Source organism: Ahaetulla prasina, chromosome 5, assembly GCF_028640845.1.
Source record: "Ahaetulla prasina isolate Xishuangbanna chromosome 5, ASM2864084v1, whole genome shotgun sequence".
NCBI classification, from domain to species: Eukaryota; Metazoa; Chordata; class Lepidosauria; order Squamata; family Colubridae; genus Ahaetulla; species Ahaetulla prasina.
Window position 1 is genome coordinate 8,870,165 of NC_080543.1, and position 143,076 is coordinate 9,013,240.

Here is a 143,076-nt window from a genome sequence, read left to right on the forward strand (position 1 = left end):
TTGTACAGTAGCTCAATTTGACCTGCAACCAAAATTGAGCCCCAGATTTCTTTGGTCAAGTGAGATGGTTGTGATTCAGAAGTGGGTTCCAGCAGGTTCTGATCAGTTCTGGCGAACCGGTAGCGGAAATTTTGAGTAGTTCGGAGAACCGGTAGTAAAAATTCTGACTGGCCCCGTCCCCATCCATTCTCTGCCTCCCGGGTACCAGCTGATCGGGAGGGAATGGAGATTTTACAGTATCCTTCTCCTGCCACGCCCACCAAGCCACGCCCACCAAGCCATGCCATGCCACGCCCACCAAGCCACGCCCACAGAACCGGTAGTAAAAAAAATTTGAAACCCACCACTGTGGTGAATGGGTGAATTTTGCCCCCTTTTACGATCTGCTTTGCCACGGTTTTTAAGCGCAACACTGCAGTTCTTAACGTTAGTAACAAGGTTGTTAAATGAAACTGGTGTCCCCGCTGACTTGGCTTGTCGCAAAAAAAGTGATCCTGGGACCCCGGTAACACAGTAAACATCACAAATAACAACATGGAAGCTGCCAAGTGTCTGAATTTTGATCACGTGACCATGGGGGAATCCTGCAACGGTTGGTTAGTGTGAGAAAAAGTTGCTTTTTTCAGTGCCGTGTAACTTCGGACGGTCACTGAATGAACTGTTGTAAGTTGAGGACTATCTGGAAACTCGGTAAATAGAATATATAAGGTTTTTTTGTGTACACAACACATTGAATTGTGTTCAGCGGGCAACCTCCAACCAGTAAAGTTTTATTATAATGGAGATTAAGGGGCCCTCTACACACTAATCCTGTGGGACCAGATCTTCAACAACGGCTGCCCCATGAACAATACGTTGCTATAATCCAATTTTGAGATTGCAAACCTGTGAGTAAACATCTGTAGAGATTCTCCGTCATCCAGGTCATGGTTGTCCCAAAGGTGCTTTTTTCAGGAGGCAACTGGACTTTCTTGTTTTTTCTTTGAAGACGTTTCCCTTCTCCTCCAAGAAGCTTCTTCAGTTCTGAGTGGATGATGGGGAATGGAAAGATTTATACTCCTTGCAGACGGCTGGTCATTTGCATCCTTTTTAGAGAGTCGTTGAGGCCACTTGGAGGTTTATCTGTGTCCTCAGGGTCACCTGAGTGGCGCAAATGGTTCCTGTAGTCTGCAATTTTTTTCCTCTGGAAATCCATTCCTACTCCCACACCATTCCAAGAGTCTTTATCCCAAATTGCATAGCTAAAAGTCTGTAGTGATTCTGGTTGTCTGAAAGGTGCATTTTTTTCAGGAGGCAACTGGACTTTCTTGGTTTTTTTCTTTTTTCTTTTTTCTTTTTATTTTTTTATTACTTTTTTATAACGTTACACACACACACACACAAAAATACATTTATTCCACCTTTATGCTTATACATAAAAAAAAAAAAAAGAGGAAGATTTGGGTCTTCGGATATGTCCTCATAATTGTCAAAATCCACGTTTTCAAGGTACAGGTACCGAGGCGTCCAATTTTCCAAGCGCATAGTCCACAAATGGTTTCCAAATTTTCCAGAAGATATCTTCTTTATACACACTGCTTCTAATTAATACCACATATCATTTTATCATTTAAAGCTAATTTCCACATTTCAGAATTCCACTCTTCTATTCTAAAAATCACATCTAATTTCCAATATCTATCTATTATAATTCTAATCAATTCTTTTTCATATTTTGTTCAATATTATTACTTTCCCCATCATTTCAAATATCATTTTCTTCATATCTCCAATAATTTCTTTTTTTCTCAAAATTAAAATCTAAATCCACCATAACTTCTACATAATCAGAATCTTTAAAAAATTCCACATCTACCTTATCCACATTATTCAGCAACATCCACTACACCATTTCGAAGCATCCACTTATTTAAAATCCCCATTTTATTTGCTCCTCCACAGCGAGTGGGGTTAATACTATCTATTTTATCTCTGATTGTTAAAATCCCCAGACAATTACTTTCCTTTTATTTTTTCAAAAAATTCTCTTTGTTTCTCATTCAATAAATATAAATTAACAAGTGTCACTTTTTCCTCATTAAAATTTCCCACAATTATTACATATCTTCCATCCTCATCCAAAATTACCTAATGTTTTTCGAAATACACCCTATCAATACACCCTATCAATGTTACAACTCCTCTGGTTTTTAAAGTTCCAAATGCTTTCATATATTTGCATACCTTTTATATACATTATGTTTGAATCTTCAGATTTCTGATGGATTCCCTGTACCCTTCAAATTCCATAACATTATTTTTATGACTTTAAACTGTAAATTTTTCAATCCTATTCCCGCCTCTTCCTTTCTATACCCAAGTCCCAAAATTGAACTCCTAACAGACATTTAACATAAAAAAACCCAATAAGATAAAGAAATAAAAAAAAGACAAAACGAACAATAAAAAACAATCAATCTTCTTCCCCCACATCCTCATCGGATCCGCCTCTATAAAGAGAATGGGGGAGAGGGGACGTGCCAATGCCCGGGTCACTTCTTTCGGGCTATCTATTTAAATTCGTCACTCAAATAAAAAGAAAGTGGTAACTCTCTCCCGCATTCAGCTTCGTTTCCAAGACTGTTATCTGCTTCTTCTCCTGCTGTATCCTCACGACTTTTCTTCTGTTCGACCAACACAGGTGAGATTTCTTTCCTCTTTAACCCTTTAGAGTCTTGCCCAATAGCCCCTTTTTCTTCTTCTGGAGTTGATATTTCCACATGTGTTCCACCCATCTTAAGCATTTGATCTTTTATCTCCATTAAATCCTCCTCCTCGATCAATCCAAGTTTCTGTAAATATAATATTGCATCTATGTCTGGGGTAATTGTGTGCATCCTTCCTTTATAAAAAAATTTCAATTGTTGTGGTGGCCTCCAATTATATTTAATTCCATTATTTCTCAAAACCTTTGTAATTGGTTTTAAAAAAAATCTCCATGCCCTTTCTTCTCTTGATATATCCGGGAAGACTTGAATAGTCAAACTTCAAAGCATCTCCCATCTCTCTCACCTTGACCATAACTTTCAGCTTATCACTAAGATTTGCAAACCTGACAAGCACATTCCTGTTAGAACCATTTTGCGTTCTATATCCAATTCTAAAAACACTTGCCAGATCTGCTATTGTAAACGTAATTTGCATGTCGAGATCATTAATCCATTTTAAAACCCGCTGTTTCAAATTATCTACCTTTTCTTCTGGAATCCATCGAATAACCAAATTATATTTCCTCATCTCTTCTTCCAGGAGACGAATTCTCTTGTCTTGCTGCTCGTTTTTGTAAAATATTTCACCAATTTGCCGATCCACTTTTGCCTCATGTACATGAATCTGCTCAAGTTCATCTTTAATAAATCGTGAAGTGAAAGTGTTAACAGCCCAGCAGACTGAATTTAAAACCGGTAGGTCATCTGAAACTGCTTGAATTATGGAGTTTTTACAGCTACAGCGTGGGGGTGACCAGCCGGCCGGCAAACACGATTAAGTCTGGAATAAAGTGCTGTCTTTCGCTTTGTTATTATAAATATCGTGTTTTGTGCTTTACTGCTGAATTTGTCAAGGAGAAGGATTTTTCTCTGAAGTTTAAGTTGGAATGAAGCAGTAATTCTTTTTCTTTTTCCTTTGCTGACGTGGAGAAAAAATGGCGCTGATTATTGTTTAAAAGCTGTGAAGTTATCTGTGCTTTTTGTGGAGTGACTATGAGTCACAAGCTGTTAAGAGATAAACTTTCAAGTGCAAAATAAGCCGCTTCGGCTTCAATTAAAAAATTGCTATCCCTTGATCTTCATTAAGACCCTCTGCAAAAGTGGTTTGAAACACTAGTTTGAAAACTTTTTAAAATGACTCAACAACTTTCAGAAATGCAGCAAGTTGCTGCAGCTTTAAACAAAATTGGGGAAAAAATATCAGGATTATCGGAGCGTATGGATAAAATGACATTGGAAATGACATTGGAAATGAAAAAAATGAAACAAGAAATGAATGAAAATTTTCTTGTTTTTTTTCTTTGAAGACGTTTCGCTTCTCATCCAAGAAGCTTCTTCAGCTCTGAGTGGATGGTGGGGAATGGAAGGATTTATACTTCTCACTACATCCTCAAAGAAAATACACAAAAGTCCAGTTGCCTTCTAAAAAAGCGCCTTTGGGAAACCTTTGGGTACTTTCAGAATTGGACGTTTTAACAAAAGCTTGTCGGAAGAAATTTCCTTCTGGGTTCAGTTCCAATTGGGGAGAAAGACACTGGAAACATGGTGGCTGATCGGAAAGATGGTTTTTAATGGTGGACAAAACTACATGGTTTGAGAGTCCTCGGCAAAAAAAGCACATGGTTGAGAGAGAGAGAAAGGGAGAGATTTATACCCTCTGTTCAGCTTTGAATTTGAGCTTTTTATTCTGACTGGTTGTCAGACTCCCATGGGGCCATGCAGGTGTAACTTTGTAGGTTGCCTGTGTCCCAGGCTTGGTTGACTCTTGCTGGGTGATGATGTAATGAAAGCAGCTTTGGGCAATTCCTACTATGGCTCTGCTTGAAGGAGGTAGAACTTCATTATGTTGAATGGACTGTCCCAGGCCTTAATGGCCCATTGTCAAAGGTGGAGGAGGTTTGAGTTTCTGCCTCTCTTTTAGGGAAAATATTCTGCCCTTTTAATATTTCCTAAAATATCTCATTTTCCTAGGATCTCGTGCTCTAAAGAACAGCCTGAATAAATCTTCAGTTTATTCTTTTTGGAGCATAAATCAAGTTCACATTACAGGGCAGTCCTCAACCTACCGCCGCAAATGGAGCCCAACAATTTACGTTGCTCAGCGAGAAATTTGTGAAGCGAGCTTTGCCCCGTTTTACGACTATTCTTGCCAACATCCATTAAGCGAATCGCTGCAGTTCCTTAAACTAGTCACACGGTGGTTTAAGCCAGGGGTCTCCAACCTTGGCAACTTGAAGACTTGTGGACTTCAACTCCCAGAATCCCTCAGCCAGCTTTGCTGGCTGAGGAATTCTGGGAGTTGAAGTCCACAAGTCTTCAAGTTGCCAAGGTTGGAGACCCCTGGTTTAAATGAATCTGGCTTCCTCATTGACTTTGCCGGTCACAAAGAGGGGAGGGGGTGTCACGTGACTCTGGGGACATTGCAACCGTCATAAACATGAATCAATTGCCGAGGGTCTGAATTTTGATCACATGACCATGGGGGAATGCTGCAATGATCATAAGTGTGAGAAATGGTTGTAAGTTGTGCGTGCATAAGAGTACAAACGTGCCTACCGTTCCTGTCCTATTGTTTCTTCCCCTATATATATATATATATATATCCTTATACTACCTTGTTTCTCCTCATATATATGTTTATATATTATATAATCTTTTGTGTTATGCTTGTGTATATTGTTATGACAAAATAAAATAAATAAAATAAAATAAATAAATAAAGTCATTTTTCCCCTCAGTGCCATTGTAACTTCGAATGGTCACTAAATGAGGACTGGTTGAATGGTCGAGGACTACCTGTATGGTTATCCCCTTCTCACACTAAGCTTAATCCCTGTTGCCTGGATTTGTGTTGTGCAAATTTAGCTGCAGCGACTCACACGGAAATCATCATTATTACGATTTAAATCGAGTTTCCCTGAATGCAGGGGATAATTGTTTTGAAGGAAAAGAAGGGGAAAAAAAGAAGGAAAAAAAAAATAGCTTGACTTCAAGACTGAGGTCCAGATTGTTTTATTCAAGATTAAACTCTTGCGTTGCCTGGAGGCTTCCAGTCCACCTGCCAGGAGAGAACATGGCCGACAGAGCATCGCAGGAAGTGTACAGGGTTTCCATAGCAACCTCCCAGCAGCCAAAGAAGCACTAAGAAGAAAGGAACGGAGAAGGAAAGAGAAGAGCTGTGAGATTTTGGGGAAACCCTGGACCATGCCTGCTGCTGTCACCTCCCAGAAGGGTGAGATTTGCGTTGCCTCCTCTTTTTCCCTACTCTCTACCAGTTCCTTCCTTCCTTCCTTCCTTCCCTCCCTCCCTCTCCCCTCTTCCTTCCTTCCTTCCTTCCTTCCTTCCTTTTCTTCCTTTCTTTCTTTTCCTTCCTTCCTTCCCTTTCTCCTTCTTTCCTCCCTTCCTTCCTTCCTCCCTTCCTTCCCTACTTCCTTCCTTCCCTCCCTCCCTCCCTCCTTTCTTTTCTCCTTTCCTTTCCTTTCCTTTCCTTTCCTTTCCTTTCTTTTCTTTTCCTTTCCTTTCCTTCCTTTTCTTTCTTTCTTTCTTTCTTTCTTTCTTTCTTTCTTTCTTTCTTTCTTTCTTTCTTTCTTTCTTTCTTTCTTTCTTTCTTTCCTGCCTTCAGGTGCATTCAATTTTTTTTCCTGGCCTAATTTGAGTTAAAACATTTTTAGAGGAAGCTCAGAACTGTCCCCACCTGTGTGGATCTGCAGGAACTAGACAGCGGTAGTCCTCGACCACAATTGAGCCCCAAAAAGGGTGGGCATCAGAATTCTGAATGTGTGCCAGTGTGTACAAAGAAAAAGTGGCAATAAAAGTTTATTCTCTTTCTCTTCTCTTCCCTCCTCTCCCTTCTTCTTCCCTCCTCTCCCCATCCCATCCCATCCCATCCCATCCCATCTCATAGTCGTCTCTTCTCTTGTCTTCTCTTCTTCCCTTCCCTTCCCTTCCCTTCCCTTCCCTTCCCTTCCCTTCCTTCCCTTCCCTTCCTTCCTTCCTCTCCTCCTCTCCTCTCCTCCTCTCCTTCTTCTCCCTCCTCTCTCCATCCCATCCCATCCCATTCCATCTCGTCTCTTCTCTTGTCTTCTTCTTCCCTTCCCTTCCCTTCCCTTCCCTTCCTTCCCTCCTCTCCTCCTCCTCTCCTTCTTCTCCCTCCTCTCCCCATCCCATCCCATCCCATCTCATAGTCTTGTCTCCTCTCCTCTCCTCCTCTCCCCTCCTCTCCCTTCTTCTCCCCTCCTCTCTCCATCCCATCCCATTCCATCCCATTTCAGTCTTCTCTTCTCTTCTCTTTTCTTCTCTTCTCTTCTTCTCTTCTCTTCTCTTCTCTTCTCTTCTCTTCTCTTCTCTTCTCTTCTCTTCTCTTCTCTTCTCTCTCTTCTTCTCCTCCTCTCCCCATCCCATCCCATCTCATAGTCGTCTCTTCTCTTGTCTTCTCTTCTTCTCTTCCCTTGCCTTCCCTCCTCTCCTCTCCTCCTCTCCCTTCTTCTCTCCTCCTCTCCCCATCCCATCCCATCCCATCTCATAGTCTTGTCTCCTCTCCTCTCCTCCTCTCCCCTCCTCTCCCTTCTTCTCCCCTCCTCTCTCCATCCCATCCCATTCCATCCCATCTCATAGTCTTCTCTTCTCTTTTCTTTTCTTCTCTTCTCTTTTCTTCTCTTCTCTTCTCTTCCCGCCTCTCCCTTCTTCTCCCCTCCTCTCCCCATCCCATCCCATCCCATCTCATAGTCGTCTCTTCTCTTCCCTTGTCTTCCTCTCTTCTTTTCCCTTCCCTTCCTTCCTTCCTTCCTTCCTCCTCCTCCTCTCTCTCCTCCTCTCCTCTCCTTCTTCTCCACTCCTCTCCCCATCCCATCCCATCCCATCCCATCTCATAGTCTTGTCTTCTCTCCTCTCCTCTCCTCTCCTCCTCTCCCCTCCTTTCCCTTCTTCTCCCCTCCTCTCTCCATCCCATCCCATAGTCTTCTCTTTTCTTTTCTTCTCTTCTCTTCTCTTCTCTTCTCTTCCCTTCCCTTCCCTTCCCTTCCCTCCTCTCTTCCTCTCCCCTCTCTCTTCTTCTCCCCTCTCCTCCCCTCCCATCCCATTTTATACTCCTCTCCTCTCCTCTCGCCTCCCCTTCCCTTCCCTTCTCAGCCCATCCCACTCTATCCTACCTTATAATTTCTATTGCTAAGTGAGACATTTGCTAAGTGAATTTCACCCCCATTTTACAACCTTTCTTGACAGGGTTGTTAAGTGAATCACTACAGTTGGGATGTTAGAAACCCAATCGCTTAGGGAACCTGGCTTCCCCATCAACTTTGCTTGTCGGAAGGTCCCAAAAGGGGATCACATGAGCCCAAGACACTGCAAGACATGAGCCCAAGACACTGTCCCGGTGTCTGGAAGCTGTACGGGTCTGGATGGGGAGAAACAGACTCAAGCTCAATCCCTCCAAGACGGAGTGGCTGTGGATGCCGGCACCCCGGCACAGTCAGCTGCAGCCGCAGCTGGCTGTGGGGGGCGAGTTATTGGCCCCAACGGAGAGGGTGCGCAACTTGGGTGTCCTCTTGGATGGGCGATTGTCGTTTGACGATCATTTGGCGGCCGTCTCCAAGAGGGCCTTCCACCAAGTACGCTTGGTGCGCCAGTTGCGCCCCTTTCTTGACCGGGATGCCTTATGCACGGTCACTCATGCCCTTGTCACTTCCCGCTTGGACTATTGCAATGCTCTCTACATGGGGCTGCCCTTGAAGTGCACCCGGAGGCTGCAGTTAGTCCAGAATGCAGCTGCACGGGTAATAGTGGGAGCAACTCGTTGCTCCCATGTAACACCAATCCTGCGTAGTTTGCACTGGCTTCCTGTGGTCTTTCGGGTGCGCTTCAAGATTCTGGTTACCACCTTTAAAGGGCTCCATGGCTTAGGACCCGGGTACTTACGGGACCGCCTGCTGTTACCTTTTGCCTCCCACCGACCCGTAAGCTCTCACAGAGAGCGCCTTCTCAGGGTGCCGTCCGCCAAACAATGTCGGCTGGCGGCCCTCAGGGGTAGGGCCTTCTCTGTGGGAGCTCCTACGCTTTGGAACGAACTTCCCCCTGGCTTACGCCAAGTGCCTGATCTTCGGACTTTTCGCCGTGAGCTGAAAACGCACTTATTTATTCAAGCGGGACTGGATTGAAATTTTATTGGGGTTATTTATATTTTAAGATTTTTAAATTGTTTTAATTACTTCGGCCACATTATAATATGTTTTTTTAATTTCTTTTAATGTTTATATAGTATTTTTACTTGGCTGTACACCGCCCTGAGTCCTTCGGGAGAAGGGCGGTAAAAAAATCGAAATAAATAAATAAATAAATAAATAAATAAATAAATAAACTGTCATAAATATGGTTGCCAAGTGTCTGAATTTTGATCACATGACCCCGGGGGATGTTGCAATGGTCGTAAATGTGAAAAACTGTCACAAGTCACTTTCTTCAAGGCCACTGTAACTTCGAACGGTCACTAAATGAACTGTTGTAAGCCAAGGACTACCTGCAATAAAAAGGGAAAACGAAGGCAAAAAAGTGAAGTTCGGCAGCCAAGTCTCCTTTATTTTTATTTCTGAATGCTACCTTATTCTCAACTTCAAAACGTCATTCTAGCAGTTAATCCTGCCGGATCTAACCGGCTTGCACAATCCGGTAGGGTTGGCAGCGGGAGGCTCCACCCACCCGCCCGGACATCATCAGGTCCCATTTTTGACCCTCTGCACATGCACAGAAGACTCTGTGCATGTGCAGAAGAGGCACGCATGCCCACATTTGCGATCCGGTAGTGAAGTAAGTGCATTTTACCCAGTGGCAGGTTTCAATTTTTTTTTACTACCGGTTCTGTGGGTGGGGCTTGGTGAGCGTGGCATGGCTTAGTGGGCATGGCAGGGGAAAGATACTGTAAAATCTCCATTCCCACCCCACTCCAGGGGAAGGTTACTGTAAAATCCCCATTCCCTCCCCACTCCAGGGGAAGGTTACTGTAAAATCCCCATTCCCTCCCCACTCCAGGGGAAGGTTACTGTAAAATCCCCATTCCCTCCCCACTCCAGGGGAAGGTTACTGCAAAATCCCCAAGGTCCCTTCCGGCTCTTTTATTCTGTTTTTCTCAGTTGGTGTCCCTTTCCTTTTCTGCAGAACGGCCCAAAAAACCGAAGTGCAAAACCATTCACGAGGCCGTCAAAACTGGGAACGTCAAACAACTGGATGAAATGGTGACCTTCGGCGTCAGCATCAATGAGGTGGATCCAGTCTATAAGTTCACCCCTCTGCACTGGGCAGCCCATTCTGGAAGTCTGGAGGTAAGACACGATCCGAGATGGCGCTGTATTCTTTCAAATTGCAAAGAAGGGATGGATGAGTGGAATGAGTTGACATCTGCGCGCCAGCCCGATGCTCACGTGGCTCGGTTGAGAATAGGCCAGGGCCCCGTAGGGTTGGGGACCCCAATGTAGCAGTGGTGGGTTTCAATTTTTTTTACTACTGGTTCTCTGAGTGTGGCTTGGTGGGCGTGGCATGGCTTGGTGGTTGTGGCTTGGTGGGCATGGCAGGGGAAGGATACTGTAAAATCTCCATTCTCACCCCACTCCAGAGGAAGGATACTGTAAATCCCCATTTCCTCCTGGTCAGCTGGGACTTGGGAGGCAGAGAATAGATGGGGGCGGGGCCAGTAGAGAATTTTTACTACAGGTTCTCCAAACTATTCAAAATTTCCGCTACCGGTTCTCCAGACCTGCTGAAACCCACCTCTGCAGTGTGGTGTAAAAACAATGGATGTTGCCAAGCAATGAAATGGCAAATAGTGATTGTAATAGTGTAGAACAGGGGTGTCAAACTCGATTTCATTGAGAGCCGCATCAGGATTGTGTTTGACTTCAGGGGCAGGGGTGGGCAGTGGTGAAATGTAAAATTTGTTACTACCAGTTCTGTGGGCGTGGCTTGGTGGGTGGGGGGTACTGTGACTGGGTGGGGGTGTGTCCAACTTTTTTTTTTTAACTTTTAAAAGCATTTTTTCTACAACCTCTTTAGCTGAAGAGGTTGTAGAAAAAATGCTTTTAAAAGCCCCTGACGATCCCAGCTGAGCCGCGCAATCATCGGACTCAGTCTTTCTTTCTTAAGATATTTCGCACCCATTAAGAAAGATTGGGCCTGCCTCTTCAGAGACAGCCCCAGCCTCCCTGCCCCAAGCAGAAACCAAGGAGGCCAGCTTTTAGAAATGCAGATTCGGTAACCCATTTAGAAAGACTGGGCCAGACAGGAGACTTCAGATAAGCAGCAAGCCAAAGGTTGACATGATTAGCTCAGACAAACACCTAGGATTTGCATTTCCCCTTTTGCCTATAGAGCCAGCTATGACCCACTACATAACCCCTACACGATCCCCCACAGGAATCTGACAACAGCAAATAGAATAACTAAAGGACATGTTCTTGCATAGGAACAGGAAGCTCAAGTTCAAAGCCCGAAGAAGGAATAAAACCACCCCCCACTCTCAACTCCATTTTGTCAGCTGCCGAGAACCACAAACCCATGTGGTTCTGCTTCATCAATAAACCATCATTCCAATCAGCCTCCGTGTTTCCAGTGTCTTCCTCCCGGCTTGGAACTGAACCAAATGGATTTTCCTTCCCACTGTCAGTTTTGGAAGCCATATTAGGCCGGGAGCTTCCGTGCTGCCACTTTCTCACATGTGGGAAAGTAGGAGTGGGGGGAAATAGACCCACAATAGAAACCTAAAGCATGTCTTCTTATTTGCTAGTGTCTTCACTGGCTTCTCTGGCATGGAGCTGATCAAACTGCGGTGACTATCAGGGGCTGGACCGCAGCTCATTTGGCCGCAATTCGAGGCCAGGATGCCTGTATGCAGGTGAGTGTCTCCGTTTAATACAATTTAAGGATTCAACTGATTTAATTAAAAACCAGGATTCATTCAGAAAGGACATATTTGTTCCAAGTCGATTTCTAGGACAGGTATTGTACATTTCCCAGCGGTCTGCTAGCAATTTTTTTCATGGCAAGACCAGTGTTTCTCCATCTTCGTACAGCTTTCACATACGTGAACTTCAACTCCCAGAATGCCCCAGCCAGCATCCCGTCTAAGGAATTCTGGGAGTTGAAGTCCACTCCTCTTAAAGCTGTCAAAGTTAAGAAACATTGGATTTGAAAGCCATACTGTAATAAACCAGGTTCTGGGGAAGAAGTTAATGGTCAAAGATTTGAAGATGATGTTAAGTTAAAGCTCTAAATTTTCGGATTGTCTGTATATGAAGAATATATCTTGCCTGGTGATATTGAAGCTTCAGAAGGATGATGTTGTGTCTGCGCCCCCCGAGCCAGGCCCCCTGCCAGAAAGTGCCTTGGAAAGTGAGGGGGAAGGGCCATCAGGACTTACCTCGGAAGCACCAGCTTCCCTGGCTCAGCTCCAGGAGCCAGAGGCAGGCCAAGTGGAGGAGATAACGAGGCCTCCGTCCCCTTTCCCCCTCCAGGCCACGCCTCCAGACCCAGCTGATGGCAATCAGGCCTGGCTGGACCCTAGGTTTCCTAGGCAGGAGAGGCGGGAACAACAGAAACAAGGGTGGGGCAGACCTAGGAAGTGCTGAGTCATGGAGCCACACCCCACAGGATATAAAAGCAGCAAGGGCTGCTATACCTCTTCGTAGCAGGCAAATTAACTGCTTAACTAGAGCTGAAGTACTGGTTTGTTCCTGGTTGACTCATCAAGAGAGATAACAAAGACACTTGGCAGACGCTCGCTAGTTTGCTGCCAGAGCTGATAGTGCCAGCTAATTAAGTCATCGCTCGGACTGAGGCGAGGGGGACAGAACAGATGATCTGTACCAGATTTTAAACTTTGCTTCAGTGAAATTTATCAGTTATTTACTTTTGGTTCTACTTACTTTTACTACCGGTTCGCAGTGGGATCACATGCGCAGAAGCTCCCTGATGACATTGGTGTTGATGGGCAGAGCCTCCCCTCGGTTTTACTACCGGTTCGCAGGAACCGATCCAAACCGGGGGCAACTCAACACTGCTTTACACTGATGGAGAGTGAAGTTTCAATAATTTTTTAATTGTTAGGATTTGGGCGTTCCCCCCTCATATAGTTCTCTTGTTTTTATGATAATAGCTTAAATGAAATTCAGTAGTCTTGTGCGCAGATCTGTGCAAGCTTTAACGCCATTAAAAATAGAACAAAAAACGTATTCTCATTATTCCCAGAATGAATTCATTTATTTATTTGGCAAGATGACCTCAATTATAAGACGGGGGCTACTAATCAATTGAAAATAGATAAAGGATGGAAAGCTCACAGCCGGAGTTCAAGACCCAGACTAGAAAATGAAAAAATAGATACAATAATACATTATAAAATAGTTCCATAAAAGAAAAAACTGATATGATATGATCTCTAAGCTAGGGAATTTAAAATCCTTGTTAACAGCTGTTTGCATAGCAGTGGAACCAACTATAAATGTTGTAACAGTGGCAATATAAATATCCAAGAATCCGCTGATGATGTGCAATTTCATTGTTGCTGTTGTTGGTTGTGAAGTCGTGTCCAACCCATCGCGACCCCATGGACAACGTTCCTCCCGGCCTTCCTGTCTTCTACCATCCTCTGGAGTCCATTTAAGCTCATGCCGACTGCTTCGGTGACTCCATCCAGCCACCTCATTCTCTGCCGTCCCCTTCTTCTTTTGCCCTCCATCTTTCCCAGCATTAGGCTCTTCTCCAGTGAGTCCTTCTTTTTCATTAGGTCACCAAAGTATTTGAGTTTCCTCTTCAGGATCTGGCCTTCTAAAGAGCAGTCAGGATTGATCTCCTCTAGGACTGACCGATTGGATCGGCTTGCAGTCCAAGGGAGTCGCAGGAGTTTTCTCCAGCACCAGAGTTCAAAGGCCTCCATTCTTTGGCGCTCAGCCTTCCTTATTTTCCAACTTTCACAGCCATTTCATTTACAATGAATTTAAACTGATTTAAACACACATGTCGGGGCTATCGTGCGACAGGGTGAGCTCCTGTTCCTTGCTCCAGCTCCTGCCCATCTAGCACTTCGAAAGCAAGCAAATGCAAGTAGATAAATAGGTACCACTTCGGTGGGAAGGTAGCAGCATTCCGTGCACCTCAGTGAATAATCATGCTGGCCACATGACCACAGAAAATGTCTTCAGACAATCCTGGCTCCCTCAGATAGAAATAGTTGAGCATTATTCCCAAGAGTCGGATATGATTGGATGGGGAAACCTTTGCCTTTACCTTTAGCCTGTCTAGCTTTCTGAGGTTAACCAAGGACTGCTAGATGTTCCCACCAGCTCATATATTTAAGAGATATATTTATGTATTTTCCAGGCCCTTCATCTCAACGCTGTGAATCTAGGAGTCCCAGACGACCTAGGGTGTACTCCAGCACATCTTGCAGCGACTCACGGACACTCATTCACCTTACAAACCATACTCCGGAGTGGAGTGGTAAGAAATGTAACTTTTTTAGTGTTATTCCAGGGGTGAAATGCTCCCGGTTCAGACCGGATTGGTAGATCCGGTAGCGATAGTGGCAGGTGGTTTGGAGAACCGGTAGAAAAAAAATCCCTGCCTCCCCCCACCCCCCCATCCATGCCCAGCTGAGCTACGTGATCATCAGAGCCTTTTTTTTTTTAACTTTTAAAAGCATTTTTTCTACAAGCTCTTCGGCCAAAGAGGTTGTAGAAAAAATGCTTTTAAAAGGCTCTGACGATCCCAGCTGAGTTGCCTGATCGTCAGAGGCTTTTTTTTTTTTTTACTTTTAAAAGCACTTTTTTACAACCTCTTCGGCTGAATAGGTTGTTAAAAATAATGCTTTTAAAAGTCAAGTTAAAAAAAGATCACATGCCTCAGGTGATCACACACGCCCCGCGCGCTGGTCTACTTACCGCATGGCTCCTTTTGCTGTGCACTGTGCACACGCACCTCGCATTTGGTGTGTGGTGCATACTGTGCATGAGACTCCTGGGAGGGGAGGGGTGGGAGGGGAGGGGCAGGGTGGGGTGGGTGTGGCCAGCCAGGGGTGGCATTTTGGGGTTCGCTGAATCCCGGTGATCCTTGGCTAGAGGATTGCCCGAACCCTGCCCAACCCCCAGGAGCCGACCCCTGATTATATTCATAAGAATAATTTGTGTTCTGTTGTCAGTCTCCAAATTACCAGGCAAGAAACATGGAAGATCCCAATTTTATTGTAAGGCTATTTTAACAATATCTGGAAAACTGGAAAGCAGAAATCTCCCACCGTCTCCTCTCCTTTCTGATAAGTTAGGGCGAATGGTTTCTATTTTTCTCTGCCCTTTATTCAGCTGTGGGTTTCCCTTCTGTTTATCTCATTTTTTCCCTAGGCAGTATTTCCTCCCCTCTTGCATCTATCAAGGTCATTCTCACACACCATTACCTGAGCTGTGAAGTCACTCGTTTGAGAGATAAATGGAATATATACTAAACATAAGAACAGACGCTTCATGATTAATAGTTTTACTGGCTAACAGCTCTCAAGGAAGAATGTAATTTTCATCATTGACGTTTTTCACTTGTGCTTTTTCCCGTGGTTACCGGATCCAGTATAGCCCCCGTTTTCTCTGAGTATGACAGACAGAATTTGAAGCCCTTACTTACTGTGGAATTCAAATTTGAATCGATGCTCATTTGAATCGATGCCCACAGAAAAACCACCAAGGGCCACCAAGAAGCTAGGCAAGAAAGGAGGAAGATAATATTGGTAGTGTCCGGGTTCTGACAGATGCCCTAATTAAATTATGAATCTTGAGGAACTTCCTGTCGGCACGTTCCCAAGTGAAGCCAGCTCTGACCCTACGGAATTTACGCTCCAATTATGACCCTGTTTCCTGCCTCCCCCAGGGTGTGTCAACAATCACATTTGCCAGTTCTCTCTTTTTAATTTTTTTAATCTTTATTTCTCATAAACATACATCTTGGAAATATATTGAATTGAAAATAGAAACAACAATGGAGTTGGAATGGAGAGAGGAATAGAGGGACGGAGAGGAGAGGAGAAGAGAGGAAAGGAGAGAGAGGGATAGAAGAGAGGGAAAAGGAGAGGAAGAAAGGGAGGGGGAATCAGAGTCGGAGAGAGGGTTAGAAAGGGAGGAAGAAGGGAGGAGTGGGGAAAGGGAAGGGGAAGGAGAGAAGGGGAAGGAGAGGAGGAAAGAAGAAAGTAGAAAGGGATAGAAGAAGGAACGGAAGGGAAGAAAGAGAGGAAAGTTTGTTGTAAAATAAAGAAGAGGAAATGGTATAAGAGCAGCCCTGAATATACCCTAATTTTTTAAGTTGAAGAATGAACTAATAGAAAAGTCAGAAGATAATATGTAGGATTAATAATGGATAAGAGACTGTATATTTAAGTATGTTTATGAGAAATAAAAATAAAAGCCAACGGAGCACTTTCGCGGGTTGTAAAGGTCACTCCCCTTGGCTGCCGTAGGTAACCCTGGGATACAGCCTTGAGAGAGATAAGCATGGAATGTGCATCTGTCTGTGGCTGCTATGTCATTTCGCCAGTTTCCCATCCCCCCTGGTTTATGGCAACTCGAGAGCAGGCCAAGAGTGCTTTGCAAGTTGACATCTGGATGTAGGAGAAGGGCAGGCAGAACTGAGGGTGGAGTTAAGCAAGTCATAAGCCTAGACCCATTACATTGTCACAAATGGTCTAAGTTCCACCCCTCTTGAATTTCTATGACCCTTATCTGGCATGAGTTAAACTGATAGTTGACAAAAGATTCTTGTATCTAGGCTTGAGCAATAAATCTTTTGAACCGCCGCTTTTCTTTGTGCCCCAAGCCAAGGAGGAAGAAACAGCTAAACCGTATAATCCAAGGAACACAAGTCTTTTAATGCTCTCGTGTTTACTCTTTTCAATGACCGCACACGACTTCCTCTGAAATGTTTGGCTTCCTTCCATTTTAACCACCAGGATGTCAACGCTTCGGATAAGAATGACTGGAAACCTATACACAATGCTGCATTCTACGGCCGGCTAGGTTGCCTCCAGCTTCTTGTCCGATGGGGAGCTACATTAGACGATGCGGATAAAGATGGGAACCTTCCAGGTATGGCAGCAGAAACATCTTAGTCATCCCGGTGAACCAGGGGAGGGAGGAAGCGCGTGAAGTTATTACGGTAGAGAGGAAAAGTGAGTTGGTGGCCTGTTCTAAGGTTGGATTCTTCTCCAAGTACAATTTCCTGTCTAGCATTTTTTTTAATGAGACCGCCCCTCCCCCCCGTGCATGCATCCCACCTTGCCTCCCCTCCCCCACATGCTCCATTTTGGGCCTGTAAAGTCTCCTCCACTAACCTGTAAGCCAAAAATTGGACACAGGGGGCACAGTGCGAGCCCCCCCCCCGCACCCCGTTTTGGGCTTGGAAAACCTTCTACATCAACCTGCCCCTCCCCTCAAGTGCACCATCCCCTGCGCATGCCTGGCAAAGACCCAAAGACCAGCTGGCCGACAGAGGCGCATGCACATGCGCGGTGAAGCTGGGCTGGGGTGATGGCTGGCGCGCCTGCAGAGAGGGCTCTGGGTGCCACCTGTGGCACACGTGCCTTAGGTTTGCCATCATGGGCAGGGGTGAAATGCTCCCGGTTTGGACTGGATCACCCGATCTGGTAGCAATGGCAGCAGGTGGTTCGGAGAACTGGTAGCAAAAATCCCTGCCCCCCTCCCATGCCCAGCTGAGCCACACAATCATCACAGTTTTTTTGTTTTTTTTTACTTTTAAAAGTAATTTTTTTTTCTTGGGATGAAAAAATGTTTTTAAAAGTAAAAAAAAAAAGCCTCTGATGATTGTGTGGCTCAGCTGGGATCGTCAGAATCTTTTAAAAGCATTTTTTCTACAACTTCTTCGGCGGAAAAGGCTGTTAAAAATGCTTTTAAAGGGTTCTGGCGATCAGGCAACTCTGCTGGGATCATCAGAACCTTTTAAAAGCATTTTTTCTACAATCCTTTCGGCCAAAGAGGTTGTAGAAAAAATGCTTTTAAAAGTAAAAAAAGAAAAAAATATGGCCACGCCCACCCAGTCACATTAGAATAGAATAGAATTTTTATTGGCCAAGTGTAATTGGACACACAAGGAATTTGTCTTGGTGCATATGCTCTCAGTGTACATAAAAGAAAAGATACGTTCATCAAGGTACAACATTTACAACACAATTGATGGTCAATATATCAATATAAATCATAAGGATTGCCAGCAACAAGTTATAGTCATACAGTCATAAATGGAAAGAGATTGGTGATGGGAACTATGAGAAGATTAATAGTAGTGCAGATTCAGTAAATAGTTGGACAGTGTTGATGGAATTATTTGTTTAGCAGAGTGATGGCCTTCGGGAAAAAACTGTTCTTGTGTCTAGTTGTTCTGGTGTGCAGTGCTCTATAGCGTCGTTTTGAGGGTAGGAGTTGAAACAGTTTATGTCCAGGATGCGAGGGATCTGCAAATATTTTCACGGCCCTCTTCTTGATTCGTGCAGTATACAGGTCCTCAATGGAAGGCAGGTTGGTAGCAATTATTTTTTCTGCAGTTCTAATTATCCTCTGAAGTCTGTGTTTTTCTTGTTGGGTTGCAGAACCGAACCAGACAGTTATAGAGGTGCAAATGACAGACTCAATAATTCCTCTGTAGAACTGGATCAGCAGCTCCTTGGGCAGTTTGAGCTTACTGAGTTGGCGCAGAAAGAACATTCTTTGTTGTCCTTTTTTGATGATGTTTTTGATGTTAGCTGTCCATTTGAGATCTTTAGACCCCTCACCAAGCCACGCCCACAGAACCAGTAGTAACGAATTTTACATTTCACCCCTGGGCAGGGGTGTCAAACTCGATTTCATTGAGGGCTGCATCAGGGTTGTGTTTGACCTCAGGGTGGGCGTGGCCTGGGTGGGCATGGCCAGCCTGAAGTCACTCATGTTGGGGGCGCCTGTGGTAGTTTGAGCACTCTGCCAGGGCTCTCGAGCTCTGTTTTTGGCTGCGATGGCCTCCTGCAGCCCTCTGCCAGCAAAAACGGAGCTTGGTGTTTGTCTGTGTATATGTGCACACGACCCTCATGAGCTCTGTTTACAGCCATGACGGCCTCTTGCAGTCCTCTGCTAGTGAAAACAGATCTTGGGGTGGGGGACGCTCGGTGGCAGAGACACTACAGGTCGGTCCTTCGCTGTTTCCAGGGTGGTCCCTCAGGCCAGCTTTAAGTACCCTGCGGTAAAATCTGGCCCGTGGGCCTTGAGTTTGAGGACCCCTGTTCTTTGGTTTTCCTTGAAGACATTTCAGTGCTTATCCAAGACGTTTCATCAGTTCTGTTTGACCCCACAACTCAAGCAAGTTGGTTTTTCTTCCTGTCTGGCTTTTTTAAGATCCAGTTTTCACCACCATAGGCAGCTATGGGGACCACAATAGAATGGACTATTTATTTATACTTCGTATTTCTTGCCCATCTCGTTTGGACACACAGTCACACAGACACATGAACAGAACACCTTCTGATACTCTGCAGGGATTTCTACAATGCGGTGTCTTGGGTTTACTCCTGGGAGGTTGTGTTGTTAACCCAATGTATCTAGAAGACGTCAGCTTGGGGAAAGCTCGGTCCAGTTTAGCTCAAAAGTTGGGACTCATCTTTCTTATTGTGTCGTAGTTCACTTGGCGGCCATGGAAGGCCACCTGCACTGCTTTAAATATTTGGTGAGCAAAATGCCCACGTTGGTCCACTCCTTGAAAGTCCGGAATGACCACGGTGAGACCCCACGGGATCTGGCCGAAAGGTTCTACAAGGAAAACATCCTGGTATACGTGGACAGTCTGGAGGAGGAGGAAGAGTCATTGGACGAGGAAGAAAGTAGGTGACGATGAGCAAAAATTTTGGAAGGGAAAGAAATTGCGAGGATAGTTTTTTGCTCTTCTCAAATGCAGTTCTCACTTTTACTGGAACCTGCTATACACAGGATGCAGATTTTGTTTACTGTACTTTTCGGAGTATAAGACGGATTCTCGCCCCCTCCACAAAAGTGGGTGGAAATATCTGTGCATCTTATACACCGAATGTTGGCAAAACCCTGCCCACCCACCATCCCCCTCTTCGGCCGTTTTCGGCCTCTGCACAATCCATTTTAGACCCCGTTCCAGGCTACAGAGATTACAATAGCACATCGCTGCTGATCGCATGCCTCCACGCGTCGCATTTTCAGCCTCCACATGTCACATTGTTGGCCTCTACACGCCCTGTTTTTGGCCTCCACGCATTATATTTTTGGCTGTTTCCAGGTGGTGGGGATTGGCAGCAGCGGTGGCAATCCCGCTGTCTGGAACCGGCCAAAAATGCAATGCACAGAGGCCAAAAATGGGGCATATGGAGGCTGAAAATGTGACATGTGAAATGCTCCCAGTTCGGACCGGATTGCCTGATCCGGGAGCCATGGTGGCAGGTGGTTCTGAGAACCGGTAGCAAAAATCCCTGCCCCCATCCCGCCCATGCTCCCCCAATGCCCAGTTGCCCACTTGCCTGCTTCCCGCTTCTGTTAAAAAATGCTTTTAAAAGGTAAAAAAAGGGGCTGTAACAATTACAGCTGGGCCGCGTGATCGTCAGAGCCTTTTTTTTACTTTTAAAAGCTTTTTTTTTTACAACCCATTCAGCCCATTGACAATCCCAGCTGAGCTGCCTGATCCTCAGAGCCTTTTTTTTTACTTTTAAAAGCATTTTTTTACAACCCATTTGGCCGAATAGGTTGTAAAAAAAATGCTTTTAAAAAGTAAAAAAAGGCTCTGACGATCACAGCTGAGCCATGCGATCATCAGAGCCTTTTTTTTTAACTTTTAAAAGCATTTTTTACAACCTATACTGCTGAATAGGTTGTAAAAATGCTTTTAAAAGGTAAAAAAAGGCTTGACGAACCCAGCTGAGCCATGCGATCATCAGAGCCTTTTTTTTAACTTTTAAAAGCATTTTTTTACAACCTATTCAGCTGAATAGCTTGTAAAAAAAATGCTTTGAAAAGTAAAAAAAAAAGATCGCGTGCCACAGCTAATCACCCCCCTGTGCTGTTCTACTTACTCCATGCCTCCTTTTGGCATGCACCTTGCATTTGCATGCGCAGCCAGCGAACCGGTAGTAAACCAGTTCAGATTTTACCACTGCTGAAAACGCAATGCACGGAGGGCAAAAATGCGACGTGCGGAGGTGGCGATGGGCTGCGGTGATCCCCGCAGCCTGGAAGAGCTGATTGGCAGTATTCTGGGAGACCGATCCAACTATTGGGTATCTCCCTAGCCCAGTGGTAGTCAACCTAGTCCCTACCGCCCACTATTGGCCGTTCCAGCTTCCATGGTGGGTGGTAGGGGTTTTGTCCGATACTGAAGCACTTTACTTTTTTTTTTATTTAATTGACTTTTTAAAAAAAATTTCATAGCATTATTTAAAAACATTTGCATTAGGTTTTCATAAAATTCCCCGTGACAATTTAAATTTCTGAAAATGTACTATTTGTATCGCCCGCGCATAAGTTTAGTTCACGTTACCTAAGTGAAATTAAATGGCGCTATAGTGTGACTGCAAACAAAAGAGCCTCGTCCTAGAGTAGCTCGCGCATCTCTCCCCACACCACCCAGCTGTAACAGACAAGCAGAGCTGGTAGCCGGCGTGTCCCCCCCCCAACCCAATCCACAATGCACGAGAGGCATGCGCAGATGACGATACACGGCGCATTACTGTGGAACCGGTGGGCGGTTAGAAAATGTTACTACTAATAGAGATACAAAAGTGGGTTGACTACCTCTGCCCTAGAGATTGATTCAAATTCATGGATTTCTTCTTTTTCTTTCTTTGCCCAGATTTAAGCTTTCCAGGGCATGATGCTGCCTTCAGAGGGGACCTGGACACCTTAAGAATGCTCCTAGAAAATAAAATCATCAGCATTAATGAACGAGATGATCGAGGATCCACCCTCCTGCACAAAGGTCAGGCAAGCATCCATTTTACGTAGAGCTACTTCGTTCCATTGCTTTTTAAATTCTGTTTTTGCAGCCAGCGAACCGGTAGTAAACCGGTTGATGTTTTTTTTTTTTTGCCTCTCGCCAGCGGCTGGACAAGGTCATTTGCACGTCTTAGAATGGCTGATTAACAGGGAAGCCGACTGCAATATTGCCAACGATGCTGGGGAAACGCCCAAGGATGTTGCAAAGAGGTGACCGTCGCTCTTCCATCCGCCAGAGATACGTGAAGGTGGACAGTTTTCCTGCATGTTCAGCTGACAAGACAGCACTTAAATGGGTTGTCAGGCTGAGGTGGGATTAGAACTCGCAGTCTCCTGGTGATTGGCCCAAAGTCACCCAGCCGGCTTTCATGGCTAAGGCAGGACTAGAACTCACAGTCTCCTGGTGATTGGCCCAAAGTCACCCAGCCAACTTTCATGCCTAAGGCAGGACTAGAACTCACCGTCTCCTGGTGATTGGCTCAGAGTCATCTGACCTCATTCATGCCTAAGGTAGACCTAGAACTCACCATCTCCTGGTGATTGGCCCAAAGTCACCCAGCCGGCTTTCATGGCTAAGGCAGGACTAGAACTCACCGTCTCCTGGTGATTGGCTCAGAGTCATCTGACCTCATTCATGCCTAAGGTAGACCTAGAACTCACCATCTCCTGGTGATTGGCCCAAAGTCACCCAGCTGGCTTTCATGGCTAAGGCAGGACTAGAACTCACCGTCTCCTGGTGATTGGCTCAGAGTCATCTGACCTCATTCATGCCTAAGGTAGACCTAGAACTCACCATCTCCTGGTGATTGGCTCAAAGTCACCCAGCCGGCTTTCTTGCCAACCGTGGGACTAAAATTCACAGTTTTCCTGGTAATTGACCCTAAGTCACCCTTCTATTATAATAATAATAATAATAATAATAATAATAATAATAATAATAATAATAATAATAATAATAATAATAATAATAATAATTTAATTTGTATACCGCCCTTCTCCCAAAGGACTCAGGGCAGTTTACAGCCAAGATAAAATACAATGGAAACACATACAATACTAAAAACAGACGTTAAAAAAACTTATTAAATTTGGCCCAATTTTAAAATACAATCAAACCCTATAAAATTAATAAAAATTAAAACCCATAAAATCAACTACAAAATTAAAATTCAAGCCAAATTCAATAGTCTGAGGACTATTCCCATCCCATATTTCTATGGTTCTACTGTAGATTGGTAGGCTAGCTGTGCTTCTAACTCTGCCCTAAATCATAACTATTATTTATCTTTGCTTGCTTGGTTCAGCCACAATTGTCTGTGTGAGATATAAAAAGCCCAATTGTATATCCACAGTTCAAAAACACGTATGGTTCACAAAATCAAAGGTTTATTGGAGATACCCTGAAGCAAAATAAAAAGCGGTTGCAAGCGCGGCCTCTTAGACCCTTCCCAATGGGATTGAGTTCAAAGGGCCTCTGGTGGCGCAACAAGCTAATGCAGCCTGTTATTAACATCAACTGCTTGCAATATTGCAGGTTCAAGTCCCACCAGGCCCAAGGTTGACTCAGCCTTCCATCCTTTATAAGGTAGGTAAAATGAGGACCCAGATTGTTGGGGGGCAATAAGTTGACTTTGTATATAGTATACAAACGGATGAAGACTATTGCTTGACATAGTGTAAGCCGCCCTGAGTCTTCGGAGAAGGGCGGGATATAAATAAATAAATAAATTAAAAAAAAGAGCGCAAAAATGCCGTTTTCAAGCGACACATTTTATACTCCTACACAATGCACGCCACGCCTAAGAAGCCCTCCCAACTTCCCTTTATTCTCCAAAGTCAAAGTTATTTTAGACTTTAAAAGGGTCATCTTGACATTTCCCTGTCTAACAACAATTATCACGTTTACTTTTGATTTTCACCTTGAGCGGATGTTCCTTTCTTACTGATAGTGGTCCTGCCCAAGGCTTAGGTTCCTGTCTCCATGGGAGCTTTTAGCAAATCATTACACACTGTCTCTACTGATTACAGTTTGTGGTCAGTTTGCAACAGTAAGAACATCATAGCTTTTTAATACATTTAATACAGGGGTGAAATGTTCCCAGTTCGGACCGGATCGCTCGATCCGATAGCGATGGCGGCGGGTGGTTCGGAGAACCGGTAGCAAAAATCCCTGCCCCCCCCCCCCATGCCCAGCTGAGCCACGTGATCATCAGAGGTTGTTGTTGTTTTTTACTTTTAAAAGCATTTTTTCTTTGGCTGAAAAAATGCTTTTAAAAGTTAAAAAAAAAGCCTCTGATGATCACGCGGCTCAGCTGGGATCGTCAGAACCCTTTAAAAGCATTTTTTCCAACAACCTCTTCAGCCAAAGAGGTTGTAAAAAATACTTTTAAAAGGTTCTGACGATCCCAGCTGAGCTTTTATTTATTTATTTATTTATTTTTTATTTGCATTTATATCCCGCCCTTCTCCGAAGACTCAGGGCGGCTTACACTATGTCAAGCAATAGTCTTCATCCTTTTGTATATTTATATACAAAGTCAACTTATTGCCCCCAACAATCTGGGTCCTCATTTTACCTACCTTATAAAGGATGGAAGGTTGAGTCAACCTTGGGCCTGGTGGGGCTTGAACCTGCAGTAATTGCAAGCAGCTGCTGTTAATAACGGACTGTCTTACCAGTCTGAGCCACAGAGGCCCTTTTTCAGGCAAAAAAATGCTTTTAAAAGAAAAGAAAAGCCTCTCACGATCAGGCAACTCAGCTGGGATTGTCAGAACCTTTTAAAAGTGTTTTTTTATAACCTCTTTGGCCAAAGGGGTTGTAGAAAAAATGCTTTTAAGAGTAAAAAAAAAAAGTTGGCCACACCCACCAGTCACGTTACCCCCACCCCCCACCAAGCCATGTCCACAGAACCAGTAACTTGGCCTTATTGCCATGCGCTCAAAAGCCCAATTGGGCTTATTATCAGGGGATGTCTTATTTTAGGGGAAACAAGGTACATGTTCCCCCGTCCAAATATTAGCCAACGTCTGATCCCGTTTACCTTCCAGACCAGATGAGGTTAGCCTGATGGTTCATAAAGTTTATCTAGCCAAATCTCATCCCAATTGCTATGTTTTTAGCATTTAAATAGACTAGTTTAACAGGAGGGCTTTTATCCGGTAAGCTACCTCTGAATTCAAAAGCAGAAATTAGAATCGGTATGCAGAGGTGGGTTTCATATATTTTTACCACTGGCTCGCCGCGCGTGCTCAAGCTCACTTCTGTTGTGATCCAAGCCCAAGTAGGTAGTAGGAAACGCAGTCCATTGAAGAAAAAAACTTTATCCGAACAGCTGAGAATTACTTCATTCCCAGCGTAGTTCAACTCAAATTAAAACAAATTCCTCCCAAATTCCTCAGTCCTATTGCAAACCTTGATCCAATTAGGCAAACCTTTCTTGGTAAATGTTCAGAAGTCACAAAAATAAATGCAAGACGTAGATGAAGCAGAAGATGCAGCTACCAAAGTTGTTTTCTGGCAAAGCTCAAACGCCGGTGCTGGTCTGTTTTAAGCCTTACGGGAGGGGCCAATCATCTCTTGGCCCTACTCCTGAGTTGTCCTCTCTGCTTCAGCTGCTCTTGTCTTCTGGCAGCTCTTCTCATGCGTGCATTAGGAACAGGCTCCTCCTGTTCCTCTGCCTCACTACTATCAGGCTCTGGAGGCTCTGGAGGCTCTGGAGTCCGCACCTCACTCCCCGATGGCCCTGGCCTCACCTCATCCTCATCGCTGTCCGACTCCATTGCCAGCTCCACAGGCTGCTGGCAGACCACAACAACTTCGCACATGTGCCCAGCCTTTTGTGCATGTGCTTTGCTTGCACGGGTGCCCGGCTTTCGAAAATGTGGCTAAATAGGAAAGCATAGCGCCGACACAGGTGGGCAGGTCACAGTCACTGCTACCAGTTCACTCGAACCGGTCTGAACCGGCTGAATACTATCACTTTTGGTACGGGAATTTGTTCTTCTTTCATTCTCCAGGTTTGCCCAGCTGGCTGTTGTGGCGTATCTGAAAAACAAGATGGGAAATGATTCAGATTTGGAAATCGACATAAAAGATCCAACGTATTTTGAATATCACGGTGTGGAAGGGAGCACAGACTGTAAAGGAGATCTGAAGGAAAAAAAGCAAGAGAAAATCGACGCTCGTGGTAAGTCCAGGACTTTCTTGGGAAAGGGTTTTGTTTTTTTTTGACATTTTTCACCTAAAAGTTGGGAAGTCACCTCTAGAGAATGTAACAAAATACCTGCCGTGGCTCCAGTCCCCGAACCTGGCCCCATGCCCGAAAGTGACTCTGGGAGTGAGGGGGAAGGGCCGGTAAGGCTTACCTCAGAAGCAATGATTCCTTTGGCCCACCTCCAGGAGCCAGAACCAGGCCAGTCGGAGGACGTAATGAGGCCGACATCCCCTGATTCCTCCCTTCCTCAGGCTACGCCTTCAGACGCAGCTGATAATCATACTAATCAAGCCTGGATCGACCCACGCTTCAGAAGATTAGAGAGGCGGCGTCATCAAAGGGAAGGGTGGGGCAGGAGCCCCACCCCACAGGATATATAAGGAGCTTTGGGACTGCTCTCAGTTCCACAGGAAGCAAATTAGCTGAACTGTGTCAAAGTGAGCTGAAGTCTTAATCTGTTTGAACTTTTTGGCAGGCAGCTGCGTTTTCTCGGCCAGGACTGATAGGAGCCATGAACCCACTGGCTGTAGGCCAGCTCGTTACTCCAAAGTGAGGACGGAGACAGAACAATACCAGCTTATGGGTAGTCCTTGACTTACGACCGCAACTGGGCCCAAAATTGTGACAATTGGAATTGAGGAGGCTTCTCGGATGAGAAGCAAAATGTCTTCCAAGAAAAGAAAAGAAATAATAAGAAAGCCCAGTTGCCTTTTGAAAAAGCACCTTTGGGACAACTATGACCTGGATAACTAAAAATCTCTGCAGATGCAGGGCTGAAATGTAAAACTTGTTACTACCGGTTCTGTGGGCGTGGCTTGTTGGTGGTGGGGGAGGGGTAATGTGACTGGGTGGGCGTGGCCAACTTTGTTTTCTTTACTTTTAAAAGCATTTTTTCTACAACCTCTTCAGCCAAAGAGGTTGTAAAAAATGCTTTTAAAAGCCTCTGATGATCCCAGCTGAAAACAACAAGAAGAAACCAACAAGAAAAACACAGACTTCAGAGGATAATTAGAACTGCAGAAAAAATAATTGCTACCAACTTGCCTTCCATTGAGGACCTGTATACTGCACGAATCAAGAAGAGGGCCGTGAAAATATTTGCAGATCCCTCTCATCCTGGACATAAACTGTTTCAACTCCTACCCTCAAAACAGCGCTATAGAGCACTGCACACCAGAACAACTAGACACAAGAACAGTTTTTTCCCAAAGGCCATCACTCTGCTAAACAAATAATTCCCTCAACACTGTCAGACCATTTACTGAATCTGCACTACTATTAACCGTTTCATAGTTCCCATCACCAATCTCTTTCCACTTATGACTGTATGACTATCACTTGTTGCTGGCAATCCTTATGATTTATATTGATATATTGATCATCAATTGTGTTGTAAATGTTGTACCTTGATGAACGTATCTTTTCTTTTATGTACACTGAGAGCTTATGCACCAAGACAAATTCCTTGTGTGTCCAATCACACTTGGCCAATAAAATTCTATTCTATTCTATTCTATTCTATTCTATTCTATTCTATTCTATTCTATTCTATTCTATTCTATTCTATTCTATTCAAAGAGGTTGTAAAAAATGCTTTTAAAAGCCTCTGATGATCCCAGCTGAGTTGCCTGATCATTAGAGGCTTTAAAAAAAAAAACTTTTAAAAGCATTTTTTCGGCCGAAGAAAAAATGCTTTTAAAAGTAAAAAAACAAAACAAAAACAACCTCTGATGATCGCATGGCTCAGCTCGACATGGCGGGGGGGCGGGATTTTTGCTACCGGTTCTCCGAACCACCCGCCACCATCGCTAACAGATTGGACGATCCGGTCCAAACTAGGAACATTTTACCCCTGTGTAGACAACTGTAAAATTGGGTAGGTAGGTTCCAGGGTGGCATGCTTTACGACTGTCATTATTTACAGCCGTAATGGGGAGGCTTTCTGTTGGTTGTAAGTCAAGGACTACTGTAGAAGGAAAGCAAGCAAAAGAAAAAGAATAAGAACAAATATAACTCTCTAAGATTTAAAAATTTTTTATTTTATTTTTTATTTTTATTTGCATTTATATCCCGCCCTTCTCCGAAGACTCAGGGCGGCTTACACTATGTCAGGCAATAGTCTTCATCCATTTGTATATTATATACAAAGTCAACTTATTGCCCCCCAACAATCTGGGTCCTCATTTTACCTACCTTATAAAGGATGGAAGGCTGAGTCAACCTTGGGCCTGGTGGGACTTGAACCTGCAATATTGCAGGCAGTTGCTGTTAATAACAGGCTGCATTAGCCTGTTGAGCCACCAGAGGCTCAATGTTAAATTGATGTTAAATTAAATGTTAAATTGATCCAACTCAACTTAAGTATTGGTAAAAAAATTACTTTGGGACAGGTGGTTTCACAACTTACAACAGTTTATTTAGTGACCGTTTGAAGTTATAACGGCATTGAAAAAAGTGACAGGACTCTTTCACACTTACGACCGTCGCAGCATCTCCGTGGTTATGGGATCAAAATTCAGATGCTTGGTAACTGACTCCTATTTATGACGGTTGCACTGTCCCGGGGACACGTGATCCCCTTTTGCGACCTTTTGACAAGCAAAGTCCATGGGGAAGCCGGATTCATTTAACGATCGTGTGACTCATTGAACAACCGCAGTGATTCCCTTAACAAACGTGGCAAGGAAAGTTGTAAAATGGGGGACAAAACTCACTGAACAACTGTCTCGCTTAGCAACATAAATTTTGGGCTCAAATGTGGTCGTAGGTTGAGGACTACCTATATACAATGTCCTAAAAGCATCCACAGTTCTGTTATGGCCCGTCAGCAGATCTGGCAGCAGATTCAGACAGTGAGGAGGTTGGGGAGGAACATGGGCCAGTCCTGGAGTCTGGGGAAGGCTCTGATGAGGGCTCTGCATCAGAGGCAGAGAGGAGGCCAAGGCCGTCTGACAATTGTCAGCTGCCTTCGGAGTCGGACATCAGTGGGGCAGAAGAACAGCTGGATCCTGTTCCCAGTATTCGCATGCACAGAGTTGCCAGGAGAAGGGAACAGCTAAGGAACAAGGGTCGACTCAGGAGTAAAGCCACAGGTGGATGGTGAATGGCTCCTCCCATAGGGAATAAAGAGGAGCGAAGGGGAGGGGAGTTTGCAGGAGACAATTAGTTGATTTGTGTGAAGATCTGTTCCTGCGTTCTTGTCAAGTATTGCCGGTTACAGTGTAGAATCTGAAAGATATCAGCCTGGCCACGCTCCAAGCCTGATAAAGGTCGGTAATTGTGAATTATTTTGAAAGACTTTGGGAGAGGAAAGACTTTGCTGGAGAGGAATTCGCTGTAAATTAAATAAAAGGGGTTTATGGGGGACGAGGACTTGGCTTCGTGCTGCTGGGGAATCCTAGGTCAGAACAGTTTCTGTCGTGTCCCACTCCCATTCCGACACATGAGTCAAGTAACAAATTTGGCAACGAAGCCTTTGCAGCTTGCCAAGTTCCTTCGAGGTTTATCAGGGCAGGCAGGAGTCCAAGTTGTGACTTCAGCAATAGAGTCCGGTATCAGCAAACTAGATAAGACTTTGCTTGACTCAAGGTTGGAATGCCAAAACCAGGTCCTTTATATAGGCTGTGGGGTGTGGCTCCATGACTCAGCATTTATCCAGGCCTGCCCCACTCCTCCTTCTGCTGGCATCGCCTCTCAGATCTCCGGAAGCAAGGGTCCTCCCACCCTGAATTGTCTTCAGCTGTATCTGCTGTCAGTAATTCCAGCACCTGGCTGGCTTCTTGTTCACACGCTGTATGAGTGAGGTTTATCGGGCTTGTCCTTTCACTCCTGGACTCCTCTCCGGGCATGGGGCCAGGGCCGGGGGCTGGAGGCATGACAGGCTGTTCATCTTCATTATCAGACTCGGAGTCTGATAAAAGGCCCAGTTGGAGATGGGAGGGGCCCGGCTGAGGAGAGGAAGGAGGACAAGTCACAACAGCTTCAGCCAAGTCAGCCCTTGCGAGGCTTCACAGAATGCCGCGATTCTTATTCGCTTTCTGAGCCTCGGTTGTGCTTCTCGCTTCTTTTCGGTTCTCTGGTTTGAAGCAGGTTTATAAAAATGCTCTGAGATGTATTTTACAAATAAATAAATAAATCAAACCTCTCTTGCAGAAAGAGCTTACCAGAAAGTGGAAGAGTTGCAAGGTCTCCTAGAAACGGCCCTCAGCAACTTCAAGCAGCTGGGCGGCATCGCTCCCCAGGAAAGGCAGGCCAAACTCGATGAGAAAAGGCTAGAAAGGTAAATAAAAATTTTGCAATTTGCTTGCATCCATGAGAGCCAATCTGGTATAGTGGTTAAGGTCAGAGGTGGTATTCAGCCGGTTCGGGCTGGTTCAGACTGGTTCGGCTGAACCGGTAGCGGAAATTCTAACCCTGCCCCAATTCTATGCCATCCTATTTAGTCACGTTTTTGAGGCCAGGCGCATGCGTAGAAGGCGTACGCGCCAGCAAAGCGCATGCGCGGAAGGCCAGGCCATGCGTGGACAGGCGCACGCTCACATTTATAAGTGTGGGAAAGTAAGTGAATACCACCCCTGGTATTCACTTACTGGGAACTGCCTAGGAACTGGTACATGATGAGTGAAAGCTGGTTGGGCGATTTTGAATTCCAGGAGATGGTGAGTTCTAGTCCTGCCCAAGGCATAAAAGCTGGTTGGGTTATTTTGAGCAAATCACCAGGAGACAGTGAGTTCTAGTCTTGCCCTAAGCATGAAAGCCAGCTGGATGACTTTGGGCCAAACACCAGAAGGTGGTGAGTTCTAGTTCCACCTTAGACATGAAAGCTGGCTGGCTGATTTGGGGCCAATCACCAGGAGACGGTGAGTTCTAGTTCCGCTTTAGGCATGAAAGCCAGCTGGGTGACTTTGGGCCAATCACCAGGAGACGGTGCGTTCTAGTCCCACCCGAAGCATGAAAGCCAGCTGGGTGACTTTGGGCCAATCACCAGGAGATGGTGAGTTCTAGTCCCACCCGAAGCATGAAAGCTGGCCGGATGACTTTGGGCCAATCACCGGAAGATGGTGAGTTCTAGTTCCATGTTAGACATGAAAGCCGGTTGGATGACTTTGGACCAGAAGATGGTGAGTTCTAGTCCCACCTTAGACATGAAAGCTGGCTGGCTGATTTGTGGCCAATCACCAGGAGACAGTGAGTTCTAGTCCCGCTTTAGGCATGAAAGCCAGCTGGGTGACTTTGGGCCAATCACTAGGAGACGGTGCGTTCTAGTCCCACCCGAAGCATGAAAGCCAGCTGGGTGACTTTGGGCCAATCACCAGGAGATGGTGAGTTCTAGTCCCACCCGAAGCATGAAAGCCAGCTGGGTGACTTTGGGCCAATCACCAGGAGACGGTGAGTTCTAGTCCCACCCGAAGCATGAAAGCCGGCTGGGTGACTTTGGGCCAATCACCAGGAGATGGTGAGCTCTAGACCCACCCGAAGCATGAAAGCCGGCTGGATGACTTTGGGCCAATCACCGGAAGATGGTGAGTTCTAGTTCCACGTTAGACATGAAAGCCGGTTGGATGACTTTGGACCAGAAGATGGTAAGTTCTAGTCCCACCTTAGACATGAAAGCTGGCTGGCTGATTTGTGGCCAATCACCAGGAGACGGTGAGTTCAAGTCCTGCCTTAGGCATGAAAGCCAGCTGGGTGACTTCGATCTAGTTGCTTTCTCGCAGTCCAACCCACCTCATAGGGCTGCTGTGAGGAAAACAGGAGGAAGAAAGAATATTATGTTTTGTTTTCTACCTTGAGTTAGTTGTAAAGCAATAAAAGCTGGATAAAAATCTAATACAGCCACAATTCCATCACCTCAACTCCCTTGAATTTCAAAATCCCCTTTATGGGTGAATTAGAGTTAGTAGTTGCAACTGCCCCCATGGCTGGAAGACTACAAAAACTTGGTGAGGTAAGAAATTCACTAGGCTTTAAAGTGAGGCAAGAGCTTTTTTGTGGTTATCAATATCAGAACGATTCTGATCATAACTGAAGCAATTCACTGCTTTAAGAATTACTGCTCCGCTGCCCTCTGCCTGTTGACTGCAACAGAGAGAAATCACACACCCCATTAAACTTAGTTAAACATGACGATATTACAATAGTCCTGATTGATAAAGTAGAGTTCCAAACAAATTTGCGAAGTCTGTGTTTTCATTTGGCCTACCTCAAGGGGCTAACATTGGTCTTGAAAGCCTGACTTTTGTTTTCCTTTCCATCCTTCTTCTTTCTCCGATTCCAGGTTTAAAGCATACTATTGCTTCTCTAACAAATAGTCTTTATGTAGTTTTTCCAACATCATATTTGAAGCTTTCATGCCTAAGGCAGGACTAGAACTCACAGTCACCTGGTGCTTGGCCCAGGGTCACCCGACTGGCTTTTCATGCCTAAGGCAGGACTAGAACTCACAGTCACCTGGTGCTTGGCCCAGGGTCACCCGACTGGCTTTTCATGCCTAAGGCAGGACTAGAACGCACAGTCACCCGGTGCTTGGCCCAGGGTCACCCAACTGGTTTTCATGCCTAAGGCAGGACTAGAACTCACAGTCACCCGGTGCTTCGCCCAGGGTCATCCAATTGCTTGTCATGCCTAAGGCAGGACTAGAACTCACAGTCACCTGGTGGTTGGCCCAGGGTCACCCAATTGCTTTTCATGCCTAAGGCAGGACTAGAACTCACAGTCACCTGGTGCTTGGTCCAGGGTCACCCGACTGGCTTTCATGCCTAAGGCAGGACTAGAACTCAATCACTGGTGCTTCGCCCAGGTTTACCCTACTGACTTTTCATGCCTAAGGCAGGACTAGAACTCACAGTCACCGGGTGCTTGGCCCAGATTCACCTGACTGACTTTCATGCCTAAGGCAGGACTAGAACTCACAGTCACCTGGTGCTTCGCCCAGGTTTACCCTACTGACTTTTCATGCCTAAGGCAGGACTAAAACTCACAGTCACCTGGTGGCCCAGGGTCACCCAATTGCTTTTCATGCCTAAGGCAGGACTAGAATTCACAGTCATCTGGTGCTTGGCCCAGGGTCACCCGACTGGCTTTTCATGCCTAAGGCAGGACTAGAACTCACAGTCACCCGGTGCTTCGCCCAGGGTCATCCAATTGCTTGTCATGCCTAAGGCAGGACTAAAACTCACAGTCACCTGGTACTTGGCCCAGGGTCACCCAACTGGCTTTTCATGCCTAAGGCAGGACTAGAACCCACAGTCACCCGGTGCTTGGTCCAGGGTCACCCGATTGGCTTTCATGCCCAAGGCAGGACTAGAACTCAGTCACTGGTGCTTCGCCCAGGTTTACCCTACTGACTTTTCATGCCTAAGGCAGGACTAGAACTCACAGTCACCGGGTGCTTGGCCCAGGTTCACCTGACTGACTTTCATGCCTAAGGCAGGACTAGAACTCCCAATCTTCTGGGTTTCCAAGACAGCATCTTAACCACTTCTCCAGACTTCTGTATTAGTGCCTAATCGGAGCACCCAGCTGGAAAGCCTTTTCTTCCATTTTCAAACGGTGATTGAAGACTATTGCAGTGTCTCAAGGATCAGGTAATCACCCTTTGAGATCTTCTGACAAGCAAAGTCAATAGGGAGGCCAGATTGGCTTTACAACCCTGTTACTAACCGCACGACGGCAGCGATTCGCTTAACGTCGGAGAAAGGTTGTAAAATGGCAAAAGTCACTTCACCACTGTCTCGGTAGAGCGACGGAAAGTTTGGTCTCCGTATAGCATCTTCTGAAGCTGGTTTTGGTCTGGCTTTGAAAAAGGGTGATCTCTGAGCTGAATGTGCAGCTGGAATATGAACAGATGCGACGGGAGAAGTTGGAAGCTCAACTGGACGAAGCCCGAGCAGAAATAGGAAAACTCAGAGAGCTACAAGAAAAAAACGAGATGTCTTCAACCCATAAGCTCTGTGTGGTGAGTACCATTTCTGTTTTAGATGAATTGTGATTCTTGGCATTGTTGCTGATCGGATATATGCAGAGGTGGTATTCAGCCGGTTCTGTCCGGATCGCCCGAACCGATAGCAGAAATTGCGGGTGGCTCCTCCCACCCACCACAGCTGTATGATGTGCTTTTCAGGCACGTTTTTGAGGCTGTGAGCCAGAAGTGGATTTCAGCAGGTTCTGACCAGTTCTGGAGAACTGGTAGCGGAAATGTTGAGTAGTTCAGAGAACCGGTAGTAAAAATTCTGACTGGCCCCGCCCACATCTATTCTCTGCCTCCCAATTCCCAGCTGATCGGGAGGAAATTTTTGCAGCAACCTTCCTCTGGAGCGAGTTGGGAATGGAGATTTTACAGTATCCTTCCCCTGGAGCGGGGTGGGAATGAAGATTTTACAGTATCCTTCCCCTGGAGCGGGGTGGGAATGGAGATTTTACAGTAACCTTACCTTGGAGTGAGGTGGGAATGGAGATTTTACAGTATCCTTCCCCTGCCACACCCACCAAGCCCCACCCATAGAACCGGTACTAATTTTTTTTGAAACCCACCACTGCTATGCGCATACGCTGAAGCGCACACTCACATTTGCAAACCGATAGGGATATGTGTCACTCCGCGCTTTTAAAAACAATCCTGTGATTCTGGGTTCACTACAGGAATGGTTGACATCTGAATTTCCCGAGATGACCCAAGAGATGAAAATCAGGAATGGTTTTAATTCAAGGGGCGTAATTTTGTCTTACGTCTATATGGAAGATTGAACAAAAAAGGTGTTAAAACATCACTGAGTTTTCACAAGGATGGAGTTCTTACTTTGAAATCCCCATTTACACCAATGTCCTCTTTCTTTGTGGTTGTTGTTTCCCCCTCCCACCACTCCCCACAAAAAGTCAGTCAAAGGCCTTTCCCCAATTTATTTACATTTGGCTGGATTCCTTCTGGCACAGAGATGTCTCCCCACACGCCTGCCAAAATCCCTGGAGATAACCAGAAAATTATAGATTCACTCACAAACAGATTCTTCTATCCATGACACAGTTTGCCCGCGCAAATTCATTGCTTTGTCCAAGACAAAAAGCCAGGAAGTTCCGCCTCCTGCTTTATAGCCCCTGTGGGTGTCACTCCGTGACTCATCATTCTTTGACTTTGTCCCAACGCCTCCTCTGCTGCGCATGCCGGTCACGTCTGCGCAGTCTTGCATCAAGCCAAGATTGTTCTTGGGGCTTTGCCAAATCAGAAGAAGGCCCGGGGGAATCAGGCCTTGCCGGCCCCTCCTCCTCCCCTTGGGTGGGTGCCAGGGAGGGAAAGGGCCCAGGAGAAGCAGGCCTTGCCTGTTCCTCCTCCTCACTCTCTGAATCATCCTCACTTCTGGTGGCAAGTTGTTCCACCGGTTAATTGTCCTCACTGTTAGGAAGTTTCTCCTTAATTTCAGGTTGCTTCTCTCCTTGAATAGCTTCCATCCATTGTTTCTTGTCCTGCCCTCTGGGACAGGGGTCTCCAACCTTGGTCGCTTTAAGACTCGTGGACTTCAACTCCCAGAGTCCCTCAGCCAACAAAGTTGGCTGAGGAACTCTGGGAGTTGAAGTCCACGAGTCTTAAAGGAACCAAAGTTGGAGACCCGTGCTCTGGGACAAGTTCCTTCCAAGTTCCTAACTGATGGAGAGTTTTGAATGCTTAAAACATCACCTGCTTTTTAACAAATCTATCCTAGAATCCCAGTCCAGGAAATTAATCTGGCAGCTGGGAATCATTGTATATGGTTGATGTTCCTCACCACTTTCCTTAGATATTGAGAAGGCAGCTCCTGAAATTCCCTCGCAATATTTGGGACCTGTAATCCCATTCCAACACACCTGGTATGGGATAACAGCCCTTAAGGGATTGTGGAATGGTCAGTTCCAGTGGAACTAACACACGCACACACTCTCTCTTTCTCTCTCAATATTAATCCTTTGTGCAAAAGGGATATTAAACCTGTTGGACATATTTTCTAGTTAGTAGCATTGAGCTGACCTTGGGAGATCTTGATCTGGACCTGGTTTGGTACTCATGACTGATTACAAGTCTTCAGGGAATTCCGGGATGTAGGAATTTAGCTTGGGAACGGGAGAAAATATTCTCGAATAAGGCAGTGGCCTACCGCTTCCGTGCTGTTGCCAGGAAAAAAACACGTGGAGGTGTCCGTAAGGTTGAGGAAATCTCGAGGTCATCTTTACTTTTAATGCTGAATATAGAGCCTTTGTTGTGGCCCGTCGGCTGCCAGCAGAGCTAGCAGCAGAGTCAGACGAGGAGGAGGAGTGGGAGGGAGAGCCCAGGCCAGCTTCGGAACCTTTGGCTTCCTCTGATAAGGAAACAGCATCAGAGGCAGAGGCAGGGCTGGGGCCTTCTATCACAGAGGTGGGTTTCAGCAGGTTCTGACCAGTTCTGGAGAACCGGTAGCGGAAATTTTGAGTAGTTCGGAGAATCAGTAGTGAACACTAGTACGGTCACATATTCAGGCCTATCTAGTGGCGATAGGGACAGCAAAGCAGGAATACTTTTCCGCTCTTATCGCATCGGCAGATAACCGCCCAGCCGGCTTGTTTAGGGTGACCCGCTCCCTTCTTTTTCAGGGAGCGCGGGAGGACCCCTTGCAGGGTTGTGCTGAGGAATTTGGAAGGTATCTGCACGATAAAATCGCTCAGATCCAAGACGGACTGGACACAGATTGGGTGAATTCAGGCGGGATGACGGAGGCAGGTCTTGAGAATATTATTTGGGCGGAGTTCGACTCTGTGACTCCCGAAGACATGGACAGGATACTGGGAAGGTTGAATGCCACCACGTTTATTGGACCTGTGCCCCTCCTGGCTGGTGCTGGCCACTCAGGAGTTGACACGAGGCTGGCTCCAGGGTATTATATAAGTGCTTCCTTGGTGGAGGGAGTCTTCCCAGCTGCCTTGAAAGAGGCAGTTGTGAGGCTCCTCCTTAAGAAGCCTTCCCTGGACCTGGCTGTTTTGGCTAACTACCGTCCGGTCTCCAATCTTCGCTTTGTGGCGAAGGTTGTGGAGAGTGTGGTGGCTTGTCAGCTTCCCCGGTACCTGGAGGAAACTGTCTATCTAGACCCGTGCCAGTCCGGCTTCAGGCCTGGGTACAGCACGGAGACGGCTTTGGTCACGTTGGTCGATGATCTCTGGAGGGCACGGGACAGGGGCTGTTCCTCTGATCTTGTCCTGTTAGATCTGTCAGCGGCTTTTGATACCATCGACCATGGTATCTTGCTGCGACGGTTGGAGGGTTTGGGAGTGGGGGGCACCGTTTTTCAGTGGTTCTCCTCCTACCTCTCCGACCGTTCGCAGACGGTGTTGACAGGGGGGCAGAGGTCGACCGCTAGGCAACTCACGTGTGGGGTGCCTCAGGGGTTGATTCTCTCGCCCCTCCTGTTTAACATCTACATGAAGCCGCTGGGGGAGATCATCCGTGGTTTCGGGGTGAGTTGTCAACTGTACGCTGATGACACTCAGCTGTACATTTCCACCCCGAACCACCCCAACGAAGCCGTTGATGTGATGACCCGGTGCCTTGAGGCCGTTCGGATCTGGATGGGGACGAACAGACTCCGACTCAACCCATCCAAGACGGAGTGGCTGTGGATACCTGCATCCCAACACAGTCAGCTGATTCCATCGGTGACTGTGGGGGGCGAATTGTTGGCCCCCAGGGAATCGGTGCACAACTTAGGCGTTCTCCTGGATGTACGGCTGTCCCTGGAAGATCATTTGACGGCCATCACCAGGGGAGCTTTTTATCAGGTTTGCCTGATTTGCCAGTTGCGCCCTTTCCTTGATCGGGACTCTTTGTGCACAGTCACTCATGCCCTCGTTACTTCCCGCCTGGATTACTGCAATGCTCTCTACATGGGCTCCCCTTGAAGAGCACCAGGAGGCTCCAGCTGGTGCAGAATGCGGCCGCACAGGGGATAGAGGGAGTGTCGCGTAGCTCCCATGTAACACCTCTCCTTCGCAGGCTGCATTGGCTACTGGTGGTCTTCCGGGTGCGATTCAAGGTCCTGGTTATCACCTTTAAAGCACTCCATGGCATGGGACCGGGATATTTACGGGACCGCCTGTTGCCGCCAACAGCCTCCCATCGTCCGGTGCGCTCTCATAGAGAGGGCCTCCTTGGGGTGCCATCGGCCAAACAGTGTCGGCTGGCGGCCCCCAGGGAAAGAGCGTTCTCTGTGGGGGCTCCAGCTCTCTGGAATACACTACCTGTGGGGCTACGTCTTCTCCCTGATCTTCGGACCTTTAAACGCAAGCTCAAAACTTTCTTGTTTCACCAAGCAAGGTTGGCCTAATGATTTTATTGAGGATTTTTAGTGGGGTTTTTAAAATTTTTAGAGTTTTATATTTTTATTTTAATTCGTTTAGCATATTTGAATCAGATTTTTAACTTATATTGTATTTTAACTTTTCTGATATTTATGTTTTATTTGTGCTGTACATCGCCCTCAGTCTTCGGAGAAGGGTAGTATAAAAATTTGAAAAATAAATAAAAATAAAATAAATAAATAAAAATTCTGACTAGCCCCACCGCTATCTATTCTCTGCCTCCTGAGTCCCAGCTGATCGGGAGGAAATGGGGATTTTGCAGTATCCTTCCCCTGAAGTGGGGAGGGAATGGAGATTTTACAGTATCCTTCCCCTGCCACGCCCACCAAGCCATGCCACACCCACCAAGCCACACCCACAGAACCAGTAGTAAAAAAATTTGAAACCAACCTTTGTTCCACCCGCCTTCCCCCCCCAGGTGGAGAGGCAGCTGTCTTTGGGGCCTGAGCAGAGTGAGGGGGAGGAATAGATGGGGCCCATCCCAGATGCACGTATGCATAGAGAGGAGAGAGCAAAGGAAAACAATAAGCGGCTCTCAGGGAAAAACAGACATAGTTGCTAGCCAGCCACTCCTTGGCTGGGAAATAAATAGTAAAGATTTGGGAGTGGCCGGTTGTCACAGACAACTTTCCAGTGTACTTCAATCAAGTCAGATTCCTTGGCCAGAACCAGGTTTGTTGGGATCAGTGGTGAAATTCAATTTTTTTTACTACCGGTTCTTTGGGCGTGTCTTGTGGGTGTGGCGGGGAAGGATACTGCAAAATCTCCATTCCTCCCCACTCCTGGGGAAGAATATTGCAAAATCTCCATTCCCACCCCACTCTGGGGCCAGCCAGAAGTGGTATTTGCCAGTTCTCCTAACTACTCAAAATTTCCGCCACCGATTCTCCAGAACCTGCTGGATTTCACCCTGCTAATTATGTGTGGGGTTTTTAAAATTTTTAGAGTTTTATATTTTTATTTTAATTCGTTTAGCATATTTGAATCAGATTTTTAACTTATATTGTATTTTAACTTTTCTGATATTTATGTTTTATTTGTGCTGTACATCGCCCTCAGTCTTCGGAGAAGGGTAGTATAAAAATTTGAAAAATAAATAAAAATAAAATAAATAAATAAAAATTCTGACTAGCCCCACCGCTATCTATTCTCTGCCTCCTGAGTCCCAGCTGATCGGGAGGAAATGGGGATTTTGCAGTATCCTTCCCCTGAAGTGGGGAGGGAATGGAGATTTTACAGTATCCTTCCCCTGCCACGCCCACCAAGCCATGCCACACCCACCAAGCCACACCCACAGAACCAGTAGTAAAAAAATTTGAAACCAACCTTTGTTCCACCCGCCTTCCCCCCCCAGGTGGAGAGGCAGCTGTCTTTGGGGCCTGAGCAGAGTGAGGGGGAGGAATAGATGGGGCCCATCCCAGATGCACGTATGCATAGAGAGGAGAGAGCAAAGGAAAACAATAAGCCGGCTCTCAGGGAAAAACAGACATAGCTGCTAGCCAGCCACTCCTTGGCTGGGAAATAAATAGTAAAGATTTGGGAGTGGCCGGTTGTCACAGACAACTTTCCAGTGTACTTCAATCAAGTCAGATTCCTTGGCCAGAACCAGGTTTGTTGGGATCAGTGGTGAAATTCAATTTTTTTTACTACCGGTTCTTTGGGCGTGTCTTGTGGGTGTGGCGGGGAAGGATACTGCAAAATCTCCATTCCCTCCCCACTCCTGGGGGGAAGAATATTGCAAAATCTCCATTCCCACCCCACTCTGGGGCCAGCCAGAAGTGGTATTTGCCAGTTCTCCGAACTACTCAAAATTTCCGCTACCGATTCTCCAGAACCTGCTGGATTTCACCCCTGCTAATTATGTGTGGGGTTTTTTTTAAATCCATGTGAATAAAAGTCTGTTACTGCCCTGTTATAAATGCATGTAAACAGCTTATCATTACTTGTCAAGTTATTCTTCATTCCGGTAGAATGCCTAGATTAGTCCCCACAGTTTTCCGGACAACATTTTCAGAAGCAGCCTTGCCATTGCCTCCTTCCTAGGGCGGAGAGTGAACGAGTGGCCCAAAGTTACCCAGCTGGCTTTCCTGCCTAAGGCAAAACTAGAACTCCCCTTCTCCCATTTCCTAGCCTGGTGCCTCCACCGCTACACCAAACCGGCTCTCTAACATTATACCCTAAAGAACCTAAACAGACAATCCATCGTCTGCCGCTTCCCTAGTTAGAAGACCAAATCGCTATCCCCGTTAACTCAGGGATGGGCTGCTGGGGGTTTGGAAGGGTACGGGAGAACCTCTAAGATTCTCTGCAGTTCGGAGAACCCACAAATCCCACAGCTGGCCCCGCCCACCCCACCCCTCCCCTCCCCGGAGTCCCCATGCGGCCGGTTTTGGATGCAGGTAAGTGCAGAGCACACTTGAAGGCTTAGGGAGGGTGAAAAATGGGCCTACCAGAAGTTCGGGCCCGTTTTTGGCCTCTGAAGTCTGGGGAAGCTATTTTTGCCCTCCCAGAGGCTCAAGAAAAGCCTCCAGAGCCCGGGGAGGGCAAAAATGCCCCCCCCTCGTGGCCTAGGTGGCCGACTAGGCCACACCCACCCAGCAACCAGGCAGAGAACCCCTTGCTAAAATGTTTGAAGCCCCACCCCTGCGTCAACTCCTTTTTAAAGCCTCCCTTTCAGTGTCATTTACCACCCGAAGCAGAGAGTGATGTTAATTTCTAACGTCCGCTTGCAGGAATCACTGGAGTTCCTGAAAGAAGAACCTGACTCGGACGCAGCCACCTCCGATTTGCCTAAAGTGAGTTTTGACACCAAGAAAGAGAAGAAAATGAAGAAAAGGCCTCACTTCGGCCCCGGGGGTGTGATTGTAAAAAGATTCTAAGAAAAAGCAAGTAGTAAACAAGTAGTAAACAAAAGCAAGCATTTTACTCCAAAGTAGAATTAAGTTCAGTCGCCTTCCCGTACAATCCTAAGCACGAAAGTAGGTTAACTAACAACGTCACCTCCTTAACTAGTCGAAGCACATCTGTTTGTGCCACCATAAATATATTGCTTGGACAGATGCCGAATTTGAAGGGAAAAGGGTAACGTGTAAGTTGTCAGTATGCATGGGTCCACCTGTTGGAACTTAAGCGACATCTAAATTTGCACGGCTTTTGATTTAAAGAGGCACTTGACGGGCCCCCGTAGCCTAAATCTCCTTCCTCCTTCAAATCCAGATTAACCCTGACTTGTCGATCGTCAGTTGTGTGCAACCTTTTTAAACGTGAAACAGCGCAGCCCTCAGAATGAAATTCTAGCAATTTTGGGGATCGTGGATTTAACCCCTTTTGGGGTTCCTGAAATTTGGAGAGGCCGCCTCCGAACCGGGTTGCCAGTATGGATCAGGGTTTTAAAATGCGCCACTAATTACGACACACCGGCTTGTTATTAAAGACTAATTTTTTTAAAAAAAGGAAATATATGATGTTTATGTTGCCCCCTTAGCCAAGGCTCAGTGAAATTTCTACTGTACGATGAAGATGCTAATAAACTGAACAGTTTAATATGAGTGATGCATCTGTTTTTTTTTTTACATCGGCAAGTCCAAGAGTTCCAGCCGAGATGGTCAAATTTTTCTTCTACATGGTGAAACTTCTTTAAAAAAAAAAAGGGGGGGGGGAGGAATGGCTCAGGCCATGGTGGCTCAGGCTGTAAGATAGCTGTTATTAAAACACAGCTGCCTGCAATTATTGCAGGTTCTAGTCCCACCAGGCCCAAGGTTGACTCAGCCTTCCATCCTTTATAAGGTAGGTAAAATGAGGACCCAGATTGTTGGGGGGGGGCAATAAGTTGACTTTGTAATTATACAAATAGAATGAGACTGTTGCCTTACACACTGTAAGCCACCCTGAGTCTTCGGAGAAGGGTGGGATATAAATGTAAATTAAAAAAAAAAAAGGGTTTACAAGAATTCAAAGAAATTGTTGAAGGCCATCTTGGTGACATTAGATCTGTTGGTTTACTGTTGTGGCCTGTCGGTTGCCAGCCCCTCCAGCAGCCAAATCAGATGAGGCGGCAGCAATTTAGGAGTCACGGTCAGCATCAAAGCAACCTGAGAGCTCCAAGGGGGAAGAGGGAATGGAGCTGGCAGAGAGAGAGAGAGAGAGAGACAGATGTGGAGCCTGGGCTGTCCGTCAGCCCTCAGATGGAGAGTCAACAGCCCCCAGATCTGGAGATGGCTGATGAGGAAGAGGAGGAACAGCTGGGTCCAGTGCCTGATGCGTGGATGAGCAGAAGGCAGAGGAGAGGAGAACAGTGGAAATCTATTGGCCGGTCCTTGGGATAGAAGAGCCACCGCTGCTAACGAAGCCACACCAGTGGTGGGATTCAACCAGTTTGCATCTATTCGGGAGAACCGGTTGTTGGAAGAAATCTTATTTTGTTTTTTTTTCCACTTTCCAGGGCTAATCCTGTAAGGAAGGCAGGAAGGAAACGTTCTGGTGTTGTTTCTAGCCTAATCTTTATTGCCATGCTTACAGAAACAGCCTCTCTTTAACCTTTATTACATTGTAACAGCTGAGGTGAAGCACCCATCGACGTGAATGACATTGAGTTGGCCACACCCACATGGTCACATGACCACCGAGCCAAGCCTACCCAGCTGGTCATTAGGGCAGAGAACCGGTTGTTAGATTATTTGGCGACCCCCAGGGGGAGGGCCTTCTCTGTGGGGGCTCCTGCCCTTTGGAAAGAGTTGCCTCCGGGGTTGCGCCAACTCCCCGACCTCCGGTCTTTTAAACGCGAGCTCAAGACCTTTCTATTCCACCGTGCGGGGCTAGCCTAAATGAAATTTTAAATGGGGGTTTTATGATGGTTTTATCTTAGTTTTAATCTTATTTGGCCAAATTTTAGAATCAGTTTTTTAATATGTTTTTAATTTTTGTTTATGTTTATGCTGTTTTACTTTGGCTGTAAACCGCCCTGAGTCCTTCGGGAGAAGGGCGGTATAAAAATTGAATAAATAAATAAATAAATAAATAAATAAATTTGAATCCCACCACTGAGCCACTCCCTAGTTCTGGGGATAAAAGGCAGTAGGTGGAGATGAATACGTGTGGCAGACTTCACTGCCAGACGGACTTGTTAGCCTGCAGTGAGAGAAACGTTTTTCCAGGGCTGCTAGCGCTCCTAATAAAGAGAATATTTATTTAACTACAAAGGGTTTGTCGTGTTTGGGAGCCGGGTCAGAACATTTACAAAGCGTAAAGAAGGGACTGAACAATTAAGCAACTCTGGAAATTTGCAGCCAAGTAGAAAATCCAGAGGTGAACTCCAGGAGGCAGCAGATACCTGATATTAAAAAAAGAGGCATTCCCTTCCAAGAATTTCAGTTTATAAAATTTAAAGCCACAAGAATTATTTCTGAATAAATACAGCTTCCTTGTGCTTTGGGGGCTTCTGTCCCAACCCACTTGCCTTCAACGTATCGAAGTAAAAAAAAAAATCAATTATTTCTCCAACATCTGGAAAGCAGAAGGTAAAGAAGACAAGACCGTTTGATAGAAGTACAAAACACAGCACGGCAATTTTTTAAAACAAGAGCGTTCTCTCTGATGCACGTATTTGAGAGAACTGGGGAATAAACCAGCTGGTGACGCGAACTTAAATCTTCCCTTCGCAAAGGAAAACATCTGGCAGCTTTAAGCACCCTGCGGTTTTTTTTTTTAAGACAACGCAAGATAAATTGCAGAAAATACAGCTCTCGAAAGGCAGGTTTATGTTTCCTGTGAATTAATGTGGCATTTCTATAATAATAATAATAATAATAATAATAATAATAATAATAATAATAATAATAATAATAATAATAATAATAATAATAATAATAATAATAATAATAATAATAATAAACAACTTGTGTCACAACTACCATCTGCCTGTAGCAAAGAACTGGTGGGATCGTAAACCTGAAAAAGTGATTGAAAATGAGCATGCAAAACTACTGTGGGATTTCCGAATAAAAACTGATAAAGTTTTGGAACATAATACCCCGGATATCACGATTGTGGAAAAGAAAAAAGTGTGGATAGTCGACATTGCTATACCTGGTGACAGCAGAATCGATGAGAAACAACTTGAAAAAGTCACCAGATATCAAGATTTGAGAATCGAATTGCAGAGACTCTGGCATAAACCAGTGCAGGTGGTTCCAGTGGTACTCGGCACACTGGGAGCGGTGCCTAAAGACCTAGGCAAGCACTTAAAAGCAATTGGCCCTGACAAGATCACCATTGGTCAGCTGCAGAAGGCCACCTTACTGGGATCTGCTCGCATAATTCACCGATACATCACGCAGTCCTAAATGCTTGGGAAGTGTTCGACTAGTGATCTGTGATACGAAATCCAGCATAGTTATCTCGTTTGCTGTGTATACTGTCATTTTGTGTAAATAATAATAATAATAACAACAACAACAACAACAACAACAACGATGATGATAAAAATCCTTCCTTCCTCTCAACTCACATCAGAGCTTCTAAAACTCCGTCTTTTCAATGTAGTATCTCAATATTCTGGATAAACAAATTGGGAAACGTCTCTACAATCTAGAGCAGATTAAATCGGAGACAAGGTGTATAAAACACAGTATCCCTAGTAAGGCTCCATACTGTCCAGATACCCACCAACCTCTTAACTAACTGGTGATGGGCATGTTGCCCTCCACATGATATTGAAAACCAGCCCTTGTCAATAGTTGTACGTCAGGGGCCCCCAACCCTCGGTCTGTGAACCAGCACTGGTCCGTGGCACCCCAGAAGCTGCCCATCTGTGCATGGACGGGATGCAGGCAGCACGTGAAACCACGCCCCCCCACTGGTCCACGGAAAAACCTCTCTCCACGGAACTGGTCCTTGGTGCCCCAAAGTTTGGGGGCCACTGTTGTACGTAATGTGGATGCACCATTTTATGTAAACCACCCATTGGTTTAACTCAGGGGTGTCAAACTCAAGGCCCGTGGCCCGCATCCAGACCACGATGTGGTCAAATCCGGCCCATCGAGCAATCCTGGAAAAATGTAAGGGGTGGCCCCATGTCTATCCGCATGGCTTTGGCCCAGTCTAGTCGTGTGGCTTCAGCCAGGTCTACCCAATGCAACAAGGAAACATGCCAGCAGTTTGAGGAGTGGTGTCAAGTTGGCCACGCCCACACAGTGGGCCACACCCAATGAGTGGCATCATGCTGGCCACACCTACCAAGCTGGCCATGCCTGCCCAGCGCCCCCAAGGTCAACCACAACCCTGATGCGGCCCTCAATGAAAGTTGAGTTTGATATCCCTGGTTTAACTAATCCAATTCTATCGTTCAAACCTAACCTCCCGTGTGGCTTATGTACCGTTGGGAGAAAGGTGTTTCAAAAATACAATCGATTTTCTTTTGACACACCCTTCCCGCTACGATGGAGCCATAACTTTGCAGCTTTTCTGCATGGGGGGCGGGGGGGGGGGGTTTAACCTCCTGCATGGTCAAGGCATCCATTTCAAGCCCAGCTCATTGTTTTTGGAATGTGTCAATGGCTACCTGGAAATTTAGCGCCGTCCTCGAGTTGGCAAAAAGTTCTGAAAAATCAGACTGCCAGCTGCTGTAGTCTATAAACCAGCGGTTCTCAACCTGTGGGTCGCGACCCCGTTGGGGGTCGAATGACGATTTGCCAGGGGTTGCCTAAGACCATCGGAAATATGGGAACTATACTTGCGAGTCGAAGAATCGCGCTCCAATGGTTGACTCCACGAGCCAGCTGCAGGCTCTTCAAATCGCTAGCCGAATTCGGCTTCAGGCGCGATGAATTAAAAAAGAGAGAAATCTTTGCTCTGATGTCTCCCTCTCAAGCCAGCTGCAATCACTCCCAATCGCTAGCCTAATCTGGCTTCAGGCGCGATAAACTTAATAGGGGAGGAGTCTCCACTTTAATGCCTCCGTCCTCAAGGCAATCGCAAGCAGTTCAGATCGCTAGCCAATACGCCTTCAGGCACGATAAATTCAAAATGAAAATAATTTTACGGTTGGGGTTGCCACATCGTGGGGAATTGTATTAAAGGGGTCGCAGCACTATAAATGTTGAGAACCACTGCTATAAACCATAGATTTATGGTTTCATGTATTGCGTACCCTTTTTCCCTGAAAATAAGACTCAACCGGAAAATAAGTCCTAGCGTGATTTTTCAGGATGCTTGTAAGCCCTACCCCCAAAATAAGCCCCCGTTAAAATTGTCAGCCAGATGGGTACATTTAGTACCGTATTTCCCCCAAAATAAGACTTAACCAGAAAATAAGCCTTAAATGCATCTTTTGGAGCAAAAATTGATATAAGGCCTGGTCTTATTTTCAGGGAAACATGGTAATAGCAATAGCACTGAGACTTGTATACTGCTTCACAGTGCTTTCCAGCCCTCTCCAAGCAGGTTTACAGAGTCAGCCTATTTCCCACCCCCCAAACAATCTGGCTCCTCATTTTACCGACCTCGGAAGGATGGAAGGCTGAGTCAACCGGTGAGAATTGAACTTGCAGTGGGCAGAATCAGCTTGCAATACCACATTCTAACCACTGTGCCACCACGGCTCAAGACTCATTTGATAAGATACGGCTAACAAGAGCCAGAGTAACCTGTTCAGTTTGTAAGCGAGTCATGTGGATTTACCGGCAGGTGTTTTGACTTCCCCGAACCAGCCAATTGGCTAAAGTGAATCCAATCCTTGATAAGAGAATAATAATCCAGTAAGAGATTCGCAGATTAACAAATGCACTCAGTAGCAACTTCTACCGGATGACCACAAAAGAAAATTCAAAGAAGTTGTCTCAAATCAGTCTGAAATCGTTCTGGCATTCCTTCTTCCATAATTACGAACAGCCCTAAGCTAAATTTTAAAAGGCACCTTGTTTTATTTTGTGCTTACCTGAAAAAGCCCAAAATTTAGTGATAAAGCACCCCAAAGACCCAAAAGGTCCCAGAGTTAGTTTCAGCCAACAACTGGTAGAGAACAGAACTAAAGGGTATCTTAGATTAGTGTTTCTCAGCCTTAGCAATTTTAAGATGAGCGAACTTCAACTCCCAGAATTCCCCATGGCTGGCTGGGGAATTCTGGGAGTTGAAGTCCGCTCATTTTAAAGTTGCTAAGGCTGAGAAACACTGCCCCAGTTCTCTCCGCCTTTTCTAAAACTATTTAATATTTAATTTTTCTGTCACATATCTCCTGTCAGCCTCCACTCCAAACTTCGTATCTCTTTGTACTCCTTATATTCAGTTGTTAGATAGTGTGGGATTGTATTTCTAATGCTATTGGATTCAAGTTAAGTAGAGAGGGGCCTTTAAGAGTGTCGGTCTGACATAATTAAGGTGGAAGGGGAGATTAATGTTTTGAATTCAACAGGAATGTTTGAGCGCGAACTCTAACGGACATTGCATTCCTGATATGATTGACAACCAGAGACCTGCGGAAGATTACCACGGGACCCCGGGAAGGAGCTGGCATTGGACCAGACCTGATGACCTTTTGGGAAAGAGGAGGGAGGAATAGGGTGATACGGATTGTTAGCCATATTTTGTCTCAGATCCAACTTAGCTCTGCTGCTATCCAGATGTAACTAGTAAAAGTACTTTTCTTTATTTGCAAATGAAGTCAAGGTGTATTCTTTCCTGGTTATAATCAGAGGCAGCCTGACATCTCCCCTATCACGGCTTATAGTCTCTTCAGATGCTTGTCTCTCACGTCCCAGAATTCCCAGCAAAAGTCAAGGTGGTTAAGAGAATTCTGGGAGTTGAAGTCCATGCATTTGGAAGCAGCCCAGGTTAAGGGAACGCCAGGTTAGAGCGGCTGCTTTGCAATCCTGAGAACAGCGACGTAGAAAGGGCCTAGATTTCCAATCTACAATGGAATATAAGTAGCGTTACTGAAAAAACAGCAACAACCCTGCAATACATTCAGTCACCTTAAACCAGGATAAAGCAGTTTTTGAGCATTCTCTGTTGGTTGGTTTTTGTCGTGCCAAGACACGATCTCTAGTGCCGTTATATACGAGACACAATCTCTAGTGCCGTTATATACGAGACACGATCTCTAGTGCCGTTATATATGAGGGCACGAGGACATCGGATGAAAAGAAATTTCTCCACCAGCAGCAGCTCTTAGCTTGGAAAGACGCTCGTGCACGAAAACCAGCGTTCTGTTGTTGTCACCTTCCAGATACATTAGGAGTGCAACTGAAAATTGGCAGCCAATCCGAATTCTCAAAGCTACGGTCCCAACTCTCCACTGCAGCGGAGAGAAAAGATTCAACCCAAAAAGATGACGGCCAAGAGGATCAGGCTGGAGAAGAGAAAACCAGCTGCAGGACATGACACGATTAGCTGGTTGCAGGTTTTGGATCAACCGGTATATTTTCAACTCCCTTTTCTAGGTTTTCAACCTCCAGAGATCTCTTGGGCTCCAGTAGATCACCCTCTACAACTCTTCAACCGGGCACAAATTGTTTGAGCTGTTTCTATCCAGAGTGACGGAGGATGAAAAACATCACTGGACGATGAAAAAAATGCGGAAAACATCAGCCCGAAGATGTTATCTCAGATATGTCGGAGGTGCCCAATGAGGAATGTTTTTGCTCTGCCCTCTTTCCCCCCCCCCCCCGCCTCCATCGGTGAGTTTCTTATTTCCAAAATCGATAAAATCCCAAAGCAATGGCAAGGCAAGTGAAAACAGAAGCTGAAATTTAAACAAGAAGAAAAAAAAATAGTGAACCGTTTTGGGTTAAAAAGTTTCATGCAATTTGTCTTCACCATTTAAACACAGTAACACAGAGTTGGAAGAGACCTGGTAGGTCATCTAGTCCAACCCTCTGCTCAAGCAGGAGGCCCTACACCCATGATGACAAACCTATGGCATGCGTGCCAGAGGTAGCATGCAGCGCTCTCTCTGATGGCACACGAACCATCGCCCCAGTTCAGTTCCTCTGCGTATGTGTGCGTGCCTCCTGCTGCCCAGCTGGTCTTTGGGTCTCTGCAACACATGTGTGGGGAGCAGGGTGTGTGCGGGGGATACTACTCCTCCCCCCTAAAAGCGGTGTTATTAGCTAGTTTTAGAAAATACACTTTCTCCAAAAGGGTTTCACAATTTTGGCCACTACCGTAAATGCCTACACAGAGCCTGTTAGCAGCACAGGAGCTCAGTCCAGGGAAAAATTTGTGAGAAGATCTCAAAGGTGTTTTTTCGAAAGGCAACCAGACTATTTTTGAGAAGAAGAAGAGGAAAAGGAGGAAGGAGGAGGAGGAGGAGGAGAAGAAGAAAAGGAAGAAGAGGAAAAGGAAGAAGAGGAGGAAAAGGAGGAGGAGGAGGAAGAAGAAGAAACGGAAGAAGAGAAAAAGGAAGAAGAAGAAGAAGAGAAAAAGGAAGAAGAGGAAAAGGAAAAGGAAGAAGTAGTTTTGCTTCTCATCCAAGAAGCTTCATCCATTCTGACAGCTCAGAACTAAATCCTTCCATCCTTCAGCCCTCCAGTCAGAACGGATGAAGCTTCTTGGATGAGAAGCGAAACGACTTCTTTTTCCTCAAGGAAAAAAACAGCCCAGTTGTGCCTTTTGAAAAAGCACCTTTGAGACAACAATGACCTGGATGTCTGAGAATCTCCTTAGATGTGTGTGAGAAGGAAAATTAACTCTATTTGACGTAACATGTCACCCTGAGTCCTTCACTCCACTAGACTAGAACATACCTAGTTCCCTCAATCGTTCATGATACGATTTAGCCTCCAGACCCTTTGCCATCTTTTATTAAATTATTAAAGCCAAAGAAAACAGAAAACAAGTGAGGAGTAGTATGAAATGAGAGTAAATAACCAAAAAAGCAATAGCAGTAGCACTTAAAAGGCTTATATACCGCTTCACAGTGCTTTACAGCCCTCTCTAAGTGGCTTACAGAGTCAGCCTCTCGCCCCCAACAATCTGGGTCCTCATTTTACCCACCTCGGAAGGCTGGAAGGCTGAGTCAACCTTGAGCCCCATCAGGATCGAACTGCTGGCAGTCAGCAGAATTAGCCTGCAATACTGCATCCTAACCGCTGCGCCATCACGGCTCTTATCATTCAGCAACTACAGAAAACGCTGTCCGTTTGGTTTCAATTGCTAAGCATTCCACTTTGGGAGGCTGGCTTTTGACGTGCCAGGCACATACCTGCTAAGTACCGGATGGTTTCCAGCTTATTCGACTCCATGAGTGTTTTGAGAGCTGCAATCTCAGCATCTATTTTATTGTTGACTTCCGTCAGGGAGCTGTTGGTGCTGGAATCCTAAAAGGACATGCAGAACATCAACTGGCACCCAAAATGAGCAGGGCAGTGTTGTGACTCGTCCTCCCTCCTCTCCTCAGCCAGGCCCCTCCCGTCTCCAACCGGGCCTGTTATCAGACTCTGAGTCTGATAATGAAGATGAACGGCCTGTCATGCCTCCAGCCCCCGGCCCTGGCCCCATGCCCAGAGAGGATGCCAGGAGTGAACGAACAAGCCCGATAAACCTCACTCATACGGCGTGTGTTCCTTTGGCTCAACCGTCAGAGGAAGCTAGCCAGGTGCTGGAATTAAGGACAGCAAATCCAGCTGAAGACAATTCAGAGTGGGAGGACCCTCGCTTCTGGAGATCTGAGAGGCGACGCCAGCAGGAGGGGTGGGGCAGGCCTGGATAAATGCTGAGTCATGGAGCCACACCCCACAGCCTATATAAAGGTCCTGCTTTTGGCATTCCAACCCTGAGTCAAGCAAAGTCTTATCGCTGAAGTCACAACTTGGACTCCTGCCTGCCCTGATAAACCTCGAAGGGACTTGGCAAGTTGCAGAGGCTTCGTTGCCAAGTCTGCCACGGACTTTCTTGACTCGTGCGTCGGAGTGGGAGTGGGACACGACAGGCAGTTTGCAGAAACAGGCCATTTTCCCCAGGGGTGAAATCTGGCATCATATGCATGCACTGATTCTCTGCGCATGCGCAAACCCTTCTGCACATGCACAGAGGGTTAAAAACAGGTTACTTCCTGGTTTTAATGACAACCGGGCAAGTAGAAAGAGCCTCGAGCCATCATTGCTACCGGCTCAGCCGAACCGGTCCGAACCAGGAGCATTTCACCCCTGACTTTCTCCCTCTGGCTTAGCGTGGTATCAACAAACTTTGTAACAGTAACAGAGTTGGAAGGGACCTTGGAGGTCTTCTAGTCCAACCCCCTGCTCAAGCAGGAAACCCTATACTATTCTGGACAAATGCTTGTCCAATCTCTTCTTAAAAACCTCCAGTGATGGAGGTAAGTTGTTCGAATGGTGCGGTGGCCTAGGGGTGGAGCTCTCGCCTCACAATCAGGAGGCTGTGAGTTCGATCCTAGGTAGAGGCACATATTTCTCTCTCTGGGCACAATGAGAATATATCTGCTGAACAAAACAGGAAGAGCATCCGGCCATTAAAACACTCTGCTAGCTCCATTTAGTGGGCGACTCAACCCTGCAAGGAATTATAGGGTCGTTAAATGATGATGATGGAGGTAAATTGTTTCACTGGTTAATTGTTCTGTCAGGAATTTTCTCCTTAGTTCCAGGTTGCTTCTCTCCTTGATTAGTTTCCACCCATTGCTTCTTGTCCTGCCCTCAGGTGCTTTGGAGAATAGCTTGATCTTCTCTTTTTTGTGGCAGCCCCTTATCAGGAATCAACTAATCAAGAATTAACTAACTTTGTAAACCCAGGAAAAGGTTAATTTCTGTTCTGTCGGGTTATTTAAAATTGATGCATTTCCTTCCGTCACGTTACTGCCGTACTTACAAATGTTCAAGTAGCCCTTGACTTACGACCAAAATGGGGAACAGAATTGCCATTGCTAAGCGAGGTGGTTAAATTAAGTGAGTCACGGCCAATTTTACAACCATTTTTTTGGCCATGGTTTTAACAACTACAGTTGTTAAGGGAATCATGAGGTTATTAAGCGAATCCGGCTTCTCCCATTGACTTTGCTTGTTGGAAGCCAGCTGGCAAAGATGCAAATGGCGATTATGTGACCTGCAACCCTTAGATGTCAGTTGCCAAGCATGGCTGACTGGGGAATTCTGGGAATCGAAGTCCACACATCTTCCAGTTGCCCAGGATGAGAAACACTGATCTAGAATCTAGAACAAAAGAGGTTCAAACGCTTACTTTTTTATGAAATTCCGTGGAGGCTTCCATCAGCTTTCTTTCTTGATCTGTAAACTGGAGAATTAGGAAAAAGAACAAAAATTAAAAACAACAACAGGAATACATAATGAAGCTCAAAAAATACAGGTTGTCCTTTGTTTGTTTGTTTGTTTGTTTGTTTACATTTATACCCCGCCCTTCTCCGAAGACTCAGGGCGGCTTACAGTGTATAAGGCAATAGTCTCATTCTATTTGTATATTTTTAACAAAGTCAACTTATTGCCCCCCCAACAATCTGGGTCCTTGACTTACATCTGTTCATTTAATGACTGTTTGAAGTTACAACGGCACTGGAAAACCTTCCCAGCTGGCTTCTGACAAGCAAAGCCCGTGGGGTGAGCCAGATTCACTTAATGACCATGCGATTCACTTAGCGACCAAATGATTTGCTTAACGACCGTGGCAAAAAAAAAAAAAGATAGCAAAATGGGGACAAAGCTCACTTAACAATTGCCTTGCTCAGCAACAGAAATTTGGGCTTCTATTGTGGTTGTAAGTCAAGCACTACTTTTAGGTAAGAAAAAAACACCACCACCACAGAACTACTTACCATATCGGTCACTCGGCTTCTCTCCAAGTTGATGTCCAGCTTGTTTTCAGCTCTGATCTGGTTAGTTTCATTCTTTAAAGAAAAACACACCTCTCTCAATTTTTTGTTGTTGTTGGTTTTTTTTTGTTTTTGTTTACATTTATATCCCGCCCTTCTCCGAAGACTCAGGGCGGCTTACAGTGTGTAAGGCAATAGTCTCATTCTATTTGTATATTTATAAAGTCAACTTATTGCCCCCCCAACAATCTGGGTCCTCATTTTACCTACCTTATAAAGGATGGAAGGCTGAGTCAACCTTGGACCTGGTGGGACTAGAACCTGCAGTAATTGGAGGCAGCTGTGTTTTAATAACAGGCTTCTTACAGCCTGAGGCACACCGCAGCCCTTTTGTTAGTTGCGAAGTCGTGTCCGACCCATCGCGACCCCATGGACAACATTCCTCCAGGCCTTCCTGCCCTCTACCATCCTCTGGAGTCCATTTAAACTCATGCCTACTGCTGAGAAAACAGAAATTTCTTTTTTCCCTGAATTTTCAAGCCTGCTTGCCAATTCGGTTTCTCTTTGGAGATCGTGCTATTCAAAACCCGATTTCAGCAGCTGGTGTGACATGCTCGTTTCCGCTTTCCTACCGCGGCATATTTCGGACTAGCATCTTTATTAAGGCATGGTTTACTCCGCACTGTTGCAGCACGTGGAAGAATGCGACAGGGCTGGGTGGGGGTCTTGCTCAAGGTTTTCCAAAGGCAAAGACAGTTTATGAAGTTGTGGGCAATTAATTTCCCAAATTATCCCAAAGGTGCTTTTTCAAGAGGCAACCGCACTTTCTTGTTTTTTTCTTTTGAAGAGGTTTCGCTTCTCGTCCAAGAAGCTTCTTCAGCTCTGACAGGATGGCAGGGAGTGGAAGGATTTATATTCCTTGCAGACAGCCGGTCATTTGCATCCTTTTAGAGGGTCCTTGAAGCACTTGGGGGTTTATCTGTGTCCTCGGGGTCACCTGAGTGGTGCAAATGGTTCCTGTAGTCTGCCATTTTGTTTTTCTTCTTCTCTGGAAATCCGTTGGTTCTCCCACACCATTCAAAGGGCGTTCATCCCAAATTGTATAGCTCAAAGTCTGCAGAGATTTTCAGTCTTAACTATGACCTGGAAGACTGAGAATCTCTACAGACTTTGAGATATACAATTTGGGATGAACGCCCTTTGAATGGTGTGGGAGTAAGAAGGGATTTCCAGAGGAAAAAGTCGAACCAAAATTACAGGAACCATTTGTGTTGTATTTGCAAAACAACAGCAAGAAGTGAGGCAACGCAGGAGAACCATTAACAGCTCTTTTATTAACAACAACAATTAACTGAGGTGAGCAAGCGAGCAAGCTCTAAACTGACAGCCCTTTTATATTGGAGCTGTCAACAGCTCAGCCAATAGCAGCTCCTTAATTCTCCCGCCGGCTATAGCATCGGCGGTTAACCAATCAACTGCTGGTTACTGGTCACGTGTTCTCCAGCCGAACACAACACACATGATGAAAACAAAAGTTACCAAGACTTTAATCAATAAAATAAAGGAGTCCCTCATCATTTTTTAATTTGTCTTTGTCCTCTGAAAACAAAAGAACTGGTAGTATTACATACAGTTAGGATATAAAGGAAAACATTCACTGCTTTTCTCCTTTGTATACAGGTATACACTGGTCCTGGAACAAAGAGAGAATTCAGCCAGTATCTTGCTTGGGTTGCTTGGGTTTATTAATGCTTTCCCAAGGGACTGCCTGCATCTAAATTACCCATCTTGGTCCTCAGCAACCTGTTACACTCATGTACAGAATAACAATCTTATCTCTTCCTCCTCCTCTGAGAACTGATCAGAAACCATCTCCTGCTGATGCACTGTGGCTGGTTTAGCAGCTGCAGCAGTGCTGAAAGGCTTCCTTATTTCAGAAGCCGAGTTAGCAGACAGTTCTGAGGCTTGAGCCTCATCTATTGCAGTTTGAAAAGTGATATCTGTTCTGGCCAGTAGGCGGCGCTGCAATTCGATATCCCTGATACCACAAATAAATTGATCCAGAAGGATATCCTCCAGGTCACTAAACTCACAATAAAGGGATAACAGATAAACCTCCAAGTGGCCTCAACGACTCTCTAAAAAGGATGCCAATGACCAGCTGCCTGCAAGGAGTATAAATCCTTCCATTCCCCACCATCCTGTCGGAGCTGAAGAAGCTTCTTGAATGAGAAGCGAAACGCCTTCAAAAGAAAAAACCAGAAAGTCCAGTTGCCTCCTGAAAAAAGCACCTTTGGGACAACCATGACCTGGATGATGGAGAATCTGTATAGAATTTCCCCAAAGAGTCAATATAAGACACTTCTGCAGCAAACCTAAGAGGACCAGGTTTTCTTGAATTGAAAAAGTTCTGATAAAAGAGAATATTTGTAGCTTGGGGTTGAAATGAGAGGTATCGTCTTTTTTGGATTATATGACGTACTTTTTTTGTCTCCCAAAAGGGGGCAAAAATGTCTGTGCATCTTATAGACCAAATATTGCCGAAGCCATGCCCACCCGCCATTTTTTGGGTTCCACACGCCCTGTTTTCGGGCCTTTTTTCAGCCTTTTTTGGCCATTTTCAAGGCTTTTTTTGGCCTGTTTTCAAGGCTTTTTCAGCCCGTTTTGGGGGCTTGTTTGACCTGTTTTGGGGGCTTTTGGGGGATCATTTTTGAAGCTTGTGGGGGGCTGTTTTTGAGGGTTTTTTGCGGTCACTTTTTGGGCTTTTTTTCTGACTGTTTTTGAGGCCCGCTTTTTCAAAAAAAATTGGACCAAAAAAGCCTCAAAAATGGGTCCCCAAAGCCTCGAAAACAGCCCCAAAAAACCCTCGAAAATGGGCCAAAAACGCCCCCAAAACAGGCTGAAAAAAGCCCCCAAAACAGGTTGAATAAAGCCTTGGAAATGGGCCAGAAAAAGACTGGGAAAGGCCCAAAAATAGGCCCCAAAAAAGCTAGGCCAAAAACTTTTTGTTGTTGTTTTCCTCTTCTAAATTTAGGTGCGTCTTATAGTCCGAAAGATACGGTACTTGTTACTCTCTGAGCTTGGTGTTTTTTCTTTCTTTCTTGCAGCTGTTTTATTAGCCATACTAGGTAACATCCTCAATGCTAGCGATGATGTTACCTAGAGTTTGGCTAATGAAACATCTGCAAGAAAGAAAGGAAAAAAAACCAAGCTCAGAGAGTACCAAAGACACCACATTGAAAAGATCGTCCGCAATTATTTTTAAAAGCAGGTTTAAGCTCCATCCTAAATGAACACTCCTTGGCGGTTCCTGGTCGACTTACCATTAGTTGCTGTTTAACTTGATCCAATTCAATTTTCATTTTCTAAGGAAGAGAGGAAGAAAGCAGAGAAACAGCGGATGGTATAAAAGGAGCCACAACAGCAAAATATGCATGTTAAACTTTCACAGCCATAACTTTCATTGACATATCTGAGCCCTGACGCAGTGGCTTTTTAAGGGCCACAACCAGCCATCCTATGCAGGCCCCCACGAGCTCCAGTTTGGGACTGAATTTGAAACACTGCACCTAACCTATAAAATCTGAAAAATGTCAAATTTGCAGAAAACCTTCACAAGCTAAACAAATATGGCTCAGGGCAGGTTTTTGGTTTTTTTTGGAAATAATACCTCGTTTTCTGCTCTCAAATTGGCAAATTCGCTCTTCTCAAGAATGACCATATCCTTGCGAATGGAATCCAGGTGAAACATGATCTGCTGCAAAGTTATTTCCTAAAACATAAAGCAAAAATACACACAATACACACACAAATGTTCAAGGCATCTTAAATATTCCTTGTTTTCCGACGGGACATTTAATTTATGAGATGGGAACATGTCGGAAGAATGTTCTGTGTAATGACACAACACATTGTATTGAACATTTTGGGGAAATAGTGGCAAATTTCATAACACTATCTGTACCTTATATATGCATATAGACAGGCATATACATGCACATTCTTTTTAAGGCACATATCTAGTCTAGTTAGATCTCAAAATGTTTTGCACAGGTCATCTCACTGCCAAAAGTGTAACAATTCAGATGTTCTGTTTGGAGTGGAAAGACCAAGGTTCAAGTCTGCCCTGAGCTAACCCACAGTATGATTTAGGATCAATCGCTTTCTCTTGGGGCCGATGATAGCTTGGGTCTCAAGATCCAAGAACCGCACGACGGGGTGAGCTCCTGCCTGCCTAGTAGTTTGGAAGCATGCAGATGCAAGTAGATAAATAGGTACCATTTCAGTGGGAGTCAAATGTAAGCAGATAAATAGGTACCATTTCAATGCGTTCTCTGTGCCTTGGCATATAATCATGCTGGCCACGTGATTCACTGAGCCATCTTGTTTAACAACAGAAGTTCTGGTTGCAATCGTGGTTGTAAATCGAGGATTGCTTATATGAATGGCCATAAAAAGTGATGCAACCGAGGAATAGCCATCGGTTGGGTTACCTGTTGGGCTTGCGTCACCATATCCTTGTAGACGGTATCCAGGCTGACCGCCGACAAACTCATTAATGCCGAGACAACCGTTTCAGCCTGTTCTTTTGCAAATCCTGTGGAGTATATAAAGTAGACCATAATCTAGCGCAGGGGTGGCAAAACTCAATTTCATTGAAGGCTGCATCAGGGCTGTGGCTGAGCTTGGGGGCCCGGTGGGTGTGGCCGACTGGGTGGGTGTGGCCAGCTTGACATTCACTGGGTGTGGCCAGCTGGGTGGGCGTGGCCAGCTTGACGCCACTCCCCAAATTGCTGGAATATTTCCTCTTCGCATTGGGTAGACCGGGCCGAAGTGACGCAGGTTGGCCACTTACATTTTTGAGGATGGTCTTGCAGGCCGGATCCCACCAAATCCTTGAGTTTGGGCCTCGCTGGCGAGATCCAACCGCATCCTTGAGTTTGGGCCTTGAGTTTGACACCCCTGGTCTAGTGAATTCAGAGCTCGTGTTAACCAGTTGAAAATCAGATCTCCATTTTTTCCCCCTTATCCTTCTAGTAATCCATAAGGTTTCATGCTGTTTGTTCTCAGAGCCATCTTCACGTTTGTAAGGGAGTGGGTGGCAATACCGCAGAGACCTCATTAAGGCTTGGAAGCTAAGCAGGGTCAGGACAGGTTTAGGATTTGGATGGGAAGCAACCAAGGAATCCCAGGATGAGTTAGACAAGAAAGTTAAAAACAAGAAAGCTGAGAAACATTCTAGAAGACAACGTTGGGAAACCAAGTCCATGATACTGACAAGAATGCTGCAGAGGTAGTCCTTGACTTACAACAGTTCGTTTAGTGACTGCTCGAATTTACAACAGCACTGAACAAGTGGCTTATGGTCGTTTTTCACACTTTTGATTGTTGTAGTAGCGTCCTCACAATCACTTGATGACAATTCAGACCTCTGCAGGATCCCCGCAATTACACCATCAAAATTTGGACGCTTGGCAAATGACTCCTATTTATGACCATCGCACTGTCCCGGAGTCATGTGATCCCCTTTTGCGACCTTCTGACATGCAAAGTCCATGGGGGGAAGCCAGATTCACTTAACGACGGGCTTACTAACGTCACAACTGTAGTGATTCACTTAACAGCAGTAGCAAGAAAGGTCGTAAAAGGGGGAGGGGAAATTCAACAAATGTCTCTGTTAACAATAGAAACTTGGGGCTCCATTGTGGTCGTAAGTCGAGGACTACCTGTATAAGTAAGAGCTATTGGAGGAAAGCTCTCTTAATTTAATTTAAATTAATTTTGTTTTACGAGGTGCAGAGACAATGAAGTAAAGTAAACTAAACTAAACTTAAGACACTTTTCGCTGGAGATGTTTGCTCACCGTGGGCTTCTAGATCTCGCACCAGACGATGGGTGTCGAAGGTGAGTTTCCGTTGTTCCAGCGGAGTAATTTCGACTCTTCTCATATCGTATGACTGCACTGAGGCCGAAGAAGCAAAACCTGAGAAGGGCGATACGGTTGAATTGTCTGCTTGTGTCAAATAAGATTCGGTCTCATCTTCTAAGGCCAGGTTTCCTAACGCCCTCGTGACGTCTCGCCTGGATTACTGCAACGCTCTCTACATGGGGCTCCCCTTGAAGGGCATCCGGAGACTGCAGTTAGTTCAGAATGCGGCTGCGCGGGTTATAGAGGGAGCCCCTCGTGGCTCCCGTATGACACCTATCCTGCGCAGGCTGCACTGGCTACCTGTGGCCTTCCGGGTGCGCTTCAAGGTTTTGGTAACCACCTTTAAAGCGCTCCATGGCATAGGGCCGGGCTACTTACGGGACCGCCTACTGCTACCGAATGCCTCTCACCGACCCGTGCGCTCTCACAGGGAGGGACTCCTCAGGGTGCCGTCAGCGAGACAGTGTCGTCTGGCGACGCCCAGGGGAAAGGCCTTCTCTGTGGGGGCTCCCACCCTCTGGAACGAACTCCCCCCAGGACTCCGTCAACTTCCGGACCTCTGAACCTTCCGTCGCAAGCTTAAAACACATCTTTTTATCTGTGCAGGACTGGACTAGATTTTAAACTTATAGGGGTTTTAAATTGGTTTTAATATTTATATTATTTTTTAAGAATTTGGCTTTTAGAATAAGTTTTTTAATGGTTATCTTAATTTGTACATAAATGTTTTTATCTGCCTGTGAACCGCCCTGAGTCCTTCGGGAGATAGGGCGGTATACAAATATGAATAAACTAAACTAAACTAAACTAAACTAAACTAAACTAAACTAAACTAAACTAAACTAAACTAAACTAAACTGAACTTTAAGGTGTGTGGACTTCAACTCCCAGAATTCCCCAGCCAGCGTCTCCACGGTGGAGTTTCCGTGACTCTTTGAGCCAAAATGAAAAAAGCCAATTGGGGTGATTACCCTGAGAGGTGAACTGCACCAACACACCTCTGTCTCTTCTTGCATTTATATACGCACATACATATAGTATTTCTATATATATTTGTTGCCTTTCAATATATACTGTAGATCGATCGATCGATCAGGATAATCAAAATCAAAATCGAGGTGGAAGGGACCTTGGAGGTCTTCTAGTCCAGCCCCCTGCTCAAGCAGGAGATCCTATATCATTTAGACAGACAGACAGACAGATCAGGATAGTATTATCTATCTATCTGTATGATAGATAGATGATAGCTAGATAGATAGATCAGGATAATCAGATTAGAGGGGGAAGGGACCTTGGAGATCTTCTAGTCCAGCTCCCTGCTCAAGCAGGAGGTCCTATATCATTTAGATAGATCGATAGATAGATCGATAGATAGATATGATCGATAGATAGATAGGTAGATAGGATAGATATACAATTAAAACAACATATTTAAAACATAGCAGATTAAAAAAGGCTGATAATTAAAAATTTAGATTTTAAAATTAAAATAACTAAAGACCTACATACAAACACCCGCGAAAACCTCAGAAAACATCTATATATCTGTATATACAGAGAGAGAGAGAGAGAGAGAGAGAGAGAGAGAAACAACGAAGCACGAACTCAGTGCAAACTAATATATATCTAAACTGAGTTTTTTTTTAAAAAAGTAGTTTTAACACAGGTCTGATTCTGTTTCAGTAGGTTGGGTTCATCTCAGGCGTCACATTTCAGACTATTTCTCGAGATATAATTCGGAGAAATTAGCAAGCCGAAGAGCCACCCAGTTTGAGGCTTATAAACCCAGGGGAAAACCCACAGCCTTTTTCTCGGTTTCCCATCAGATTGCAAGCGAAGCCTTTTTCCTGGTTTAAGAGACTTAAAAAAAAGTTGTCTCACCTCTGAACCGCCTAGAAAAGCGGTGGGTGTCCCGCAACAACAGACTCGCAACAACCCTCGAAGTTCTCATTTGCAACATCTTCCCACCGCCTTCTTGCTGGGAAAGCAGAATTTACACCCAAAGCAAGTTTTTTTTTTTTTAAAAAAAAGTGGCTTCCGGTCTGGAATCCCGTGGCTCTCTGGGAAATGTCGTTTTTATTGGACCGGCGTTCTTCTCAAGGCACGACGGGAAATGTATGCCGAGCGGAAACTGAGGCGTTAGCTTAAAAAGTCCCGACCGCTAGATGGCAGCCAAGAGCCAACGCGTTCTAATTTAATACTTCTCTAACTTATAGTGTGAAGTAATAGAATATATGGAGGTGTAAAGCATAATTTTGCATTTATTTATTTATTTATTTATTTATTTATTTATTTATTTATTTATTTATTTATTTGCTTACTTACTTACTTATTTACTATTTACTAAATACAAACTATTTACTAAATCTGCACTACTATTAATCTTCTCATCGTTCCCATCACCCATCTCTTTCCACTTATGACTGTATGACTGTAACTTTGTTGCTGGCAATCCTTATGATTTATATTGATATATTGACCATCATTTATGTTGTAAATGTTGTACCCTGATGAAGATATCTTTTCTTTTATGTACACTGAGAGAGTATGCACCAAGACAAATTCCTTGTGTGTCCAATCACACTTGGGCAATAAAAATTCTATTCTATTCTATTATTTATTTATTTAGTCATGGTTACCTAGTACAGGGGTCTGCAACCTTGGCCACTTTAAGAAGTGCACAAAAGTGCCTACCGTTCCTGTCCTATTGTTTTCTTTCATTACATGTGCTTGTATATAATGTTGTGACAAAAATAAATTAAAAAAAAGAATAGAATAGAATGATTCTATTAATTATTATTAATGATTCTGTAATGACTACTTCAGCTTCAATCGCAATATTACAAGAGCAAAAAATAGATTCAAGCTAAATGTCAACCGCTTCAAACTTGATTGCAGAAAATATGACTTCTGTAACAGAGTTGTTAATGCTTGGAACTCATTACCTGACTCCATAGTCTCTACTCAAAATCCCAAAATCTTCAACCAAAAACTGTCTACTATTGACCTCACCCCATTCCTAAAAGGACTATAAGGGGCGTGCATAAGAGCACAATAGTGCCTACCGTTCCTGTCCTATTGTTCTGTAGGAAGTTAGCAACCACCCCCCTCCTAGAAGAATGAAATATTTTAGAAAATATTTAAAAAGGCAAAATATATTTCCCTGGATGAGAAATGGAGAAACATGTTTTAAAGACAAAGCAGCTTCCTGACCCCCCCCCACCTGTGTCAATGGGCCATTAAAGCCTCAGCCAAGCTCACTCATTTCCCCCCCACCTTTGTCAATGGGTCAAAGGTAGAAACTCATTCTCCCCACCTTTGTGGGCAATTAAGGCTTCAGCCAAGCTCACTCAATCCCCCCACCTTTGTCAATGGACCATCATTTGCAACACAATAGGACTCATCTAGCAACAGAAACTCACCACATGGCAAGGCTCAAGCAAGCTTGAGAGACAACCTACAACGTTAGCTAAGACCCCTAGACCACCTGGGAGTTTGACAACCAAACAGGATACTCTTCCTGTGCCCCAGAAAGTTCAAAGCTCAGAAAAAGCATAAAGCCAGGGAGCACACAGGATCTCATCCCTTTTCTGTTCAGGAACTCAAGCCATGTGATCCTGACCACCATTAAACCATCTTTCCAAGCAGTCTCCATGATATATTTATTGGCTAGGTGTGGATTGGACACACAAGGAATTTGTCTTGGTGCATACACTCTCAGTGAACATAAAAGAAAAGATACGTTCATCAAGAATCATAAGGTACAACACAATGATAGTCATAGGGAACAAATAAGCAATCAGGAACCAATCAATATAAATATAAATCGTAAGGATATAAGCAACAAAGTTACAGTCATACAGTCATAAGTGGAAAGAGATTGGTGATGGGAACGATGAGAAGATTAATAGTAGTGCAGATTTAGTAAATAGTTTGACAGTGAACCTTTTGAATCCCTGGTTTCTGAAGGGCAGAACATCTATTCCGACTCTCTTTTACCCCAGGCCTGGAATTACTGACCCCATCATTCTGAGCCAAGACCGTTCAGGCAAATGGGAATTGAAATCCCAACGGAGTTAGGCAGCTCCAGTTTAGAGAACTCGGCACCACGAAAATTTGGAGAGGTGAATTTGCAACTTTGGAGAAAAGCTATGGCTTTAAATTGCACAGATGCGTAGTCCTTGACTTACGACAACTGAGCCCGAAATTTATGTTGCTAAGCGATACAGTAGTGAAGTGAATTTTGCCCAGTGGTGGGATTCAGCCAGTTTGCATCTATTCGGGAGAACCGGTTGTTAATTTTCTAAGCAGTTCGGAGAACCGGCTGTTGGAAGAAACCTTGTTTTGTTTTTTTCCCACTTTACAGGGCTAATCCTGTAAGGAAGGCAGGAAGGAAACATTCTGGTGTTTCTAGCCTCATCTTTATTGCCCTGCTTACAGAAACTGCCTCTTGGTTAACCCTTATCACATTGTACCAGCTAAGGCGAAGCACCCATTGACGTGAGTGATGTTGAGTTGGCCACGCCCACACGGTCACATGACCACTGAGCCACGCCTACCCAGCCGGTCATTAGGGCAGAGAACCGGTTGTTAAATTATTTGAATCCCACCACTGGTTTTTTCCCCCCCTATTTTATGACCTTTCTTGCCACAGTTGCTAAATGAATCCCTGCAATTGTTACATTAGTAACCTGGTTGTTAAGTGAATCCGGCTTCCCCGTTGACTTTGTCTGAAGGTCGCAAAAGGGGATCGCGTGACCCCGGGACGCTGCAACCGTCATAAATACGAGTCAGTTGCCAAGCATCCGAATTTTGATCACGTGACCCGGAGGACGCCATAACGGTCGTAAGTGTGAAAAAATGGCCCCAAGTCGCTTTTTTCAGTGCTGGTGTAACTTTGAATGGACACTAAATGAATGGTTGTAAGTCGAGGACTAGCTGTGGTAAATAAGCTTTACTTTAAAGCAGGGATCTCCAACCTTGGTCCCTTTAAGACTTGTGGACTTCAACTCCCAGAGTCCCTCAGCCAGCAAAGCTGGCTGAGGAACTCTGGGAGTTGAAGTCCACAAGTCTTAAAGGGACCAAGGTTGGAGACCCCTGCTTTAAATTGTTTTTGAAGGGGAAAAAAAATAGGTCATTTTACCATTAGAGGGCAGTGGTCTACAGCAGAACCACCTTGCTGTCATTGGAAAAGAACATGACAGTTTTTCTTCTCTGTTGTTCTGTTTCTTTAGGTGAGACTATGGGTGAAATGCTCCCGGTTCAGACCGGATCGCCCGAGCTGGTAGCGATGGCGGCTGGTGGTTCAGAGAACCGGTAGCAAAAATCCCTGCCCCCGCCCATGCCCAGCTGAGCCACGCGATTGTCAGAGGCTTTTTTTTAACTTTTAAAAGCAATTTTTGTACAACCTCTTCGGCCGAAGAGGTTGTAAAAAATGCTTTTAAAAGGTAAAAAAAAAAATGCTCTGATGAACACAGCTGAGCTACGCGATTATCAGAGGCTTTTTTAACCTTTTAAAAGCATTTTTTCTACAACCTATTCTATTCTATTCTATTCTATTCTATTCTATTCCTATTCCTATTCCTATTCCTATTCTATTCTATTGTTGCGTATAGTGTTGCGTACATTGTATATTGTTGCGTATATTGTTGCATGTATTTCTATTCTATTCTATTCTATTCTATTCTATTCTATTCTATTCTATTCTATTCTATTCCTATTCTATTCCTATTCCTATTCCTATTCCTATTCTATTCTATTCTATTCTATTCTATTCTTTTTATTTTTTTATTTTGTCACAACGGTATATATATTAATATATATAATATATTACTATTAATCGTCTCATAGTTCCCATCACCAATCTCTTTCCACTTATGACTGTATGACTATAACTTGTTGCTGGCAATCCTTATGATTTATATTGATATATTGACCATCAATTGTGTTGTAAATGTTGCACTTTGATGAACGTATCTTTTCTTTTATGTACACCGAGAGCATATTCACCAAGACAAATTCCTTGTGTGTCCAATCACACTTGGCCAATAAAATTCTATTCTATTCTATTCTATGAGCATAAGCATGAAATAACTATACGACATATAAGCATATATATAAGTATAAGCATGAAATAATTATACGAGTTGGATACAATCAAGGGGAACAATAGGACAGGAACGGTAGGCACGTTGGTGCTCTTATGCACGCCCCTTATAGACCTCTTAGGAATGGGGTGAGGTCAATAGTAGATAGTCTTTGGTTAAAGCTTTGGGGATTTTGGGAAGAGACCACAGAGTCAGGTAGTGCATTCCAGGCATTAACAACTCTGTTACTGAAGTCATATTTTCTGCAATCAAGATTGGAGCGGTTCACATTAAGCTTAAATCTATTGTGTGCTCGTGTATTGTTGCGTATAGTGTTGCGTACATTGTATATTGTTGCGTATATTGTTGCGTGTATTCCTATTCCTATTCTATTCTATTCTATTCTATTCTATTCCCACCCCATCCCATCCCATCCCATCCTATCCCATCCCATTCCATTCTATTCTATTCACATTTTTCTAGCTGTTCCCATTCCCTTTTCAGAGCTTTTGGGACCTCTGCAGTGCTGTAGGACTCTTAACTCCCTTTCATTTTAGAGATGCTTATCGTATAAGGTCAAGTGTTATCTCAGACCTTGAGAAGCAATTCCAACTTGACCTCTTTGTGCCGTTTTTTGAAAGGTGCACCTGTCCCCCCCCCCCCGGCTTACAGTTCGAAATACATATGGACTTGGTGAACCTCTTCTGATGAAATTGACCTTTTTCTATGGGTTTACTGGCTTTACTGGGTATTTTCTTCCTCCTGATTTTTACTATTCGGTCAAAAATCCCTCCGAGTGATGCAGAGAGGGTGCCCTTTTATCCTATCGCTAGTAAAACAAAAAAAAAACCTGGATGGCTGTCGTAGACCTGTAATGAGTGATTGAATTTCTGGTGATGTCATGGGATTTTTCAGGGGAAGCTGATAAGTTATAATAGAATAGCGATCAGCAGGTGGCATAAAACGTCTTGGGGAGATACATACATTTTGAGCCCAATCCTAACTTACGTACAAGGGGCTTATTTCAATGTCAATACAATTTCTTCTCTAATCTGGAACCACCAGAGAGATAGATGAATTGATGTTCCTCTGATGTCCTAGGATTGCTGGACAGACTATGTAGGAGTAGGTAATCCTTCCTTCCTTCCTTCCTTCCTTCCCAACTCTTCCTTCCTTCCTTCCTTCCTTCCTTCCTTCCTTCCTTCCTTCCTTCCTTCCTTCCTTCTTTCTTCCCTCCCTCCCTCCCTCCCTCCCTCCCTCCCTTTTCTTCCCTTCCTTCCACCTTTCCTCCCTCCCTTTTCCTTTCACCCTCCCTCCTTCTTCTTCCTTTTCCTCTCATCTTCCTCCTCCCTCCTTCCCTTACTCTTCCTTTCTTCCTTCCTCCCTCCCTCTCATCTTCCTCCCTCCCTCCTTCTCATCTTCCTCCCTCCCTTAGTAGTCTGACACTGATCATTTTTCTGATAAAATCCAATTCCCGAGGCTTGTAAACAGAGTTGTTGACTTGGCACTCAAATGTATCTCAGGGTAGAATTTGACTGGTGATTAAGACCTCTCATTATTTCTAGTGTGCCTGTGTTTGTAGGTGTGCTTGCTTGACCTCGTGTTTGATGGAATAGCCTGACTAGGTCCTTAAAAGCTTGCTTTGTGCTTGTCCTCGCTTGTAAAACCTTCAACCGTTATTCGAGTAAGCTGGCTTTGTGGGATGAAGGATGCAAAGAAAACATCCTCACATTCTCCATTCGGAGGACTCCTTGACTTACAGCCGTAATTAGCACCTTAATTCCAGAGGTGCTATTCAGCAGGTTCTGACCAGTTCTGGTGAACCGGTAGCGGAAATTTTGAGTCGTTCAGAAAACGGAGCTGGAAAGAAGGTTAGTGGGGAGGGGTGGAAATGGAGATTTTACAGTATCCTTTCCTTGGAGTGGGGTGGGAATGGTAATTTTACAGTATCTTTCCCCTGGAGTGGGGAGGGAATGGAGATTTTACAGTATCTTTCCCCTGGAGTGGGGAGGGAATGGTAATTTTATAGTATCCTTCCACTGGAATGGAGTGGGAATGGAGATTTTACAGTATCTTTCCCCTGGAGTGGGGTGGGAATGGAGATTTTACAGTATCTTTCCCCTGGAGTGGGGTGGGAATGGAGATTTTACAGTATCTTTCCCCTGGACTGGGGAGGGCATGGAGATTTTACAGTATCTTTCCCCTGGAGTGGGGACGGAATGAAGATTTTACAGTATCCTTCCCCTGGAGTGGGGTGGGAATGGAGATTTTACAGTATCTTTCCCCTGGAGTGGGAAGGGAATGGAGATTTTACAGTATCTTTCCCCTGGAGTGGGGAGGGAATGGTAATTTTATAGTATCCTTCCACTGGAATGGAGTGGGAATGGAGATTTTACAGTATCTTTCCCCTGGAGTGGGGTGGGAATGGAGATTTTACAGTATCTTTCCCCTGGAGTGGGGTGGGAATGGAGATTTTACAGTATCTTTCCCCTGGACTGGGGAGGGCATGGAGATTTTACAGTATCTTTCCCCTGGAGTGGGGACGGAATGAAGATTTTACAGTATCCTTCCCCTGGAGTGGGGTGGGAATGGAGATTTTACAGTATCTTTCCCCTGGAGTGGGAAGGGAATGGAGATTTTACAGTATCTTTCCCCTGGAGTGGGGAGGGAATGGAGATTTTACAGTATCCTTCCCCTGGAGTGGGGTGGGAATGGAGATTTTACAGTATCCTTCCCCTGGAGTGGGGTTAGAATGGAGATTTTACAGTATCCTTCCCCTGCAGTGGGGAGGGAATGGAGATTTTGCAGTATCCTTCCCCTGCCACGCCCACCAAGCCATGCCACGCCCACCAAGTCACACCCACCGAACCGGTAGTAAAAAAAATTGAATCCCACCGCTGCTTAATTTCCGTTGCTAAGCAAGTTAAATAAAGTAAAGCCTTATCTGGGGATGCACACAAAACCACGTCCCTTCCGGTCTGCAGAAAAACCATAGAACTTGTCCCCGATTATTTATCAAATATTTATAAAACGTTCCCAGGTCTCTAAACATTCAAGCAACAATTCACTCTGTGTTCGGTCAAACCGGATAAGAAAATAATTAAATAAAATAGATAAGTAAGCCCTGAAGCCTACAGAGATTGTCCATCATCCAGGCTGTGGTTGTCCGAAAGGTGATGGTGTTTTTCAAGAGGCAACTGGACTTTCTGGTTTTTTTCTTTTGAAGACGTTTCGCTTCTCATCCAAGAAGCTTCTTCAGCTCTGACAGGATGGTGGGGAATGGAAGGATTGATATTCCTTGCTGACGGCTGGTCATTTGCATCCTTTTTAGAGTGTCGTTGAGGCCACTTGGAGGTTTATCTGTGTCCTCAGGGTCACCTGAGTGGTGCAAATGGTTCCTGTAGTCTGCAATTTTTTCCCCTCTGGAAATCCATTCCTATTCCCATACCATTCCGAGGATGTTCATCCCAGATTGTATAGCTAAAGTCATCCAGGTCTTGATTGTCCCAGAGGTTTAACCGCTATCTAATTTTAAGGAGAAACTGACCCGTTGAGCAGATTTCTGTTCGTAGGCTGTTTAGCAATAAATCAGTTTAATTGGACTTTCATATCTGGACTTGGTCTTTCATGCCTGACATTAATCTTCTCCATTAAAAAAAAAAACACACACACAAAAAACCACAGGACCATAATGAGTCCTTTTCTGATTTACTGAGAAGAAGCTAATGCTTTGAAATCCACCGAGGGCCACAAACATTAATTTGCTAACCTAAATTGCAAAGACAGCTCTTGAATAATTGCATGCCGAAGACAAAAAAACACAACATCTAGTGACACTTATGTTCCTAAGCTCTTTTTTATCAGGTGAGACAGGAGTGTGCTAAATTCAACCCCGGTAGAAGAGGAGGGACCGCCAGTTATTTAAATACTTTGAAAAGTCCTTGTGAAACAGCAGTTTTTAAACTTCGGTCCTTCCGGAATGGAGCCAATTGCCGGAAGAACGACAGAAGAACAATACTTCCGGAGAAGCGGCGTACTCTAGGCCAGGGGTAACAGTAAACAGAGTTGGAAGGGACCTTGGAGGTCATCTAGTCCCACCCCTTGCTCACGCAGGAGACCTGTAGTAGGGATTCTATCCCTCTGTTTGTGCAGTCTAAAACTGTGTTGGCTTTTTTGGCAGCTGCTGCACACGGCTGGCTCATATTTAAATGGTTGTCCACTAGGACTCCAAGATCCCTCTCGCAGTTACTACTATTGAGTAGTATATACTCAATACCAATGATGGCTAATCTTTTAGCTGTCATATGCCCACACCCATAATTCAATGCACCCCGCCCCCCCCCCGGCGCTTCCTTCACTTTTGGCATGTAGGCCTGTTTTTCACCCTCCCCAGGTTCCAGAGGCTTTCTTGGAGCCTGGGAAAGGCGAAAATAGCCTCCCCCCCCCACCACAGAGGCCCTCCAGAGGCTGGACACGGCCCGTTTGCCGACTTCCGGTGGGCCCAGAAGGCCCAAAAATCAGCTCGCTGGCACGCGCATCCATGCTGCAGCTGAGCTAGGGCAATGCTTGTGTGCCCACTGATATGGTTCCACGTGCCAGCTGTGGCAAACGTGTCATAGGTTTGCCATCATGGACTGATACTGTACCTATATAATATAATATAATATAATAATAGAGTTGGGAGGGACCTTGGAGGTCTTCTAGTCCAATCCCCAGCCCAGGCAGGAAACCCTACACCATTTCAGACAAATGGGTATCCAACATTTTCTTAAAAATTTCCAGTGTTGGAGCATTCACAACTTCTGCAGGCAAGTTGTTCCACTAGTTAATTGTTCTCACTGTCAGGAAATTTCTCCTTAGTTCTAAGTTGCTTCTCTCCTTGATTAGTTTCCACCCATTGCTTCTTGTCCTGCCCTCAGGTGATTTGGAGAATAGCTTAACTCCCTCTTCTTTGTGGCAACCCCTGAGATATTGGAAGGCTGCTATCATGTCTCCCCTAGTCCTTCTTTTTATTAAACTAGACATACCCAGTTCCTGCAACCGTTCTTCATATGTTTTTGTTAAGTTCGGGTATTGACGAGGCAGGAGACCAGGTTAGTGACAACAGCTCTTTAATATAGTGTGACCCAGCAAAACTCTGGAGAAAAACCTCTCCTTATATACACTTCAGCCTGAGGCTGCAACCAATCAGGAACGAGATATTTCCCGCCTAAAACTCCCGCCAAAACTTACAGTAATACATTACACTCCTTCCCTCCCAGAAGGCACTTTGCCAATATTTGCATATTACTTCTCTACGTAGTCCTGCAGGTACGTGGGGCGTCTCCTGACTCTCCCGGACCTGCGCAGTTCACTTTCTGGAGTTGAGTCGAGCTTGCCGGAGGGACTTTTCGTTCCTCTGAGCTCCTCCTCCCGGCCATCCGGCCCTGGATTATTCGCCGGCTCGGACCTGCTGTCCTCTCGAGGGGCCTGAGGGTGTCGCTGGACCTCGCCTGGCTCAGATAAGTCTCTGTTTGGTTCTATGCTTTCTGTTTGTTCTCGGCTCCAGTCAGCTGTGGGGTTAATTAAATCATAGTCAGGGCTCGTCTCGCCTAATTCTGCCTTATCGCTCAATCTGTTTCTTAGCTGATCTATGTGGCGCCTCCAAACTCTGCCATCGTCTATTTCCACTAGATAAGATTTGGGTCCCGTTTTGTCTATGACTATCCCCCTCTTCCAGTTAGGGCCGTCGCTGTAATTATGTGCCCACACCGAGTCTCCTATGTTTAACTCTCGGATTCTATCTGGTTTTGTTTTGAACCCGTCCTGTACGTAGTTCGGGTGTAGCCGGTCTAGCGGGCACCGTAGCTTCCGCCCCATTAATAGCTCGGCTGGGCTGCGGCCGGTGGCCACACAGGGGGTCCTGTGTTGGACGGTTAGGAATGCGTCGATTTGTGCCTGCCAGTCTCCGGGCTGCTTCGTGATAGCGCTTCTTTGCACTCGAACAAAGCGTTCAGCAAGGCCGTTCGACGCAGGGTGGAACGGCGCTGAGAGGGCATGTCGGATGCCCTCTTCAGCCAGGTACCCTTCAAATAATGCTGCAGTGAACTGTGGGCCGTTATCGGACACGAGGGTGTCCGGTAGCCCGTGCGTGGCGAATAGGTGTTTTAGTGCTGAAATGACGGCTCCTGCGGTTGTGGATTTCATTAGGATGATCTCCAGCCATTTGGAGAATGCATCCACCACAATTAGAAATGTTTGGCCGTGGAAGGGCCGGCAAAATCAATGTGAATGCGGGACCAAGGGCCTTGGGGTTTCTCCCACTCCAACACTGGGGCCGTAGGTGGTAGTGGTCTGGATTCCTGACATACCTGGCATCGGCCAACCCTGTCACCGATTTCCTTGTCCATTAGGGGCCACCAGACATAGCTCCTGGCTAGCCCCTTCATCCTTACAATTCCTGGGTGACCCTCATGCAGTAGTTCCAGGACTTTTTTCCTCAGCTTCTCTGGAACTACCACCCTATCCCCCCAGAGCAGGCACCCCCCTTGCACAGACAATTCCCCTCTTTTCTTTACAAATTCTCTAAAACGGTCGCCCGGCGCAGCGGGCCATCCCCTTTGAACCCAACCGATTACAGTTCTTAAGACAACGTCCGGTAGGAGGCCCGAGCCACTTCCTGCGATGTGACTGGCCCAGAGTCCCAAGAGTCAATTAGTAGAACGGGGGTGCCCGGAGTAGGGTCCTCGATTTCCCCGGGTAATGGGCATCTGCTCAGTGCGTCCGCATGCCCCAGCTCTTTCCAGGTCGATGCTGTAGTTTGTAGAGTAGGCGGCCAAAAAGATAGTCCATCTGGTCAGCGGGTGATAGTGCCACTGGCGTTGGGCGGTCGCCAGCCAGTAAGCCCAATAGTGGTCTGTGGTCAGTGATAATTTCAAAGTCTCTCCCAAAACGTATTCGTGGAATTTTTCACCCCTGACACTATTGCGAGAGCCTCCCTATCTAGCTGGCTGTAATTCTCTCAGCCGGGACATCGCTCGTGAATAGAACGCTATAGGGGCTTCTGTGCCGTTTGGGAGTCTGTGGCTAAGTACAGCTCCTACTCCATAGGGGACGATCACAAACCAATACTAACGGCAGTCTGTTGTTGTATTGTATTAACAGGCTATCGCTTGATAGCAAACTTTTACTGCCTCAAATGCCCTATTCTCTGACTTCCCCACGACCAAACTGTGTTTTTCCAAGCAATTTATGCAGCGGTTCAGCAACGGTTGCCTTGTCTTTTAAAAACACGGCGTAAAGTTTACCAGACCCAGGAAAGCCTGGAGTTCTGTCTTGTTTTTGGGTGCTGGGGCTCTCTTTATCGCCTTGACTTTGCTCTCAGTGGGTGAATCCTTTTTGTCTATTCTATAACCCAGAAATTCAACAGATTCGACCCCTATCTGACACTTGCTTGCTTTAACTTTTAATCCTGCCGTCCTAAAAATGGCCAAAACTTTCCTTAATCGCTTCCCCAGTTCTCTTAAATCTTCCCCTGATACCAACACAACATCGGAATAGGGCACGACTCGGTAACCCTTGTAGGAGTCGCCCATCAAATTTTGAATAGCCGGGCCACACTCACCCCAAACTGTAACCGGTGCACTTAAAGGCACCCGTGCGTTACAATGGTCTGGGCTTCCGCTGTGCTAGCATCTACGGGTCGCTGTTGGTAAGCTTGTGCCAAGTCTAATTTGGCGAAAACTTGTCCGTGCCTTAGTGAGTGCAATAAGTGTTGCACTACTGGAACTGGGTAGGCGCTCTTTTGCAATGCTTTGTTCAAGGTAGCCTTGTAATCGGCACAAATTCTTATGGACCCGTCTGGTTTCATAGGGTGACGATTGGCGTCTCCCATTTGGCATGGTCAACTGGCACTAGTATCCCTGGCTGACTAATTTATCTAGCTCTTTGTCGATTTTAGGTTTGAGTGCAAAGGAACCCTCCTTGCCTTTAACCTAATGGGAGCTATTTGGGGTCTAAATTGAAGGAGATAGGGGTCCCCTTATACTTGCCTAAACGGTCCTCGAATCGTCTGCGAATTCCTCCATTAGGCGTTTTGCAGGTTGCATCCGCTCCGGTGGACGCCAGTCACCCCATTCCCAACGCCTGAACCAGTCTAGCCCCAGCAAACTTGGCAAGGTTCCTCGACTAACGTGATGGGCAGGGTCTTTTCGTATGTTCCGTACTTGACCTCGACGGTCGTTGTCCTCGAACAGGGATGCGGTTGCCCTGGTAATCCTGCACCCGGAGCCGTTGTTTCTGTAGCTTGCGCTTTGCGATGTGCGGCAAGGCTTTCACAAAAGTGTCCCAGGACATGATTGTGATAGCTGATCCTGTGTCTACTTCCAGCCGCACGTACGCCTTCAATTGTTGGGTTAGTGAAGATCTTTTCTTGATGCGGGTAGCTGCGTGGTCTATGGTAACAGTCATTCGGTTTGACTTCGCTCTTTCTTTCCTGGCCAATCGCGGTCGCCTTGCCGATTTCGCGCTCTGATTGGCTGGTTTGAAATTTCGGCGGAATGTGGGTTTGCATCTCTGACTCAGAGCCGCTCTGATTGGCCGATTTGAATTTTCGGAAGGTTGGGGTGCTCGGCAGACTTGGGCCAGGTGCCCTTTCTCTCACACCGCCGCAAATGGCGCCCTGAACTTACATCTTTGGCGCTGATGTCGCCCGCAGCTTCCGCATTCCTCCGGGTCTTCCTTGTCGATTTTCCGGTGTAGTGGACTTCTTCCTCCTCTTCGCTGGTTGACTCACGATAGGTTTCTTCGTGGTGGACTGTGCTCGGCTTTGCGCCCGCCATCGGCGTGAGTCGCTTTTGTAAGGTGTCTGCTGCATGGTTGGACATCTCATGGGCTCTGGCTTCGTCCAGAGCGTTTGCCAATGTCAGGTTGCTCTTGGCTAGCAACCGTCTCCTCAAACGGATGTCTCTGACCCCCCGTATAAGTTGTTCCAGCAGCTCTTCGTCCAGATCGCGGTACTCGCAATGCTTGGAGGCTTGTCTCAGGGCTGCCATGTAGTCGCTGATAGACTCGCCTTCTTGTTGCCTCGCTCCCCAAACTCGTACCGTCGAGCGTATTTGGACGGGGCGGTGCGTGATTCTTCAGGAGGGTCTGAAGGGTCTGCCACGACACGGAGTGTAGCGGTGTTGGCTCCGCCAGGGCTTCTGCGACGGCGATGACTGCGGACCCACAGTGGCTTATGAAGTAAGCCCGTTTGCGGTTGTCGGAGACTCCCTGTAACTCGTTTGCCTCCAGGAAACTTTCGAAACGGGTCATATATATTCCCCATGTTTCCTGGGCAGGGTCAAACGGAGTGGGTGGCGTGTAGCCGGTCATCGCTGCATTCGCTATCACCTTGCTGGGTTTCTCGTAGTGAGTTCAGCTCTGTTCTGGTGCTCTGCCTCAAGATCCCACCTTCGTCGCCAATGTTAAGTTCGGGTATTGACGAGGCAGGAGACCAGGTTAGTGACAACAGCTCTTTAATATAGTGTGACCCAGCAAAACTCTGGAGAAAAACCTCTCCTTATATACACTTCAGCCTGAGGCTGCAACCAATCAGGAACGAGATATTTCCCGCCTAAAACTCCCGCCAAAACTTACAGTAATACATTACAGTTTTAGCCTCCAGTCCCCTAATCATCTTTGTTGCTCTTCTCTGCACTCTTTCTAGAGTTTCAACATCCTTTTTACATCGTGGCGACCAAAACTGGATGCAGTATTCCAAGTGCGGCCTTACCAAGGCATTATAAAGTAGCATTAACACTTCACGTGATCTTGATTCTATCCCTCTGTTTATGCAGCCCAGAACTGTGTTGGCTTTTTTGGCAGCTGCTGCACACCTGTGCATTTGGTTTTTCCAGCCTAAATATGGAACCTTACTTTTTTCACCGTTGAATTTCATCTTGTTGGATTTCCTTAGATATCTGAGGCGTTGTTGGTCTTTGGGGCCTCCTTTTTGCAGATGTCAGTTACTTGCTGGGGGGACTACTGGGTGATTAGACACATCTTTCATTTCTTATGCAGGTTTCTTTTAATTCCTAGAAAATTCCTGTGCCTCCACTAGATAAGGATAGCTGGTGTTTCTGAGTGGCTCTCCGGCACATTTTCCTCAAAGGAACTTTTTAGAAGGAAGCTTCTGAAGATATTTTCACAAGGGCTTCGCCGCCTTCTAAACTAATTGCCTCTTTGAATTTGCAGTTGTGGGGATTGGTTCGCCAGGCAATCAGGGGGGAAAAGATCCCTTGTGGAGTAAAATTCTGCCGGAGATAAGATGGATTCCTTAATCTCCGATTCTTTCTGTTTTTAGAAATCGGGACTACATCCGATGTGGACTTTTTAAGATTATTTTGGCTTTCTATTGTGGATTTACATTTTCTGGTAAGGATGTTTTTATTGCCAGTTTTATGTCTGTCTGTCTCAGTCTCTGTGTCTCTCCATCTCTCTCTCGCTCCCTTCCTCTCCCCCTCTCCCTCACCCAATCTCTCTATCTCTCTCTCTCCCTCCCTCCCTCTCCCTCCCTCCCTCTCTCTCATATCTGATCTATCTGTCTCTGTCTATCTATATCTGTCTATCTCTATCTATCTATCTATCTATCTATCTATCTATCTATCTATCTATCTATCTATCTATATATCTATCTATCTATCTTCTATCTATCCATCCATCTATCCATCCATCTTCTTTCTATCTTTCTATCTATCTATCCAGTGGTGGGATTCAGCCAGTTCACACCATTTCGGGAGAACCGATTGTTAACTTTCTGAGCAGTTTGGTGAACTGCTTGTTGGAAGAAATCATTAGGGCAGAGAACCAGTTGTTAAATTATTTGAATCCCACCACTGTATCTATCTATCTATCTATCTATCTATCTATCTATCTATCTATCTATCTATCTATCTATCTATCTATCTATCTATCTATCTATCTATCTTTCTATCTATCTATCTTCTATCTATCCATCCATCATCCATCCATCCATCCATCTTCTATCTATCTATCTTCTATCTATCCATCCATCTAGCCATCTATCTTCTATCTATCTATCTATCTATCTATCTATCTATCTATCTATCTATCCATCCATCCATCTATCTATCATCTATCCATCCATCCATCCATCCATCTATCTTCTATCTATCTTTCTCTCTGTCTGTCTGTCCATCTCTCATCTAGCTATCTGTCTGATTTGTATGTTGCTTATATCATCTAGATCAGGGCTCTCCAACCTTGGCAACTTTAAGACTTGTGGACTTCAACTCCCAGAGCAAAGCTGGCTGAGGAACTCTGGGAGTTGAAGTCCACAAGTCTTAAAGGGACCAAGGTTGGAGACCCCTGCTCCAAACTATACAAATATGCTGTCGGCTACTTATGTCTAGTGTTAATTTTGTGGGGGGCCCCAAGCAGCCTTTGAGCCAATTGTTGGGTTGATTAATTGATTGATCAATTACGTGCATCCTCCTCCTCCGCCAAGCCCTTCCATTTAAATCAATAATAGGAACAAGATAACAATGACCCAGTTTAGGTTTCCTCTGTTTTAAATGAGGCCCACTCTCAATATCGCTAAGTCTAGGTGGAAGGCAATCTTTTTCTCAGAAGATAAATCTCATGTTGGTTAGTCATTGGGGTCATTGAAATTCTTAGATCCTTGACTGTGCTTGAGAAAGTCCAAGAATACTAAACTGAGATTTACCGTAAGCTTTGTGCACTCCTGTTTCTCTTGTGAATTACATAAACTTGCAGAACAAATCCTCGTTTTAAGATGACTCACCCAGCTCTCAAATACGCCTGTGGCTAAAGGCTGCCTGGTTCCTTCAGTGGATGTCCTTAAATCCAGAGTCTTTTAGCCATTCTTTTTTTTGGGGGGGGGCGAAGTCTCCTGTTGGTCTGAAAAAATTCACTGTTTTATTCCATAAACAATCTTTCCTTTATAAACGGCTTGTCTCTGTCCGCTGACCTTGAAAGTTTGCCTTCAAAAGTTGTGGGTGCTCCAACACTGAAGGTTTTTAAGAAGAAACCGGACAGCCATTTGTCTGGGTAATAGGAGACCCAGGCTAATAGGAGACACTGAGCTTGTCGATCGAAAGGTCGGCAGTTCAGCGGTTCAAATCCCTAGCGCCGCGTAACGGGGTGAGCTCCCGTTACTTGTCCCTGCTTCTGTCAACCTAGCAGTTCGAAAGCACGTGAAAAAATGCCAGTAGAAAAATAGGGACCACCTTTGGTGGGAAGGGAACAGCGTTCCGTGCGCCTTTGGCGTTGAGTCATGCCGGCTATATGACCACGGAGACGTCTTCGGACAGCGCTGGCTCTTTGGCTTTGAAACGGAGATGAGCACCACCCCCTAGAGTCAGGAACGACTAGCACGTATGTGCAAGGGGAACCTTTACCTTTATCTTTACCTTACTTGAGCAGTCGGACTGGGAAACCTCCTAGGTCCCTTCCAACCAGTGGTGGGATTCAAATAATTTAACAACTGGTTCTCTGCCCTAATGGGTGGGCGTGGCCATGGTGGGCTGGGTGGGCGTGGCCATGGTGGGCGTGACAGGTAGCACTTAGCCTCCTATACCCCTCTGGGAGCAAAAATGGGCTGCGGGGGGCGCTGCATCCCCCGCACCCTGTTTTGGGCCTACTAGGCCTCCCTGCACTTACCTGGGAGCCAAAACCGGGTGCATGAGGACTCCTGGAAAGGGGCAGGGAGGGGTGGGGCCAGCCAGCAATTTAACAACCGGTTTGCCTGAATTGGCTCGAACCGGCTGAATCCCACTAGTGCTTCCAACTCTTGTTATTCTGTTAACTATTAACCTCTGTTGACCTCATAAACCAGCAGAACAAACAATATAGTCCTGGCATTTCCATCGCTTTTAAGGTGTAAAAATATGAAGTTAGTGAGAACCTTAGCTGTTCATTTTCTCTCCAGCTTCACAAGTCCAATTTTGTGCACGCCATCTTGAATCTAGAATGCTGCCTTTTAAGAGAGGCACAGCAGTGACTACTATCCAGATTACAACGAGGCCTTTTTATAATCCGGTTGACTTCATGGAAGAATTAAGAATATGAATGAGACTGTGATCATGTTGAAGATGAAGAACTGTTTCTTTGACTCTCAGTGGTGGTGGGGCTTCCAAGTTACATAATCAGCTTTCATGTGCAGAATAACAGAATGACAGAGTTGTAAGGGACCTTGGAGGTCTTCTAGTCCAACCCCTGTTAGGTCAGGAGACCCTATGCCATTTCAGACAAATGGCTGTCCAGTCTCTTCTTAAAAACCTTCAGTGTTGGAGCATCTGGAGGCAATTTGTTCCACTGATTAATTGTTCTTGCTGTCAGGAAATTTCTCCTTAGTTCTAGGTTGCTTCTCTCCTGGAAACTGATCAAGGAGAGAAGCAACCTAGAACTAAGGAGAAATTTCCTGACAGTGAGAACAATTAATCAGCGGAACAACTTGCCTGCAGAAGTTGTAAATGCTCCAACACTGGAAATTCTTAAGAAAATGTTGGATAGCCATTTGTCTGAAGTAGTGTAGGCAGTGGTGGGATTCAGCCAGTTCGCACCACTTCAGGAGAACCGGTTGTTAACTTTCTGAGCAGTTTGCTGAACTGGTTATTGGAAGAAATCATTAGGGCAGAGAACCGGTTGTTAAATTATTTGAATCCCATCACTGGGTGTAGGGTTTCCTGCCTGGGCAGGGGGTTGGACTAGAAGACCTCCAAGGTCCCTTCCAACTCTGATGATGATGATATTATTATTATTATTATTATTATTATTATTATTATTATTATTATTATTATTATTATTATTATTATTATTATTATATCAACTGTCAAGGTCTCCTATGGGTTGGGTTTTTTTCTTTTTTTTAAAAAAAAACTGACCTTTTTCTACAAGTTTTTACAAAGGAGTAAAGAAAGAGGATAAGAGGTCATAGCAAGTTTTGTTCTCTGTTTGTGCAACTTGCAAATCTCTGCTGGGAGAAAAAAAAAACCACACAGAGGCTATAAAACCAGCAGTCCGAAAGGAGAAATGTGAATGCAAGTAGAAAATGCAATTTGACACCAAGCCCTCCCCAACTTCCCAGACTGCTGTTGTAGCTTTCTGCTTGGCAGAAAGCCAAGAAAGAATGAACTAAGAAGTAAAATAATGGCAAAACAGCCCCCACCCCACTCTCAATAAAAAGGGATCAACTTTGTATAGTTTATTTTAAAAAATCTCTACCAATGTTAAGATCACCAGGAGTCTTGTGAATTCTAGTTCCACTTTAGTCATGAAAGCTGGCTTGGTAACTTTGGGCCAATCACCAGGAGACGGTGAGTTCTAGTCCCGCCTTAGGCATGAAAGTCGCCTGTGTGACTTTGGGCCAATCACTAGGAGACGGTGAGTTCTAGTCCCGCCTTAGGCATGAAAGTCGACTATGTAACTTTGGGCCAATCACTAGGAGATGGTGAGTTCTAGTCCTACCTTAGGCATGAAAGTCAACTGAGTGACTTTGGGCCAATCACTAGGAGACGGTGAGTTCTAGTCCCGCCTTAGGCATGAAAGTCGACTATGTAACTTTGGGCCAATCACTAGGAGACGGTGAGTTCTAGTCCCGCCTTAGGCATGAAAGTCGACTGAGTGACTTTGGGCCAATCACTAGGAGATGGTGAGTTCTAGTCCCACCTTAGGCATGAAAGTCGACTATGTGACTTTGGGTCAATCACTAGGAGACGGTGAGTTCTAGTCCCACCTTAGGCATGAAAGTCAGCTGGGTTATGTTTATAAAAAATAAAATAAAAAATGGTTAAAAAAAAAGAAAAGAAAGTCAGCTGGGTGACTTTGGATCAATCACATTCTCAGCCCACAAGGTTGTTGTGTGGAAATTAGGAAAAGGAAGGAGTATTAGATATGTTTTCCACCTTGAGTAATTTATAAAAAATAATAGAGGCAAGTTTAAAATCGTTCTGAGTAGGGTTTGAAACAGATTAATGTCTGCTAGTATAATTGGACATGGGGATAACTGCTTCTTGTCCCGCCTTCAGGTGCTTTGGGAAATAGCTTGACCCCCTCTTCTTTGTGGTAGCCCCTCAAATACTGGAATACTGCTATCATGTCACCCCCCAAGTCCTTCTTTTCTCTAGACTAGCCAAACCCAAACCCAAACCCAAGTCACACGAGCAGAGGCCAATTTCCAAGTGCCACAAATGTAGTCACATGACCGTGGAAGGAGGGGCCAGATATCAGAACTTTGAAAAGGAACTTTGAAAAACTTTTAAAAGTTCCCTATTTCGGGATGCATCGTAACTTTATATGGTCATAAGTTGAGGACTAGCTGCATAGAACATAGCAGGTAACCATTTCTTGGTGGATTGTGGCTAACATTTTTTTAAAAGTGTTAGTATTTTAATATATAATTAAGTCTTGTTTCTCCTGGAATTAAGGAGAAATTTCTTAACAGTTAGACCAGTGTTGGCGAACTTTAACAGGACCGAGTGCCGAAATGGGAGCCTGCACGCACGGGGAGGGGGGAAGAGGGCTGGAAACCGGAAGAGCAGCTGAGCTTCCGGTTTCCAGACTGCGCATGCGCACTGGTCCCCTGGTCTTCTGGTTTCCGGCGCTCCCGTGCACACAAAGACTGGCTGGACAGTGTGCCGCAACCCGGAACAGCAACGGGTGACAGCTGGCATGCCCGGAGAGATGGATCTGCGTGCCACTTCCAAACAGGCTGTTTCCGGCCTCCGGGTGGGTGGCTGGGGAAGGCCGTTTTTGGCCTCCCCAGGCTCCTAGAGTGCCTCTGGAGCCTGGGGAGGACGAAAAACGGGCCTACCAGGTCCACCGTGCCATTGTGTGCCAAAAGCGGGAGGAGCGCAATGGAGTCGCATGTGCATGCATGGGGCACATAGAATTATGGGTGTGGGCAGACACACGTGTGACTCCCCCCTGCGGTCCCCCCTGCTTTTGGCACACGATGGCAAAAAGGTTAGCCATCATTGGTATAGGGCAGTGATGGCTAGCCTTTTTGCCATTGCGTGCCACAAGTGGGGGGAGCAAGGGGGGCGGGTTGACATGTGCACGTGCCCACACCATTAATTCTGTGCACCCCGCGCATGTATGCATGACCCTCCCGCGCTCCCCTGCTTTTGGCATGCGATGGCATGGTGGGCCCGTTTTTCACTCTCTCCAGGCTCCAAAGCTTTTCTAGGAGTCTGGGGAGGGCAAATTGGCCTTCCTCCCCATCTGGAGACCGGAAACGGCCTGTTTGCCGACTTCCGGTGGGCCCAGAAGGCTCGAAAAGCAGCTGGCTGGAGTGTGTATGCATGCCGGAGCTCAGTTTGTATGCCCACCAATAGGGCTCTGCGTGCCACCTGTGGTACGCGTGTTATAGATTCGCCATCACAGGTATAGGGTCTCCTGCCTGAGCAGGGGGATGGACTAGGAGATCTCCAAGATCCCTTCCAGCTCTATTCTGAATTGATCTCAATTGAATCGACTGATTCACAACATTTTTCCTGGAAACTGCAGTTTACTTCTAGTTTCTGACAAACCAAACACCATAGCAAACAATGGAGTCACTTAACAACTCCGGAAAATGCTGAAAAACCTTCCCCACCCCCAAGGTCATACAATTGGCCATGGCCCCATGATGACCAGAGTTACGATTGTCACGAGTTACGACCGAAATTGTTGGCTCAATTATGGTTGTACGTTGAGTGCTACCTACGTATATCGATTTTTTAAAATTACATCATTTGTGTATCTCAGTCTTTCCTTCTGGAAAGTTGTACTTTCTAGACCTACTGAAATAATTCAAAGAACTTTGGGAATTGTAGCACATTTAATAAGCAGAAGATTGGGGGAAGCTGTTGTAAAATTCTTACTTTATTTTTTCCTTGCCAAAATTTTTATTCTGTGTATTTTAGATGTGGATAGACTGAAGTTTTACCACCCACGCCTTGTTGTTTTTCTCACGTGTTATTATCTTTCCTTTTGAAACATTAGTGGCCGCGTGCCCAGTTAGTGGTCTTAAAAGCAATCTCTCTTATCTAATTTCCTTGTTTTGTGTTTTTATGAATCTTTGTGAGAACACAACATTCTTTTTAATGAGTAAAGAGAAACATACTGAGCAGCTCACCTCAGGAACAAGCATTTTTTGTTGTTGTTGCTAAAAATCTGAAAAATAATATACAGTGGCAAGAAATTGGGAGGGATTGATGATCTGTCTCATTTAGCGACAGTGGTCTCAATTGCCTTCGTAAGGTGTTGACTTTCTGTATATTAAATGTATTATACAGCAACATAGCTAAGGCAGCAAACATTCCACCCCGTGTTTTTTTTTTATTAATGAGTTGGAGGTGTTTTTGTGTAGTGGTATGTGGGGATGGCCTTGCAAGACAGGAGGAACAGCCACAGCTATAGTCTGCAGACATCCTTCTGCAGGGGTGTCAAACAGTAGTGGGTTCCACTTAATTTCACTGCTGGTTCGGAATTGGGAGCACGCCCAGGCTTGTTTCACTTGCGCACGGCGCTTCTGCGTATGCACAGCGCATCTGTGATGACGTTTGGGCAGATGGGTGGAGTTTCCTGTTGCCGCCACTACCGGTTCGGCCTAACTGGGGCGAACCGGTAGAAACCCACCACTGGTGTCAAACTCGATTTCGTGGAGGCCTGCATCAGGGTTGTGTTTGACCTCAGGAGGCCAAGGTAGGTGTGGCCAGCTCGATGTCACTCGTGTCGGGGGTACCTATTGGTGGCCAAGTGCTAAGGCAGGACTTCCCTCAGACCCTCATTCACTCTCATAATCTTCCTTCCTTCCCTCCTTCCTTCCTTCCTTCCCCTTTCCTTCCCCTCCCTTCCCTTCCCTTCTCTTCTCTTCTCTTCTTTTTCCTTCCCTCTTCGTTCTCCTTTCTTCTTCTTTCCCCTCCTTCCTTATCTTTCCTTTCTTGCACTCTTCCCATCTTCCCTTCTTTTTTCTTTGTCTTTCCTCTTTCCCTTTCTCCTTTCCTGTCCCATCTTGCATACTCTAGTGCCAAAGGGGAAACATTTCTCCTTTTGTTTCGTTTGTTTTGCTAGCCCTCTGCGAGCGAAAACAGAGCTTGGGAGGGGACAACAGCCTGTTTTCGGCTGTGGCAACCTCCTGCAAGCCTCTGCCAGTGAAAATGGAGTTGGGGGGGGATGTGTGCCCCACCCCCAAGCTCCATTTTCGCTGGCAGAGGCACTGCAGGCTGGTCCTTTGCTGTTTCCAGGGTGGCACCGCGGACCAGATCTAAGCAACGCCCCCCACACACGGGCCGGATTCAGCCCACGGGCCTTGAGTTTGACACCCCTGTCCTGTAAATTACCATTTTAGATTAGAAATGATAAAAGCTATTTAATCAATCCATGCAACTCTAGGATAAAAAGTTTTCCTACATTCTGGTCTTGTCGTGTCCCACTCCTCCTCTGACGGCCGGGTCTGGAAAGTCTGTATCAAGCGTGGCCACGAAGCCTCTGCAGCTTTGCCAAAGTCCTGTCAGAGTTCTCAGGGCAGGCAGGAATCCAAGGTGTGACTTCAGCAACCAGATTAGACTTTGCCTGACTCAAAGAATGCCAGAAAGCAGATCCTTTATATAGGCCATGGGGTGTGGCTTCATGACTCAGCACTTATCCAGGCCTGCCCCTCCCTTCCTTTCACTGACGTCGTCTCTCCATTCTCCGGAAGCGTGGATCTGTCCACCCTCCAACTGCCGGCAATTCTAGCTCGTGACTGGCTTCATGCTCATCATGCTCACACGCTGTTGGGGGAAGGTTTATTTGCTCAGTCTGTCCGGGCATGGTGCCAGGACTGGGGGCTGGAGGCATGCCAGGCCATTCGTCTTGCTCAGTCTGTCCGGGCATGATGCCAGGACTGGGGGCTGGAGGCATGTCAGGCCATTCGTCTTCATTATCAGTCTCTGGCTGAGATAGCAGGAGATGGGAGGGGCCCGGCTGCGGAGAGGGGGGCGGGCGAGGCACAACAGGTCTGCAATGAGCCTGAACGTCATTTGAAAAGAGAAAAATAAATCAAATTAAAATACGAAGTAGCTATGTTTAGCTAACAGGTTACAAAATTCCGTATCTTGTGCCCTTCACATCTTTGTCTCTCTTCTCTTAACTCTTTCCGGTCCCTCAGTATCCTTCTCATTCTGCGACAAGCAGAACCGGATGCAATATGGCCCTGATAATGAAGAAGACTACAAAAACTTTTGGAACCTTTGCATTAAAGCCGAGATGGAGGAGCTGAGAAACTGGGCCGCTGTCAGAACACATGTGTTGATCCCTCGTTCGAAAGTGGAACATTTTGTCTTGAGGGGCACTTTGGCGATATCTAAATAACAGCTGGAGAGCCATCTGTCGGTCAGGCTGTAGCGGTTTTCTCTCCCATTAAATGGAGAGTGAGACTAGGTCATCTGTCCCCAAATAGGATAAACTTTTTATAGGATAAACAGTTCCCCAAATAGGATAAACTTTAATTGTTGTTTTTCTGTATACACCACTCATCAATGTCACCATCTCAAGGATAACAATAATAATATAATAGCAGCAGCCGCCAAAAGTGCCATGTTATACAAAAATGACACCAAAACAAAAATGACAGTATAAACTAAACACATACATACATTAGGTGTATATGTATGTGTATGTGTATGTATATGTATGTGTACAGTATATGTGTTGTGTCTGCGCCCCCCGAGCCGGGCCCTCTGCCAGAAAATGACTCGGAAAGTGAGGGGGAAGGGCCATCAGGACTTACCTCGGGAGCACCGGCTTCCCTGGCTCAGCTCCAGGAGCCAGAGGCAGGCCAGGTGGAGGAGATAACGAGGCCTCCGTCCTCTGACTCTTTCCCCCCCCAGGCCACGCCTCCAGACCCAGCTGATGGCAATCAGGCCTGGCTGGACCCTAGGTTTCGTAGGCAGGAGAGGCGGGAACAACAGAAGCAGGGGTGGGGCAGGCCTAGGAAGTGCTGAGTCATGGAGCCATACCCCACAGGATATAAAGGCAGCAGGGCTGCTATACCACTTCGTGGCAAGTAAATCAACTGCTTAACTAGAGCTGAAGTACTGTCTGTTCCTGGTTGACTCATCGGCATCAAGCGAGATAACAGAGACAACTTGGCAGACGCTCGCTAGTTTGCTGCCAGAGCTGATAGCTGCCGGCTAATTAAGTCATCGCTCGGACTGAGGCGAGGGGGACAGAACAATATGCCTATACCTGCCTGCCTGCCTGCCTTTCTCTCTCTCTCTCTATATATATATATATAGCTATAGATATATATATATCCACCCCCTCTCCTCTATCTATCTATCTATCTATCTATCTATCTATCTATCTATCTATCTATCTATCTATCTATCTATCTATCTATCTATCTATCCCTCTCCTACCTTTCTCCCTCTCTCTCTCCCCTCCCTCCTCTATCTGTCTATCTATCATCTATCTATCTATCTATCTATCTATCTATCTATCTATCTATCTATCTATCTATCTATCTACCTACCTACCTACCTACCTACCTACCTACCTACCTACCTACCTACCTCAGTCCCTTTTAGTAGCAGAATAACAGTTGGAAGGGACCTTAGAGATATTCTAGTCCAACCCCCTGCTCAAGCAGGAGTCCTTATACCATTTCAGACAATGGAGGTCCAATCTCTTCTTAAAATCTTCCAGTGATGGAGCATTCACAACTTCTGGAGGCAAGTTGTTCCACTGGTTAATTGTTCTAACTGTCAGGAAATTTCTCCTTAGTTCTAAGTTGCTTCTCTCCTTGATGAGTTTCCACCCATTGCTTCTTGTCCTGCCTTCAGGTGCTTTGGAGAATAGTTGACTCCCTCTTCTTTGTGGCAGCCCCTGAGATATTGGAAGACTGCTATCATGTCACCCCTAGTCCTTCTTTTCATTAAACTATACATACCCAGTTCCTGCTACCATTCTTCATATGTTTTAGCCTCCAGAAAAAAGAGTCTTGAGAGTTAACAAGGTGCTTACTATATGGTACAAAGGTTTTACAGAATCTAGTTGTTCTGCTTCAGAAATAGTCTGCACAGTCAAATCATCATCTGGAAGGCTGAGCAGAATGAATTAGAATATGCTCTAAAATCTTTCCCAGCTGAGATTCTAAAAATATATGATTCTTTTGATCTTGGTTCTTTAAGTTTTGCCTCCTTCCATCATCAGCAAATGTATTTTTTTGTCTTTTCTAAAATCTTAGTTAGTGCCACTATTAGTCAGGGGCCTAGCCTAATAATATTTTCCCCAATCTGCTATATGATGTGCAATTTTTTAAAAAAACAGAATTATGACATGATTTTACAAAATTAAGGCTGCAAGTGAAGAAAAATGTATCTGTTGTTTTTTGGAATGTATTTTTTTTAATGTTTCATTTTTTGTTTTTTGTCTTGTATTTTTGTCAGGCTACCTCCGACAGTAAATAGGAAAGAATTCACCTTGACTCCATTTGGAATGAAAACAAGTACTTTTACTTTTACAGTTTTGATAGCAGCCAAGCAAAGCTGGAACTGAGACAAAATATGGCAAACATATCATATCCCCCCAATTGTCCCTCCTCCTCCAGGAGGTCAGGCTGGTCTGGTCCAATGCCAACTCCTTCACGGCCCCTCGTGGTAATCTTCTTCCACAGGTCTCTGGATGTCAGTCAACTCAGGAATGCAGTGTCTGTTAGAAAAGCGCGCGCTGATAACACTCAATCATTAATCATCCCTCCTCCCTGTTATGTCAGCCGACACTCTTAATAAGCTCCTTTCCCTTACCCCGGACGGTGGTATGATACATCTCATGATCTTAAGAGTTTATAATACAGAAATAAACATTTTACATTCTATCTACTGATATAATCATTTAAAAGTAAATGACGAGTGGAGTGGAGGCTGACATTCGGCCCTCCTGCAACAAGGACGTCAGTCCTAGAAAGAAAAAAGAGAAGTTAGGGTTTGTCAGGATATTTTTTATAGAATTGTGCTATTTTTTCCGATGCATGAACATCTTCTTTGTTCACCCATTCAGCTTGGGATAACGGAAGTGTTTCCAGGAAATAAGATATTGAATTTTATTTCTATGTTTTCTTGAGTCTAAAATTTCTTTTATTTCAAAGTGTTGTTCTCCCTCTATGAGAATTGGTATAGGAGGGGGTGTATGGTTAGGACGGAAAGTAGACGTGTGTTCAGGTTTCAGCAAACTCACATGGAAAACGGGGTGGATTCTCCTAAGTGTTTTTGGTAAATCTAGTTGTACCGTCACGGGGTTGATGATTTTTACTATGGGGAAAGGTCCCACATATTTGGGTCCAAGTTTCTTAGATTTCTGAGTGGTTTGAAGATATTTGGTGGAAAGATAAACTTTATCGCCCACTTGATATTTGTTCTCAGGGGACCTTTTTTTATCTGCTTGTTTTTTATGCACGGTGGCGTCGTCGATCGCCTTGCAGTCATTTTCCATGTGCTTTGTATTTGATCTATCCATTCTGACAAAGAGGAAACAGTAGTTTCTTCCTTTGGGAGTTCGAGATAGGAACAAAATCTTGACCTGAAGCTATTTTAAAGGAGTAAATCCTGCTACTATGAATTGAGTTGTTGTAGGCAACTTCAGCAAAAGGTAAGAGATCAGCCCAATTATCTTGCTGGTAGTTAACATAACATCGGAGATATTGTTCTAGTACAGAGTTCGAACGTTCACAGCTTCCATTAGTTTGAGGATGATGGGAGGAGCTTAATCCTTGGGCGGAACCAATGAGTCGTAAAAATTCTTTCCAAAATTTAGAAGTGAATTGAACTCCTCGATCTGAAATGATGCGATCAGGCACTCCGTGAAGTCTATAAATGTGTTGTACAAACAACTTTGCTAGAGTCTTTGAGGAGGGTATTTTTGAACATGGAATAAAATGGACTTGTTTGGAGAAAAGGTCAGTCACTACCCATATAACAGTATTGCCTGAACTTTCAGGTAATTCCACTATGAAATCCATGGATATTTCTTTCCATGGGGTTCCTGGTCTGGCTACCGTTTGTAGTAGTCCAGGAGGTTTTCCCGGAGGCCTTTTGGATGATGCACAGACCGGGCAACTTGCTACATATGCTTGAATGTCTTTTTTAAGACTTGGCCACCAAAATTGTCTTTTAAGAAGATGCAAAGTTTTCACAAATCCAAAATGCCCTGCCATTTTGGCATCATGGCATCGTTGTAGGATGGTTTCTCTGAGTGATAGAGGAACATATAGTTTTGTTCCAATCCAAGCTAGTCCATCACGGAGTGTGCATTCATGGGAATGCGTTAAGTACCAGTCATCGGTGTTTAAAGCTTCTTCAAACGATTTGGTTAGTTCATCTGGGAGTGAGGGGTCAGCTTTGGAGTGGCTTCTAGTTATTGCTGAGGCCGCCAACTGTTGCACGGGAAGTATTGGTTGAACCACCTCGGAGCGAGTGCAATTGTATTGGGGTAAACGTGAAAGAACATCTGCTAAGAAGTTTTTCCCTCTAGGAATATAATGTAAAGTAAAATTAAAGCGGTTAAAATATTGAGCCCAACGGGCTTGTTTAGGTGAAAGTTTTCTAGGAGTCTTTAGTGCTTCTAGATTTTTGTGATCAGTCCAAACTTCAAAAGGATGATTTGAACCTTCTAAGAATTGTCTCCATGTCCGTAGGGCCCAATGAACTGCAAACGCTTCTTTTTCCCAAATAGCCCATCGTCTTTCGGTTTCAGTCAATTTTCGAGAAGTGAAAGCACAGGGTTGTAAATTACCATCAGTATTGTTTTGGAGCAAGACGGCTCCGACTGCTACATCACTTGCATCAGCTTGTATTACAAAAGGAACATCCATGTCAGGGTGCTTTAAAATAGGTTCGGCGGCAAAGAGTCGTTTCAATTTTTCAAATGCTGCTTGACATTCCATTGTCCATTCGAGGGGTAATGATGGTTTGGGTTTCGTGTCTCCTTTAGTTTTAAGAGGTTAGTTATTGGTAAAGCAATTTGAGCAAAGGAGGGATGAATTGACGATAGAAATTTGCAAATCCCAAAAACTTTGGAGCTGTTTGCGTGTGCGTGGAGGGCCCATTCCAAAACAGCTTTCACTTTTCTGGATCCATTTCTAACCCATCAGCCGAGATCGATATCCTAGGTAGTCTATTTTGGTTTGATGGAAATCACATTTGGATAGCTTGCAATATAGTTCTGCAGATAATAACTTTTTGAGTACAGCTCTTACTAGTTTAATATGTTCTTCCATTGTTTCTGTATAGATAAGTATGTCGTCAAGGTAGACAAGAACTCCTTTGAACAAATGCTGATGGAGTATTTCATTTATTAGTTGCATAAAAACTGCGGGCGCCCCCTGCAGTCCAAATGGCAGTACTCGAAACTGGAAACATCCTAGTGGACAGTTGAAAGCGGTTTTCCATTCATCCCCCTCTTTTATACGAACTCTGTAGTAGGCTTCTCGCAGGTCTAGTTTGGTGAAGAATTTTCCCTTCGCTAAATGTGCTAACATGTCTTTCATGAGTGGCATGGGGTATATGTTTTCGGCGCACACTGCGTTTAGGTTCCTATAGTCAACTATAAGACGAAAGGAGCCATCTTTCTTTTCTCGGAACATCACTGGCGCCGCCACGCGAGGCCTAGCCGGTTGGATAAAGCCCCGTTCTAGGTTTTTGTCTATGAATTTACGTAGTTCTCCCAATTCCTTTTGGGTCATGGGATAAGCTTTTGGCTTTGGAAGCTTTACCCCCGGAAGGATGTCTATGGCACAGTCAATAGGCCTATGGGGAGGAAGTACGTCTGATGCTTTCTCACTAAAGACTTCTCGCAAGTCCCAGTATTCCTTGGGTATTCTCTCTTCCCCGTCTATCCGTTCAATCATTGCCCCTAACTTATCCTGGTGCAAGGTCACGGTAGGTCCCTTCTTGGGTTTCCCCTTTTTCCCTTTTAAGGTTTTGGAACGGAAACGTAGGACTCCCGTTCTCCAGTTAATATGGGGGTTCCATTTCCGCAACCATGACAAGCCTAACAACAGGGGTTGGTCCATTCCTGGGGCTACTATGAAGTTCAGAATTTCGCGGTGGTCTCCTATTATCATTTCTATGGGTTCCGTTACGAAATGGGCGGGCCCTCCCCCTGCCACAGAGCCATCTAACTGGGCAAACGCTATGGGCCTACTTAAGGTTCTCAACCTTAGTTCCATTTTTTCTACTAGTTCGGGACTAACCATACATCTAGTGCATCCAGAATCGAGTAGTGCTAGCAGTTCCCCCTTATTACCCGAAGAGGGTACATGTAGATTAACTGGAATGTCCAAGGGGCCCCGTGGCCAACTCACCAGAAGGTCTTCATCGGACTCTGACGTGGTTTTGCTGTCGTCAGTATCAGTCGACACTTCGCCATCCTCCTTGATGGGCGTGCCCTTCTTGGCAACGCCCTCCCCCACTTTTGCTGGTTTACGCGCCTTAGCTGCTGGCTTCACTGGTTCCTTTTCACCACCAGGGGTCGCGCTTGGTATCAACTTAACCCTACAGTCGGCTGCTCGGTGGCCCTTTTCCACATCAGGGTTTTCTCCCCCCCCGGTATTGCAATCGCGATACCGTGGAGTGAGTTCCAGCTTAATGTTTTTTGGGGGAGTTTTTGTTTGGAGTTTTATATTTTGTATTTTAACTTTATCTTGAATAAAATTTTATATATATATATATATATATATATATATATATATATATATATATATATGTGTGTGTGTGTGTGTGTGTGTGTGTGTGTGTGTGTGTGTGTGTGTGTGTGTGTGTGTGTGTGTGTGTATAGATAGATAGATAGGTAGATAGATATATAGATAGATATATAGATATATAGATATATGTAGATATTTGGTTATTCAGGTTTTCTCCTGCGTAAAATTGGAAGTGTCTTGGCGACGTTTTGACGAAGTCTCATTCGTCATCTTCAGGCTGGTGTTTACAGCTTCGTGCTCCTAGAAGCACGAAGCTGTAAACACCAGCCGGAAGATGACAAATGAGACTTCGTCGAAACGTCGCCAAGACACTTCCAATTTTATGCGGGAGAAAACCTGAATAACCAAAGACCTACATACAAACACCCGCAAAAACCTCAGAATATATATATATATATATATTCTTTTCCACCCCTGTTAAATTTAATGGCATTATTTAACATGTCTCTGAGGAGATTTTGAAGGAAAGCATATGGTCCCAGTATGTGTGTGTGTGTGTGTGTGTGTGTGTGTGTGTGTGTGTGTACATGTGCACGCATGCACGCACACGCACACACACACATAAATAATAAAATAATTTATTCTAAAATAAAAATCCTTTTTGATTTTCTGTCCAAGAATACATTACCTCAGTCTCTGGGTCCATATGCTTTCCTTCAAAATCTCCTCAGGGACTTGTTGAATAATGCCACTAAATTTAACAAGGGTGGAAAAAGAATGGGTAACAATCGTATTTATTGATTGATTTGTTAAATTTGCTATGCTTATTTCATTTTAATTCTCACACAGTTGACAAACAGGCATATCTTTGCCTTTACCATTGGACATGCTGAAACACCAAGCGTGTAGCACACATCCATGTTGTTGTTGTTAGTTGCGAAGTCGTGTCCGACCCATCGCGACCCCATGGACAACGTTCCTCCAGGCCTTCCTGTCCTCTACCATCCTCTGGAGTCCATTTAAGCTCACGCTGACTGCTTCAGTGACTCCATCCAGCCACCTCCTTCTCTGCCGTCTCCTTCTTCTTTTGCCCTCAATCTTTCCCAGCATTCGGCTCTTCTCCAGTGAGTCCTTCTTTCTCATTAGGTGGCCAAAGTATTTCAGTTTCATCTTCACACACATCCATACATCACCAGAAAAATGGAAGGATTTCTCTTTTTTTAAAATCACATTTATTTATTCTTTTATCAGCAAAAATAAAATACAAAACAAAGGACAAAGAAAGAAGAAAGAAAAACAGATTAACAAACATCCAATACTAACAAAAAGGGGGAAAAAACGCTGTGTTAAAAAAAATCCAAATATCAAATATATCTAGAATTAAACAGTTCTTAACACCAAATTCATTATCTTAAGTTTCAAATTTGTTACCAGCTCTGTCTAATAAACTAAGAAGGAAGAAACACGGCCTGTGCAATATTATGTGGAAAGTTTGTCTTGACCCAGTTATGTTTGCTTACTGGATTTAAAATTGAGGACTTTGACAAATGGGAAACCACACAATTTGCAATGGTGCTAAAATGGTCCAGGGGTACAAAAAGATTTTTTTTAAAAAAAACCCAACAAAAGCAAGAAAAAAGCAAGCAAACAGGTTCAAATCCCCACAGGGAGAATTGCTAGGCTGGAAAATCTGATTGTAAGTTCTGTAACTCTAAGCTATTCCAGTGTTTTTGTGTAGCAAAAAAACATCTTTTGAACACACATCCCCATCAACCATGATGTGAGAAACATTTCTGACAAGTGTTTCAATTGTCAGTCAAATGAGCCAAGAAAATCTGGCACTTCCCTTAAAAGTAAACACATGTGCATTTTAAAAATGTCACTTCAAGAATATTTAATGGCTTCCTGTCATTATTAACGCTTTTGGTGTCATTTATTTTTTAGGGGGGGTGGTGAAAAAAAAATTGCAGATATTTTTATTTCCCTCAGCTTTGAAGGGTCTGGGTGATTTATAAATATTTTTTTATATAAAAGTTTTTTATTTTTTAACAAATATAAACAAACAAACAATACATTTTTTTTTGAACAGAGTATTGGCCGAGTCATAAATTTGTACAGTTTTTATTTATGTCTTAACACAATTTATATATTTCACTTTTTGCCATAATATGCTTTCTCTCTAATTTTAATTTTCTTTTCCTTGTTTCTGTTATATATAACTAATCTTTCCATTCGCCCTAATCTCTAATCTTAAACAATTTTTCTCTTCTTTCCCCCCCCTTTCATTGCTTCCTCCAAGTTAAAACCCTTTAATTTAAAATCAATCCTCCTATTCAAATATTTTCCCATTACTCCCTTTTCATAACCTAATATAGTTTCAAGCATTTTCCAGTCACAAAAATTAATATTCATACAATTTTACATGCATAACCCAATTCCTTCCCTCTTTTCCATTTCTTCCTTTATCAACTTATCCAAATACTACAGTTAAATACATTACTACAATTCACTTAAATATATAACATTAAAATCATTCATTTCTATTTCTCAATTCCCCCCCTTTTTTTTAAGTAAACCCAATTTTCCATTGCTTTTTAAACTAAATTCATCTTCCCACTATAATATAATTTCAAATATTTTAGCTAAGTTCCTTTTTTTGCAATTAAAAACATTTCAAATATTCCAATCCCGTATGTTGCATTTACTACATTTCATTGATACCTATAAGTATAACTTATATTTATAAATATTGTTAAGAGATCCTAAAGAAATCTCAACCTCAACTGACCAAATGCAGAACAGGAACAGTGCTGTGATTCAAAGTGACAAATAAATCAATTACAGGATTCAAAAGTAAGAGTCAAAGTGAAACTTGAAAATATCCCTGAAGGATAATTTGGTCCTGCGAGCATTTCTGTGTCAAGCTCACCATGTCTTCTTCTCCAAAGTAGCATTTTCTGACCTACTAAGGATGAAAAAGTGAGAACAGTATGATGGCAACGGAACTTTGATGGGAGGCGACGAAAACAGCCAGGGTGAAGAATTCCTGCCAGAGGGAGAATGGACTGCTTTCAAACTGATCAGAGCTGGGTCATTGCGTCGCTTCAAGCCAAGCAATGTGCGTGGTGTGATTTCAGAAATTCTGCAGATGGTTTAGTAATAAGCCGACTTCATTCCCAGCACAGCAAATGCCATGAAATTAGACCGATCCAGAGATGAGGATTTCACCTAGTCTGGTGACGATGCGTTGGGTAGTTAAAAGTTCGGTTGCAGGAATTTGGGTATGTCTAGTATAATGAAAAAAAGGACTGAAGCAGAGGTGGGATTCAGCCAGTTCTGTTGTGATTCCAGCCCCTGAAACTGGCCCTATGCCCGAAAGTGAGAGTGAGGGGGAAGGGCCGGTAAGGCTTACCTCGGGATCACCGATGCCTTTGGCCTGGCTCCAGGAGCCAGACCAGACCAGTCGGAGGACGTAATGAGGCCGTCATCCCGATTCCTCCCTTCCCCCGGCTACGCTTCAGACCCAGCTGATAATAATAATAATCAAGCTTGGACTGACCCGTGCTTCAGAAGATTAGAGAGGCGGTGTCATCAAAAGGAAGGATGGGGCAGGAGCCCCACCCCACAGGATATATAAGGAGCTTTGGGACTGCTCTCACTCCACGGGAAGCAAACGTTTAGCTGAACCGTTTCAAAGAAAGCTGAAAGTCTTGGTAGGTGAGTCATTTGTTTGAACTTTGGCAGGCAGCTGCGATTTCTCTGCCAGGACTGATAAGAGCCGTGAATCCACTGGCTGAAGGCCAGCTTGTTGCTCCGAAGTGGGGAAGGAAACAGAACAAGTTCTGTCCGGTTTGGATGAACCGGTAGTGGCGACTGCAGGAAGCTCCGCCCACCCACCCGGACATAATGCATGAGCACTGCGCATGTGTGGAAGGCCGCACGCATGCACAGAGGAGGCGCATGAGAGCGAAGCGAGTGCACGCACGCACATTTGTGAACTGGTTGGGGAACATAAGTGAACCCCACCTCTGGACTAGAGGTGACACGATAGCAGTGTTCCAATATCTCTGGGCTGCCACAAAGAAGAGGGAGTCAAGCTTACGGGACCGCCTGCTGTTACCGTTTGCCTCCCACCGACCCGTACGCTCTCACAGAGAGGGCCTTCTCAGGGTGCCATCCGCCAAACAATGTCGGCTGGTGGCCCCCAGGGGCAGGGCCTTCTCTGTGGGAGCTCCCACGCTCTGGAATGAGCTTCCCCCTGGTTTATGTCAAGTGCCTGATCTTCGGACCTTTCGCCATGAGCTGAAAACGCACTTATTTATTCAAGCGGGACTGGCCTAAAATTTTATTGGGTTAAAATTTTATTGGGTTATGTATATTTTAATATTTTAATTCGTTTTAAATTTGGCCACTTTATAATATGTTTGTTTTAATTTCTTTTAATATTGATACTGTGATTTTTTACTTGGCTGTACATCGCCCTGAGTCCTTCGGGAGAAGGGCGGTATAAAAATTGAATAAAATAAAATAAATAAAATAAATTCTCCAAAGCACCTGAGGGCAGGACAAGAAGCAATGGATGGAAACTAATCAAGGAGAGAAGCAACCTAGAACTAAGGAGAAATATCCTGACAGAACAATTAATCAGTGGAACGGCTTTCCCTCAGACGTTGTGGTCCATCTCTGGAGGTTTTTAAGAAGAGATTGGACATTTGTCTGAAATGGTGTAGGACAGTGATGGTTAACATTTTTGCTGTCGCGTGCCAAAAGCTGGGGGAGTGCGGGGGGGTCCTGTGTGCGTGTGCCCACACCCATAATTCAATGCGCCCCACCCCCTGCGCATGCATGCATGAATGACCCCTGTGCTCCCCCTGCTTTTGGCACGCAATGGCCCGGTGGGCCCATTAGGTCCATTTTTCGCCCTTCCCAGGCTCCAGATCCTTTCTAGGAGCCCGGGGAGGGTGAAAATGCCCCCCCCACCCCCGAAGGCCCTTTCCCGACTTCCAGTGGGCCCAGAAGGCTCAAAAATCAGCTGGCCGGTGGGCGCATGTGTGCTGGAATTGAGCTAGGGCAACGCTCACGTGCCCACAGATATGGTTCCACGTGCCACCTGTGGGACGCCATAGGTTTCCCTGAGCAGGGGGTTGGGCTAGAAGACTTCCAAGGTCCTTTCCAAGTTTATTCTTCTGTAAACAGCAAGTCCAGAGAACAAGCTTGAACATAAGTTTTAATTTCAGGGTTTTAATTAGGGTTTTATATGGGGTTTTTAAAATTGTATTTAAATTTTTAGGCCGTTATTGAATCAGTTTTTTTTATATAGTTTTTAATTTGTATTGTATGCATTGTGTTTTTACTGGCTGTGAACCTCCCTGAGTCCTTCGGGAGAAGGGCGGTATACAAATGTAATAAATAATAATAATAAAAAAAAAATCACCTTCAATAGGACCAGAGCGGACTGTCAACTGGTACCGGTATCTGAATGGAGGTGCTTGTGATATTGAGAAGGAACTTTGGGCTGATTGTACAAAATTAAAAGCCAATGCACAGTTTGACGCTTCCTAAATGTAAGAAAGTTGCCAACAAAAGATTATCATATTTTCTTCCAGTGATGGTTATTCCCCACCCTTGTCAAGGACTACTCTCTGACTCCTTTCTAATCAGAATGTCAAATGATCTACTGAGAATTCATGGTACGTTTTCCCCCCACCCACCCCCACCCCTGTTTAAAGAGGTTCACTGCAGAAAGTTAAAACCACTCCAGGAGAATAGCTGCGGTTGCTATGAAGATAACCTTTTCAGAGAGCGCTCAAAATCTACAAATGCCAAAGAGCAGGAAGAGGCCCTTAAAGGCACTGGAAGAGCAAGCTCTTGATATCAATTGTCCTGAAATGTCAAAGGAAGGAGGGAGGGAGGGAGAGAGGGAGGGAAGGGAGGAAAGAAGGGAATTAAAGAAGGAAGTAAAAGAATTAATTAAAGAAAGAAGGAAGGAAGGAAAAAGGAAGGAAGAAATAAAAAGAAAAAGGGACAAGGAAGGAAGAAAAAGAGGGTGAAGGAAAGGGGGAAGGAAAAGAGGGAGAAGGGAAGGGGGAAGGAGGGGAGGAAGGAGGGAGGGAAGGGAGGAAAGAAGGAAGGAAAAGAGGCAGAAGGAAAGGGGGAAGGAGGGAAGGAAAGAAGGGAGGCAGAAGGGAAGGGAGGAAAGAAGGAAGGAAAAGAGGGAGGAGGGAAGGAGGGAAGGAGGGAAGGAGGGAGGTAGGGAAGGGAGGAAAGAAGGAAGAAAATTAAAGAAGGAAGTAAAAGAATTAATTAAAGAAAGAAGGAAGGAAGGAATAATGAAGGAAGAAATGAAAAGAAAGAGGGACAAGGAAGGAAGGAGAAGAGGGAGAAGGAAAGAGGGAAGAAGGGAAGGAGGGAGGGAGGGAAGAAAGGAAAGAAGGCAGGAAGGAAATTAAAGGAGGAATTAAAAGGTGGAATTAAAGAAAGAAGGAAAAAAGAATGAAGGAAGAAATGAAAAGAAAGAGGGCGAAGGAAGGAAGGAGAAGAGGGAGAAGGAAAGAGGGAAGAAGGGAAGGAGGAAAGGAGGGAGGAAGGGAAGGGAAGGGAGAGGGAGGAGAGATTCCAGTTGCAGATGCTTGTTCCTGGAAACCAAAATCCCATATTTTTAAAATGTTTGAAAATGCACATAAACATAAACAAAGTTTGTGTATCAAGACCTGAACTCTTCTGAGGACATCCCAGCATAACACCACCAGTATATGGTTTTCTCATTGCAGGATACAACTTGGTCGCTCACTGGGACCAGAGCTTCAGTCTTCCGAGCTTTTGGACTCCTGCTGGAGCCTATCATCCGGGAATTTCTCTCTCCCCAGCATGTGTTTAGTCCTTGGAAGACTAAACACATTTAGCCTTCTGTTCCCTGTGACCGACCCAGTTTGGATCCGGCAACATTATTTTGGAACATGCATATTTGCCTTCATCCATATCTTCTCATTGTTTCAAGATTCCAGGGCAATGAATCAACTGATGTTCTGTCTCTTTCCCCACTTCAGACCCACGAGCTGGCCTTCAGCCAGTGGATTCACGGCTCTTATCAGTCCTGGCAGAGAAATCACAGCTGCCTGCCAAAGTTCAAACAAATGACTCACGTAGCAAGACTTTCAGCTCTTTTTGAAACGGATCAGCTAAACTTTGCTTCCCATGGAGTGAGAGCAGTCCCAAAGCGTCCCAAAGTGGAGTGGGGCTCCTGCCCCACCCTTCCTTTTGATGACGCCGCCTCTCTAATCTTCTGAAGCACGGGTCAAGCCAAGCTTGATTATTATTATCAGCTGGGTCTGAAGAGGTAGTCTGGGGAAGGGAGGAATCGGGATGACGGCCTCATTACATCCTCTGACTGGTCTGGTTCTGGCTCTGGAGCCGAGCCAAAGGAATCGGTGCTCCCGAGGTAAGCCTTACCGGCCCTTCCCCCTCACTCTCGGAGTCACTTTCAGGCATGGGGCCAGGTTCGGGGGCTGGAGTCACAACAACTATCTTCATAGAAACCATACTGTCGATGTCTGATAGGACGACAACCGAGGCATTCCTGGGCGCCATCTCAGAGACACACACACAAAGTACCACAACCAAAATCATCCTAGATTAAGGTTCTCTAAGTCAGGTGTCTCCAACCTTGGTCCCTTTAAGACTTGTGGACCTCAACTCCCAGAGTTCCTCAGCCAGCTTTGCTGGCTGAGGGACTCTGGGAGTTGAGGTCCACAAGTCTTAAAGGGACCAAGGTTGGAGACACCTGCTCTAAGTAAGGCTTTTTGCTAGTACTGAAAAGATCGCAAGGTAGACGCCAAAAGACCTATTCATTCTTTAACCCGGTTGGTCTTTAGAAATTGTAGAGAATATTTATAGCTCGGGTTGTAGATTTAGGCAGACGTTTATCTTCTGAGCTTGCTGCTGGGCTCCCACGTGTATTGTTAGCAAACTAGGTAACATCTTCTTGAGCGGGTTGTTTTTTGGGTGAAGTGTCTTGTTTGTTTATATAGGTCCTGGTGTTCTGTCCTCCTTTGCCTCCGTCCGAGTGATGGCTTAATTAGCCGGCACTATCAGCTCTGGCAGCAGAATAGCAAACGTCTGCCAAGTTCTCTGATATCTCCCTCGACACTGGTGAGTCACTCAGGAACAAACTTCAGCTCTTAGTTAATCAGTTGATTTGCCTGCTACGAAGAGACACAGCAGTGCTCACTGCCTTTATATCCTGGGGGTGTGGCTCCATGACTCAGCACTTTCTAGGCCTGTCCCACCCCTGCTTCTGTTGTTCCCTCCTCTCCTGCCTACGAAACCTAGAGTCCAACCAAGCCTGATTGCCATCAGCTGGGTCTGAAGGCGTGGCCTGGGGGGGGAGAAAGAGTCAGGGGACGGAGGCCTCGTTATCTCCTCCACTTGGCTTGCCTCTGGCTCCTGGAGCTGAGGCAGGGAAGCCGGTGCTCCCGAGGTAAGTTCTGACGGCCCTTCCCCCTCACTTTCCAAGTCACTTTCTGGCAGCAGGCCCGGCTCCAAGTCTCTTTCTGGAAGGAGGCCTGGCTCGGGAGGCGCAGACACAACACCTGGTTAGTCGGTTGGTTTTGTGTTTGGTTGAGTCACAGGACTGGTTGAATCATAAGATTGGATCACAACTATCCATGAACGCCAGCTGGCAATCAAACAGCATGATCCAAAGTCCCTGATCGCAGTGGTAAATTTATTTACTACCAGTTCTGTGGGCGTGGCTTGGTAAGCATGGTGTGGCTTGGTAGGTGCGTGGCAGGAGAAGGATACTGTAAAATCCCCATCCTCTCCCCACTCCTGGTGGAAGGATATCGCAAAATCTCCATTCCTATCCCACTCTGGGGCCAACCAGAGGTGGTATTTGCCGGCTCACCGAACTGGTCAAAATTTCCGCTACTGGTTCTCCAGAACCTGCTGGATTTCACCCCTACCTGATCGCCAGTCACACTGACAACAACCGGTTTGACTGGGACGGAGTCAAAGTCATTGGCCAGGCCAAAACCCATCAGGCACATGAGTTGATCGAAGCCTGGCATTCTACCAACAGATCCATCAACAAACACATTGACCAAGAACAAGTGTTCGAACCAATAAGGAAGTAGGTCATCCAAACCATCAACCAATGGCAGAACCAACCACCCTACCCCTCACCAACCAAATTTCGCACCTCACAGCAACCAAGCAGAAGTCACAAGATCAGAGCAGATCTTGTGAGTCAACCAGTCATGTAACTCAACCACTCACAAGACCAGAGATGGTATTCAGCTGGTTCGGCAAAACCGGTAGTGGAAATCGCAGGTAGGCCGTCCCATTTAGTCATGTTTTTGAAGATGGGCGCATGCATGAAAGGCGCATGTGTGAGCAAAGCGCATGCATGGAAGAGACATGTGCAAGCCGAGCGCGTGTGCTCATGCTCACATTTGTGAACCAGTAAGGAGAGTAAGTGAATACGACCCCTGCACAAGACCCCCCCCAAAAAAACCACTGAAGATGTTACCTAGTTTGATAATGAAACATCTGGTTGAGCGTGTCCAGTAGTTCATCCCTTTCACTTGCAGTGTGGTGTCCTTCTAGGAATCCAGAGAAAGGTTAAACAGGTTCTTATAATATATAGGGAACCCTATATTAAGAGAGAGGGACATGGTAGCTCAGGGGCTGACGCTGAGCTTGTCGATCGAAAGGTTGGCAGTTCAGCGGTTCGAATCTCTAGTGTCGTGTAACGGGGTGAGTTCCCGTTACTTGTCCCAGCTTCTGCCAACCTAGCATTTCGAAAGCAGGTAAAAAATGCAAGTAGAAAAATAGGGGCCACCTTTGGTGGGAAGGTAACAGCATTCCGTGCGCCTTTGGCGTTGAGTCATGTCAGCCACATGACCATGGAGGCGTCTTCGGACAGCGCTGGCTCTTCGGCTTTGAAACAGAGATGAGCACCACCCCCTAGAGTTGAGAACGACTAGCACATATGTGCAAGAGGAACCTTTACCTTTATATTAAGAGATCTTCATATTGAAGTCTGGATATATGTCTAAGCAAGGCAGAAGAAAGAAAGAAAATTGGGTAAGGTGAGGTGGGAATATCATTTTTTTTTTTAAACTGGCTCCAAGGTACAATTTATTGAATCACGAACACTCAATATCAGGGAAGAACCAGCTTATTCAACCAGAATTCCGTTGCCAATCAAACAGTTGACCATTTCACAGAAGTTTAGTCTTAATGCTTAAGCATGAAAACCGGATCGAAGGCTTAAAGGATTTAAAATATAGAAATGGCTCTGGGGAATTTCATGGTAAGATTCTACTAGAGAAGAGGCACTTTATGTAGAGGAGGAAAATCGGAGGACAGAGAGGATTAAGGGTATACTTCCCCCAAATTTTTGTAGAATAGGGATGTTACAAAACTTAGGACGTTGTTTTACAAGCAAGCAGAGGCCCAATTGCGGAGAGAAGGGCAAGAGGACTCTGGTCAAAATCATACACACAATTGGAATGGAGAAAGTGGATCGATTATATTCAAAATAAGTATCAGATTAAAAAATACCAATTAGTTTTTGAGTGAAGTTAGGAATTGCTATGTATTAGAGTTTAAGAAAGAAGGGAATTGATAGTGTGATGGTGTGAAATGGAATATTTTTATGTTATATTATATTATGTTATATTTTAGATTATGTTTGTTAGTTACTATACCCTGTATTCTGTTCTGGGAAATCTCGGAGGGGAGGGGGGAAATGGGGGGGGGAAAGGGGAAGATTATAAATTGATTGATTGCCATTGTACAGGAATAATGGTAGAATTAAATAAGTTGGAATGGTGTAAAGTCGGGGCTGCTCGGTAACCACTCCGGAAGGGTAAGGGTAAGGAAAGAGGAGTAAAGAAGGAAGAAAGTAGGTAGGCAGGTAGATAGGTAGGAAAGAAGGGAGGGGGAAGAAAGGAAGAAGGAGGGGAAGATAGAGGGTTAGAAAGGATGGAAGTGAGAAGTGGGAAGGAGTAGGGGAAGTAGGAAAGTGAGGAGGAGGATGGTGGGGAAAGTAGAAGAAGGATGAGAAGGGTAGAAAAGATTAAGGAAGGGAGTGGCGATGGAGCAGGCCCGATTGAGCATAATTTGAGTATAGGATCGTTGGATAAATGATCGTACTGTACACTGGTCAAATTGTGGGAATTATTATGGAAAATAAAAAACTTTTAAATATAATATAAAAAAATCATACACACAAAAATAGTGAGCAACAACATACAAGGGATGATGAGTAAAGACCAAGATGCCCAGGAAAGGAAGGAGCCAACAGAAGAAATGGAGGAAAGGATTGAGCCGAAGAACCAGAGAATTAAAAAAAGACAAGAAGGAGGAGATAACAATGAAAATAATAGTGACTGATGAATTAAATGTGGGAGAAAACACATCAAGAGAATTGGAAGATACTTTTGAAAGGAAGATAGGGCCCTGGGCAGAAATTTTGGAAACTAGGTAATGGAAGAGGATAGAGGAGAGGTGGGAGAAATACCTAGATTGAACATCCAAGAAGCAGATGCAGACAAAGATAAAGATCCAAGAGAGGAATATGGGAGACAAGCCAAAAAAAAAAAAAGCATAGCAATTAAAGTATTGAAGCGGGCAAGAGACGATGGATAGATGACTTTTCTTTTTTGATGTTGTTCTGGTTTGCTTTCCTTTCTCTATCTCTTTCTCTTCTTTTGTTAGGTAAGTGACATGACTAGTAGTTAGGTAGGACAGAAAGAAAACATCTTTTAATAAAGGGCGATATGATTAAAAGTTAGACTAAGCGATCGAATTAAGAGAAGGGGGAATATTAGTGTATATACTTTTATATAATAAAATAAAAGCAATAATAAGAGAAAACATGGAAAATTGAATAATGATAGACTGCAACTCAATATTAATGTGTATTATTAGAAATATACAAGTTGATGGAAGGTAATAAGGTAAAGGTAAAGGTTTCCCTCGCACATATGTGCTAGTCATTCCCGATTCTAGGGGGCGATCTCATTTCTGTTTCAAAGCCAAAGAGCCAGCACTGTCCAAAGACGTCTCTATGGTCATGTGGCCGACATGACTCAATGCCAAAGGTGCATGGAACGCTGTTACCGTCCCACCAAAGATGGTTCCTATTTTTCTACTTGCATTTTTTACCTGCTTTCAAACTGCTAGGTTGGCAGAAGCTGGGACAAGTAACAGGAGCTCCCCCCATTACGCAGCACTAGGGATTCGAACCGCTGAACTGCCGACCTTTCGATCGACAAGCTCAGAAGTCTTACCCACTAAGCCACTGCGTCCCTTCATGGAAGGTAATAGCTATGTTTAGTTCTACTAGTTTTATTTGCATTAGAATGTATGACACCCAGGTGCCACACTGTTTACGCATTGATATGCTTGTAAAAAAAATAAATAAAATAAATAAAAAACTTTAAAAAAAATAGTGAGCAACAATGAAGGGCCTCATGAGACAATGTTTTTTTTGTTACAGCTACCAAATCTGGGTGTCAACAATTCAGGAGACCCCAAGATAGAAGGAGAGATACAACTAGAGATACACCCAGATTTTTCAGAATTCTTTGTTAGCCTCTACTGGTCTTCTGAATTGTTGGTGTTCAGATTTGGTGGCCCTTGTTTCAGGCTGTTCTTTGGAAGGACAGATACGGAAGCTGAAGCTCAAATAGTTTGGCCATCAAGTGAGTAGAGTGGACTCCTTGGAAAAGACCCTGATGTTGGGAAAGATGGAAGGTAAAAGAAGAAGGAGACAGCAGAGGATAGGATGGCTAGATTGTGTCATTGATGCAATGAACATGAATGTTGTGCCTCGCTCGCCCCCCCCACCGCAGCCGGGCCCCTCTTATCTCCTGCCGGACGCTGATAGTACTGAAGAATGTCCTGGCATGCCTCCAGCCCCCAGCCCTGGCACCATGCCCGGACAAACCAAACAAACAAACCTCCCTCTGATAGCTATGTGCGCCTAAAGCCAGCCACGAGTTGGGATTACCAACAGCTGGAGATGAAATGATGCAATGGATAGATCCACGCTTCCGAAGAATGGAGAGGCAACATCAGCAAAAGGAAGGGAGGGGCAGGCCTGGATAAGTGCTGAGTCATGGAGCCATACCCCATGGCCTATATAAAGGATCTGCTTTCTGGCATTCTCTGAGTCAGACAAAGTCTAATCTGGATTGCTGAAGTCACACCTTGGATTCCTGCCTGCCCTGAGGACTCTGATAGGACTTTGGCAGAGCTGCAGAGGCACGCTTGATATGGACTTCCCCGACCCGGCCGTCAGAGGAGGAGTGGGACACGACAATGAATTTGGACAAACTTTATGAGGCAGTGGAGAACAGGGCTGGTGTACTACAGTCCATGGGGCCGCGAAGAGTCAGACACAACTTACCGTCTGAAGAACAATAACAAAGGATTCTCAATAAATGCCATGTGATGGAATCAGAGGTGGTATTCCGCAGGTTCTGACCAGTTCTGGAGAACTGGTAGCGGAAATTTTGAATAGTTCGGAGAACCAGTAAATACCACCTCTGACTGGCCCCATCCCCATCTATTCTCTGCCTCCCGAATCCCAGCTGATTGGGAGGAAATGGGGATTTTGCAGTAACCTTCACCTGCCACTTCCACCAAGCCATGCCACACCCGCCAAGCCACGCCCACAGAACTGGTAGTAAAAAAAAAATTGAATCCCACCACTGGGTGGAATGTAGTCTGGATTCTCAGGAGGAGCATTCCAGAGGAGTAAAAGGCCACTCAGTTCGGACAGTTTGTGTGGGAGAAAGAAGGTGAAGATAGCCCCTCCTTAATAGTTCCCAGAAGAGTACATGCTTCATGTTGGTAGCAATCTGCTTTAGGTTGGTAAGATTCTGTCTCTAGGTGAGGACCAATAAAGAAATCTGCACGGAAGAATCATTACATGTCTTTCTTGGGTTTTGGAGTATGACATGTTGGGGATGTTTCGATCACGTGATTAACATTTGCCGCCGTTGGAAAACATGCTAAAGATCCTTTTACTACAGAGTTACTCTCTAGTCTCACTTCTCAATTTACAGGATCTCAGGACAGGTCAACTAGGAAAAAAAAGAAAGGAAAGGAAACCACGCCAGGCTAATAAGCATGAAAAATGTTTAACTTACTGAATGTACTGTATGTGGAGCTGCTTACTAGAGAGATGGAAAGGGAGAAGGAGGGAGAGAGAAAGAAGAAAGGGAAGAGGAGAGGAGGAAAGGTAGGGGAAATAAGAGTAGAAGAGAAGGTTAGATAGGGAGGAAGTAGGGAGGAAGGGGAGAAAGGACGGGGAAATAGAGAAGGAGTAGAAGAGGAGAGAAGAAAATAGGTAGGATGAAAGAAGGCAGGAAGAGGAGTGAGAAGGAGAAGAAAGGATTGCTGTGAAAAGGAAAAGATGAAATGGAAAAAAGGCAACTATTTGAACATGTTAGGATAAAAATCGAAACAGTCCAAAAAAGAAAGAAAGAATGAATACTAATAAAAATGGAGAAATTAGAACTTGAGGGCAAAAGAAGATGCGACTTAGTGAAATGAGCAAGGAAATATTAGGATATGAATAAAAATTATAGAAAAAGAATATTCTGGCAAAAATTGTAACTACCGTATATACTCGAGTATAAGCCGACCCGAATATAAGCCGAGGTACCTAATTTTACCACAAAAAACTGGGAAAAACTATTGACTCGAGTATAAGCCTAGGGTGGGAAATGAGGCAGCTACTGGTCAATGTAAAAAATAAAGATAGAGCCAAGTAAAATAACATGAATATTTATTTGAACGAAAAACAATAAAAGTGCAAAAGGGGGTCCCCAAAAAGAATATGGTATCAAAAATACAGTATCTTTAAAAGTAACAGCAACCAAGCTAACGAGAGCTAAAATCCCTCAAAACTGGAGTTCTCCTCCTCATCATCTGTTTGTCCAAACAGAGCTTCAGCTACTTCAGCTTCTGTGATGTTATCCGCATATACGTTGTCGTCATCACTGAGTTCACAGTCGCCATCATCACTGCTGTCACTCTCATACAATGCGCTGTCTTCACTGCCATCCATAGCATTACTAATGCCACATTTCTTGAAGGCACGTTGCACCATGTCCTCTGGAATATCTTCCCATGCATCACGAACCCACTGTGCTATTAGTTCTATGTCTGGCTTTCTCAGATTTCCAACTTTTGTCAGACGAGCTTGACCAGATGTCATCCATTCATGCCACATCCTTCGCACACGGTCCTTGAAAGGTTTATTTAAACTGACATCTAGGGGCTGCAATACAGATGTAAGCCCACCTGGAATAACGGCCAAAGTGACTTGAGATGACTTTGCCAATTTTTTTGTCATCAGATGTGTGGGCTCTGAACATATCCCAAACTAACAGTGATCTTCTAGTCCAGTCCCCACTCCTCAAGCAAGAGATCCTATACTGTTTCAGACAAAGGATTGTCCAGTCTGTTCTTTAAAAACCCTCCAGGAATGAAGTGTCCAATAAGGTTCAAATTGCAAGTAGTCCTCAATTTAAGACTGCAATTGAGCCCAAAACGTTGTTTTGTTATTTTTCCCTAACCGTGTATGTATCCCCCTGCCCCCCATTTTACGTCAGGCTGCCATCAAAGCGAAGCACGGCTGAATATTATTATTATTATTATTATTATTATTATTATTATTATTATTATTATTATTATTATTATTATTATTATTATTATTATTATTATCATTATCATTATCATTATCATCATCATCATCATCATTATTATTATTATTATTATTATCATTATCATTATTATCATTATCATCATCATCATCATTATTATTATTATTATTATCATTATCATTATTATCATTATCATCATCATCATCATCATCATTATTATTATTATTATTATCATTATCATTATTATCATTATCATCATCATCATCATCATTATTATTATTATTATTATTATTATCATTATCATTATCATTATTATCATTATCATCATCATTATTATTATTATTATTATTATTATTATTATCATTATCATTATTATCATTATCATCATCATCATCATCATCATCATCATTATTATTATTATTATTATTATCATTATCATTATTATCATTATCATTATCATCATCATCATCATCATCATCATTATTATTATTATTATTATTATCATTATCATCATCATTATTATTATTATTATTATTATTATTATTATTATTATTATTATTATTATTATTATTATTATTATTATTATTATTATACCGCCCTTCTCCCGAAGGACTCAGTGCGGTGAAGTAAGATTCAACAGCGGCAGGGAGGAGCTGGCTCTGTGTTTGTGTGTGTGTAGTATGCGCGCGTTGGCCGCCCTGTTTCCTGGTGCTCTGCTCCCTGACCCCAGTGGCAGTCCTTACTCTCTCTCCTCTTTCTTTTCCTTCTCGTTCCCCAGTTCAGAGCTCGGACTTCTCTTATTTTCACTCCCCTTTCTTTCTTTTTCCTTCCTTACACCAGCCGCCCACCTATGCCAAGGTCTCCCTGGCTTTTTCGCTCTCTGTAAGCAGCGGCTTCTCGGCAGCGTCGCCCCCCGCCTCCAATTGGTTTGGAGAAGGAAAGCTAATTTGCTGATCTGCGCGAGGGTCGGTTTCTTTTGCCTCCCTTCTTCTTCCTCACTCGGGGGAGTGAAACGCAAAGTATAGTTAGCCTGAAAAAAAACTGAACCGTGTGACTGGCGGGAGAGAAGGACGGCGCCGGGAGGGGCGGGGGGAGAAATCGTTTGTTCTTGCCGTATTTCTCCGCTTTCCAAGAGGCTTTTTCTTTTTCACCTCTTTCTCCCCACCTCCCCAATTTCCATAGGGGAAAAAAAAACTTGGCAAAAAATAAAATAAAATAAAAAGTACTGAGTGCAAATGTTTTTTTTTTTATACTGTAGTTGGAGTTTTCCACGTTTCTTTCACATTCCGAGGGCGAGAGGAGGACGAGTAAGAGGAGGGCGAGGGTGACAAACGCCCCCTCCGCCCCCTCCGAGGGCGAGAGGAGGACGAGTGAGAGGGGGGCAAAAATGTCGAACGCCCCCTCTTTCCCCCGCCCCCTCCGCCGACCGCCACCGCCATCAAAAAGCGGCGGAAGAAAACGCCGGAGGCCAGCCGCCGCCCCAAAACGAGCCGGCCGAGCTGGCAAAGCATGCCGGCAGCATTTGGGCTCGTCCTGCCGGCCCAGCTGCAAGGGTAGACTCGAGTATAAGCCGAGGGGGCGCTTTTCAGCACAAAAAACGTGCTGAAAAACTCGGCTTATACTCGAGTATATACGGTAAGTAAAATATATTTTGAATGTATTGAATTGTATAAAATACGATATGGTCAATACTCTGTTCATAAACCATGTATGTTTGTATCGGGGGAAATTTAAAAATCAATAAAAACTTGTTTTTTTAAAAAAAGGAAATACCAGTAGCCCTGGAATTACAGCTGTTCGTTTAGTGACCATTCAAAGTTGCAATTGCACTGAAAAAAAAAAGATTTGCAACCATTTTTCACACTTACGAGCACTGCAGCATCCCTATGTGATCAAAATTCAGATGCCTGACAACTGATACACATTTAGGACGGTTGCAGTATCCTGGGGTCATCTCGATCAGGTTTTTGCAGACCTTCTGACAACTGGAGTGAGAAGAGATTAGGGGACTGGAGGCTAAAACATATGAAGAACGGTTGCAGGAACTGGGTATGTCTAGTTTAATGAAAAGAAGGACTAGGGGAGACATGATAGCAGTCTTCCAATATCTCAGGGGCTGCCACAAAGAAGAGGGAGTCAAGCTATTCTCCAAAGTACCTGAAGGCAGGACAAGAAGCAATGGGTGGAAACTCATCAAGGAGAGAAGCAACTTAGAACTAAGGAGAAATTTCCTGACAGAACAATTAATCAGTGGAACAACTTGCCTGCAGAAGTTGTAAATGCTCCAACACTGGAAATGTTTAAGAAAATGTTGGATAGCCATTTGCCTGAAATGGTGTAGGGTTTCCTGCCTGGGCAGGGGGTTGGACTAGAAGACCTCCAAGGTCCCTTCCAACTCTGATATTATTTTTATTATTTTTTATATATATATTTGCATTTATATCCTGTCCTTCTCCGAAGACTCAGGGCGGCTTACACTATGTCAAGCAATAGTCTTCATCCATTTGTATATTTTTTACAAAGTCAACTTATTGCCCCCCCAACAATCTGGGTCCTCATTTTACCTACCTTATAAAGGATGGAAGGCTGAGTCAACCTTGGGCCTGGTGGGACTAGAACCTGCAGTAATTGCAAGCAGCTGCTGTTAATAACAGACTGTCTTACCAGTCTGAGCCAGTCTGAGTATTATTATTACTTAACGACCGTGTTACTAATTTAACAACTGCCGTGATTGACTTAAGAGAGGCGGCAAGAAAAGTCGTAAAATAGGGCAACGCTCCCGTCACAAATTTCTCACTCAGTCCCATAAATTTGGGGGCTCAATTGTGGTCATAAATTGAGGACTCCCTATCCATGACATACCCTTTACCTGTCCTTGTTTTAGGTTGGGGGAGAAAAAAAAAATCTTTTCAAAAGCCGGAGAATATCGAAGAGAGACCCCCGAGGAATAGCGAAATGAAAATGTCAGCTACCGTATTGTTTGGCCTTTAGCAACACGCAACCTTTCCCCCTCCCTCGTGTGGCTGTTTGTACGAGTGATGTTCAGTTTTAGCTTTGAAGAAAAAGCACAGGAGGCGTCCTCTGGGAAACCAGAATGTAGCTTTCATACCGATCTTTGAGGATGTCCAGATTTCGGCAATGAAAACGGTTGCAGAAGAAGGATTCCTCTTTTGGATGTTTCTTGAAAAATCTTTTCCCGTTGAGATTTTAAGAAAATGTCTCCTCATGGCCCAGTTCCTTTTTAGCCCTGAAATCCTTTCCTTTCCTTTCCTTTCCTTTCCTTTCCTTTCCTTTCCTTTCCTTTCCTTTCCTTTCCTTTCCTTTCTCCCTCCCTCCTTCCTTCCTCCCTCTCTCCCTCCCTCCTTTCTTCCTCCCTCCCTCCCTCCCTCCCTCCTTCCTTCCTTCCTCCCTCCCTCCCTCCTTCCTCCCTACCTTCTTTCCTCCCTCCCTCCTTCCTTCCTTCCTCTCTCCCTCCCTCCTTCCTTCCTCCCTACCTTCTTTCCTCCCTCCCTCCTTCCTTCCTTCCTCTCTCCCTCCCTCCTTTCTTCCTCCCTCCCTCCCTCCCTCCCTTCCTCCTTCTTCCTCCCTCCCACACTTTCTTCTTTCCTCTCTCCCTTCCATCCTCCCTCCTTTCCCTTTCTTTCTTTCTTTCTTTCTTTCTTTCTTTCCTTCTTTCTTTCTTTTTCTTCCTCCCTCCCTCCCTCCCTCCTTTCTTCCTTCCTTCCTTCCCTTCCCTCCCTCCCTCCTTTCTTTCTTCCTTCCTTTCCTTCCCTCCCTCCCTCCCTGCCTCTTTAAAAAATAACCACAGTAGAATCAATCACATTTCAGGGATGTCACTCTAACCTGGCAAGGCAATAAAACATTCAGAGACATTTTCATTCTCTTTTCATTCTTCTTTTTTTTTCATTTTCATACATTTTTCTTTTTTTTTAAAAAAAGAAAACCTTTGGAAGTTTTTCTAGGCATTACTGATTTCCTAAACATGTCTGGATTGATTCATTCATACACATGGCTCTGGCAGCCTTTTCGAGGTGACATCATCACATGCCTGTGGTCCTCCTGCTACGCTCACATTGCGTCGCATGTGCTGCACAGCATCAGGTGTGATACACGAGCAAGAACACTTACGTCGGAGGAAAAGAGTTTGATTAACTGGTGACTTGCTTCCTTCATGCTAGAATCAAAACTGTGGAGATTGAAATCTCAAAACCGAACAGGCCTTAATTCAAATTAACCCCCAAATGCGTAGAATTGCCTTTCCTCCTTTTCTTTCACGCAAGTATTTGTGAATCATTTGCTATCTTTCCTCTTCATGTCTCTTAAAAAGGTTCAAATGGGGGAAAAGTCATGTTTTGTACACACGTTGTAAGCTCTTGCAGGAAAGGGGGGAATCGCAACGATAATACGTTAATCTCGGAATACCGTTGTCAGCGTTCCAGAAAACCCCTCCTGTAGAAAAGAATCCGAAACCAGCATCTTTCAAAGTTCTTTTACTAGCATAGGTAAACTGGCACAGTTGGATGAAAACTGAAACTGGAGTTTCCGGTTCGTTTCTCAGTCATACAAATCCCAAAATCTCCACCCTCATGACCCGACTGCCAGTAACATTCTCCAATCCCCAACCATCCCGTGTTGAAGCATCACTTCAACCACTCCTTCTCCAGATGCGAACCCAGCCTGACCTTGACCTGCAGGAAAATACGTTGTTATGTCTAATCATCCCTTGCATTATCACCCTCCTCCCTTCTTTTCCCACAGCGGAGAATTGTGGCAGCGTATGGAAGCCTTCAGCCTAGTATGGCTTCCAAAGCTGACAGGCGTCCCCCCCCCCTTGCAGAAGAAAACACATCCTAGAAAACAAAACAGACAAAAGCAAAAATGGGGTTAGCTGTTGTGACTCCACCCCCCGAACCTGGCCCCATGCCCAAAAGTGACTCCGAAAGTGAGGGGGAAGGGCCGATAAGGCTTACCTCGGGAGCACCGATTCCTTTGGCTCAGCTCCAGGAGTCAGAACCAGACCAGTCGGAGGACATAATGAGGCCGTCATCCCCTGATTCTTCCCTTCCCCAGGCTACGCCTTCAGACCCAGCTGATAATAATAATAATCAAGCTTGGCTTGACCCGCGCTTCAGAAGATTAGAGAGGCGGCGTCATCAAAAGGAAGGGTGGGGCAGGAGCCCCACCCCACAGGATATATAAGGAGCTTTGGGACTGCTCTCACTCCAAAGAAGCAAAATTTAGCTGAACCGTTTCAAAAAGAACTGAAAGTCTTGCTACGTGAGTCATTTGTTTGAACTTTAGCAGGCAGCTGCGATTTCTCTGCCAGGACTGATAAGAGCCATGAATCCACTGGCTGAAGGCCAGCTTGTTGCTCCGAAGTGGGGAAGGAGACAGAACAGTTAGTCTCCATTACATCTCCCCCTAACCCCTTCTCCCCCCCCCCAGGAGGACCTTTTGGTTTGTCAGGGAATTTATCATGAAATTGTTTGACTAGAGCATCCGCATTTACATCCCAGCTGACAACCGTAAATAAAAGCCACACTTGGAATACTGCATCCAGTTTTGGTCGCCACGATGAAATAAAGATGTGGAGACTGTAGAAAGAGGGGAGGGGTTTGATGGCGGCATGCGGAGGGAGCCTCTCTCTGCCAGACTCCCAGCTGTGAGTGGGCAGGTCACCCGGTGGGTACCATGTGGCAAGAGGTGCCGGGCAGCTGCTCTCTTGCGAACAGGTTCCCAAAGAGCTGGGTGCAGGGACGTGAGGATGCGGGCACGGCCTAGGGCAAACAGCTGACGAGTGGCTGTGTTGCGCTGCCGCAGCAGCACAGCTGTCAGAGTTCCAAGGAACAACCCCAACGAAATAAAGCTCTGAGAAATTTTCTTTTTGCTTCTTAACTGCCAAACACAACAACAACCAAGCCCTTATTTTGGGGTACAAAAGAAAATAAGACCCTGTCTTATTTTCAGGGAAACTCGGTAGTTGGGTTATGAAATGTCTGCAAGAAAACTTTTGTGACCCATGCACAAGTAGGTAGTAATAAACTTGGTCCGTGGAAAAAGCAAACTTTATTCAAACAGCTGGGAATTACTTCATCCCCAGCGTCATTCAACTCAAAGTAAAACAAATGCCTCCCAAACACAAATTCTTCAGTTATCTCACAAATCTTAGTCCAATTAGGCAAACTGCCAAAGGCCCTTCCTGGCAAACATCCAGAAGCCACAAAAACAAAGACGGATACGAAGCAGAAGACAAATCAGAAGACGCAGCTACTACGTTGTTTTCTGGCAAAGCTGAAACACCAGTGCTTGTCTGTTTTAAGCCTTATGGGAGGGGCCAATCATCTCTTGGCCCTACTTCCGAGTTGTCCTCTCTGCTTGAGCTGCTCTTGCCTTCTGGCAGCTCTTCTCATGCGTGTATTAGGAACAGGCTCCTCCTGTTCCTCTGCCTCACTACTGTCAGGCTCTGGAGGCTCTGGAGTCTGCACCTCACTCCCCGATGGCCCTGGCCTCACCTCAGCATCATTGCTGTCCGATTCTGTTGCCAGCTCCGTAGGCTGCTGATGGACCACAACACAAACAACCAAGTTTCTGGAACACCAGGGACCCTACAATCTCTCTGAATTTTGATTTTATCACTCTGTAAGACACCCAGTGAAATGGGAGGCGTATAAATTGAATACATTTTTTTTTTAAAAAAAAGCTAAAATCTTTTAGCGAGTCAGTTTCCTTCCGTGCGGTTTCTGCTTTCGCTGTATGGAATCCTTTAAAGCCATCGATCTCCTGCCTTGGCTCCCAAGTTCTTCTCAATGAAGACCGATCCCTTCCTTGGATGCCTTTCAACAGTTTGCAAATGTTTGCCAATCCCATCTGCTCCGAAATAGCCAAAAGCACAGTTTGCATTCTGTCTACCGTGTCCGGAAGGAATGCCTGCTGTTTTTGTGAGCTTCGTTTCCAGCGTTGTCAGAGGAAGGAGGACCTTGCGGTATTCATTGGGATGCATAAATTCCATCTGCTCCGAGGTTTTATCAACTTTTGCTCAGCCGTCCCATGATAAGGATGCGAGTCCATGGACCACGGAGTGGCAGGATTAATTTTCCCCACTGCCGAAAAATGTTGGATGAAGCATCAAGGGAGCCAAATTTCTTTCACTCAAGTTTGTTTGTCTGAAACTGCGAACATTTATGGTGCAGCCCGTCGCATGCAATTATTTCCTTTGCTTTGCCATTGTTTTGTCAGACTAGATTTGCGGTTATGTATTTATTTTTCAAAAAAATTTTTTTAACTGTGTGTGTATCTGTGTGTACCGAGAAATCATCAAGGATAATTACAATGCCTCTTTGTCTAGATTGAGCTACTAAAAATATGCCGCTTTGGAGGTTCTAACGCTTAATAGAGAATCATTTAAATGCACCATGTCAATTACTGTTCCCAGAACAGAGAGTGAGAAAGTGAGGTTTGAATTATTATCCCTTCTGCCTTCTGTTTAGTATTTTTATATTTCCCCTCCCCCCCATGAAAACCAGTAGTGGGTTGCAAAACCCGTCGCTACCGGTTCGCTCGTGTGTCCTCGCGATGCTTCTGTGCATGTGCAGAAGCGTCCCCACCAGTGGTGGGTTTCAATTTTTTTTACTATGGGTTCTGTGGGCGTGGCTTGGTGGGCGTGGCTTGGTGGGCGTGGCTTGGTGGGCAGGGCAGGGGAAGGATACGATAAAATCCATTCCACTCCAGGGAAGGTTACTGCAAAATCTCCATTTCCTCCCAATCAGCTGGGACCTGGGAGGCAGAGAATAGATGGGGGCGGGGCCAGTCAGAATTTTTACTACCGGTTCTCCGAACTACTCAAAATTTCCACTATTGGTTCTTCAGAACTGGTCAAAACCTGCTGAAACCCACCTCTGGTCCCCGCATGGGTGGGCGGAGCCTTCCGCTGATGCCGCTACCAGTTCGCCGATCCGGGTAGAACCGGTAGCAACCCACCACCGATGAAAACATTGCCTGCTATTTTGCAGTCGTTCCCTATTGAACCTTGGGTAGTCTGATCTTGGTTGTTTGTTTGTGGACATTTTGTAGGTAACATCATCATTGTTAATGAGTGTGGCGTTTGCTCCATGTTTATTTTCATTAGCTTGCATTGCCTGTGTTGGTGGGAATGCGGTTTTCTCCTTGTTAGTTCTAGGCCAGTAATGGTGAACCTTTTCGGCACCAAGCGCGTGTCCAGGCCGCAAACAGAAAATGCAGCTGCCCAAACAGGAAATGAATGCACACGCACAAAAATTAACTTCCGGTTTCAGCTACTGAACTTCCAGTTTTAGCTAGCTACTCTTCTGGGTTTCTGGCACGCACACGCGCATGACTATCAGCTGGCCAGTGCACACGCTCACGTAGCAAAACGGAAGACCAGCTCTTCCAGTTTCTGGCCCTGCTGCATGCAAAAAGGCCAGCTGATCATCACGTGTGCATGCGCGCCAGAAACCCGGAAGAGGAACGGCTGACACCACATGTGCCAGGCGACATGGATCCGCATGCCACTTCAGGCATGTGTGCCATAGGTTCGCCATCACAGTTCTAGAATATTTCTTAAGATATTTAAATTTAGTAGCTGGAGAAATGGGGCTGTAACAGTGAGCCAAAGCACACAGTTGAGGTTGATTGATTGGAGAGGGCTGGCTCCTGCGTGAGGGAATCTGCGCTGTGATTGGTTGCTGTAGGTATGGAGAGGGAGTTTCCCCCTTTTCCCGCCTTTTTCTTCTGTGTGCGCTGTGATTTACCTCAGGATGCTCCTTCTGTGTTGATTTACCTGACAATGCTCCTGTTTGCCTGACTATCTTACTTGCTGAAAATATATTTATTTATATATTTATATAAATGTAAATTTTTTATATTTATATAAAAGTACAAGTTTGTGTCAGTGTCTCTGGCTTCATTTGGATACTGGTTGCGCAATTCCCTGACTGTTGATTTCTGCTTGATTGTTTGTCTAGTGTTCATCCCTGCTTCTCTGGGTATTGTTCTTGTCTTTTTGTTTTCTTCTTTTTTTATTGCCTCTTTTGAATGGAGTGTAAACGTCGTTTATCTCTATGTGTCCATTGATGGCTGATATGCCTGAATCCCACGTTTCCAGCAGCAACCCCAATCTCTGTGTCACAACTAGCTAAAACAAATTATAGTACTTCTAGGCCTGTTCAATATTACAAAAGAAATGCCAGCTTTAAAAAAAAATCCCCAATCTTTTCTATTAATTAGAGCTCATAAGAAAGCAAGCAATCTCAGATGATAATCCAGAGTTAATGCCTTGTCTAATAAGAGTCATTTGGTGTAGCGGTTAAAGTGCTAGTGTAGAAAGGAGGAGACTCTGAGTTCTAATCCCGCTTTAAGCATGAAAGCCAACTGGGTGACTTTGGACCAATCACCGGGAGATTTTGAGTTCTAATCCCGCTTTAGGCATGAAAGTTGGTTGGGTGACTTTGGACCAATCACCAGGAGATTTTGAGTTCTAGTCCTGCCTTGGTCATAAAAGTTATCTGGGTAACTCTGCACCAATCCCTTTCTCTCATTCCAACCCATCTCCCAGGGTTGTTATTGTGGTGAAGAAAAGGAGGAAGAAGGAATGTTATGCATGTTCGTTGCCTTAAATTACTTTTAAAGTAATAAAGGCAGGATAAACATCAAATAAATAAATAATGGCTGAAGATGAATCATCTGTCAAAAATGTTTTGTTCCTTAATCCATCGGAACTGGAGCTGGACAGATTGATTGTCCATCAATTTGAGAGCCGGCAAGATATTATTTGCAAAAGTTAGCAGCAACTTACTTTGCCAAAGCATAATTTCGCTTTCTGACCCCATTCACCTTGGGTTATTTATAAAAAAATAAAGGCGGGATAAAAAATATGTAAGCAAAAGTCTACTTTGTTAAGAGCTTAATTTCCACAATGCCAAGATATTTAACAGAAGTTTTCATGTTTCTAAAAGCTGACAAGCATCTTTTGAATATTCCTAAGAATGCTAAGTTGCATTAACAGAGGGATACACTCAAGATCAAGGGAGATACCAATACCACTCTACAAAGCCTTAGTAAGACCACACCTAGAATACTGTATCCAGTTTTGGTCACCACACCATAAAAAAGATGTTGAGACTCTAGAAAAAGTGCAGAGAAGAGCAACCAAGAGGATTAGGGGACTGGAGGCTTAAACATACGGTGAACGGTTGCAGGAACTGGGCATGGTTAGTCTAGTGAAGAGAAGGACCAGGGGAGACATGATAGCAGTCTTTCAGTATTTGAGGGGCTCTTACAGAGAGGAGGGGGGGGGCGGTCAACCTATTTTCCACAGCACCCGAAGGCCAGACAAGGAATAATGGATGGAAACTGACCAAGGAAAGATTCAACCTGGAAATAAGGAGAAATTTTCTGACAGTGAGAACAATCAACCAACGGATCAGATGTTAACTTCAGAAGTTGTGGGAGCTTCATCCCTGCAAGCTTTCAAGAAGAGACTGGACTGCCATCTGTCAGGGTGTAGGGTCTGCTTGGGTTGGGGGTTGGACTAGATGACCTACAAGGTCCCTTCCAACTCTGTTAATCTAATCTACAAAGCTATAGGAATCCAATAATTTTCCACCCTAGTGACTGCTCCTGGACTTAAAGAATCATTAAGAGTCAGGGGTGGGCTCTTAGGGGTTCGGGAGAACCTCTAGCTAAGATTCTGTGCAGTTTGGGGAACCCCCAAATTCTATTCCTGGCTGGCCCCGCCCATCCCTCCTCTCCCCTTCCAGGAGTCCCCACATGCTCTGTTTTGGATGCAGGTAAGTGCACGGCCCATGCGGAGGCTCGAGGAGGGCGAAAAACGGGCCTATCAGATGTTCAGGAAGTTTTTGCCCTCCCGGAGGCTCGAGGAAAGCCTCCAGAGCCCGGGGAGGGCAAAAAGCCTCCCCCCCCATGATGCAGGCGGCCAACTAGGCCACGCCCACCATGACCACACCCACCCAGCAACTGGGCAGAGAACCCCTTGCTAAAATTTTTGAAGCCCACTCCTGTTAAAAGTTACTTTGCAGAGTGAGATGGCTAACATGTAAATTTAATGAATAAACAAACGACATGAAAAAAGTAAGGTTCTACATTTAGGCCAAAAAAGCAAAATGCACCAGTACCGTATATGTGGTACCTTGCTCAATAGTAGTACCTGTGAGAGGGATCTTGGAGTCCTAGTGGATAACCATTTAGATATGAGCCAGCAGTGTGCAGCAGCTGTTAAAAAAGCCAACACAGTTCTGGGCTGCATAAACAGAGGGATAGAATCAAGATCACGTGAAGTGTTAGTACAACTTTAAAATGCCTTGGTAAGGCCACACTTGGAATATTGCATCCAGTTTTGGTCGCCACGATGTAAAAAGATGTTGAGACTCTAGAAAAAGTGCAGAGAAGAGCAACCAAGAGGATTAGGGGACTGGAGGCTTAAACATACGGTGAACGGTTGCAGGAACTGGGCATGGTTAGTCTAGTGAAGAGAAGGACCAGGGGAGACATGATAGCAGTCTTTCAGTATTTGAGGGGCTCTTACAGAGAGGAGGGGGGGGGCGGTCAACCTATTTTCCACAGCACCCGAAGGCCAGACAAGGAATAATGGATGGAAACTGACCAAGGAAAGATTCAACCTGGAAATAAGGAGAAATTTTCTGACAGTGAGAACAATCAACCAACGGATCAGATGTTAACTTCAGAAGTTGTGGGAGCTTCATCCCTGCAAGCTTTCAAGAAGAGACTGGACTGCCATCTGTCAGGGTGTAGGGTCTGCTTGGGTTGGGGGTTGGACTAGATGACCTACAAGGTCCCTTCCAACTCTGTTAATCTAATCTACAAAGCTATAGGAATCCAATAATTTTCCACCCTAGTGACTGCTCCTGGACTTAAAGAATCATTAAGAGTCAGGGGTGGGCTCTTAGGGTTCGGGAGAACCTCTAGCTAAGATTCTGTGCAGTTTGGGAACCCCAAATTCTATTCCTGGCTGGCCCGCCCATCCTCCTCTCCCTTCCAGGAGTCCCCACATGCTCTGTTTTGGATGCAGGTAAGTGCACGGCCCATGCGGAGGCTCGAGGAGGCGAAAACGGGCCTATCAGATGTTCAGGAAGTTTTTGCCTCCCGGAGGCTCGAGGAAAGCCTCAGAGCCGGGAGGCAAAGCCTCCCCATGATGCAGGCGGCCAACCAGGCCACGCCCACCATGACCACACCCACCCAGCAACTGGGCAGAGAACCCCTTGCTAAAATTTTTGAAGCCCACTCCTGTTAAAAGTTACTTTGCAGAGTGAGATGGCTAACATGTAAATTTAATGAATAAACAAACGACATGAAAAAAGTAAGGTTCTACATTTAGGCCAAAAAAGCAAAATGCACCAGTACCGTATATGTGGTACCTTGCTCAATAGTAGTACCTGTGAGAGGGATCTTGGAGTCCTAGTGGATAACCATTTAGATATGAGCCAGCAGTGTGCAGCAGCTGTTAAAAAAGCCAACACAGTTCTGGGCTGCATAAACAGAGGGATAGAATCAAGATCACGTGAAGTGTTAGTACAACTTTAAAATGCCTTGGTAAGGCCACACTTGGAATATTGCATCCAGTTTTGGTCGCCACGATGTAAAAAAGATGTTGAGACTCTAGAAAGAGTGCAGAGAAGAGCAACAAAGATGATTAGGGGACTGGAGGCTAAAACATATGAAGAACGGTTGCAGGAACTGGGTATGTCTAGTTTAACAAAAAGAAGGACTAGGGGAGACATGATAGCTGTGTTCCAATATCTCAGGGGCTGTCACAAAGAAGAGGGAGTCGGGCTGTTCTCCAAAGCACCTGAGGGTAGAACAAGAAGCAATGGGTGGAAACTGATCAAAGAAAGAAGCAACTTAGAACTAAGGAGAAATTTCCTGACAGTTAGAACAATTAATAAGTGGAACAACTTGCCTTCAGAAGTTGTGAATGCTCCAACACTGGAAATTTTAAAGAAAATGTTGGATAACCATCTGACTGAAATGGTGTAGGGTTTCCTGCCTGGGCAGGGGGTTGGACTAGAAGGCCTCCAAGGTCCCTTCCAACTCTGATGTTATGTTATGTTATGTTATGTTATGTTATGTTATGTTATGTTATGTTATGTTATGTTATGTTATGTTATGTTATGTTATGTTATGTTATGTTATGTTATGTTATGTTATGTTATGTTATGTTATGTTATGTTATGAGCAAATGTGTTCTCCATCTACATTATGGCGATCACCATCATCTATGTAGATTCTAGAAGTCCTCAGTGCCGTCTTGGAGATCAGTGGAGCTGGTGTGAAATTTGACGAAAACGTAGGATCATAGACTCCAATGGCAGATGTTGTGCCATATGGAACAAGGTTTTTCCAGAAAGGACAGCAAAGACTTTGTGAAAAGGAATCCTGTGGAATTCCAGTGAAGCCTTCTGCCCATTCCAAACATCGGTGGGCTATCATGATGATGTTACCTAGTTGGGTTATGAAACATCTGCAATATAACAACCAAGCTCAGAGAGCACAAAGGACCACACTCCTCCTCCTCTGAAAACCCCACTCTCTTCTACGACTGATTATATTACCTAGTTGGGTAATGAAACATCTGCAACCAAGTTCAGAGAGCATTAAGAATTCCAAAGTTCAATCCTGAGCTACGCATATTTTCATCTCTAAGAATGGACTTTCCACATTTTAACTTACCTTTGCTTTCTTATCCCTCATACCGCTTCCTGGGGGTCCACAAGAGATCTGAGCAGGGGTGAAATCCAGCAGGTTCTGGAGAACCTGTAGTGGAAATTTTGAGTAGTTGGAGAACTGGCAAATGCCATCTCTGGCTGGTCCCAGAGTGGGGTGGGAATGGAGATTTTGCAGTATCCTTCCCCTGGAGTGGGAATGGAGATTTTGCAGTATCCTTCCCCTGGTGTGGGGTGGGAATGGAGATTTTGCAATATCCTTCCCCTGCCATGCTCACCAAGCCACACCATGCCCTTCAAGCCACACCCACAGAATCGGTAGTAAATAAATCTGGATTTCACCACTGATCTGGAGCCAAAGTAAAGTTCTCTTGAGTTTGGAGAACCATGTCTGCCTTAACAGCAGAAGGTCCGGGGCACAAAAGTTTGTGCTTCCTATCCTTAAAAGCACATTCTTTCTATAAATATAGATGCTTCACTGCATTTGGAATGAGCTCCTGACTATCCCCAATTTGTGGATGGAAACTAATCAAGGAGAGAACCAGCCAAAACTAAGGAGAAATTTCCTGACAGTGAGAACCAGTGGTGGGATTCAGCCAGTTCGCACCTATTCGGGAGAACCGGTTGTTAACTTTCTAAGCAGTTCGGAGAACCGGTTGTTGGAAGACATTGTTCTGTCTCCTTCCCCACTTCAGACCCACGAGCTGGCCTTCAGCCAGTGGATTCACGGCTCTTATCAGTATTGGCAGAGAAATCGTAGCTGCCTGCCAAAGTTCAAACAAATGACTCAGGTAGCAAGACTTTCAGCTAAACTTTAAACAGTTCAGCTAAACTTTTGCTTCCGGTGGAGTGAGAGCAGTCCCAAAGCTCCTTATATATCCTATCCTTTTTTTTTTATGACACCGCCTCTCTAATCTTCTGAAGCGTGGGTCGATCCAAGCTTGATTATTATTATCAGCTGGGTCTGAAGGCATAGCCTGGGGAAGGGAGGAATCAGGGGATGACGGCCTCATTACGTCCTCCGACTGGTCTGCTTCTGGCTCCTGGAGCCAGGCCAAAGGAATCGGTGCTCCCGAGGTAAGCCTTACCGGCCCTTCCCCCTCACTTTCGGAGTCACTTTCGGGCATGGGGCCAGGTTCGGGGGCTGGAGTCACAACAGACATCTTATTTTGCTTTTTCCCACTTTACAGGGCTAATCCTATAAGGAAGGCAGGAAGGAAACATTCTGGTGGTGTTTCTAGCCTCATCTTTATTGCCCTGCTTACAGAAACTGCCTCTCTGGTTAACCCCTGTTACATTGTAACAACTAAGGCAAAGCGCCCATCATTGTGAGTGATGTTGAGTTGGCCACACCCACACGGTCACATGACTACTGAGCCACGCCTACCCAGCTAGTCATTAGGGCAGAGAACCGGTTGTTAGATTATTTGAATCCCACCACTGGCGAGAACTATTAACCAGTGGAACAACTTGCCTCCAGAATTTGTGGGTGCTCCGTCACTGGAGGCTTTTCAGAAAAGATTGGACCGCCATTTGTCTGAACTGGTATTGGGTCTCCTTCTTGAGCAGTGGTTGGACTAGAAGACCCCCAAGGTCCCTCCCGGTTCTGTTATTCTGTTGTTTGTGTTTTTGTTTTGTGAGCAACAGGCAAGATTGATTTTGTCTTCATCTTCACATCTCCAGGGTGGTTTTGAATAGAACACGTTGACATACATTAGTCCACAGTGACATGACATTACTTTTGAACAGAGGAAAATTTAATTTTCTTTTCTTTTAACAGTTAGACAGCTGTAACCTACCCATCCAGAGTTAAGGAGTTCTTGCAGAGGTGGGATGTGAGGAAACGTTGGACCAGCCTCACTTTTTGCATTTATCCATGTGGGAGAGAGAGAAAGAGAAAGGTAAAAAAAAAAATCTTCCCTGCGGTTGGATTGAATTTAAGTATGGATGGGAAGGCACAAGGAACATGTTCATGGCAATTAGCATCAGGAACAGTGGTGGGATTCAAGCCGGTTCGGACCGGTTTGGGCGAACCGGTAGTAGCGATCTGCAGGTGGCCGAAGAGGTTGTAGAAAAAATGCTTTAAAAAGTAAAAAAAAAAAAAGTTGGCCATGCCCACCCAGTCATATTACCACTCCCATACCAAGCCACGCCCACAGAACCGGTAGTAACAAATTTTACATTTCGCCACTGGGCAGGTTCCTGTTGTGCCTCGTCCTCCCTCCTCTCCTCAGCCGGGCCCCTCCCATCTACACCCGGGCCTGTTATCAAACTCCGAGTCTGATAATGAAGATGAACGGCCTGTCATGCCTCCAGCCCCCGGCCCTGGCCCCATGCCCAGACAGGATGTCAGGAATGAACAAACAAACCCGATAAACGTCACTCCTACAGCGTGTGAGCAGGAAGCCAGCCACGTGCTGGAATTACTGACAGCAGATCCAGCTGAAGAGAATTCAGGTGGGAGGATCCTCACTTCCCGAGATCTGAGAGACAACGCCAGCAGAAGGAAGGGAGGGGCAGGCCTGGATAAATGCTGAGTCATGGAGCCACACCCCACAGCCTATATAAAGGACCTGCTTTTGGCATTCCAACCTTGAGTCAAGCAAAGTCTCATCTAGTTTGCTGCTATCGGACTCTATCTCTGAAGTCACAACTTGGACTCATGCCTGCCCTGATAAACCTCGGAGGAATTTGACAAGCTGCAGAGGCTTCATTGCCACGTTTGATATGGACTTCCTAGACCCAGTTGTCGGAGGGGGACACGACAGTTCCTCTCTCTTCCTCCGGAAGTCCAACACCCTCTCCTTGGTCTTGCTGATATTCAGGTGCAGGCTGTTTTTTAAGCACCATGTAGATAGTTTTTGAACTATCTCGAATCTCAATCGCATTTCTAGAAAAATAGGGCCGCCAATTCAAATAAGCTTGAGAGACTCAATAAACACACGAAGACATGGATGGTATGAAACATACATCTTAACTTTCTTTTTTTTATTATTATTATTATTTTTTTAATTGTGTGTGCTTTATTTTTTTTTATTTTTTTTTACACAAATGGAATGGATGCGTCGAGTATTTACACTTAACAGGAGTGAAAACTGTCTAGTGTATTTTCGATTCAGAGTTAAGCCCACCTCACAAGATTACATCGGAGTGAAGAAACATCCGATCAAAGCAAGTGAAAAGAAGGAAAACGTACAGGCTGTCATTACTCGTTCGTGTATGGATTAGCCAAATTCAACACAGAAAAAATAAAAATAAGAATCCTGTATTTTAAACGTAACTGGGAAAGACTGGATTTGCCAAGATTCTACATTACCATTTGTTTCAAAAAAAAAAAAAAAGAGGTCCCATGAAAATTAAAAGCCCTGATTTTTATGGATAGAAAATGCTCTTTTTTGTCCATCTTGCTTGGGCAACCTTCTATGTCCTATACCTGTGATGGCGAATCTATGGCATGTGTGCTAGAGGTCACACGCAGAGCCCTCTCTGTGAGCACGCATGCTGTCACCAGCTGCTCTTCTGGTTCCTGGCGTGCTGGTCTTCATAGGTGCCGGAGCGCCAGAAAACAGCCCAAAAAATAGCCAAGAACCAGGCTCTTTTCCGGGCTGTTTTCCAGCCATTTTCAGACCAAAAACAGCCTGAAAAATGGCTTAATATGGCCCAGAAAAATGCCCAAAAAACAGGCATGTGCGCACTGGCCATTTGGTCTTTGGATTTCTGGTGCTCAGGCGCGTACAACGACCAGCTAGCTTGTGCGCATGCGCCTGTCACAAACCCAAAGACCAGCTGGCCAGTGCGCATGGAGCACTGGCCAGCTGGTCTTTGGGTTTGTGGCAGGCGCATGCGCACTGGCCAGCTCATCTTCAGGTTTCCGGCGCTTCAATGCGCACACATGCACACGCATTCCGGTTTGGGCGCTCGGTGTCGAAAATGGTTCGCCATCACTGTGCTATACAAATCAGCATGCTTGGGGATTTCACTCATTCTCCTAGGTCAAAAGCAAGTCTAATATTTGCAAACTTGTGATTTTTGACGTCAAGAGTTGGAGTGGAGTTTCCAATCTAACTTGAAATGCAAATGCCGATGAGCGGACGACGGCTTTTAGTTCTCGAATGACTAAAACTTAGGTTTTTCAAGCTGTTTGCGAGCGTCAGATAGTTAGCATGGGTTCTTTAAACCTTCCTGCCAAAATGTGATTATTATTATTATTTTTTTTAAAAAAGGCTCATAGGAACTTTATAATTATTTAAATTATTTGGCAATGCTTTCCTGGTTGTTTACCTTTTCTCTTTACCGGGAAAAAATGTTGAAGATTTAATTGAATGTGCTAATTCTCATTTCAACTATTTATGTATGAGATGGTTATCCCACCTTTGTTCCTTTGTAAGTAACTCAAAGCAGAAAACATGCCTGAAACTTCTCCCCCCCTCCTATTTTCTCAACAACAACAACAACCCTGTGAGGTGGGTTGGGGTGAGAGAGAGGGACTGGCCCAAGGTCACCCAGCCAGCTTTCATACCTAAGGCAGGATTAGAACTCACAGGCTCCTGCTGATTGGCCCAAAGTTACCCAACTGGCTTTCATGCCTAAGGCGGGACTAAACCTCACAGTCTCCGGGTGATTGGCCCAAAGTTACCCAACTGGCTTTCATGCCTAAGGTGGGACTAAACCTCACCTTCTCCGGGTGATTGGCTCAAAGTCACCCAACTGGCTTTCATGCCTAAGGCGGGACTAAACCTCACCGTCTCCGGGTGATTGGCCCAAAGTTATCCAACTGGCTTTCATGCCTAAGGCGGGACTAAACCTCACCGTCTCCGGGTGATTGGCCCAAAGTTACCCAACTGGCTTTCATGCCTAAGGCGGGACTAAACCTCACCGTCTCCGGGTGATTGGCTCAAAGTCACCCAACTGGCTTTCATACCCAAGGTCGGACTAGAATTCACAGTCTCCTGGTTTTTAGACCAGCAAATTCACACTACATCCGTTGCTTAGGACATCAGACTTATTAAAAATGAGAGTACAGGACTAATTCTGAGTTCTGTTTTCCTGTTTGCTGTCGAATGGACAAAGCTATGGAAAGGCTGGAATTATTCTGCATATTTTCCATCTGCATCATTTCCATTCAGCCAGTTGTTACCGGTTCACCCGAACCGGTAGTGGAAACCCATCGCTGATCATTTCCCTTCTAAAAAAGGAGGACAAGCACAATAGAAGAATAAAGGAACACAAAAAAGCGCCATTCGGAGGCGATGCTAGGCGTGTAAACATGGCTTGTAAACAGAGAGTTTGTCAGCGTATGTATAGCAGGACGGTTTCGCACTGGTTGTAAAGCCAGGTTGTGTTTGTCCTATGAAGGACAGTAAAAATATTGTGTTAAAGATTGTGTTTTAAAAAAAAAATACCACCTGGGATGTGCTCCAAGAGCAGTGTTTCTCAACCTTCGCAACTCTTAAGATGCGTGGACTTCCACTCCCAAGAATTCCTGAGCCAGCTGGCTGGGGAATTCTGGGAATTGAAGTCCAGGCATCTTCGAGTAGCGAAAATTGAGAAACACTGCTCTAAGGTATTTCTTTAAAGCAGGGGTCTCCAACCTTGGCAACTTTAAGCCTGGCGGACTTCAACTCCCAGAATTCTGGGAGTTGAAGTCCACCAGGCTTAAAGTTGCCAAGGTTGGAGACCCCTGCTCTAAAGCATTTAGACTTTGCATCCCACTGAATCATGTCCCACACCTTTGGAAATGATTCTCAGCTGAAGAATTAACATGTGGATTGCTTGGAGTTTTAGCACCAATAATAGCCAGGATATCTTCCGATGATGATTGCTATCTGCTCACAAAAGGTCATTGTGCATTCACTTATAGCTTTGGAAAAAAATTGGTGCTACCTGGAGTTGCCAAATATCCACCAAGGAAGGTGTGTGTGTGTGTGTGTGTGTGTGTGTGATCCCACCACACAAATGTGGAAAAATCTGGGAAAACCGTTGACCTGGCAATACTTATTTTTCAGGTTCTTGACGGTATAACATAGTCCTACAAAAATTGTATCTGAAGTGAATGTTTAAAAATACCTTGATTTACTCTTCAGAGAACCTTACCAACACTCTAGGGGAGACATAAATCATAACTATAGGTAGTCCTCGACTTACAACCCTTCGTTTAGTGACCATTTGTGGCTTAGGACCGGGCTATCTACGGGACCGTCTACTGCCGGCCTCTATCTCCCATCGTCCAGTGCGCTCCCACAGAGAGGGACTCCTCAGGGTGCCGTCAGCCAAACAGTGTCGACTGGCGGCCCCCAGGGGGAGGGCCTTCTCTGTGGGGGCTCTGACCCTGTGGAACGAACTTCCCCTCGGACTTCGACAATTATCTGACCTTAGGATCTTTCGCCGCGAACTTAAAACTTATTTATTTCGTATGGCTGGACTAGCTTGATTTTTACTTTTGAATTTTAATTTTTGATGGTTTTTTAAAGTTTTATAATTTTATGGGGGAGTGTGTTATTTTAACATTTGGGCAAATTTAAATTAGTTTTTTAAGGGATGTTTTTAACTATTGTGTGTATCTGTATTTTATCTGCCTGTTCACCGCCCTGAGTCCTTCAGGAGAAGGGCGGTATACAAATTAAAATATTCATTCATTCATTCATTAACCATTTGTGAAGTTACAACAGCACTGGAAACGTGACTTATGCCTTGCTTGTTTTTCGCCTGTAGACAGAATCTTGCCAAACTAAAGCAAGTATTGGCATTATTAAAGATATACAGGCAGTTTTTTATTTACAAGCTTTCATTTCGTGATCGTTTGCACTGAAAACGAGTGACTTATGACCATTTTTCATGCTTACGTCTGTTGCAACATGGTTACATGATCAAAATTTGGGCGCTTGGCAACTGGCATGTCTTTATGATGGTTGCCGTGTTCCCGGGGTCACGTGATCCCGTTTTGCGACCGTCTGACAAGCAAAGCAAACAGCGGCGATTCACTTAACAACTGTGGCGTGAAAAGTTGTAAAAATGAGGCAAAACTCACTTAACAACTGTCTTACTGAGCAGCAGAAACTTTCGGCTCATTTGTGGTCATAAGTCGAGGAGTACCTTTGGATGCTGCAGTATTTTTTTTTTTTTTTTAAATCCAGAGCCATCCAAACCGGGGGAAAAAAGCAGGTACCAATTTTCAAAGCTTGAACATTTTTTCCCTGTTCCTATTTTGATTGTCCCTAACAGAGAGATTACAATTATGGATTTTAGATTTTCTATTTTTCAGAGGTCAAGCTGACAATGTCAGCCTTTAATGGATTTGTATGTTCCCGAAAGTATGAAATGTTGCAACCTTTAAAATCTATGGCGCTAGTTCTTTCCACCTTTGAAGAAAAGTCCCGCAGTTAAGCGAAGTTTAAAGGTTCCCTGAAGGATAAAATGAAAGAGAAAATATGGGGGTTTTTTTAGCCTTCCAGGAGCATTCAATAATTTGACTTTTCTAAGGGCTAGATTTCATATCTTTTATTAGTAGAATTGGGACACAGTGGCTCAGAGGCTAAGACGCTGAGCTTGTCAATCGAAAGTTCGGCAGTTCAGCTGTTCGAATCCCTAGCGCCGAGTAACGGGGTGAACTCCTGTTACTTCTCTCAGCTTCTGCCAACCTAGCAGTTCGAAAGCATGTAAAAAATGCAAGTAGAAAAATAGGACCACCTTTGGTGGGAAGGGAACAGCGTTCCATGCGCCTTTGGCGTTGAGTCATGCCGGCCCCATGACCACGGAGACGTCTTCAGACAGTGCTGGCTCTTTGGCTTTGAAACGGAGATGAGCATCGCCCCCTAGAGTCGGGAACGACTAGCACATATGTGTGTGGGGAACCGACTTGCATTTTTTACGTGCTTTCGAACTGCTAGGTTGGCAGAAGTGGGGACAAGTAATGGAAGCTCACCCCTGTTACGCAGCACCAGGGATTCGAATCGCTGAACTGCCAACATTTCGATCGACATGCTCAGCATCTTAGCCACGGAACTACTGCGTCCCATTTCTCCCTATATAGATTATTTAAAAAATGGGTCTTTGCAATCTCAATAATGTCTGCGGGACAGATGATCTTTGCGGTGGGGCATTTCCTCTTTGGCATGAATCCCTCCTACCTGTTCCTATGTCTCCATCGATCTTTATCAGGTGGAGGTAGAGTCAAGGGATACTTGAGAAGGAGGACCAAGCTATTGGTTGGGACCTCTTGAAACTGTCAAGAAGGACAAAACTCATTAGTATCCAGGCATGAAACAAATGGAAATGCAAATCGTAAGGAGAACAGGACTCCTTACTATAGCTTTCTTTCATTCAAAGTCTTCCCTCCCTGCTTCCTTCCTTCTTTCTTGCATATTTTTCTAGTATAAATTTTCTTTCTTTCTTTCTTTCTTTCTTTCGTTCTTTCTCTTTCTTTCTTCTTTCTTTCTTTCTTCTTTCTTTTCTTTCTTTCTTTTCTTTCTTTTTCTCTTTCCTTCTCCTTCTCCTTTCCTTTCTTCTTGTATATTTTTCTAGTATAAATTTCTTCCTTCCTTCCTTCTTCCTGTATATTTTTGGAGTATAAATCTTTCTTTCTTTCTTTCTTTCCTTTCTTTCTCCTTCTCCCTTGTATATTTTTCTAGTATAAATTCCATCTTTCCTTCCTGTGTATTTTTCTAGTATAAATCAATCTATCAATCTATCAATCTATCAATCTATCTATCTATCTATCTATCTATCTATCTATCTATCTATCTATCTATCTATCTATTTATCTATCTATCTATCTTTCTTTCTTTCTCTTTCTTTCTTTCCTTCCTTCCTTCCTTCCTTCCTTCCTTCCTTTATTTTTTCTTTCTTTCTTTCTTTCTTTCTTTCTTTCTTTCTTTCTTTCTTTCTTTCTTTCTTTCTTTCTTTCTTTCTTTCTTTCTTTCCCTTCCTTCCTTCCTTCTTTCTTTCTTTTTCCTTCCTTCCTTCCTTCCTCCGTCCCTCCCTCCCACCCTTCTTTCATTCCAATCTAAACATGAAACACAAAGCCTACTCAAAGGGAAAAAAGATTTTTTTTAAACTGAAGTAACTGAGGACTTTTGGACAAACTGGTTGTGTCAAAGCACAGTGTTACTGCCAGGATGGAAAGCGTAGCACAAGACAGAATAGTACATTTACCAGTAGGTTGGTTCTCCTAAGAGATATGCATGCTTAAGAGAGAAACAAACTTCGAACAGAACAACGGGAGTGAAGGCTAGAAAACAGCTAAATGAAAAACGCACATTTGTGGTCGTTTTTTTTTTTTTTTTTGCTTTAGGAGAAGTAAGGAAATGTGCTGAGCCCTGGTCCTGAAACAAGACTTTTATGCTGATGTGAAAGTAAGCCATTGTTCCCAAAGCTTTGGATTTTTTCCTGCAGATTTCTGCAGAAACAATTCCAAAACTTCAATACTGATAGAGTTCCATTTTTTTTTGTAAGAAAAAAGTTTCTAGCCCTTTTGATCTGGTATATACAGTAATTCAATGAAATCACCCACATTGATCTTTCTTTCTTTCTCTTTCTTTCTTTCTTTCTTTCTTTCTTTCTTTCTTTCTTTCTTTCTTTCTTTCTTTCTTTCTTTCTTTTCTTTCTCCCCCTTCCTTCCTTTCTTCCTTCCTTCCTTTCTTCCTCCCTCCCTCCCTTTCTTTCTCTCTCTCTCTCTTTCTTCTTTCTTTCTCTTTCTTTCTCCCCTTCTCTCCCTCCCTCCCTCCCTCCTTCTTTCTTTCTTTCTTCCTCCCTCCTTCCCTCCCTCTCTTTTTCTTTCTCTCTCTCTCTCTCTCTCTCTCTTTCTCCTGTGCTTAGCATGCTGAAACAAAATTTAGGATTTTCCCACATTTATCTTAAATGAGATAATAATAATAATTGGGGGAAAATAAACCCAGAATTTTCACATCTATCAGTGGCATCGTTTCCACATTTCCACTCAAAACCCTAAATCTGATTTAACATAACACCATTGCTGGGTTCGCATAACATGGTTTTCGACAATTCTCTTTGACGTAACTCTCTCTTTTTTTATAAAAATGGGAACAATTCAGTTTTGGGAGGTTGTTTTTGAGGGCGAGTGGTTATAGACACCTTGCATTTTGAGAAAGTGTTCAAATTGATAAAAAGTTCAAATTCTCACTAGAATGACACTCAGCCCAAGAGCTTTCTTATTCATAGGTAGTCCTCGACTTACGACCGTTTGTTTAACGCCCGTTCAAAGTTACCACAACCTCGGAAAAAGTAACTTGTGTGATCCATCCTTCAAAGTTACGACGGTCACATCACTTCTGCAGTGATTGGAATTTGGTTGCTTGGCAACCAGCTACCATTTAGGATAATTGCAGCATTTTGAGGTCACATGATCACAATTTGTGATCTCCAACTGGTTTCCAACAAGCAGAATCAATTGGGAAAGCTGGATTCACCTTAAAGATCACAGTAGAAACGGTTGCAAAATCGGATCTGGTGACGTGATGACTCGTTTAATGACTGCATCACTTAGGGACTGAAATTCTGGTCCCAAGAGTAGTCATAAGTCAAGGACTATCTAGTAGTTCTTTTTAATTCTCAGTAATATATTTATTCAGCTGTTTTCCAGGACATATAAAGATTTTCATCCCGTTCCAATAAAATTTGGAATTCTACTATTCACAGGAGTTTAAGTTTCAACTCAGGAAAAACAAAACAAAACAAAACATAGTATGGAAAACCCTTTCTTTTTGTGGCGTCCATGAGAGAAAATAATATTTGCTCTTAAAATATTCTTCCCAATTAAAACCACACTCTTGTTTGATACTTCCAAAGGTACAAAAAGAGATTACGGCAGAATTAATTTTCTCTCCTCTGGAAAAAAACAACAAACTTTTTACAGTTAAGACCAATTTGAGATTATCTGGTTTTGAAAGGCTGAATTGAGACAGAACCTGTATTTTTGTCCTTTCCGGCAATGTTCAATGATCCCCACCCCCCCAAAAAAAACCCCAAAAAACCACTTAACAGAATCAAGAGAGTTTGGAAATATAAAAATTCAGGCTGAAGAAAGACTTCTAGGGGGTTGCATTAACATATTAAGGCTGCAGCCCTGAAGCACCAGGAACAAAACTCTATATGGGAGACATTTAAGATTTTTTTCCCCATTTTTTTTTCCTGAGTTGTGATCTCAGAAAGAAAAAATCTGACCTCAGTTGTCCATTTCTGAGCCGTAGCAACTTCTTTTAATCTAAAGTATCATATTGAAAACTCCAAAACTGAGCAGAATTAGAACTGATCCTTTGATGGAGTCAGCTCCATGGATCCAAAAACCTCCCCAACTCTCCGCCATCACCTCAAAAAAGGAGGCAGAGAGGGTTAGTTGAAATATATATATATATATATATATATATATATATATATATTTCCTGAGGTTTTTGCGGGTGTTTGTATGTAGATCTTTGGTTATTCGGGTTTTCTCCCGCATAAAATTGGAAGTGTCTTGGCGACGTTTCGACAAAGTCTCATTCGTCATCTTCAGGCTTCAGCTTCGTGCTTCTGGGAGCAATGTGTGATTGCAGCTGTTTCTTCCTTTTTAGCTTCCTCTGCTAGTGGGAGTTTGAACTGATTGGGTGGGAGCTTGGCTGTGCTCTGATTGGATGGGGTTTTTTGTGTGCTCTGATTGGCTGGGGGTGTGTCCTGTTTGGGTGGGGGCTTGGTTGTGCTCAGATTAGTCTGAGTTGCAAGGGGATTTGAGCTGGTGAGCTGCATTACTATTTCTCAACAAGACACTTCAAATTTTACGTGGGAGAAAACCCGAATAACCAAAGACCTACATATATATATTTATCAAAAAAAGGGGGGGATGGAATTTGGAAAGAGCAGAAACTGTTACTGGCTAGGCTTTAGTTTACTGGTAGTTTGGAACTGCTTAAGTTGTTCTGCAAATTGAGTTGTTCTGTGAAGAAAGTGAGTTGTTCTGTGAAGTGGATTATTCCAGGGAATCAACTGAATTGTTTTTTTGAAGGGAGCATTTATGCCAGAGGTGGGCTGCTGGCGGTTCGTGCCAGTTTGCACCGGTTCGGGGGAATAGGTAGCTAAGATTACATGCAGTTTGGCAAACCGGCAAATCCTACCACTGGTTGGCCCCATTTTTCAGGCTGTTTTTTGGGCCATTTTTGCCCCAAAAATGGCCTGAAAAACGGCCCGAAAAATGGCAGAAAAGGGCCACAAAATGGCCTGAAATCAGCCAAAAAACAGGCTGAAAAATGGGCGGGGGGCGGAGCCAGCCAGTGGTGGGATTAGCCCCAACTGACTGAATCCTACCTCTGCCTTTGAGCCAAGTGGCCGAGAGGCGGGGCTGGGTATGATGAGTGATGTCACCCACCCAGTCACATGACCAAGCGGCCACGCCTACCCAGCCGGAGAAGCGGTTAAGTTATTCAAGTCCTACCACTGGTTTATGCTCCATAATTAGCAAACAAAATTTCTAGATGATCGCTACAAAGTTGAACTTTTTGACTTTTTAAAAAACGCAAAACGTAACGTGGTCTTCCTATGAATTATTTTGGTTGACTTCAAAATCTGCTTCTAAAGCGTAATATTTAGTTTGTAACTTTACCAACTACTTTGGACCAATTACTGGCATTTTAGCAACCATTCCTACTGGCAAATTCTCTATAAACCATTATGGAAAAGCTGGTAAGAGATTTTATAATGGCAGCTGCTTAATTAGAAAAAAACAAACCAGAAATTACATTCAAATCGCCCCAATAGTTTATTTATGGGAGTGAGGGGAATGAGGGTGAAGTGGGACCCTTTTCAACAAAGAGAGAAATATATATATTTTCTTTTGTACTAAGTGCATTTTAGGTGTATTATGCAAAGTAAAATTTTCTTATCTAAAATAAAATAGGAATACATGAGACCTAAATTCCTAAAATTCAAACAAAGAGGACGAACACATAGAAGTCGAAATTTTTAAGAAATCTACTGGGGGAAAAAAGAAAGAAAGAATGAAATAGTGCAAATTGAAAATTCACCTTTTGCATTCTCCTGCCCGCTCAGGTGCAACGTAATTCACCTTTCAACGACTTAATCTTTACAAAACGTCTCACAAAATATTTTCGTTACCTATAGAAATTAGCGCCTATACATCAATATAGATTCTTTAATAAATTATCCCGTCTTTTAAGTACCTTCTATCTTCATATAAATGATAATATAGATATAATTAAAATAAAATGTAAAGCTTTCCCCACCCCCCCTTTCTCTCTCCCCCAATTGTTCCCTTCTTCTTGGTCCAGTTTTAAGTACCCTGAATCTTGTGTGTTTGTACTGAACGCACTTCAATATGAAAGCTTTCCCTCCCATCAAATCTCATTGAATGATTAAGATCCAGATGCAAACAGTGGAGTTTCAAGTTGAGGGAGCGGGGAGAAATTATGCACCAGATTGGATGGGGATGGCGGGTGGGTCGGGGGGTGGGGGGAGAGAGAGGCGGGAAGGAGAGATATGCATAGTTATATGAAAGTCGAGGTGCTGCAAATACAGATGTGTCTTCGATCCAACATCTGGGGGGAAAAAATTAATAATAATCATAATAAAAGCATTCCAGGTCTCAGTAGAGAGTCCGGTGGTTTATGGATGAGATTTTGCAAAGCCGCAGGCCTTTCAGCTCTTCCTCCGGGAGATGCGTTAGGTAGGACTTGTCTTCGCGTCCGCTTTACTCAAAGGATACGTCCTGTAGGATCGAGACACCCAGGAGATTTTTGGAGTTTTTCAAACCACCAAGAAACACACTGAGGTGAGCCGTTACAGGCGGGAAGGAAGGCAACGGGCTGGGTCATTTCTGTCTCCGGGTTCATCCTTACAAAGCTATGTGGCGAGCACCACAGAACAGTTTGTGCTGCGTGTGTGTAAGTCCGAGTGTATGTGTATGCATGTGTGTGAGAGAGATTTAATATGGCAGATTTGGTTTTTTTGTTTGTTTGTTTTTTTTAAAAAAATTGTTCTTTCTTTTTTTCTTCTTCTTTTCTTCCCCTTTTATGACCCAATCAGTATCCTTCATGGCTTCCGACAGTTTGTGTTGTTATGTTCAGAAAAATAAGAATAATAATCATCACATTGACAGCAAGAAACGTGAAAGTAACTTTTTCCCTTCCCCTCCCCCCCAGCCCTCCCCGAAGCTTCCAAATAAGTTAGGATTAAATTTTCTTCTAAATACTTCTCCGTTGCGATCGGAGGTGGGTCGGCAACTTTATAGTTTTTCCTTGGAAGGAATCCAGATGAAGGAATCCGATTGTTCTTCGATCACGAGTTTGGTTTGGTTATATATATCTTCTAAGGTATCTCCTTGGACAATCGCTAGATGAAGGAAAAAACAAACAAACAGATTTTGATCCCTTTTTCAGAAACAAAATTGGCCAAGTAGGTGTTCTGTCCACCCTTCGCCTCCGTCCGAGTGATGGCTTACTTAGCCGGCACTATCAGCTTTGGCAGCAGAATAGCCAGCGTCTGCCAAGTGTCTCTGTTATCTCCCTCGACGCCGATGAGTCACCCAGGAACAAACTTCAGCTCTTAGTTAATCAGTTGCTTTGCCTGCTACAAAGAGGCACAGCAGCTCTTGCTGCCTTTATATCCTGTGGGGTGTGGCTCCATGACTCAGCACTTCCTAGGCCTGCCCCACCCCTGCTTCTGTTGTTCCCTCCTCTCCTGCCTACGAAACCTAGGGTCCAACCAAGCCTGATTGCCATCAGCTGGGTCTGAAGGCGTGGCCTGGGGGGAGAAAGAGTCAGGGGATAGAGGCCTCGTTATCTCGTCCACCTGGCCTGCCTCTGGCTCCTGGAGCTGAGGCAGGGAAGCCTGTGCTCCCGAGGTAAGTCCTGATGGCCCTTCCCCCTCACTTTCCAAGTCACTTTCTGGCAGGAGGCCCAGCTCGGGGGACACAGACACAACAGTAGGTCTGATATTATCAGAGGTTCATTAGAACTGCAGAAAAAAAACCATGGCTGCTAACCTGCCTTCCATTGAGGACCTGTATACAGCACGAGTCAAAAAGAGGGCTGTGAAAATATTTACAGACCCATCACATCCTGGATATAAATTGTTTTAAGTTCTATCCTCAAAAGGCTATTGAGCACTGCACACCAGAACAACTAGACACAAGGACAGTTTTTCTTGGAACGCCATCACTCTGCTAAACAAATAATTCCCTCAACACTGTCAAACTATTTACTAAGTCTGCACTACTATTAATCTTCTCATCGTTCCCATCACCCGTCTCCTCCCACTGATGATTGTATGACTGTAACTTTGTTGCTTGTATCCTTAACGATTTATATTGATATTGTTTCCTGATTGCTTATTTGTTCCCTATGACTATCATTAAGTGTTGTACCTTATGATTCTTGACGAAGGTATCTTTTCTTTTATGTACACTGAGAGCATATGCACCAAGACAAATTCCTTGTCTGTCAAATCACACTTGGCCAATTAAAAATTCTATTCTATTCTGTTCTGTTCATATGGAACAGAGCTTCGTTTCGAATGGGGAGGAAACCTGTGGCTTGAAAATTCATTTTTTTTTTGCATGATCTGGGTAATGAAACATCTGCATGCAAAAAACCAAGATGGGAAAGCACAAGGACTCCACAATTCAACCCTGAGCTACGAAAATTCTCTTGCACCAGTTATCGTATTTCGGCACAATTTATTACGATCCTAGGACGTTTGGCTTGATTATCTGTACTGCACATCACTTGCTTTTACTGTAACTTTCGGGACTTATTCCCAAAGGTGCTTTTTGTCAGGAGGCAACTGGACTTTCTGGTTTTTCTTTGACAACGTTTCACTTCTCATCCAAGAAGCTTCTTCAGCTCTGACTGGATGGTGGACAATGGAAGGATTTGCAGACAGCTGGTCATTTTCATCTTTTTAGGGAATCATTGAGGCCACTTGGAGGTTTGTCTGAGTCCTCAGGGTCACCTGAGTAGTGCTAATCGGTGTGGAGCCTTCTTGGAACTATTGAAAGGACTGTCTTGTAGACTGGAGATAAATGATGTTGTATCCCTCCCCCTCTGTTGAGAGAGGGCAGTTCAATTTTGACCTAGATGACCTCTTTGACCCCTCTTTCAAACCAATGATCCCCTCTGTCCAAAATGTGGACTTTGCTGTCTTCCAAAGAGTGGCCTTTGTCTTTTAAATGCAGATGGACTGCTGAATCTTGTCCTGATGGGATTTGTTCTCCAATGTTGTGCCATGCGTTTATGAAGTGGTTGTTTTGTTCCCCCAATGAACAGATCTGCACATGGCTCACTGCATTGTACTGCATATACCATGCTGCTCAGTTTGTGTCTGGGTGTTTTATCCTTGGGGTGGACAAGCTTCAGCCTTAGTGTATTCTTGGGTTTGAAGTGTGCACGTATGTTGTGTTGGCTGAAGATCCTCCTGAGCTTTTCTGATATTCCTGCAATTATTGTTCTCTTCATTGCTGACATCATCTATCTCTGGTATACAAAACAGTCCTTTCAACAGTTCCAAGAAGGCTCCACACTCATTTGCACTACTCAGGTGATTCTGAGGACACAGATAAACCTCCAAGTGGCCTCAATGATTCTGTTGTGATCCATCAGCAGCCTGCAGAGCTGGTAGCGGAGTCGGACAGTGAGGAGGCTGGGGAGGACAATGGGCCAGTCCTGGAGTCAGGGGAAGGCCCGGACGAGGGCTCTGCATTGGAGGCAGAGATGGGACCAGGGCCATCTGGGAGCGATGAGCAGACTCCAGAGCCCCCAGAGGTGGACAGCAGAGAGGCAGAGGAACAGGAGGAGCCTGTTCCTAGTGCACACATGCAAAGAGCTGCCAGAAGGCAAGAGCAGCTAAAGCAAAAAGGACGACTCGGAAGTAAGGCCAGGAGATGATTGGCCCCTCCCAGAAGGCTTAAAAGAGCACCAAAGGCTCTTGGGCTCTTTGTAGGAAAGCAACATTGCTATATTTGTTTCTAGTCGGTGTCTCTTGTTTCTGAACATCCTGGGGCTTTGCCAAGAAAAGCCTTTGGCAGGGTGCCAAAGAAGACAAAGGTTTGTGATAAGGCCAAAGGACTTTTTCTGAAGGATTTGTTTTGGAATTAATTTGGACTATGCTGAGAATGAAGTAATTCTCAGCTGATCTAATAAAATATGTTTCTTTAGGACTGATTGTGTCTGGTAATAAGTACTTGGGCCTAGGTCACAACAGACTTCCTAAAAAGGATGCAAACGACCAGCTGTCTGCAAAGCAGCATAAATCCTTCCATTCCCCACCATTCAGTCAGAGCTGAAGAAGCTTCTTGGATGAGAAGCGAAACGTCTTCAGAGAAAAACCAGAAAGTCCACTTGCCACCTGAAAAAGCACCTTTGGGACAACCATGACTTGGATGGCTAGGAATCTCCATAGACTTTTGGTCTTATTTATCTATTTTATTTAATTATTTATCCAGTTCGACTGAACACAAGACTGAATTGTTGCTTGAACGTTTAGAGAGCTGGGAATATTCAAAAGAAAAATACGCAGCTCGGCTGTTTGGTAACGCCTTCCTAGGGCAATTGATACGTGGCCATTTCTGCCATACTACAGCTAGTCCTTGCTTACCGGCCACTTGTTCAGTGACCGTTTGAACTTACAAGGGCACTGAAAAAGGAGACTTAGGACAGGCCTCGAAGTTGCAACAATTGCAACGCATCTGTAATCATGGGATTGTTAATCTGCGACTTTCACAGCCGTCTTTTCGGTCCATGGGAATGGCCGCAGGAAGTCACAGGTCATAACCATCACTTAGTGATGAAATTGCTGGTCCCAACTATGGTCGGTAAATGAGGACTACCTGCATATTTCAGTTTCTCGTTATCCCCAAAGTGCCACCTGGAAAAAAATAATAATAATAACGCACTTCCCCTTCCTTCGTGGAAATAAAGGAAGCCTTTCCAAACTCACCTGTAAAATATTCTCCAAATTCTTGTTCTAATTTCATGGCGCGGTCATACGTTTTCTTGGCCTGTTCCTCCGTGAGACGTTTATTCATTTCCCTGAAACAGTTTGAAAGCTTGAGTAAAGGAAAGGGAGATATATATTCAAGCCACATTTCATTTGTCCTTTGTCTCCAACCCTCCTTTTCCTTGCAGAGCAGAGTCAAAAATATTCTTAAAATTAGAACATCAGCGCTTCCTTTGTCCCAGGCTATTTTCTATAATCTATTTCCAGTGAATAAATAACGTTCAGCCCAGAAACATTAAGGGAAAAAAATATATATCAGTGTTTTTCCTGCCACTGAACTGTGTGTGTGAAGTGGCTTCTGCATTGCCAGTGAAAATAATTGCATTTTACCCATCATCTAAAATTACTGTGTGTGGCTTCTGGGTCACAGGACATGGCCTCCCCTTCAGGCCTTGGTTAATTTTAGATAATCAATGTAAACAAACAAGACAGAAACATTCTACTGAAATTAAAAAAAAAAAACAAAAAAACTCCGGCTTTGTTACAGAAGCAGGCAGACCAAGAGTCCGCCTCTCGCTTGGCGGAAATTACAGGTAGTCCTTGACTTATGACTGTTGGTTTAGCGATGGTTCAAAGTTACAATGACCTCCGAAACAAGAGTTTACGACGTATCCTTGACGTTATGACCATAGCATCACCCCTACGTTGCATTAACAGAGGCAGAGATGGTATGCAGCTGGTTCGGGCGAATCGGTAGTTACGGCCAGTGGTGTGCCCCCCCCCGGCTCCCCCCCCCGGCTCTATCTTGTCTTATACAATCGCTGTGTTTTTGACGCAGTGCGCATGTGAGCAAGGCGAAGTTGTAAACTCGTGCAAGCGAACACACAAAAGTCAATTAATGCAATGCGAACACCATTATAACACAGTTCAACTCCCATCCCTTGATACGATCAACCCCTTCCTCTTAGACTTAGCATATACACACTTACACACGCAGGACAAGCTCCCACTCTATAAAACAATCTCTCTGTTGTGGTCCGCCAGCAGCCTGCGGAGCTGGCAACGGAGTTGGGCAACAATGAGGCTGGGGAAGGCCCGGATGAGGGCTCTGCGTTGGAGGCTGAGCTGGGGCCAGGGCCATCGGGCAGTGAGGTGCAGACTCCAGAGCCTCCAGAGCCTGACAGTAGTGAGGCAAAGGAACAGGAGGAGCCTGTTCCTAATGCACACATGAGAAGAGCTGCCAGAAGGCAAGAGCATCTCAAGCAGAGAGGACGACTTGGGAGTAGGGCCAAGAGATGATTGGCCCCTCCCATAAGGCTTAAAAGACCAGCAACGGCATTTGGGCTCTTTGCTGGAAAACAACATTGATAGCTTCATCTTGTTGCATTTATTTTGTATCGGTGTCTTCTGAACTTTTGCCAAGAAAGGCCTTTGGCAGTTTGCCTAATTGGACCAAGATTGGTGATAGGACTGAGGAATTTGTGTCGGGAGGAATCTGCTTTAATTTAGCTGAACTACGCTGAGAATGAGTTAATTCTCAGCTGTTCAAATAAAGTTGTTTGTTTTTACACTGACTGAGTTTCCTACTACCTCCTTGGGCCTGGGTCACCACATTCTCTATACCCCATTTTCTCTTTAGCTGCCCATCCCCGCCAACAATTCTCTTTCCTTTTGGGAATAAATAATTCTTCTTTCATTTTTACTGCATTTCATTTTTATTCTTCTTGCACAGCCCCCGGCTCGAATTGGAACCCCCACATATTCCGTTGACCAAAGCTTCGCCCTATGATCCAAAACGAAGGCTGGAGAAGACAGTACTCACATCAAAGGCTCCCACGATCTAGGCTTAATGAAGATGGCAATAGGGTACAGTTGTGCAACTTGAAGTCGTTTAATTGCATTTCCTGATACATCCAGGATACAGTGCTTGCCCTGGTGACAGGAAAAGGAGAAAAGGTTTACTTTTGAGGGGGCATTTAAAGGACAAACGAAATAATATAAAATAAAACTCACGAGAATGGATCAATTTCAAAATTAGCAAGCTCTAGGCCCCTATAGAGGGATGCGGTGGCTCAGTGGCTAAGACACTGAACTTGTCGATCGAAAGGTCGGCAGTTCAGCAATTCGAATCCCTAGCGCCGCGTAACGGGCTGAGCTCCCGTTACTTGTCCCAGCTTCTGCCAACCTAGCAGTTCGAAAGCACGTAAAAAATGCAAGTACGGACCACCTTTGGTTGGAAGGTAACGGCGTTCCGTGCGCCTTTGGTGTTTAGTCAGGCCGGACACATGACTACGGAAACATCTTCAGACAGCGCTGGCTCTTCGGCTTTGAAACGGAGATGAGCACTGCCCCCTAGAGTCGGGAACGACTAGCACATATGTGCGAGGGGAACCTTTATCTTTTAGGCCCCTATAAAATAACAGCTGCTGTATAAGGATGTTATACTATTTGGAGGTCTTCTAGTTCAACCCCTGCTCAAGGCAGGAGACCAGATACCATCCTGGTAAAATGATTGCCCTATCTTTTCTTAAAACCCCCCAGGAATGGAGCACCCAAAACTCTGGGAGGTATAATATTCCATTGATTAATTGTTCTGTCAGAAAAATTCTCCTCACTAACTGTTCTGTTTCCCTCCCCCAATACTCCCAACAAAGAGTCAGTCAAAGGCCTTCTTTTCTAGTTTATTTACATAGATAAATGTTCTGGCCACATCTACCCATGTGCCTGCCAAGTCTCTGGAGATAACTAGGAAATTATAGATAAGGCCGGAGTTACTTTCTAAGATATTCTTCCCTCCATTGAAACAGTTTGCCCGCGCAAATTCACTGCTTTGTCCAAGACAAAAAGCCAGGAAGTTCCACTTCCTGCTTTTATAGCCTCTGTAGGTGTCACTGCGTGACTCATCATTCTTTGACTTTGTCCCAACGCCTCCTCTGCTGCGTGCGCCAGTCACGTCTGTGCAGTCTTGCATCAAGCCAAAATTGTTCTTGGGGCGTTACCAAATCAGAAGAAGGCCCGGGAGAATCAGGCCTTGCCGGCCCCTCCTCCTCCCTTTGGGTGGGTGCCAGGGAGGGAGAGGGCCCAGGAGAAGCAGGCCTTGCCAGGTCTTCTTCCTCACTTTCTGAATCATCTGAGTCCAGGCGTCCGGGACTCCTGGGTCACAACACTAACTTTGTAGAGATTCTCAGTCATCCAGGTCATGGTTGTCCCAAGGGCGCTTTTTTTCCAGGAGGCAACTGGACTTTCTTGTTGTTGTTTTTTCCTTTTGAAGATATGTTGCTTCTCATCCAAGAAGCTTCTTCACTATCCTGTCAGAGCTGAAGAAGCTTCTTGGATGAGAAGCGAAATGTCTTCAAAAAGAAAAAAAAACAAGGGAGTCCAGTTGCCTCTTGAAAAAGCACTGTTGGGGTCTCCTCACTAACTTCCTAGCATTTTCCAAACAAACACCACCACCCCTCCCATGCAAAGTGGCTCAAAATATGGGCAGAAGAGCTCTGAATTCAAGAGCTGGCAAAAGAAAGGGTGTTGTGTCTGCGCCCCCCGAGCTGGGCCCCCTGCCAGAAAGTGACTCGGAAAGTGAGGGGGAAGGGCTGTCAGGACTTACCTCTGGAGCACTGGCTCCTCTGGCTCAGCTCCAGGAGCCAGAGGCAGGCCAGGTGGAAGAGTTAACGAGGCCTCCATCCCCTGACTCTCCCCCCCCCAGGCCACTCCTCCAGACCAAGCTGATGGCAACCAGGCCTGGCTAGATCCAAGGTTTCGGAGATACGAGAGGCGGCTACAACAAAGGAAGGGATGCGGTAGGCCTAGAGAGTGCTGAGTCATGGAGCCACACCCCACAGAGTATAAAAGCATCCCTGGCTGGTCTTCTGTTCCGTGACGAGAAAAATTAAGCTGAACTCTTTGACTCGTGGAGAATTGAGCTGAACATTCGGCATGGATTGCTGACTTCCTGGTTGTCCGGCAACCCCAAGATAAGGGAGACTTTGGCAGGCAGCTGCAGATTCCCTGCCAGGACTGATAGTAGCTGTGAACTCAATTACTGGCTCGTTTAGCCAGCTCATGTGGCTAAGGCCGAGAGGGGACAGAACAAGTGTTTCCTTTTGTCTGAATGGGCCAGTACCACTGCTGGGATTCAGACGGTTCAGACCAGTTCGGGCATACCGGTAGTTGCAACCCCTCCCGCCCGGTGCTATGCTTTCCTATTAAGCCACGTTTTCTAAGCTGTGCGCATGCATGCAAACTGCATGCGCGAGCAAAGCACAGGCATGGAAGGCTGCGCGCATGCGCAGAAGGCACGCGCGGACATGTTTGGTGCTGAGTGAACCAGTTAAATTATGTGAAGCCCACCTTTGGCCAATACCCTCCTGGGTCCTCTACATACCTGTAGGTTAATTACAAGAACCATCCTATTGGATTTCCAACTTTAATTGCCTATTTAAATATTAGTGTTATTGTTCAGTCAAAAATAACATGCCTTTCATATCTTTCTTATCATCCCTGCATAACGTCTAACGTTAGGGGAAAGTAGTTACAGCTCAGGTTGAGATGAGGGGGTCTTTGGAGCTCTCCGGGCCTGGTTGTCTTCTTTCAGACGTTTCATTACCAAACTAAGTAACATGATCAGTGCTAGAGCTCACCAGGTTTGGGCAATGAAACCTCTGCAAAACAAACAAGCTCAAAGAGCATCAAGGATCCCTCGTCTCAACCCTGAGCTACAAATATTCTCCTGTGTTGAAAATATTCAAACCTGTGCTGGAAAAGCTCCTTGCTATTCCGTAAAAGTTTATTCTCCTGCCAAAGGGGCTTCTTTTTTTCTGCCTTATCTTCAGGAATCTTGAGAAGAACCTTGAGGCAAGGATTGAAGCTGATTTGAGGATTTGAGGGTGGCGATCAGGGATGGGATTCAGCCATTTGGATCGTTTTGGGCAAACCAGATTATAATTTTACATCTGGTTGGCCGAATCG

The 143,076-nt window shown here is 44.8% G+C and overlaps 4 protein-coding genes across 5 annotated transcripts in view; 1 reads left to right on the forward strand and 3 right to left on the reverse strand.

Moving 5' to 3' along the window:
• Positions 1-5,917: 5,917 nt before the first annotated feature.
• ANKRD42 (ankyrin repeat domain 42) lies at positions 5,918-47,259 on the forward strand. The gene is made up of 12 exons (XM_058186298.1): positions 5,918-5,979; positions 9,894-10,057; positions 11,515-11,622; positions 14,106-14,225; positions 16,711-16,846; positions 19,423-19,623; positions 21,612-21,737; positions 21,859-21,964; positions 25,772-25,941; positions 30,121-30,247; positions 33,775-33,925; positions 41,055-47,259. Exons 1-12 carry the CDS (start codon positions 5,952-5,954, stop codon positions 41,199-41,201), a joined length of 1,584 nt encoding a protein of 527 aa, XP_058042281.1. The 5' UTR covers positions 5,918-5,951; the 3' UTR covers positions 41,202-47,259.
• A 182-nt stretch (positions 47,260-47,441) lies between these two features.
• CCDC90B (coiled-coil domain containing 90B) lies at positions 47,442-61,048 on the reverse strand. The gene is made up of 9 exons (XM_058186302.1): positions 60,906-61,048; positions 58,959-59,078; positions 57,589-57,692; positions 56,766-56,867; positions 56,419-56,460; positions 53,099-53,170; positions 52,510-52,563; positions 50,519-50,633; positions 47,442-49,057 (listed from the first exon to the last, which is right to left on the reverse strand). The coding sequence occupies exons 1-9, from the start codon at positions 60,982-60,984 to the stop codon at positions 49,002-49,004; spliced, it is 744 nt and encodes a 247-aa protein (XP_058042285.1). The 5' UTR covers positions 60,985-61,048; the 3' UTR covers positions 47,442-49,001.
• A 22,065-nt stretch (positions 61,049-83,113) lies between these two features.
• LOC131200007 (uncharacterized) lies at positions 83,114-91,781 on the reverse strand. Its single transcript, XM_058186304.1, has 2 exons — positions 91,655-91,781; positions 83,114-84,106 (listed from the first exon to the last, which is right to left on the reverse strand). Exons 1-2 carry the CDS (start codon positions 91,742-91,744, stop codon positions 83,765-83,767), a joined length of 432 nt encoding a protein of 143 aa, XP_058042287.1. The 5' UTR covers positions 91,745-91,781; the 3' UTR covers positions 83,114-83,764.
• A 42,523-nt stretch (positions 91,782-134,304) lies between these two features.
• The window catches only part of DLG2 (discs large MAGUK scaffold protein 2), a 1,438,267-nt gene continuing 1,429,495 nt past the window's right edge, over positions 134,305-143,076 (reverse strand). For both annotated transcript variants that reach the window (XM_058186296.1, XM_058186297.1), the window contains 3 exons: positions 139,934-140,043; positions 138,112-138,203; positions 134,305-134,508 (listed from right to left, as the gene is read on the reverse strand). In XM_058186296.1, the coding sequence (XP_058042279.1) occupies positions 134,402-134,508; positions 138,112-138,203; positions 139,934-140,043 (309 nt within the window). In that variant the 3' untranslated portion in view covers positions 134,305-134,401. The remainder of the gene's footprint in view (positions 134,509-138,111; positions 138,204-139,933; positions 140,044-143,076) is intronic.

Excerpts from the sequence above, each read along its gene's own strand:
- ANKRD42 (XM_058186298.1), top strand. The coding sequence starts at position 5,952 with ATGCCTGCTGCTGTCACCTCCCAGAAGG. Across the intron at positions 5,980-9,893 it reads TGCTGTCACCTCCCAGAAGG|AACGGCCCAAAAAACCGAAG; the intron begins GTGAGATTTGCG and ends CCTTTTCTGCAG. Across the intron at positions 10,058-11,514 it reads CCCATTCTGGAAGTCTGGAG|TGTCTTCACTGGCTTCTCTG; the intron begins GTAAGACACGAT and ends CTTATTTGCTAG.
- CCDC90B (XM_058186302.1), bottom strand. The coding sequence starts at position 60,984 with ATGTTGCAAATGAGAACTTCGAGGGTTGTTGCGAGTCTGTTGTTGCGG. Across the intron at positions 56,868-57,588 it reads TGGTGACGCAAGCCCAACAG|GAAATAACTTTGCAGCAGAT; the intron begins GTAACCCAACCG and ends TTTATGTTTTAG. Across the intron at positions 56,461-56,765 it reads ATTTGAGAGCAGAAAACGAG|AAAATGAAAATTGAATTGGA; the intron begins GTATTATTTCCA and ends TCTCTTCCTTAG.
- LOC131200007 (XM_058186304.1), bottom strand. The coding sequence starts at position 91,744 with ATGGGGTCGCGATGGGTCGGACACGACTTCGCAACTAACAACAACAAC. Across the intron at positions 84,107-91,654 it reads GTGTTTCAGCATGTCCAATG|GCTCATTGCAGACCTGTTGT; the intron begins GTAAAGGCAAAG and ends AATGACGTTCAG.